The sequence below is a fragment of the Hypanus sabinus genome, chromosome 3, assembly GCF_030144855.1.
Source record: "Hypanus sabinus isolate sHypSab1 chromosome 3, sHypSab1.hap1, whole genome shotgun sequence".
Classification (NCBI taxonomy): domain Eukaryota; kingdom Metazoa; phylum Chordata; class Chondrichthyes; order Myliobatiformes; family Dasyatidae; genus Hypanus; species Hypanus sabinus.
In genome coordinates, this window is record NC_082708.1 from 168,529,379 (window position 1) to 168,651,697 (window position 122,319).

At 42.1% G+C, this 122,319-nt stretch overlaps 2 protein-coding genes across 3 annotated transcripts; one reads left to right on the top strand and one right to left on the bottom strand.

The window, feature by feature from the left end:
• Window positions 1-16,719: 16,719 nt before the first annotated feature.
• Window positions 16,720-103,063, bottom strand: st3gal5 (ST3 beta-galactoside alpha-2,3-sialyltransferase 5). Of its 2 annotated transcripts, none has more exons than XM_059965620.1 (7): window positions 102,847-103,063; window positions 85,851-85,957; window positions 73,193-73,313; window positions 57,653-57,996; window positions 38,134-38,320; window positions 24,629-24,787; window positions 16,720-16,974 (listed from the first exon to the last, which is right to left on the bottom strand). In XM_059965620.1, exons 2-7 carry the CDS (start codon window positions 85,886-85,888, stop codon window positions 16,720-16,722), a joined length of 1,104 nt encoding a protein of 367 aa, XP_059821603.1. In that variant the 5' UTR covers window positions 85,889-85,957; window positions 102,847-103,063. The 2 variants fall into 2 exon arrangements, with proteins under 2 accessions (XP_059821603.1, XP_059821604.1); XM_059965621.1 differs by lacking the exon at window positions 57,653-57,996 and adding an exon at window positions 83,207-83,345.
• LOC132391883 (uncharacterized) lies at window positions 30,322-56,929 on the top strand. Its single transcript, XM_059965623.1, has 2 exons — window positions 30,322-30,432; window positions 47,703-56,929. The coding sequence occupies exon 2, from the start codon at window positions 54,329-54,331 to the stop codon at window positions 55,361-55,363; it is 1,035 nt and encodes a 344-aa protein (XP_059821606.1). The 5' UTR covers window positions 30,322-30,432; window positions 47,703-54,328; the 3' UTR covers window positions 55,364-56,929.
• Window positions 103,064-122,319: the final 19,256 nt, after the last annotated feature.

Consider the following 122,319-nt stretch of genomic DNA (forward strand, 5'->3'; position numbering starts at 1 on the left):
ATTTTAAATTACACCTTCGATTCAAGTTCTAGATTAACTGTCATTCAACCATACATGAATACCCATGAATACAGCTAAACGAACAGCTTTACTCCAGGGCTAAGGTGCAAAACACAGTACCACCAGTCACAAACAGCACGAGGTACATAAAGCAGATATAAAGTAGCAGGCAAATATATCAGTAAAGTGGTCACACAAAAAAATATAGTCTCAGACCCAGAGTTCATAAGTGTTGCAGCAGAATAAGGAGGAACAAAATATGGCTTGTCTTCTGCCGAGCAAACACTGGGGAACAGCACCAACTCCAGCTTGGACACTGCACCATACTGTCTCTGGCACTCTGGTGTAGTGCACCAACTCCAACACCTCTCCCCTGGGCAGCTGTAATCAGGCGATGCCATGGCTTGAGGCCTTGTCTGTGCTACAGCCGAGTCTATGCAGCTTCCCTGCCATCTGCCAATAAACCAGTGAATCAGACTTGCAGCGTCGCACATTAACAATGTCCAACAGGGTCTTGTGATCACAAGAAAAGCAATGAAGATGATCATCTGTTGTTGGACTACACACCGTCTTCTCACCCCATCTCCTCTGATACAGGCAGCGGCACAATCTGCACCTAATCCTGCTCCTTCAGTTTCTCCACCAACCAGTAACTCACTGATGGGGTAGACCTGCAGCACCTTACGCTCTTAATGTACTGCAGGACATTATCTGCATCCCATGCAAGAACCCAGTAGTGTCATTAAACACCCACTAGCACTCAATTATTACTTGACACTTTTCACTGCCTTTTTTATATAATATATCCATTTTCAACATTATAACTCAATGTGCCTTGCACAGCAGTAGTGCCATCTCAATGCTGACTAGCCTCAACGTTGTGACCTACCTTTAGAGAGAGCATATTAAGTGTTTGTACAGAAACTTCAATGCAGGAAAGTCCTATAGGGGTAATACAGTAATGCAGTGGTTAGTATTACAGCACCAGCAACACAGTTTCAATACTGCCGATGCCTGTAAGGAAGATGATTAGCCCTTAACTCGGCAGTGGAGTTATTGGGGCACCGTCATAATGGTGTTTCCGTAGCAAGCTATTCTTGTTTTTACGAGGCCAAGTTGCTAGCTCGACGCTCAGCCCGACTTGGATTCGAACTTGGGAACCTTCATTCCGGAGTCCAGCACTGATAGTATTGCGCCACCCAGCAGGACTGATGTCTGTGAGGAGTTTTTACATTTTCCCCCTTGACCCCATGAGTGTCCATCCCGTGACCCTGTCTCCTCCCACATTTCGAAGACATACTGGCAATTGGTCACATGGATGTAATTGGGCAGCCCGGCCTCGTTGGAATGGATGGGCCCGATACTGTGCTGGATCTCTTAATTGTAAGCTGAAAGGTTGTTTTTTAAAAAATATTCCTTAAGTATACTTGCCTCAGAGTGGAACATTTCGTCAAATTTGAAGTCAACTTCCATGTTACCCTCATCTTCATATGACGCCTCTGATTCTTCATTTCCTTGACATTTTACTCTTCATTTATGGAGATAAGCAAATAATATCAACTAATCACTTACAGTACTCCCAGTCACTGTCAAATATTCTTGGCAGCTGCCACCTGTAATGCTAATCTAGCAGTTTAAAATTCCTACTGCACCCTTTTGATGATGCCTCTGAGCATATCAGCACAGAAAATTATGTTGTGGTTTGTCCTCAACCAAGAACAAAAATGTAAAAACTGAATGAGAAGATAAAATTGGGAACAAAAAAAAGAATAATGACACAGGTGAAAGGCTTACGTAACATGTGAAAGAATGCCAAGCAAACAGTATGCATTACAGTGACAACAAGAAGTGCTGGAAACGCTCTGCAAGTCAGGCAGCATCAGTTGCAAGGTAAATGTTTAATATTTCAGGTTTGGAACATTTCATCAGAACTGGGGGAAAAAAGAAAAGTTGATTTCCAATAGCAGAGCTGGTGGAAGGATAAACAGAACTTCTCTGATAAGCAAAATCAAATGAAGTTGCTCAATACAAAGTACTGTATCTCTCCTCTCCAGTATATATTAGGCCCTCCATTTGGTTGGGTTGACCATGGATGTTGTGTCCTAGCCATCTAAGTGATGTGCAGGCCAATACACAAACCAGGGCAGTACAATATAGAGGGCAAGCTGTTGCCCCTGCAGGAGGATCCCCCACTCCACCCAGCTGATGAATCTAAAGGAACAGTGGAGACCAATAGCTTGGCACCAGCAATGTTGCAGGAATTGTTAATCAATGGCAGGCTTGAGTTAGGGACTCCAGCTCTACATTTTACCCCAGAGTTTACTCCCAAAGCCCTGTCCAAGGCAGCAGAAGTTTGAGATCAGTGACTTCCTTCTCCTAGGTGAGCTGCTAACCCCCATCTACCCAAAGCAGGGTTGTAAGGCACCAGTAACCTAACTTTGCCCCTTCTCCTGTCAATAGAAACAGTTCCGCTAGGCTTAGTAGCTAAGCTACACATGAAGGCCAGGAGATGGACACAGTTGTCAGAGGCTATTTGAGACACATACCACTGGGAGCATTTAATAGGTAGTGGGAGCTTATCCCTCTGACTATGGCAACCTTACATGCAGTATGTATTAGAGATAAGAGATTGACTTGGGTAGGCAGACAGAAAGAGCAATTTATATCAGACACCCACAGTCACAAGGACCTCAGAAAAAGGCTTTAGGTTTGATTCCTGGAATGCCATACAAAGGGATCAAGAGCAAAAGGTAAAAGAGCCCTTGGGGGCATGTGATCATAATATGATTGAACTCACCCTGAAATCTGAGGAGAATCTAAGTCAGATGTATCAGTATTACAGTGGAGTAAAGGGAATTAAAGAGGCATGAAAGAGGAGTTGGCCAGAATTGATTGGAAAAGAATATTGACAGGGATGACAGCAGAGCAGCAATGGCTGGAATTTCTGCAAGCAATTTGGAAGGCACAGGATATATACATCTGTAAGAAGAAGTATTCTAAAGGAAAGATGTCAACTGTGGCTAACAAGTTAAGTCAAAGCCAACATAATAGCCAAAGAATGGGTGTATAAATTCAGTAAAAGTTAGTGAGAAGTTAAGAGGATTGGGAAGCTTTTTAAAACCAACAGAAGGCAAATTAGTAAGTCGTTAAAAGGTAAAGAGGAAATGCAGAAGTAAGCTAATAGTAAAAAGGATACAAAAAAGTTTCTTCAGATACACAAAGTGTAAAAGATACAAGAGTGGATATTGGATCACTGGAAAATGATCCTGAGAGGTAGTAATGGGGGACAATGAAATAGCAGATGAACTGAATAAGTATTTTGCATCTGTCTTCACTGTGGAAGACACTAGCAGTATGGTGGAAGTTCTTGGTGTCGGGGGCATGAAGTGTGTGAAGTTAGAGAAGGTTCTTGGGAAACTGAATTTTCTGAAGGTGGATAAGTCTGGATCAGATGGTATATTCCCCAGGTTTCTGAAAGAGGAGGCTGAGGAGTTTGTGGAGGCATTAGTAATGAGCTTTCAAAAATTGCTAGATTCGGGAATGGTTCTAGAAGACTGAAAAATTGTAAATGTCACGCCACTCTTCAAGAAGGGAGAGAGGCAGAAGAAACAATAGGCCAATTAGTCTGACCTCAGCAGTTGGAAAGATGTTGGAGTCGATTATTGAGGTCTCAGGGTATTTGGGGGCACTTGATAAAATAGGCTGTAGTTAGCTTGGTTTCCTCAAGGGAAAATCTTGACCAACAAATCTGTTGGAATTATTTGAAGAAATAACAAGCAGGATAACCAAAGGAGAATCCGTTGATGTTGAGTACTTGGATTTTGACAGTTTTAACAAGGTGCTACACATGAGGGTGCTTAACAAGCTACAAGCCCATGGTATTACAGGTAAAGTTCTAGCAAGGATAAAGCAGTGGCTGATTGACAGGTGTCAAAGATTGGGAATAAAGGGAACCTTTTCTGGTTGGCTGCCGATGACTAGTCGTGTTCCACAGGGGTCTATGTTGGGACCAATTATTTTTATGTCAATGATTTGGATAATGGAATTGATGGCTTTGTTTCAAAGTTTGCAGATGATATGAAGATAGGTGGAGGGGTAGGTAGTTTTGAGGAGGTAGAGAAGCTACAAAAGGACTTGGGCAGATTAAGAAAATGGGCAAAGGAGTGGCAGATGGAATACAGTGTTGGGAAGTGTATGGTCATGCACTTTGATAGAAGGAATGAAAGGGTTGACTATTTTCTAAATGAAGACAAAATACAAAAAAACTGAGGTACAAAGGGAACTTGGGAGTCCTTGTGCAGAATTCACTGAAAATTAATTTGCAGGTTGAGTCTGCAGCAATGAAGGCAAATGCAATGTTAGCATTCATTTCAAGAGGTCTAGAATATAAAAGCAAGGATGTAATATTGATAGTTTATGAAGCATTAGAGAGGCCTTGTGAGCAGTTTTGGGCCCCTTATCTTAGAAAGGATGTGCTGAAACTTAAGGTTCAAAAGAGGTTCACCAAAATTATTCCAGGATTGAATGGTTTGTTATATGAAGAATTGATAGCTCTGGGCCAGTGTTCAACATAATTCAGAAAAATGAAGGGTAACCTCATTGAAACCTATCAAATATCCAGAAATGCAACTTGAAACTGTATTACATGAGGAAGCCATACATCAACTCTATGCAGAAATGCCGGCGAGTTCTCTGGGCCCGAGCTCATCTCAGGTGGACTGAAAGACTGTGGAACCGTGTGCTGTGGTCAGATGAGTCCACATTTCAGCGAGTTTTCTGAAAAAACAGGTGTCGAGTTCTCCATGCCAAAGATGAAAACGACCATCCTGATTGTTATCAGCGAAAGATGAAAAAGCCAGCATCTGTGATGGTATGGGGGTGCATCAGTGGCCACGGCATGGGTGAGTTGCATGTATGTGAAGGTACCATTGACTCGGAGGTGTATATTAGGATTTTAGAGAGACAGTTGTTGCCATCAAGGCGACGTCTCTTCCTGGGACGTCCATGCTTATTTCAGCAGGACAATGCCAGACCACATTCTGCATGGGCTACAACAGTGTGGCTTTGTAGACACAGAGTGTGCTTGACTGGCCTGCTGCCAGTCCAGATCTATCTCCTATTGAAAATGTATGGCGCATCATGAAGAGGAGAATCAGACAACGGAGACCACGGACTGTTGAGCAGCTGAAGTCTTATATCAAGCAAGAATAGTCAAAATTTCCAATTGCAAATCTACTACAATTAGTATCCTCAGTTCCAAAACAATTAAAAAGTGTTATTAAAAGGTATTAACATGCCTCTGTCCCAACTTTTGATGAGTGTGTTGCAGCCATCAAATTCTAAATCTGTGTATATTTACAAAATACAATTAAGTTGGTCAGTAAAACTATTGAAAATCTTTTCTTTCTACTTTTGTCAGTTAAATAAAGGTTCCCGTGAATTAACACATCAGATTTTTGTTTTGGAAAATAACCCAACTTTTCTGAAAATGGGGTTTGTAGTTGCAAGAGGGCAATTATTTAAACATGAGGCATTTCTCCTTTGAAAGAGTGACTCTTTAGAATTCTCTACCCAGAGGATTATGGAGGTCAAAGCATTGGAGATTGTATAAAGAGCAGGTAGATAATTTTCTGAACTGGGAAACTGAAGGATATATGGTACTGGCAAGGGTGTTGACACTTGGGGCAAATTGAATGATCAAACTGAATGAGGAAATAGCTCCAAAGGGGTCGAATCTCTCTGGCTACCCCAGCTTCTATCTGCTTGGTCTTTTGTATAGTTTTTAAAAAGTTATCCATAAAAGAAAACTTCGGTCATGTTTGTGTGCAAATCTAAATAAATGCAATTAAAATATATGGAATTCTGTACCTTATAGAGAGGTCTAGACCAAAGGCTAGAAAGTTAATTTAAATCAATATAAAGCACTAAATTTTGTTTCATAAATCAGCATAAAGCATCAATTTTGTTTCAATTTACATTTTAAGCATCAGATTTCAGAAAAGGTAAGTTAGACCATAAGATATAGGAGCAAAATTAGGCCATTTAATCATGGCTGATTTACTCTCCCTCTCAACCCCACTCTCCTGTCTTCTTGCCATAACCTTTGACAACTTTCGTAATAAAAACCTATCAAACTCCACTTTGGATATACCCAAATGACTTGGCCTCAATAGACATCCGTAGCAATGAATTTAAAGGTTCACCACCCTCTGGCTAAAGTAGTTCCCTCTCATCTCTAAGATGTCTGGAGAAAGTACATAAAAAGTTTACTTCATTGATTTCAAGGATACTGGGTCTTAGCAGCATGTGTAATCAGTACAGTTTGGGTGATTCACAGAATTAAGAAACCCAGCAGGAAATTTAATGAAGGTCACAAAGTGTTTAGATAAAATATTGTTTAAAATCTTCCCTAACAGAAAAGGATGTTTTTCATGCTTTACCATCAGGCTACATATAACCCTTTAAACCAATTTGTATCTTTCAATGGTTTCTCCTTGTCTGGACCACCGGTTTGCTATTGTGTGGAAATTTCTTTTTAATCATTTGGCAACTTACATTTTAGGCCCTTTTTTCATCTATGATTGTTCTCTGGATGAGCTTTCAAATGGATATATCCAGTGAAACTTTTTCCCTACGTGCCTCCAGGTTTTGTAAAGATCTTTTCAGCTTCTAGTTTACTTTCAAATTTTTGTACTAATATAGTGGAAGTCAAAGTGTGTTTCATCTCTGCTTGCCTATGCAAGTTCAGCATTTTGTCCCAAGAAAGTTCCTAGATGGAAAAGATCCAGGCTTTTGTTGAAGAATTTAGTGTTAAAATGTATTCGGAGATGAAATTGTTCTCAGAAATACTTACAAAGGCCATGTCATCATACTTGAGTAAAAATGCAGAGAGGAATTTTATTATTAATTTAATGAACAAAAGATCACAGATTATCGCAAGTACAGGCTAAGCATTCCTTATCCAAAATCCCTAAACCCCTGAAATTTTTTGAGCACTAACGTGACGTGACAAATGGAAAATTCTGCGAGGGGCTGGGAAGGTTCCAAGGTGATGCATAGGTCTCTGTGACCCAGACAGTTCTGAGAAATGAACAAAAGTAATGAAAAATAGAAGAACACTGCACAAAGTGAAACATGAAGCTCTCAGTCACGTATTGAAAGAATAGATTTGTCAGCAGAGTGTCACTTGACAGCATATTGATCCTGAAACAGGCAAAGGCCTATCAAGATAAACTGAAAATTGAGGGTAATCGTGAGTATTCAGTAGGCTGGTTTCAGAAATTTAACAAAAGACACAGCCTGAAATGAATGCTGGTCACGAAGCAGCAGAGAAATTCAACGATGAGTTTGCCGCTGATGAAAATCAAACATGCTGAACAGCTGCATCAGTACACGTGTGAAATGAACAAGTGTAAGACAAAGACTGCTTACGTGCAGCACATAAATGCATAGTCAGTTACGAGGGAAATGCCAAACAGCTACTGTCTGCCCACCTGGGTGGCCAAGGTAGTGATAGCTATTTTTAAAAAAAATGTAATATGAAACGTCCAGTGTATATACAGTTATTCATATGTAATGTAAATGGACTTCATGTTTAGACTTGGATCTCATCAAGGTATCTCATTATATAGAATCAAATATTCCAAAATACAAACATCTTAAACACTTTTGGCCCCAAGCATTTCAGATAAGGGGTGCTGAGCTTGCATTATGCGGGTTTAAAAATATGGCTACAAGAAATTTCAACAGCCCGCTTTTTATTCTGTCTATGAAGTACCTAGTTGCAGATTTCAATGCCAAGAAAGGAATCTGAAACTGTCCACAAATTAGCTATGCTTTCTTTGAATGAAAGCAGTTTACTGCTATAATCAAAATCCCTTTCTCTCAACACTGCTCCCATCATTACCAAAGCTCAAAAACACATCATAAAGCAGAGGAAAATGTAAGTATACTTGTATTCCTGCTTTGGAAATTATAAAGTATGGATGAGATACAAACCCAAAACAAATAATTCTACAAATCACCTGAGGAGTTCAGCTATAGGCACTGACTTTATCAGTTACATTCTCACAATCGATGCACTGGCTTCTTCTGACAGCATGCCAAAGAAATGAAATGAAATGCACTCTGTGGTTATCCACTTCTGGTTAAATTATAAATGTGTGTTATGGAACAACATTAAATAATTGTTTCATCAGTTAGTTCAAGTGAATTTGGCAGGAAACAACTATTTCTCAACAAAGTGGTTCAAACCACCAACGAGAAATTGGAGGGAGGCTCGTGACCTGCAGTTTCTCCGCCACATATATATATCTATATTGCTATAGGAGACGGATTATATAGATAGAAGCTGTACAACACCTGCAAACACAAATCGGGGCTCATTTCCCATTGCTGCCACAAAGGAGTTTGCCCATTCTCCCTGTGACTGTTTGTGTTTCCTCTGGGTGCTCTGGTTTTCTCCCACATTCCAAAGATGTGTGATTAGGGCTAGGGAGTTGTGAGCACGCTGTTTTGCACATTCTTCTGGTGACTGTGTGGGTTTCCTCCTACATTCCAAAGATGTATGGTTAGAGCCAGGGAGTTGTGGGCATGCTACGTTGGCGCAGGATGCGAGGCAACACTTGTGGGCTGCCCAGCACAATCTTGGCTGATTTGATTTTGATGTACATGATGCATTTCTTTGTACATGTGACAAATAAAGTGAATCTCTAATCTCTTCGTTATGCACAAACAGGCTGACATATTTCTTTCAATTCGATAGTGCATAAGTTACTAGATGCAAGTTTCTTCATAGTGTATGGGGTTATTAGAAACAGATTTTGTTACTGTCTATTTTGTATATTACATAAATATTTATGTACAGGTCAGCATTATTAATACAAACAAGTCTAAAATACACTTTACACAGTTAAATTAAAGGATAGAGCTTTTTGATTCCATTACTTAAAATTCAGGGCTTGAAAATAATCCGTGTTCAATCTACAAAAAGGAAAATAAATGAAAAGTTACAAACAAAACTGGAAGAATTTGGTAGTATAACCTTATGTCAAAAAATCCTCAAAAAATTTAACTTTACTTCTGTTTGGACATATGCATCCAAGAGATTTCCTCCAGAGTTCAGAACTTACCGTTATAATTTAAAAGTATTAAATAAATGCCTCAAACTCTATTGTGGGTTATAGTCCACGGGTAGTTGCTAAGCAGCATATTATTAAAACGCACAATGTCAGTCTGTACAGTTATTCATAAGGCATCTGTGAACGTAGACAACATTTGTACACATTTTTATCTGTTTTCTTGTTTTTTTTAAAGTATTTATTTTAGGAACATGCAATGTAAAAACCACAAAGTAATGGACATTCTTATTAAATTATACAAGAGATTTGAACAATCTTAAATTTAATGAGAAATAGTTTGTTCTCCATCCAGCTGCAACTTAAACACAGTGCACTTTGGAATTCTGTGCATCAACAAGTAACAAACAAATCCCTCAGAAATAAGCAGATAAATAAATACAAATCAGGGCTCAAAACTAATAGATTAAGAATGTAAAGTTCTGATCTAGTTTTGCCTCTTAATTCCCTAGTCTTTCCATTTAATGTCAATAGCAAGTATCCTGTTACTTTTAAGAATACATTGAAGCTCCATTTTCTAATCCTTTCAATTATAACCCATTAAGGAAATCAAATTATTGATCCACTAAGAATTGAAGTATGAACTCTGCTGCTTAATTGCAAAAATAATTCACCACATAACAATTCAATAAAGAGGCAAATACATTACAGTTTTTATATTGTTCAGTAAATATAAAAACACAAATTTCCAGTTGATGTTTTAACATTTGAACATACACACTCACTATTCCAGTTTATTTGCTAAAACAAATTACTATTATGGCCCATAACTTAGTGAAAAGCAAGTTAAGAGGCAAAGTCATTGTTATACACAATCCTGCTGAGAACAATTGGCACCGTTCTTCAAGTTTTATCAGTTCCCAATTTTTCAAAATTATCTTAGCATTTACCAGAAACCCTTTACTCTGATAGAACCTGCCATTGCAATTAGCCGGGTTCCTGAAGTAATAAATTTAGAAAGCAACAAGTTAGTTGCTTAAGAGTCTCATGAACAACAGTCCAAGCTTCCGCAGAGAGTTTACTGAAACAGTCCTTACAGAGGTTCCAGGGTTGCCAAGCCAAGGAGTGGTTGTGGGGATAAGCTCCCACTGTTTAAAAAGTACTCCTTACGGCATGCGTCTCAAATAGCCTCTGGCAACCAAGTCCAACTCCTGGCCTTCTCGTGTGGTTTAGCCTGCAAGCCCGGCGGAACTGTTTCTACTGACAAGAGAAGGGGCGAAGGCGGGTCCTGGCACCTTAAAACCAATGCTTCGGGTAGATGGAGCTCATCAGCCTGGGAGGGCAGTCCACCTAACAGAAGGAAAACTCTGATTTTAAACCTCCGCTGCCTTGCGGCCATACCCAATCATGGGAAGGGCTTCAGGAGTAAACCCTGAGGATAAATCCAGAGCCAGAGTCCCTAGGGCAGTCCGATGTTACGTTCAACCTCGTTCTGGCAACTCCTGCGATGACGCCGGTGTCAAGCTGTATCGGCCCCTGCCTATCCCTTGGACAGCATCGGTGGCGTGGAGAGGGGAGAGGGGCTGCATGGGCAACTGCCGATCTCTCATAAAACCTTGCCCAGGCCTGCACCCTGCAGAGGACAATCCAGCATCGCCTCACCGCGGCGGCAAAACACGGAAAGCAGCAGTCTACCGGTTATAAGCCTGCACTCGATTGGCGTAGAGCAAGACGCCAGGGGTTGCTTTCGACGGAGGGAGAGCCCATCGTGCCTCACTGGACAGCTACCGCCCGCCTCAAGCTGGGCAGCCCCCAGCCAATAAGGTGCTGTCCCGCCACAGTCCGCCCGCTTCACTGGGTGAGTGGGGCTTAGGGATGCAAGTATCCTGAATCTCGGTTTGTAAACACTGCACCAAGCAAAGCAACAAGGAAACAAGGCAAGAAGCCAGCATTCAGACTCGGACGTTGGAACGTACGACTATGGCAACCGGTTTATCAGACAACCTTCGCGAGATCACTGACACCCGCAAAACAGCAGTGATTAACAACGAACTGCTTTGTCTTCAAGTGGACACCACAGCGCTCCAAGAGACACGGCTTCCAGACTCGGGGACCCTTAGTGAGAGAGAGTACACCTTCTTCTGGCAGGGGAAAGGCAAGGACGAGACCAGAGAGCATGGTGTCCGCTTTGCTGTGAAAAACTCGCTGCTGAAGATGGTGGAACCCAGCAAGGATGGATCGGAGCGGATCTACTTACTGCAGCTGCACACCTCCGATGGGCCTGTCACCCTTATTAGCGCTTATGCCCCAACCCTATATTCCACACAAGACGCAAAAAATGAGTTCTATTATCAACTTTTAAGGCAAATACAGGCGATCCCGAAACAGGAACAGTTGCTGCTACTTGACGACTTCAACGCAAGAGTGGGTGCTGACCACGATTCCTGGCCAAGCTGTCTGGGATGGTATGGGATCGGTAACTTGAATGACAATGGACAACGACTGCTCGGGCTTTGCGTGCTCCACGGACTACCAATATCTACTTCCAGGCCAAAGCTCAACACAAAGTTTCCTGGCGACATCCCCACTCCAAACACTGGCATCAGCTAGACCTGATCCTCACAAGACGCAACCACCTGAAAAACGTGCTCATGACTCGGTCCTTTCAAAGTGCTGACTGTGACACAGATCACTTCCTGGTTTGCTGCAAACACAGACTCCACTGCGCCAAGCCTCTAGGCAAACAGCGTATCAATGCTACTACGATCCAAAACTTAACCAAAGCGGAGGTATTCGTCAAGTCACTGGAGGACGCCCTCCTTGCAGACCCACCAGGAGGAGCTGTTCAGCAGAGATGGGATTCTCTCAGGGACACCATCCACAGCACTGCATTGAAGACCTTCGGGAGGAAGCGGAGCAAGACACAGGACTGGTTCGAGGCAAGTGCGAATGAGCTCAATGCGACCATTGAGGAGAAGCATGTTGCACTGTTGAAGCACAAACACCAACCCACTCAGGCAACGCTGCAAGCATTGAGGACAGCTAGGAACAACGCACAGACAGCCAGACGCTGTGCAAATGGCTACTGGCTACAACTATGCAAAAGCATCCAGTTATCAGTCGACACAGGCAACATTCGCGGAATATATGAGGGGATCAAGAAAGCCATCGGTCCAACCCAGAGCAAGACAGCTCCACTGAAATCCAGGACAGGCGAGGTCATCAAAAATGAAAGAAAGCAGATGGAGAGATGGGTGGAGCACTGCTCCGAACTCTACTCCAGGGAAAATGATATCTCGGACAACGTGTTAGCCACCGTGGAATACCTACCGGTCATGGAGGAGCTAGACGTACTGCCAACTGCTGAAGAGTTGAGCAGAGCCATCGACAGATTACCCGCTGGAAAGGCACCAGGGTTGGATGGCATCCCACCAGAGGCCATCAAGTGTGCAAAGGGAGTTCTGCTCAACCACCAGCCGGAACTACTCTGTCAGTGCTGGGAGGGGGGAACGGTGCCGCAAGACATGAGAGACTGCAACATTGTCACCCTCTATAAGAACAACGGGGACAGAAGCGATTGTAACAACTACAGAGGAATCTCGCTGCTGAACATCGTTGGGAAGGTCTTCGCCCGCGTGGTCCTGGGCAGACTACAGAAAATCGCCGAAAGGGTATACCCCGAATCTCAGTGCGGTTTCAGGTCGGAATGTTCCACAATCGACATGATCCTCTCTCTTCGACAGCTGCAAGAGAAATGCCGAGAGCAAAGACAACACTCTACGTCGCTTTCATCGACCTCACAAAGGCATTCAACCTTGTTAGTAGAGACGGCTTGTTTAAAATCCTCGCCAGGATTGGTTGTCCTCCGAGGCTCCTCAAGATAGTCCAATCGTTTCATGCGGATATGAAAGGTGTCGTTCAATTTCACGGCTCTTCTTCAGAAGCTTTCAACATCTGCAGCGGTGTGAAGCAGGGTGTGTGCTTGCTCCCACCCTATTCGGCATCTTCTTCGCAGTCATGCTGAAACATGCGTTTGGAACTTCAACCGATGGAGTTTACCTTCATACCAGATCGGACGGAAGGCTGTTCAGTCTGTCCCGGCTGAGGGCAAAATCCAAGGTCGAGGTCCGTGAAGTACTCATCAGAGACACGCTGTTTGCAGACAACGCAGCGTTGGCTACACACTCTGAAGAGCAACTGCAGCGACTTATGGACAACCTCTCAAGAGCCTGGCAGGAATTCAGCCTAACCATTAGTCTGAAGAAGACCAACGTGATGGGCCAAGGCATTGAACAACCCCTCGTCATCAACATCAACAATTACGAGCTGAAAGTAATCCACGAATTCACATACCTCGGCTCCACCATCACGGACAGCCTCTCCCTGGACTCCGAGATCAAGAGGCAGATTGGACGAGCAGCCGCCACATTCGCCAGGCTGACCAAGAGAGTCTAGGAGAACAGAAAGCTAATTACGAACACCAAAATTGCAGTCTACAGGGCATGCGTCCTCAGCACACTGCTCTACGGCAGCGAGACCTGGAGCCTCTACTCCAGGCAGGAGCGACGTCTCAACGCCTTCCACCTTCACAGCCTGAGACGCGTTCTGGGCATCAAATGGATCAACCGAGTCACCAACACCGAAGTCCTTACCCGCGCCCAGTTATCCAGCCTCTTCACCCTCCTCCAACAACGCTGCCTCCGCTGGCTGGGACACGTACATCGCATGCAGGACGGGAGGATTCCGGAAGACCTACTGTACAGGGAACTAACCACCGGCAAAAGAGCACGAGGACATCCTCATTTGCGTTTCAAAGACGTCTGCAAAAGGGACATGAAGTCAATGGACCTGGATGTCAAAAGATGGGAAGATGTCGCGAACGATCGCTCACGCTGGAGACGAGAACTACACAGAGGGCTGGAGCGAAGAGAAGAGAAACTGAGGCTTGCCGCCAAGGAAAAGCGCGCTCGCTGAAAAGACAACAACACGGCAACATTGGAGGAAAGCATCTTCAAATGCAATCACTGCAGCCGAGACTGTCACTCCCGTGTGGGCCTGTACAGCCACAACAGATGCGGCACCACCATCAGCAGCTGAATCAAAACTCTCCAGGTGCAGATCCATGGTCTCTCGAGACCGATGGATGCCACACACCTTACAAATCAAAAGTAGTCAGCAATCACTGCATTCAGAGGGAATAGTCAACATCTTCAATATTCAAATAAGCTTAAAAATCTGGGAACTTGCAATGATTTTCATGGTTTATTCAAAACGGTAATTTTGTATCTTGATTGCTAGATATTTGTAAAATCCATCTGAAGCCACATTTCATCCTCAGCAACTGAAAGGCATATTCCAGACTAAATTACATAGCCAAATTGTCAGAACATTAAGAATACTGGTCGTCTAAAGTTAAGGAAGTGTTTGCTATTATGGGGACCAGACAAAAGAAAAACGGTTGCACTTTCAAGTGTTGGCTGGTAGCATATGTTTTCCAATGTGGAAATATAATAATCTTCCTTATAATAGATTATCTATTTATTTGTTGATCTATGCCATGTTAAACAGTATCGTAATGTGCTGATGAGAAAATTCAAGCAAAATATTTTAGATTTTATTCATTAACGCAAGATTTAAACTGAGTAATCAAGAACTGAAGTGTATTGATTTTTCTATTTCAACCTAACTGTCGCAGAGATATGCAAACCAACATGATTCAGTTTACATTATATATTAGTTACTGGCAGACAATTTTCTCAAGACAGGAAGATGCATGGTATCGGGAGATATAAAGATGGATAATTGACATAAAGCTTTTGAATCTAAAGTAGCGAAATTTACCAGATTTAAATTGTAAACAGTAGAATATCAGGTGAAACTGTGAATATCGCACTGCTTTTGATTGTATTGGTATCTAGTTGAGGAGATGTGACCTATAAAGCCTTTGCTTATATGACCAAAGCTTTTCTTGAAATATTCATGTTCCTCCAGTGGACAAACCCTACTTGTTTCTGCCCAAATTATGATGATCATTTACTGCATGACAAAATATCTTGGTGCAAAATTTATGGCCATCAGCAACTTGTCCACATGCGCTGACTACAGTTCCAGCAAGAACATTTCCACTAGGCAGAAATTTGAAGTTGCGATTAACACTGAATCATTATATACCAATTGAAGATTATTTCCTTCATTTGTGTGCAGAAGCAAAAAAGTGAACAATGTTCACCTTATTTGCAGGTTTCAGGATAGACAGGAATACTTAGTGAAAAAGTATTCAAAACTCAAGTATTAGGCACAATCTCAAAAACTGAGAAGAATTTCATTAATTTAACTGTAAACTATAATTGGAAAAAAAATGAAAGGAAGATCTTGTAAAAAAAAATCAGTGCCAAGTCAGTATTGTACAAAATATCCTCTACAAGATGGGATATCACAAAAAATGCCCCTAGTCAAAATTGATTCATTATGCATTTAGCATTAATAACTGTGTATATGCATGTCTACACATGTAACATATACAACACTGATTAGTTTATTTTACTATGGTAGCTACACAAAAATGTTTTAAAATTTATTTAATTAAAATTTAATTGCCCCAGTTTATTTCCTCATGATGCAGAATGTATCAAAATGTAAACCCTGTATTTTCTAATCATGGAACACCCACCGACTCTCAAATCTTTGGCAGCTCTTAAACTTTTCATATTATGAAATTGACAGTAATAGTGGTATCAAACACGAAGTTTTACTCTCACTGTTCTTCACACAAACTAAAAACAAGATATAAAATAGACTGCTGATTGCCTATCAGCTTTTCTTCTACTACCACTGAAGACCAGACTCACCCCATAGGATTTATGTAATAAGTTATTTCAAGGGGCAAAATTAGTATTGCCACACATCAACTCAACATAAAAGGGGTATGAAATAAATTTAACTTTAGTTTGTCTAGATCACCACTGCTGCCATCTAAAACAGAAATTCCCATTGGACAACCACAGTTAAAAGATTAAAATAGCTAAGTGGAAATTTTGGATTTGAAAGGAATCTGTTTACTTACTGAACAGCTGCGTGTTTCTTTACAAACTGATAAAATCTGATATAACTGCCAGATTACACCATCAAAATAAAATGGGAATATGCTATTAAGTTTCACACCTACAGCATGCAGTAAAACAGAATTTAAATTGTCCTGTACTCACCAAAGCACCAAGCTGCCTTTCTCAAGATCAGATATTAAGTTTAAGACTTAACGATCTTGCTTTGAGAGATATCAAACATCATTACTGCTATTTAAATAACAGGGAAATTACAACCATAATTTATATTAAATTGGACTTAAAGCCTATAAATAACCAGGGACACAATAATGCAATGAATATTATGGACACTCATTACCGACTCCAACTGAGTTCAATATGCAAGTTAGCATCTCAAAAATATTTTTCTCAAAGTTGCTCTTCCAGAATTTGATTAATGATGAAACTAAGTATATTTCGAAACAACTTGCCAGGAGCGTCAAAATAGCAAACTCTCTTATTGGTAGCTAAAAGGCCCATGTTAACCAGCCTCAAATAATGTCTTCTCCTGGACGGTTGTTTCTTCTTGTTAAGACGTAAACTTTAAGGTTGTGGTTTTTTCAAATGCAAAATTTGCAGTAAATCCCTCCACTGAGATCTGTCACAACACCTTCTTTAATCAAGTTTTCTAGGAACTGCCTCTCTTTATCCACATTGTGCATAGTTTGAGCTTTCATAGCAGTCATCGGGACATTTTCATAATAGTGCAAAGGCATCTCTGGCTGGCTTATGTTGTATCCAAATCCTGCCAAGCTGACTTCGTCACATAAATGAGTCGCCAGAACAACAGCACTGACTCCCAAGGTAGGAATATTCTGAAAGTGCAAACACAGACAATATTATGTTAATAATGAAACACTTGTGTAGCTCCATGGAAGATTGTATGACCTGACATAGACTGGCATTTGTTAGAAGTAAAAAGGAAAGGAAAAATTAAAACTGATTTGGTAAGTGCATTTAACTATCATGTGATGGAAAAGTATAGTGGTTGTACTCAGATTTATACGGATGGTGCTAAGGAACCTGAAACAGGAGTGACCGGGTTTGGGGTGGCTATACCAGCAAAAGAAATTGGAATCAGCAGAAGAACATCTGATAAGTTAGCGGTGTATACAGTGGGGATGATGGCAGTGTTGGTTGCGTTGCGTTGGGTGGAGAAAACAAACTAGTCAAAGCGTTGATATGCTCAGATTCATCCTCAGTTCTAGCAAGTTTAAGGTCTTTTCACTCAAACAGCCGGCAAGATGTACTTCATGAAGTCCTTCAGTCAGTCACAAGAGTTGCAGATCAGGGAGGTCAGGTTAAATTTCTATGGGTTCCAGCTCATGTAGGGGTGAAGGGGAATGAGAGGGTGGATGAGTTGGCAAAGAGGGCATTAAAGAAAGAAAGTATAGAAATACACTTTGGTATCAGCAAAGCAGAGGTTAAGTGTGTAATCTGGGAAAGAATCATCCAAATGTAACAAGAAAGATGGGACAGAGAGGGGAAAGGGAAGCATACATATCAAATACAAAAGAGTGTTACAGGTACTAGGGGTAGGCAATGGATAGAAAAGAGAGGAAACTATGTGGACTAGGTTAAGGCTGGGGCACTGTGCACTAAACAAAACACTGAAAATGATAGGGAAACACCAGAAAAGATTTGAGGAATGTCAGGAAGAGGAGTCAGTTGAACATGTAATTCTGAGTTGTAGCAAGTATGGGATTTAGGAAGAGGTGATGAGAATTAATCTAAGGGAATTGGGGGTGCAGGAATTCACATTAAAGGGGTTACTGGGCATGAGTGAGACAGCACATGTCAGGGTACTTTTAGCTTTCTTAAGGGATACAGGGTTTTTTTAAAAATATAGGATATGATAGATAAGCAGGAATAGGGTACTAGGATGGCCAAAGTAAGTAAGTAAAAACAGGAAGAAGAAACTTTTTATTCAAACACAAGTTAAGTGTGGCGTAACATTCAGACATGATAGAAATCTGAAATCACTGATCTCCGGAATACAGGTGGAAGGAACAAAAGAAGTATAGGGAAAGATCAGCTGGTACACTGATAGCCAACTTGACTGGCAATTTTTCCAGATGAGCAAGTTTCTTCAAGAGGCAGAAAAAAATCATGAAAAGGACTCATGGCCAATTTTTTAAAATCCTTTAAAAGGTACCAAACAGAAATATAGCACATTTAATCCTTTCACCTTCTGCTTATTGAGTTCATGTTGCTTGCCAGGAATCACACTACAGTGATTAAATAGATACTTCATTGATCCCAAAGGAAGTTGCAGTGTCACAGTAGCATTACAAGTGTACAGATATACAAATATTAGATGAGAAGAAAGAAAGAAAAAAAATGTTACCACAAACAGTCTAACAGGAGGGGGTCATCACTTCCCTGGCTATAGGTTGACTCATTACAGATTCTAATGGCCAAGGGCAAGAATGACCTCATAGCACTCTTTGGAGCAGTGCTGTTGTCTTAGTCCGTCTCTAGTGCTTCCTCTGTTCCACCAAGGGGACTTGCAGAGGGTAAGAAACATTGTCCAGAATTGCCAGGATTTTGCATAGGGTCCTTTGTTCTACCACAGCCTCCAGTGTGTCCAGTTTGACTGCTACAACAGTGCCAGCCTTTCTAATCAGTTTATTAACCCTGTTGGCATCACTCAGATTAATGCCATTGCCCCAGCACACCACCGCATAAAGACTACTGGTGACAGCAGACTGCTCAAACACTTGAAGGAGAGGACTGCATACTCCAAAGGACCTCAATCTCCTCATGAAGTAGAGGTGACCCTGGCACTCTTTCTACACAGCCTCTGTGTTCGTGCTCCACTCAGGTTTGTCATCCAGGTGCACCCCCAGGTACTTGTAGGTCCTCACCACATCCACGTCCTCACCATCAATGGTAACATGGAGCAGTGCTTCCTAAAGTCCATCACCATCTCCTTTGTCTTACTGATGTTGAGCTGCAGATGATTCAGCTTGCACCATTTGACAAACTCTTTCAGCAGGGCCCTGTATTTATCCTCCCAACTATTGCTGAGTCATCAGAATTTCTGCAGATGACGTGACTCAGTGTTACATCTAAAGTCTGAGGTATACAGGGTGAACAGGAAGGGAGCCAATGCAGTCCCTTGTGGGGCCCCAGTGATAGTTATAGCCATGTCTGACACTCAGCTCTGAAGACACACAAACTGTGGTCTGCCAGTCAGGTAGTCCATTATTCAGGATATAATGGAATTGCTAATCTGTGTTAAATGGAGCTTTCTCCCCCAGCAATGAGGGCTGTACAGTATTGAAGACACTTGAGAAATCAAAAAGCATGACCCTCACAGTACTGCCCTGCTTATCCAAATGGGAACAGGCTCTGTTCAGCAGGTAGATCACAGCACCATCGACTCCAATGTGCTCCTGGTAGACAAACTGCAGGGGATTGAGGGCTGATCTGACCTGGGGTCAGAAGTGAGCTAGGGCCAGCCTCTCTAGGGTCTTCATGTGTGAAGTCAAGGCCACTAGACAGTAGTCATTCAAGACTTTCGGTAGGCCCTTCCTGGGTACTGGGACCACACATGACGTTTTCTACAAAGTCAGGACCCTTTCCAGGCTAAGTCTCAGATTGAAAATGCACTGGAGACTCCACACAACTGCTCAGCACACTCCTTCAGGGCCTTGGGGTTCACACCATTCTTTGCTTTGCAATGCTTTGCTGTGTCTATATTTCTCCAGTGCCTTTCACACCAGTGAAGGCGAGTCCATGATGACTGGGGAGTTGGTAGAAGGTGGGAGCTGGGGAGGTGAAGATTGGAATGGTAGCAATTGGAGGTGTGGATGATGGGTGCAGGGCGAGGAGGGGATCTAGACAGTGGTAGCCCGTGCTGTTCATCCATGTGTTGAACTGGGGGGGGGGGGGGGGGAGGAGGAAGGAGGGGAGGCGTAGCTGCTGAGGGAGCATCAAGTGCCTCGTCACCTGGACTGTGTGCTGAAGAGTGTGTGAATAGGAGAGCAATTCTCAAACCTATTGAAAAATTGGTTTAATTCATTTGCCTATTCACGTTTGCATTCCGCGGCTCTACAGCTAGGCTGATTGAAGCCAGCGATGCTCCTCATGCTTCTCCACACCTCCTGTGCGCTACTCTGACCCAAGCTTGTTCTTCAGCTTTCTCCTGTATTCCTCTTTAGCCACCTTGATCTTCTCCTTTAGCTCCCTCTGAACATGTTTCAATTCCTCCCTATCTCCCTCTCTTTTTGTGGTTGAGAAGAGCCATTAGATCAGTGGTTTGTTGTTAGAGAAGCCGCGAACAGCCCTTGATACTACTACAGTATCCACACAGAAGCTGATGTAGCTAGTGATTAAATCAGTGGACCAGTAATCTGGAGATATGGCCTATCAATTCTAAGCATCGTCAAACAAAGGAATTAAAATTCAGTTAATTAAATAATCTGGAATTGAAGGGGCGATTCTAATAACGGTGGCTGGGAGACTCCCAGACTGACATAAAACTGTGCTCGACTTTGCATTAGGAAAATAAATTTCCCTTTATCTGGCTTGGCAAAGAAAAAGTGCTTAAGAGCAATTGGGTTTGAGGAATAAATGCCTATTTGTTAATTATTTTTTTAAAAAAAAGGATCAAGACTCACTGGTCTCTAAAAGAATAGTTTGTTAGAACCTTGATGAGGGTGGTGGAGAACTGGTTTAGAATAGGATTGGGGGGAGGCTGGGAAAAGCTTATTCTCTACATGGACTCAATAGGCCAAAGGACCTGATTCCATATTGTACAACTGTATCACTACAGGTCATGGTTTGCACTCTCCACATTGAAATTTCCTTGACAAGCACAGAAACCTGAGCACAGAATGATGTCACTAAATGTGCAATATGACACTGGGAATCATGGATCAGAAGAGCCCATTCTAATCGCTAAATGACCCGGAGACTATCTTGGTGCAATCTAATGTGCACAATTTGGGCACAAATACAATGGGGTCCAATTTCTAAGTCTTAACTCCTGTGGAAAAGAACATGTCTAACAAACCACAGAGTTATTTAAAAAGATAAACATACGAAGGACAGATTTGTACAACATCCTTCATACACAACTTACTTTATGACTGATATAGCACTAAGTGCAATCCATTTTGCATTTCAGACATTTGTTTATGATAGTATTAGTAGATAATAAAAGAGAATATTATCCAGTTCACAGAATAAGAAGCAATCGATCAAGTCTTAACACCATTTCCCCTCCCTTAAATTCTGTTCTTCCGGCTTCCTTTGAAACAATTGAACTTTCTTCCAAAAGGAGGCACATACCAAATGCCATCATAAAAATGATTTTCCTCATGCACCTTTTTGCTAAGTACCTTTATTCCATGTCCCTCAGTTTAACTATTCAATAAGAAACTAATTCTCCCCATTTACCCTGTCTATGCCATAACCAGATTACCTCATGACTCTCATTCTCAGGAAAGCTACACCAGCTTATCCATGCATAACCAAAGTCCATCATTCATCAAAACATTTTAGCAAGTCTCTTAAAAATCTCTCCAGCTTTCAAAAAAAAAACATGAAAATACTAAATTAAGATCAATAAGGAAAATGGAAATATTCAGGAAATTGGGCAAGATGTGAAGAGAAAATTAGAATAAGGAAGTTTCAGGTCAACAGCCTCACATTAAAACTGGGAAAAATTAGAAAGCTGGCATGCTTTAAGCTATAGAGAAAGTGAAGAAGCAAAGGGTATGTCTGTGGCAAGGTGAAAACCCCCCAAAAATAGATGATACAGACTGGTCTATCTTCCAGGGCTAAACAACTTACAACGTGTTGGTCTTCCAAATGGCAGCTAAAATGTCTACAGGTGTTAAGTATAGAGGAACCAAAAAAAAATGCTGAAACTGCAAATTACAGAACACCAGTAGATGCTGGAAATAAAAAAACAAATCAAAACCCTGGAATCATTCACCCAGCCAGAACTCACAGAAGAGGAAACAGCTGGTGTTCCTGATCAGCCGCTCATTGAGTAGAGATGCCAACCTTGTCCCCTCTCTGTAGATAGTGCCCAATAATTCAAGCATCCCCAGCATTGTGTTCTGCAGCATCACAACTCCAGTTCTGGAGCAAGTTGGGAACGCCAGTTAAATGAATTGTTGAATTTAATGTTGAGCTCTAGTGGACGCAAAGTCTCCAATGAAAGGTGAGATTTTTTTTGAGTTTAGACTGGACACCCAAGAAAGAGGTCAGACTGGAAGTTAGACAAGGAATTAAAATGACAGGCACCAATAAACTTGGGTCAACTTGTGAATGGATGCTAGTGATCTGCAAAACAACTATCCAATGTAAAGAAATCCAGCAGCAAATGCCTATTAGACTAGTATAAATACAAATTAAATAAATTCTTCATCTGAAAGGAATGTGTAAAAGCATCAATAGTGGTAAGGATAAAGATATAATTTTAAGTTATAGTTCCTGAAATTGCTGTAAGAATAGAAGTGGTTGTTGGTGGAAATGGAACAAATCACAAAAGAGTCAGGTCTCTTTGGAGTCCCAAAAAGGCAGGAGCAAATAAGTCCGATGATGGCTTCTGATTAATTCTGATGAAAATTCTGGAATATAATTCATCGAATATAGAGCAGGGGTTCCCAATCTTTTTGATTCCATGGATGCCTACTATTACCAAGGGGTCCAGGGTTGGGAATCCCTGATATAAAGGCTGGTGAGGTCCAAGGCGAAGGCAGTGATAAATTCTATCCTTGCTCTGAGAGGCAGGAGGAGATGCAAGAGAAGTGGTGGTGGAAATGGAATAGAGAGTCAAGACACCTGTTAGTCATGGTTAGGGTGTCAAGAAAACGGGAAGATACCCTAGAGGCGTTGACCTCAAAGCACATAGTACAAAACAGGAGAAACTAGCATAATGGGAGAATCCTTACTGATGAGAAGAGGTTTAGTCAAAATAGGTGAGAGTCTGAAGCTTTTAATAGATATTAGTCACTAACCTATATCCTAGAAACTAAACCATAATCTGATTACTAAAATCAATTAAAAAGGTGATGTTAGGATTGACCCCAGAGAACTTCATTGTGCATTTCCTTCTACTCCAAAGTCAGACAATTTATTACAATGCGGTTCCACTCATATTTCATGGACTTTAACCTGGAAAATAAGACTGTTCTTTTTCAAACACCTTCTTGGGTAGCAGGCAATTCCATCTTTATCGTGGAGGGGTGGGAGGGCTCATACAACATGATCTGTTTCACAATTTTCCATGATACAAAGCTGTATAATTTATGCATGAATTAAGAAATACATGGAAAACTGTAATCCAAACACTACCAGGAATGCACACTGCTTCTACAGAAAACTAGTAAATGAAATACCAGACAGCATTTGCAGTAAAATCTTAACCAGGGCATTACATAATCCATGCATTTATTTCCTTTCCTAAATAAATCCTGTAATAGTGAATTCTATACCTCAAACTTTAGGATAGTGATTGAGTTCTGTAGGGGTATATTTGCATTAAATTAACAGCTGTGATGTGGGGGAGGCATATCACCTGTATACATTAAAAACATTTCCCTTGGTGACAATGTTTTATTATACAGCATTGTTGGTTAGACAGTTTGCCTTTAACAAATCTACACAAGGCTTTCTAGTGGTTTTCCACTAAACCAATTTACTTCCACGGTTCTTTCTTGATTGTTTTACCATCAAATTTAATCTAGCTGGTCTGTGTTACCAGGTTTAATTGCTATAATTTTCTTGAACAAGTGAGTAATATTTCCTGTCCTCAGGCACTATCACTGAATCTATAGATATTTAGAAATGCCTCTTCAATAACCTCTCCTATGTCCTATAGCACTTGCCATGAATTTCAACTCTACATTTGAGCTACATTAGTCTAGTTCAGGTTGGCCCCTCCCCCTCATACAAACTAAATAGGTACCATTTTCTAGGCCAAGTCACCAAAATGATTTGGATGCCAGTGGGTATTTGATTGTAGATTTCAGAATTAAGGAAAAGTAAATACTGAAGAAAATATGTTCCAAAACATTCTATAGCCTAAAAAGTATTCATAAAGTAAACTGAAAGGACAAATAAAAACAGAATTTAAAAATGGCCACACTGGAAATTATGCAGTGAGAACATGGCACAACAGAGCAAAATAAAATCTATATTGTCAATTGTTAATTCTATTCATTTTGAATATTTATTGAAGAGCCCAGCTGAAACAAGATTCCCCAAAGAATTGTGTGCTTTATTTAACACTCTGTCTGTCATTAAGGAAAATAAAGAAAACTAGCGCATCCCACAGTAGGTGCATACAAATGTTTTCAGTGTATTTTACATGAACGGCTGTTTGCATAAATCATATAAAGACTCATTGTTAGGATGATCCTTTGCTAAACAACCCACAACCAAAAACCCAGCTCAAGAATCACATTTCCCCCAAGTTTAACCATACCTACATTTCTAAGCAACTCATACCTGATCCCATCCAAACAGTTTTGGTCGAGGTTCAGGTAGCTGCAGCAGATCAATTGCTGTCTCCTTTATGATCTCTGGGTTTAGTATTCGAAATTGTGTTGGTTTAATTGGTATTTCCTTTGCAACTTCTTTCCAGAACCAGAAATTTTCCCAAAATGACTAGAATAAGTAAAAGAAAACATTATGTTGGAAATTACATATGACTTACTGCACAATATTTCAGGATTATTACGCTGAAATAGTTAGTTCACCACTTGGAACAAATTCCATAAAAGCCATTTTTACTTTGTTTATTACTGTGTTATTGGTACTATGTTTGCTCTGGTGGCAATTAACATTCTTCATTAAAATATTCATTGTGAAAATGCCTCCATTTGCGACCACATCCAAAAACAGAATCTGTAGGATGAATACTAGCTTTGAGATAATGCAGGAGTAACATATTATCCTGTCTGAAATTCTGCAGGATTAAAAACTTGAATATGAATTCAAATTCACCCATTGACACTGATATTTCACGAAGTGTACAATATTTCAATATCTCATTGTTGACAGGGAATAATTCAATATTTAGAAATGTGAAAAAATGCAATACTTGTTTTGCTGCTTTATGAAAGTAGAAATACACTGTGGCCACTTTATTAGGTACAGTGGTCTACCTGCTTGTTAGTGCAAATATTTAATCAGCCAATCAGGTAGCAGCAATTCAATACATAAAAGCATGCAGACATAGTCAAGAGATTCAGTTGTTGTTCAGATCAAACATCAGAATGCGATCGAAGTGACTTTGACTGTGGAATTGGTGCCAGACAGAATAGTTTGAGTATCTCAGAAATAGCTGATCTCCTGGAATTTATGCACAACAGTCTCAGGAGCCGGGGTTCTGAATCTGGGGTTCATGGATCTCTCAGGTATGGGTCCATGGCATATAAAACAAAAAATTGGGAACTCCTGCTAGAGCTTACAGAGAATGGTGCAAGAAAGAAAACACTTCTTGTAAGAAGCAGTTCTTTGGGCAAAAACATCTTGTAAATAAGAGAGATCAGAGAATGGCCAGATTGTTCAAGCTGAAAAGGTGACAATCACTCAAATTATCATGCATTACAACAGTGGTGTGCAGAAGAGCACCTCTGAACGTACAACATATCAAAACTTGAAATGGAATAGCTGCAGCAACAGAAGACCACAAACTTGCACTGAGCGTACATTTATAGTAATTATGTGGCGACCCACCTTCTGTGCAGACGAACCGGCTCACAAATAGCCAGCACGCGGGGAGAGACTTTGGTAATACACCTCTGACATCATTTCCACCCGGAGAGGGCGGGTGCTGAGGATTAAATGCCAGCACCGTGAAGTTTGAATAAACTAGTCTCAAAACAACTTACCGACTGCATGTCATCTCTAGCTCTGTATGTAGTACATCGCTACATTGGTGACCCCGACGGTCCAAACGGGATTTGGACCAAAGACCGACTCTTCATCTGTTCACTCAGTTTCGCTAAAACTGCCAATTTTCTGGACGCTGCAACCATGCGTGTGGTTTAGCCAAGCAGAAGCCCAGTTCCAGATTCGGCACATATCCTCTGATTCCACGCGTTACTACCACGTGGTGAGCCCCCTTGACCAGGAGACAGCCACCCAGGTTGCGGATTTCATACAGTTAACCCCAGAAGAAGGCAAATATGAAGCATTCAAAGCGCTGCTCATTGGGACCTTTGGCCCCTCGCTGCGTGAGTAGGGTGCTCACCTGCTTCACCTGGACGGTTTGGGAGACAGGCTGCCTTCAGCATTGATGAACGAGATGCTGGCCCTGGCTAATGGACACAAGCCCTGCCTCATGTTTGAGCAGGCATTCCTAGAGCAGCTGCCCGAGGACATACATCTGCTGCTGGCCGACGCAGATTTCAGCGACCCCTGGAAGGTGGCGGCCCGGGCAGACGTGCTGTGGAAAGCCAAGAGGGAGAGTGTGGCGTCTGTCAGTCAGATTACCAGGCCACATGCCCAACAGCAGACCAGACCAGGCCCGGCAGGGGGGCGCACACAACACAGAGGCAGGAGTGAGGAGGACAGTGTTTCTACCACCAGCGGTGGGGCACAGAAGTCCACTGTTGTTACCCGCCCTGCCAGGGCCAGCAGCCGCTAATGACTATGGCGGCTGGCCACCAGGACTGCCTCTTGTACATCTGGGACAAACAGTCAGGACACCACTTCTTGGTCGATACCGGAGTGGAAATCAGCGTCTTGCCCCTGACTGGGTACGACACCCACAACAGGAAGCCAGGACCCACCCTGAGGGGCGCAAACGGCAGCACAATACGGACCTACGGCACCTGCACAGTGCAGCTGCAGTTCGGCACCAGCCGGTTCACGTGGGATTTCACACTGGCCGCTGTGGCCCAACCGCTCCTGGGGGCGGACTTCTCGCGAGCTCACAGCCTGCTGGTCGACTTGCAAGGGAAAAGACTGGTCCATGCTGAGACTTTCCAGACGTTCTCCCTGGGTGAAGCCAAGTTCCTGACCTCGCACATGGACTCCATCACGCTGTCGGACAACGAATTCACCAGAATCCTGGAGGACTTACCATCGATTCTGGCACCGAAGTTCACTGCAGCTATGCCCAGACATGGGGTACAGCACCACATCCCGACCCAGGGACCAGTCCTCCATGCCCGTGCACGAAGGCTTCCCCCGAACAAGCTCCACCTGGTGAAGGAGTAGTTCAAGAGGATGGAGGAATTAGGGATCATATGGAGGTCCGTCAGTCCATGGGCCTCCCCCCTGCACATGGTGCCCAAAGCAGCTGGGGGTTGGAGACCATGCGGCAACTACCGCAGACTGAACGAGGCTACGACTCCAGACCGCTACCCTGTGCCGCACATACAGGACTTTAGAGCAAACCTGCACGGGGCAAGAATATTTTCCAAAGTAGACCTCGTCCGGGGATACCATCAAATCCTGGTGCACCCTGAAGACATCCCCAAAACAGCACTTATCACCCCGTTCGGCCTGTTCGAGTTCCTCAGAATGCCGCACAGACGTTCCAGCGACTAATGAATGCGGTGGGACGCAACCTGGACTTTGCGTTCATCTATTTGGACGACATCCTTATAGCCAGCAGTAGTCGCCAGGAGCATCTGTCCCACCTCCGCCAGCTCTACTCCTGCCTGAGTGATTTCGGCCTCACGATCAACCCAGCCAAATGCCAGTTCAGTCTCGACACTATCGACTTCCTGGGCCACAGGATTACCAAAGACAGGGCAACACCTTTGGCCGCCAAGGTAGACACAATCCACCACTTTGCCCGGTCCAACACGGTCAAAGGCCTGCAGGAGTTTGTTGGTATGGTGAACTTCTACCACCGCTTCCTCCTCTCAGCAGCCCGTATCATGCACCCTTTGTACACCCTGATGTTGGGTAAAGGCAAGGACATTACTTGGGACGAGGAGGCTGCGGCCGCTTCCGTTAAAGCCAAGGAAGCCTTGGCAGATGCCGCGATGCTGGTGCACCCCAGAACGGATGTTCCGACCGCCCTCACGGTGGATGCATCCGACACGGCAGTCGGTGGGGTGCTGGAACAACTCACCGAGGGGCGCTGGCAACCCCTGGCATTCTTCAGCAAGCACCTACGACCACCCGAACTCAAGTACAGTGCTTTCGACTGGGAGCTGTTGGCACTGTATCTGGCAATCCAGCATTTCAGGGACTTCTTAGAAGACAGGCCATTCACCGTGTTCACAGTCCACAAACCATTGACCTTCACATTTACAAAGATGTCCGATCCCTGGTCGGCTCGCCAGCAGCGACATCTGTTCTACATATCTGAGTACAGGACGGACATCCAGCGTGTCTCGGGAAAGGACAACGTCGTGGCGGACGCACTCTCCAGACCAGCTGTCCAGGATCTGCCCCTGGGGGTGGACTATGCAGCACTGGCGGAGGCACAGCAGGCAGACGACGAGATGCCCAGATACAGGACCGCAGTCTCGGGTTTGCAGCTGCAGGACTTTCTCGTAGGCCCAGGCGAGAGGACCCTCCTGTGCGACGTGGCTACCGGCCAACCTCACCCCATCATTCTGGCAGCCTGGAGGCGGCGAGTTTTTGACTCCATACACTGTTTGGCACACCCATCTATCAGGACAACCGTCTGGCTGGTCTCCAGCAAGTTCGTGTGGCATGGACTTCGCAAGCAGGTCAGTGAATGGGCCAGAATGTGCGCGCAGTGCCAAACAGCCACGGTGCAGCGGCACACTAAAGCCCCGCCGCAGCAGTTCAAACCCACCCACCGGAGGTTCAACCACATTCATGTGGATATCGTGGGCCCCCTACCAGTGTCCCAAGGAGCACGGTACCCCCTAACTATGGTAGACCGGTTCACGAGGTGGTCAGAGGTGGTCCCTCCCACTCACCAACACATCTGCAGATTCCTGCACCCGAGCACTGATTGCAACCTGGGTAGCACACTTCGGGGTACCGGCCCACATTACCTCCGACAGAGGCGCTCAGTTCACCTCCAGCCTGTGGTCGGCTGTGGCCAGCCTGTTGGGAACGTAGCTACACCACACTACTGCCTACCACCCACAGTCGAACGGACTAGTGGAACTCTTCCACCGTCACTTGAAGTCGGCTCTCATGGCCCGCCTGAGAGGACCTAACTGGGTGGACGAGCTTCCTTGGGTCCTGCTTGGAATTCGCACAGCGCCCAAAGAGGATCCACATGCCTCGTCGGCCAGGTTGGTGTATGGCGCACCACTGGCCGTCCCAGGAGAGTTCATACCAGCCCCAAGGGGGCAAGAGGAAGAACCCACAGCAGTCCTGGACAGACTACGCGAAAGGCTCGGCAACCTGGCCCCTGTGCTGACTTCACAGCACGGACGGACCCCGACCCATGTACCCAAAGACCTGCAGAACTGTAAGTTTGTGTTTGTACGAAGGGCTGGACACCGGGTACCGCTACAGCAACCGTACGAGGGGCTGTTCAAGGTGATCAACAACAACGGGTCCACGTACGTTCTGGACATTGGGGGGAAAGAGGAGGTTTTCACGGTGGACCGACTCAAAGAGGCCCATGTGGACTTGGCGCAGCTGGTCGAGGTTCAGGGACTGCGGCGCAGAGGCTGATCCAGACTGTGGACATTTGGGGGGTGTATCGCCGGTTCTGGGGTGGGGGGGGGGGGGGTTATGTGGCGACCCACTTTCAGCGCAGGCGAACCGGCTCACAAATAGCCAGCGCGCGGGGGGGGGGGGGGGGGGGGACGACTTTAGTAATGCACCTCTGACATCATTTCTGCCCGGAGAGGGCGGGTGCTAGGGATTAAATGCCAGCGCCGCAAAGTTTGAATAAACTAGTCTCAAAACGGCTTACCGACTGTGTGTCGTCTCTAGCTCTGTATGTAGTACATCACTACAATTATTCAAACTACATTTACACCAGCCTTGGAATAGTTAGCGACAATCAGTTACTGAAATAACCACCTTCAGAATGGCCGTAACAGCTGCAGGCATTAACACAGCAGAGAACTGCATACAAAGTCGATACAGAGCAGAAAGGTTTACTCCTCCTAGTGGCCAATTTAGAAATGCAGCATTTTTAACGAGGGAAAAACTGAAGACATGAGAAGTAAACTTTACAGAGAGAAGGGCTGCCGAAGTCAAAAATAGTAATGGATTGAAAGAATTGACCTCTGGAAAGTCATCTCATAGGTGATGTGGAAATTCTGACCAAACTTGAATCACAAAAGATTGTTCAACAGTTGCGGCAGGGCTTGAAAGCTATCACCTCTCAAGTGAAACCAAAGCTCAAGGTAAATTTATTGTCAAAGTACATACATGTCACTATATACAACTGAGGTTCATTTTCTTGCAGGGAATCACAGTAAATATAAAACAATAGAATGAGTAAAAGATGAGACCCAACAGACCGGCAAGAACGAGTGTGTAAAGAAAAACTGGGCAAATAAGCAATAAGTATTAAGAACATGAGATGAAGAGTCCTATAGGTCGTGGGAACAGTTCAGTGATGGGGAGAGTGAAGTTAACCCCTGTTTCAAGAGCTTGATAGCTGAGGAGCAATAACTTTTCCTGAACCTGGTGGCATGCGTACTGAGGTTCCCGTACCATCTTCCTGATGGCAGCAGTGAGAAGAGACCAAGGCCTGGATGGCAGCGGCTCTTGATGATGATGGTGGATACTGCTTTCTTACAACAGCGCTCCATTTAGATGAGCTCAGTGGTGGCATAGTGACATAGGTGACTCCCAGATAACCTCAATGCATTTTATGTTTATTTTGACTCTTAAAACACAGAGGCACCTTCTTGAATCCCCACAGCCCCCTGATAATAACCTTGTTATTTCACTCATGCTAACATGGGAGCATCCATTGGCAAGGTGAACTCACCAAAAGCATCTGGCTCAGATGGGATACCTGGCCGGGTACTGAAGACCGGTGATATTCAACTGGCTGGGGTGTTCCCTGATGGTTTTTACCTCTCACTTCAACAGTCTGAGGTACCCACAGGCTACAAAACCTGCCCCAATGACCATCATCCAGTAGCACTTACTGCCACTGTGATGAAGTGCTATGAGAGGTTCCTACCCAAGGTGCGACTTGGATCACTCCAATCTGCCTCCTGTCACAAAAGGTTAACAGCAGATATGATTTAATTGACTTTTTAATTCAACTCTTGAACACCTAGACAGTAAAGATGCATACATCAGGATGCTCTTTGAGTACAGCTCGACATTCAATACTATCATCCTCTCAAAAATAATCAATAAGCTCCAAGACCTAGGCCTCAGTATCTCCTTGTGCAACTGGATCTTCACTTGCAGACCCCAGTCAATTCAGCATGGCAACGACATCTCCTTCACAGTCACCATCAGTACAAGACTGTGCTTAGCCCCCAGTTCTACTTGCTTTATTCTCATGTCTATGAGGCTTAAGAACAGCTTCAGTGTTGTTGGCTGAATCAAAGGTGGTGATGAATCAGCATTTCGGAGGGAGACTGAAAATCCAGCCACAACAACCAGTCGCTCAATGTCAGGAAAATCAAGGAGCAGATTACTGACTACCAGAGCAGGAAAGCAGATGTCCATGTGTCAGTCTTCATTGGGGATCAAGGTGGAGAGAGTCAGTAACTTTAAATCCCTCGCCATTACCTATGATACATTTACTTAGAGAAAGAAAACAAAACTTTACCATAAACTAACAAGGTAGCACTAGGTTACATATACATAAAAGGAAGAGAGTGGCAAAAGAAAATGCTGACTCTTTAAAAGCTCATACTGAGAGTATTAATACAAAATAAGGAAATAGAAGAGACCTTAATATGGTTCAGTCTTCACAAAGGGCTACAGAAAAATGAGAAAGTTCAACTCTTACTCTCAGTAGAGAACAGCTAGCAGGCAAACTAGCGAGACCAAAGATGTCTGCTTGTGATGGTCTACATTCCATAAAGTGGCTGCAGAAACATTGCTGCAAGGTTCTGTGTTGTATTACAGCCAAAGTATAGGTCCTTTGACTTGTGCTGTATTGACCTTTTAATCTACTCCAAGATCAATCTAACCCTTTCTTCCCGCATAGCTCTCCATTTTTCTTCCATCCATGTGCATTAAGAGTCTCTTAAGTCTCCACAATGTATCTGCCTCTATTACTACCACTAGCCGAGTACATCATGCACTTACCACTAAAATAAAACCTTCCTCTGCCATCCCTCCAATCACCATAAATTATCCCCACTCACATTACCAATTAATCAGAAAATGAACCTCAGGGTAGCATACAGTGCCTATGAAAAGTATTCACTCCCCCACCCCACCCAGAAGTTTTCATGTTTTATTGCTTTACAATGTTGAATCACAATGGATTTAATTCGGCTTTTTTTGACACTGGTCAACACATTCTTTTCTGTCAAAGTGAAAACAGATCTCTACAAAGTAATCCAGATTAATTATAAATATAAATCAAAATAATTAGTGTAAATATTAACCTCCTTTAACATGACACACCAAATCATCACCGGTGCAGCCAAATGGTTTTAGAAGTCACATAATTTGATAAGTGGAGATCTGGTTTTGGAGACTGTGCAGTCAAGTTGTTTCAATTGATTGAAGCAAAATTACATCAGTATCTGGAAGGTCCAACTGTTGGTGAGTCAGTATCCTGGCAAAAATACATCATAAAGACAGAAGAACACTCCAAGCAACTCCAAAAAGGTTATTGAAAAGCACAAGTCAGGAGATGAATACAAGAAAACAAGTCACTGAATATCCCTTGCAGTATAGTTAAGTCAATCATCAAGAAATGGAAAGAATATGGTACAGCTGTGAATCTGCCTAGAGAAGCCTGTCCTCAAAAACTGAGTGACCGTGCAAGAAGAGGACTAAGTGAGGGAGGCTGTAAAGAGACCGATGACAACTCTGGAGGAGTTACAAGCTTCAGTGCCTGAGAAGGGAGAGACTGCACATACAACAAGTGTTGCCCGGGTGCTTCACCAGTCACAGCTTTATAGGAGAGTGGCAAAGAGACGGCCACTGTTGAAAAAAAATCACATGAAATCTCAGTTAGAGTTTGCCAGAAAGCATGTGGGAGGACTCTGAAGTCAGCTGGAAGGTGGTTCTATAGTCTGATGAAATCAAAATTGAGCTTTTTGGCCATCTGACTAAACGCTATGCTTGGCATAAGCCAAACTCTGCACATCAAAAACACATTATCCCTACAGTGGAGCATGGTGGTGACTGCATCATGTTGTGAGAATGCTTCACTGCAGCAAGCCCTGGAAGGCTTGTGAAGGGGTAAAACAGATGCAGCAAAATATGGAGAAATCTTGAAGGAAAACCTGATGTACTCTGCAAGAGAACAGTGCCCAGAGAAGACTTGTTTTCCAACAAGACAATGACTCCAAGCATAAAGCCAAAAATACACAGGGATGGCTTAAAAACAACAGTTAATGGCCTGGAGTGGACAAGTCAAAGTCCAGTCCTCAACCCAATTGAGAATTTGTGGCTGGACTTGGAAGGAACTGCTCACTCACGATCCCCATGCATTCTGATGGAACTTGAGCAGTTTTGTAAAGAATAGGGAAACATTGCAGTGTCCAAATGTGCAAACCTGATAGAGACCTATCCACACAGACACAATTGCTGCTAAAGGTGCACCTACTAAATACTAGCTTGAAGGTGGTGAGTAATTATGCATTCAATTATTTTGTGTTTAATAATTGTAATAAACTTAGACCATTTGTAGAAACATTCTCACTTTGACAAGAAAGAGTGTTTTCTGTTGATCGGAATCAAAAAAGTCAAATTAAATCCACTGTGATTCAATCTTGTAAAACAATAAAACATGAAAGCTTCCAAGGGGGTGAATATTTTTTTCATAGGTACTTTAATCATAAATTTATTTTGAATATTTCCACTCTGAGAAACGGTCACTGCCTGTCCACTCATCAATGCTTCTTAGCATATTATACACTTCTATCAAGTCACCTCTTCATCCTCCTCCACTCCAAAGAGATGCCGTTGCTCGCTCTTCCTGTCCTTGTACAACACACTCATGAACTTCAAAATCTAAGGAATGTTCAGAAAGGTTTCAGCAGATTGGAAACCAGCAAATTCATCATTTTGCAAACTAGCAAGGAGAAAGATGGGAATTCTACACCTATTAGGTGAGCATTGGCTGTCAGGAATTTAAATGCTCAATTATTAAAGGTGAAACAACCAAGCATTTAGAAAACCATAGGTCAATTAGGGACAGCCCAACTAGGTTTCATGATAGTGAAAGAGCATTGTTATTTTATGATCTAATTATCAGACTGGATGAAATAATGCCAATGGACATAACACATTTATATTTCTAAACAGCATTCAATAAAGTGTCATAACAAGGTAAAATCATGGACTTAAATGCAAGACTTAATAAGTCAATTGGTTAACAAGTAGTAAGGATAAACCAAGCATTTACAACTTAGCAAGCCAAATAGATGATTTAATCTTCAAAATAAATTATTTCACATTTGTCCATCTATCATTTCTCTGCTCATGTTTCCAAGTGATTTATATCCTGCTGTATCTATTAACAAACTTCTTCTGTATCCACAGCTCCATCAATTTTTCAGTCTTACAGCTTATCTACTTTTTGTTCAAGTCCCCCTCATGTCACAAACAGAAGTCTCAGTACTGCTCCCTGAGGAATACCTCTAGTCACAGACTTCCAATAAGGATAACTGCCCTCCACCACTACCATCTGTCAAGCCAGTTTTGAATTCAATCTACAAACAAGGAAATCTGCAAATGCTGGAAATTCAAACAACACACACAAAATGATGGCGGAACTCAGCAGGCCAGGCAGCATCTATAGGGAGAAGCACTGTCGACGTTTCGGGCCGAGACCCTTCGTTGAGACAGTGCTTCTCCCTACAGATGCTGCTTGGCCTGCTGTGTTCCACCAGCATTTTGTGTGTATTGTTTGAATTCAATCTCCCTGTATCACTTCTTTCTGAACAATAAATTTTTAATGGTATGTTAATGATATCTTGGCAGTAGCCATGTTCATATACCAAAATAGTCTTACCAACCAGTCAAGGTAATGTCAGGGCTCCAGCACAAACTTCTCAATCAACAGGAACGAATGAAATGAATTAAATCATTCTTGCAAATCATAAAACAGACACAGCAACCAGTCATGATGTGCCTTCTGAAAACAAAATACCACCTAGGAAAGGAAATCCCCTTAGTAATTTTTCCACAGTGCTGAAGTCCCTTACTCATGGTAAAATATCCTGTTAACAGAATCGGGTAAATTTTTGCACCCTAAATCACTGTTCCTGACCGAATATTTTGTTGCATATGCTTTCAGCTGGAACAAAGGCTTCATTAGCTGTTACTTCTTCATACAGAAGTTAACCCATTCTTGACTTTTTTGTGCAAGGGACAGGGGTTTGTGGGGGGCGGGGTGGTTGATGGTCTTGTTAAGATTTTGTTCACATTTTTGTGCAGTGGGCATTTGGGCGTTGATTACCGTGTTACCTTTCTTTTTTGTGTGGTGGGTGGGTTTGATGTTTCTCTCAGAATGACTTCCATGGCTTTCTTTGTTTCGAGGCTACCTAGAGAAGCAATTCTCAGAGTTGTATTCAGCATAAGGCTCCAAGGGTAGTCGTAGCCAAAGTGTGGTAGTGGGGACAAGCTCCCACTGCTAAACAAATGCTCTTCATGGCGTGCGTCTCAAATACTCTCTGACAACCAAGTCCAACTCCTGGCCTTCACATGTGGTATAGTTCTTAAGCCCGGCGGAGCTGTTCTCACTGACAGAAAGGGCAAAGTCAGACCACTGGCACCTTAAAACCAGTTGCTCCGGGCAGATGGGGTTCATTAACCACCGATGGTAGCTCATCTAGGAGAGGGAAAACTCCGATTTCAAACCTCCACTGCCTTGCGGCTATACCCACTCACAGGAAAGGCTTTGGCAGTAAACCCCGAGGAAAAAAAAATAAATCCGGAGTCGGAGTCGCGAAGGTGGCTGACTGCTGTACCCAGTGCGGCACGGCAACTCCTGCGATGCTGCTGGCACCAAACGGTATCGACTCCCGTCATCGGCATGGAGGGGGTGGGGGGTCCCACTGCATGGGCAACAGACAGATCTCCATCTGATCTCTGCCTGGGCTTGCGCCCTGGAGAGGCCACTCCCAGTGACGCAATACCCATGGTCGACCACACACATTCTGCATACATACTTTGATAATAAATGAACTTTTGAATTCTCTACTCTTATTACCCTTCAAAGATTTATGGAAGAATGAAAAGTTTGCCTGAGATATTTCAATGACTTGCATCACATTGAAGCTGCACACCACTCCATATTGGTGGAACAATTGCTCTTTCTATTCAAATACACGTTAGGATTCTGTTATCTAGTGCCTTTGGAAAGTCTCAAAATTGTAAATATTTTTTCATTCAGGTAAATGTTGCACCTACGCCAAACAAGATCTCTGCCATCTCCACATACAGCTGTCAACAGTACAACTGATTTTCTGAGATGACTGAGTGATATACAGACCCTCTAGTAGTCAGCTTCAGTGCTGCTGTAAACATCTACACGTGCTGATTTTCTTGCCATAGAAGAGTATAGCACAGTGTTATACCGAGCTAATTACATTAGTAACTAAATGTCCATCTAAACTAATCCCTTCAGCCTAGCCAATGTTCACATCTTTCCATTTCCTGCACATTCTTGTGCCTAACAGCACTTCAATGTTTCTATATTTTGTCTCCACCACCACAGGCACAGAATTCCAGGCACCACCACTCTCCACACAAAAATAAACTTGCCCTATACATCTCCTTTGAACCTACACCCCTCACCTTAAATGCATGACCTCTGGTGTTAGACATTTTAACAATGGGAAAAGGATACTGGCTGTCTAACTATCCTTCTCAATCTTATTAACCTTATCTCTCTTCAGCCTCCACCACCCCAGTGGAAAGAACTCTAGTTTGGCATTGGTTGCAACTTGGGGTCCACAGACCCCTTGCTTAATGGGATAAAAAAGCTTGGGAATCCGTGGTCTAACCTCTCAAAGTTCTAAGTTCATTTATTATTGACCTTGAGATTCATCTTTTTGTAGGCAACAACAAAACAAAGAAACACGATAGAACCCAAACGAAGATGGTCAAACAGTCAATTTGTGAAAAAAGTACAAATTGTGCAAACAGTAAATAAGTAAACAACACAGGAAACATTAAGCACCCAGCACCTGAAAGTGAGTTCACAGCCAGAGCCGGCTCAGCTAAGACTAGCACTGACGGCTACAGAGACAGCTCAATGCTGAAGTGCCTTGATCAAATCATGCAAGTAGCAAAACAAAAACACATGGAACATGAACTGCAGAGTGCCCAAAAGTGAGTCCACAACTGCAGAGATAAGTGAAGCCTGTCTGGGAGCCCAGTGGCTGCAGAGCAACTGCTGCTCCCAAACCTGGCAGTGTGGGACCCAATACTCCTGCACCTCCCACCCGACTGCAGTAGTAAGAGAAGGAGGGCCTTGTAGCACATGACCTCAAACCCAAACAAGCATCATCTACGCCCCCTCCTAAGCCCTTGACATCATTCTATAATGGAGTGACTAAAACTGAATACAATACTACAGGTGCGGGTTAACGAGACTTTTATAAAACTGCAATACAACTTCCTGACTTGTGAACCCAGTTCCTTTGAGGCACAGGTTGATAGTGATAAAGAAGGCAGAAGAAAATCTTGCCCTTTTTTTTAGATAAGGCATTTAGGACTAATAAAGGCAGCAGAACATAGGTCTTCCTTATCACCTTGTCAACCTGTGCAGCCACTTTCAGGGAGCATTGAACTTAGAACTCCAAAGGTCTTGCCAGTACAGTTCCTTACAAAACACCGCCATGTCAGCCTTCAGCCAAAAATAAGTCTCAGCCACCACTACCCACGACATAAAAGAAAAAGCACGCAAGTTTGAAATGTTGACATTTTATTGATTCACTTACCACTTGTTCTTTTTTGATCATAGCTTTCAGCCAGCTGAAATCTACTCCCTTATACATTACAGCAACAAACAGCATATACAGATCATACTCCAAAGGAGATTTTGGTGCTCCCTCTGGGTAGCTCATTCGGATAGTTGTCTTATTACCAACATCATGGGCAAATCCTTGGATTGGTGCATTGTTCAGCCTATAGGAAAGAATATTAACTTATTATTAAGTAAATAAGCCTATAAAAATAACTTGTATATCAAGTTAAATTCATCTTTGAGGTTCTAACTCGAGCTTCATGGTGAAAATCACATGAGGATAGCATTTTTTTCCCAAACATTTCAGTTTTAATACCTTTTTGGAGACAGATCTAATCTAAGAATTACACATGATCAAGAACTAATCAATTCCATCAGTTGTCAAAGTGCCCCAAATATAACTTGACATTTAAACATCCTTATTTGTATCATATACATTCAAGTCAAAAACACTTCAAACACATGAACATCACTGAGATAAACATCTTGCCCAATAATGGAAGGAAATCCTAAAATCCCCATTAATGCTCGGATAACGACAGCTATCTTTGCTACTTTTTGAGTCCACCACCATCAGTATACCAAAAGGGCAGAGATGACTATTAATAAAAAAAAATCTCAACTGTGGCTGCAAGAACAGGTCAGAGATAAAGTTTCCCCACAGAGGAAGACTCACTTCCTGACACCCTAAGACTTTCCACCATCTAGGAAACAAGCCAGGAATGTGATGAAATATTCTCCATGTGCCTCAATGTAGAGCTCTCAAGAACGTCAACACCATGCAAAATAATGCAGCCCATTGGCTTGGCACCTCATCATCCTCCTACAACCTTCATTTCTGCCACCACCTATACACAGCTGCAGTAAACATGGTCTACAAAATGTGCCACAGTTGCTCACCTTGTCTACCTACGACATCTTGCAAACTCAATCTCTATCATCAAGGACAAGGACAGCAGGCATGAAAGCATTTTCACCTGCATGTGGTTTCCTCATACCACCTTTTCTTGAAAATATATAGCCAGTCCTTGACAAATCTAAATGCAAGAACTCCCTGCCCCACATCAGTTTAGGACTATCTTTAAAAAGACTGCAATGCAAGGCAACTCACTGTTTCAACTTCAACATTCTCCACTGAAAGGCACACTAATGTCAAGGGTAGTTAGAGTCTCTCCACTGTTAATAGCCATTTTGTATTAATTCACACTTCTCAGCCTACCTTTGTAGATTATCCAGCTCTTGCTGCTGGTTAACTTGGCCTGTCTTATTTCCTTTCAAGTTAGAAACACAGAAGATAGGTGCAGGAATAGGCCATTCAGCCCTTCAAGCCTGCACCACCATTCAGTACGATCATGGCTGATCATCCAACTCAGAACCCTGTACCTACTTTCTCTCCATATCCCCTGATCCCTTTAGCTGCAAGGGCCATATCTAACTTCCTCTTAAATATAGCCAATGAACCGGCCTCAACTGTTTCCTGTGGCAGAGAATTCCACAGATTCACCACTCTCTGTGTGAAGAAGTTTTTCCTCATCTCAGTCCAAAAAGGCTTCCCCTTTATCCTTAAAATGTGACCCCCCCCCCCCCCCCCCCGGTTCTGGACTTCCCCAAAATCGGAAACAATCTTCCTGCATCTAGCCTGTCCAATCCCTTTAGAATTTTATACGTTTCAATAAGATCCCCCCTCAATCTTCTAAATTCCAGTGAGTATAAGCCTAGTCGATCCAGTCTTTCTTCATATGAAAGTCCTGCCATCCAGGAATCAATCTGGTGAACCTTCTCTGTACTCCCTCTGTGGCAAGAATGTCTTTCCTCAGATTAGGGGACCAAAACTGCACACAATACTCTAGGTGCGGTCTCACCAAGGCCTTGTACAACTGCAGTAGAACCTCCCTGCTCCTGTACTCAAATCCTTTTGCTATGAATGCCAACATACCATTTGCCTTTTTCACCGCCTGCTGTACCTGCATGCCCACCTTCAATGACTGGTGTACAATGACACCCAGGTCTCTTTGCACCTCCCCTTTTCCTAATCGGTCACCGTTCAGATAATAATCTGTTTTCCTGTTCTTGCAACCAAAGTGGATAACCTCACATTTATCCACATTAAATTGCATCTGCCATGAATTTGCCCACTCACCTAACCTATCCAAGTCACCCTGCATCCTCTTAGCATCCTCCTCACAGCTAACACCGCCGCCTAGCTGTGCCGCCTAGCTGCGTGTCATCTGCAAACTTTGAGTTGCTGCATTTAATTCCCTCGTCTAAATCATTAATATATATATATTGTAAACAACTGGGGTCCCAGCACTGAGCCTTGCGGTACCCCACTAGTCACTGCCTACCATTCTGAAAAGGTCCCATTTACTCCCACTCTTTGCTTCCTGTCTGCCAACCAATTCTCTATCCACTTCAATACCATATCCCCAATACCATGTACTTTAAGTCTGCACACTAATCTCCTGTGTGGGACCTTGTCAAAAGCCTTTTGAAAATCTAAATATACCACATCCACTGGCTCTCCCCTTAAGATTCGTGAGACATGATTTTCTTTTCACAAATCCATGCTGACTTTGTCCGATGATTCCACCTCTTTCCAAATGTGCTGTTATCACATCTTTGATAACCGACTCTAGCATTTTCCCCACCACCTGTGTCAGACTAACCGATCTATAATTCCCCGGTTTTTCTCTCCCTCCTTTTTTAAAAAGTGGGGTTACATTAGCCACCCTCCAATCCTCAGGAACTAATCCAGAATCCAAGGAGTTTTGAAAAATTATCACTAATGCATCCACTATTTCTTGGGCTACTTTCTTAAGCACTCTGGGATGCAGACCATCTGGCCCTGGGGATTTATCTGCCTTTCATCCCTTCAATTTACCTAACACCACTTCCCTACTAACATGTATTTCCCTTAGTTCCTCCATCTCACTAGACCCTCGATCCCATACTATTTCCAGAAGATTATTTATGTCCTCCTTAGTGAAGACAGAACCAAAGTAGTTATTCAATTGGTCTGCCATGTCCTTGTTCCCTATGATCAATTCACCTGTCTCTGACTGGTGATCTACATTTGTCTTGACCAATCTTTTTCTTTTCACATATCTATAAAAGCTTTTACAGTCAGTTTTTATGTTCCCTATCAGCTTTCTCTCATAATCTTTTTTCCCTTTCCTAATTAAGCCTCCTCTGCTGGTCTCTGAATTTCTCCCAGTCCTCCTGCTTTTTTTTTTGCTAATTTATATGTTTCTTCTTTGGACTTGATTCTATCCCTAATTTCCCTTGTCAGCCACGGGTGCACTAGCTTCCCTGGTTTATTCTTTTGGCAAACTGGGATGAACAATTGTTGTAGTTCATCCATGCGATCTTTAAATGCTTGCCATTGCATATCCACTGTCAACCCTTTAAGTATCATTTGCCAGTCTATCTTAGCTAATTCACGTCTCATACCTTCAAAGTTACCCTTCTTTAAGTTCAGAACCTTTGTTTCTGAATTAACTATGTCACTCTCCATCTTAATGAAGAATTCCACCATATTATGGTCACTCTTACCCAAGGGGCCTCACACAACAAGATTGCTAACTAACCCTTCCTCATTGCTCAATACCAAATCTAGAATGGCCTGCTCTCTCGTTGGTTCCTCGACATGTTGGTTCAGAAAACCATCCCACATACATTCCAAGAAATCCTCTTCCTCAGCACCCTTACCAATTTAGTTCACCCGATCTATCTGTAGATTGAAGTCACCCATTATAACTACTGTTCCTTTATTGCACGCATTTCTAATTTCTTGTTTATTGCCATCCCCAACCTCACTACTACTGTTAAGTGGCCTGTACACAACTCCCACCAGCGTTTTCTGCCCCATAGTGTTATGCAGCTCTACCCATATCGATTCCACATCTTCCAGGCTAATGTCCTTCCTTTCTATTGTGTTAATCTCCTCTCTAACCAGCAATGCTACCCCACCTCCTTTTCTTTCCTGTCTATCCCTCCTGAATATTGAATATCCCTGGATGCTGAGCTCCCATCCTTGATCACCCTGGAGCCATGTCTCGGTGATCCCAACTATATCATATTCATTAATAACTATCTGCACATTCAATTCATCCACCTTGTTACGAATGCTCCTCGCATTAACATACAAAGCCTTCAGTCTTGTTTTTACTACACTCTTAGCCCTTATACAATTATGTTGAAAAGTGGCCCTTTTTGCTTTTTGCCCTGGATTTGCCTGCCTCTTTTACTTTTCACCTTACTACTTTTTGCTTCTACCCTCATTTTACACCCCTGTGTCTCTGCACTTGTTCTCATCCCCCTGCCACATTAGTTTAAATCCTCCTGAACAGCAGTAGCAAATGCTCCCCCTAGGACATTGGTTCCAGTCCAGCCCAGGTGAAGACTGTCCTGTTTATACCGGTCCCACCCACCCCCCCCCCCCCCCAGAACTGGTTCCAATGCCCCAGAAATTTGAATCCAAACCCCTTGCACCAAGCCATGTATTCATCTGAAATATCCTCCTATTTCTACTCTGACTAGCACGTGGCACTGGTAGTAATCCAGAGATTATTACCTTTGTGGTCCTACTTTTTAGTTTATCTCCTAACTCCCTAAATTCACCTTGTAGGACCTCATCCCGTTTTTTACCTATATCGTTGGTACCTATGTGCACCACGACCACCGGCTGTTCACCCTCCCATTCCAGAATGTCCTGCAGCTGCTCAGAGACATCCTTGACCCTTGCACCGAGGAGGCAACATACCATCTTGAAGTCTCGTTTGCGACCGCAGAAACGCCTATCTATTCCCCTTACAATCAAATCCCCTATCACTATAGCTCTCCCATTCCTTTTCCTTCCCTCTTGTGCCACAGAGCCACCCATGGTGTCATGAACTTGGCTTTCTCCTGATGAGATGTCTCCCCCAGCAGCATCCAAAACAGTATATCTGTTTAGGAGGGAGATGACCTCGGGGAACTCCTGCACTACCTGCCTTCTGCTACACTGTCTAGTGGCCACCCCTTCCCCTTTCTGCCTGTGTAGCCTTTACCTGCGGTGTGGCCAACTCACTGAACGTGCTATTCACGACTTTCTCAGCATCGCGGATGCTCCAGTATGAATCCAATCGCAGCTCCAGATATGATAGGTGTGGAATTAAACTTCAATAGCAAGATCCCTGTTCTAACCTTACAATGGAAGGAAAGCTAAAAGTAACTGATGATTCGTCAACCTTGGCTTCTGTCCTCATAAGTTTACAACTGCATTTGGTGTACTTAATCTCTAATAATCATATTGTGCCGTTGTGTAAGGTGTAATTCCAAACATTGGGTTGTTTTCCCTTGATGCCCTAGGGTCTTAAATGCTTCTACTCTGCCATATTTAGTCAAGTTGTGCTTTGACAGTATCTCCCTTTAGGAATTCAGAATCAGGTTTAATATCACCAGCATATGTTGCAAAATTTGTTAACTTAGCAGCAGCAGTAAAATGCAATACATGATAAATAAATAAAAGTACATACGCATATGTAAAGCTCTGGTTAAGATTTTTATGCTATGCTCTAGGTATTTCATTTTAGCTGTTTGGTAAAAGCATGGTGTTCTGCTTTTAGGATGTTTTGATTCTGGCTGAAAGATAAGGGGCTATGATGTTCAATTTTAGCTGACACAACATTCCTATCAGGATGGCAGGGTTGGGAGGAGGTTTGAGAGGGCAGGGCGGAAAGAGACGTGACAGACTGTGTGGTTCACAGGATTTTTTTGGGAAGGGAAGATGGGTCAGAATGCCATGGGAAGAAGCGTCCCTATCACATAAGTGCTTTGTGTAGATAAATGGCTCTAAAGAGGAAGAGCCTGATAATTGCAGATGGATTTTGATCCAAGTTTGAAATGTGTGCTTCCACACAGTTCATGGATCCAGCATTTGAGTAAAAAGGACAACTTCAAAATGAGCTCCAACTTTTTGTGCACATTTGGACCAGGTCCTTTGATTTTTTTTTTATTTTCTTTTCCTACTAACTAGTCCATAAAGCTGAAATTTGTAAATATACTTTCTTTAAAATTTTATGCGGCGTATGATCTGTTATTTCATGCTGACCAACGGTTGTGTAAGAGCAGCATGAGCTCAAATAGAGGTTCCTTAGATTGGAACATCACGATGTTCCTGTTTGGCTGAAGCCTAATCATATTAATCCTTGACATATATTGTTTATAAAAGGTAGCCTTCTCACTGTGGAGTCCCATAGCTGTTAGCAGAACCAGCTAATGGACTAGGTTTATATAATGGAACAGTGAGGGGGCTGAACGTATTTAATTGTTAAATTAAAAATAGTGCAAAAAAATACAGGGAGACAGTGAGGTAATGTTCATGGGTTCAATGTCCACTTAGAAATCAGATGGCAAAGGGGAAAAAAAGACATCCTGAATCACTGACTGTGAGCCTTTTGGCTTCTGTACCTCCTTCCTGATGGCAACAATGAGAACAGGGCATTCCTGGGTGAAGAGAGAACTCATTCATTGACGTTTGGACTGTGCTTTGCTTTAAGTTGATGTTCTTGGTAAAACCAACAGCACCAGTGAGCAAGAGCCTCTTGCTAGCAACATTGACAACATCTGCCAACATTTTGCTGAAGTATTTTATTTAAAAATAGCAAATGCTGGAAATCTGAAAATACCAGAAGCACCCAGCAGTTTAAGCATTAATTATGGAAACAGGGTTATCATTTCAGATCAGTGTTCCCAGCACTGTTTTCAGAGCACTATTGATGTCTGGGCCCTTGTCAGTTGAATAGTAATTATCCTGTTAGATTTGTTCTGGTCTTTGTAGACAGGGCATGTCTAGGCAATCCACTACATTGCTGGTATTTGCCTGTGTGTGTGTGTACTACATTGGAGCATCTTCCCCCGAGTCGCGACCAGCTTGGAAGGCAAAAAGTTCATTCTACAATCAGGATATTGTCAAGTCCTAGAGACTGCCATATCCAGTACTCTCACTCATTTCTTGACAGCACAAAAAATCAAATCAAAATTATTTTTCCATAATTTTCTCTACACTATCATTGATTCTTTAAAGCCTTGATTCTCAGATCATCAAACCATTGTTTAATTTCATCTTCTACAATGAAGTCAGATGCATGATTTTTAATGTAATGCGCAAAACACTAGAGGAACTCGAGGCCAGACAGCACCTACGGAAATGAACAAACAGTTAATGTTTCAGGCCAAGACTATTCCCCAGGACTGATTTCTTAAATGCCTCAGAGTTTTTCAATTCCCCTCTCAACTACAGAACCCTGCTTTTATTTTCTTTTTTATAGAGTGACATCACATATTGCAATTTTTCTATTTTTTTGCTAGCTTGTTCTCAGATTTATAATTAGGAAGTATAAAATGAATTTGGCATCTTTGCTCTTTAAATTCTGAATGTTCAGAATTCCTATGTCTTCTCAAGTATAGATGACTTCTTTTTATGTTAGTTTATCATTAACCTAATGTCATACTATTTGCTTGACAATCTTATCTTAATAGACTTTTATGCACTGGAAAAAATGCTTCAACTAATAACAACATTCAACTTTAAATATGCATCCATTGTTTTTCTACTGTCAAATGTTTAATTATTATTTTCTACCTTCCTTAACATCATCTCTTGTATTACCTGGTTTCTAAATGAGCTGTATTATGCCTGAACTCGACAAAAAAATTCAGCTTCTCCAGAGGATTCCTTTCCCTGACATTACCAATTCAACTGCCTCATTTTACAGGCAGTTTAAACAGCCCATTCTCCAGTTTCCTAGAAGCTTGTCCCAATTCATTCTCTTCAGCTTCCTTCAAACCGATGGTGGCAATTTTCTTAGTTATGTTATTCAACTATTATTACATTAAACTCAGTTTCTTCCTTCCATTCTCAGCTTGTATCTCAAACTGCTACTTTGTTCGAGAGCAGGGCTCCCAATCTTTTGGCCTTGGATTCTTGCCATTATCCAAGGGGTCCTTGGGCCCCAGTTTGGGAACCCCTGACACTATAGCAATAACCTTTTCCTATGTGGATAAGAACTATCAACACTTTTTTTTAAATGAAAAAAAAAGGAACTATCTACAATCCTAGCTATCCACTTTGTTAGGGCATTGAGCTTTTGTGGAGTTTTTATTCTAGTGGAATAATTCCCATTTTCCACAGTTCTTCATGAACTTTCAATCCTTCTCCATATATTCAGATACCATAAGATGTAGATGTAGAATCAGGCCATTTTGGCCCATCAACATCTGCTCCACCATTCCATCACGGCTGATTTACTATCCTTCCCAACCCCATTATTCTGCCTTTTCTCCGTAAACTTTAATGCCCTGACTAATCAAGAACCTAACAAACTCCACTTTAAATATCCTAAATGAATCTGTCTCCACAGCCATCCATGGCAAAGCATTCATCGCCCTCACTAAAGAAATTCCTTTTCTGTCTAAATGTTCCTCTGTTCTGAGGATGTGCCCTGTAGTACATGACTGACCCACTCGAGGAAGCATACTCTCCACATCCACTCTATCAAAGCCTTTCAATATTTGACAGGTTTCAATGGGATTCCACCCCCCCCTCCCCCAAGTTCTTCTAAACTCCAGTGAGTACACACCCAAAGCCATCAAATGCTCCTTGTATGTTAACCCTTCCATTCCCAGAACCATTCTCGTGAACCTCCACTGGACCCTCTGCAATGCCAGTATGTCTTAGATAAGGAGCCCAGATCTGCTCACAATACTTCACATGTGGTCTGACCAATGCCTTATACAGTCTCAGCATTACCTCCCTTACTCTTATATTCTAGTCTTCTCAAAAGAAATGCCAACATTGCATTTGCCTTCCTTCCCACTGCAACCTGCAAGCTGACCTGGAGGGAATCCTGCACAAGGACTACCAAGACCCTTTCCACTTCTGGATTTTTTTTGAATTGTCTCCTCATTTAGAAAATAGTCTATGACTTTATTTCTTCTACCAATGAGCATGACCATGCACTTCCTTGAACTATATTACATCTGCCACTTCCTTGCCCATTCTCCCAATGACTCCTTGCTTTCTCAACCCATCTGAAAACTTGGCCGCAATCACATCAATTCCATCGTCCAAATCATTGACGATGTAAAAAAGAAGCAATCCCAATAACTACTCTAGGAACGCCACTAGTTACTGACAGCCAAACAAAAAAGGCCCCCTTTATTCCCACTCATTGCCTCCTGCCAGTCAACTAGTCTTCCAGCCATGCCAGTATCATCCTGTAACACCAAGACCTCTTATCATAAGCAGCCTCATGTGTAGCATCTTATCAAAAGCCTTCTGAAAATCCAGGTACACAACATGCACCAATTCTCCTTTGTCGATCCAACCTGTTATTTTCTCAAAGAATTCCAACAGATTTGTCAGCTCTGCATCTCAGCCTAAAAGAGATTCAAATATTCAATCGCGATCCTTTGCAGTATCATTCATTTAGGAGCGTTTTCAAGAATAGCATCGAAGACAAGAGGAATAATTATGGTGACTGTCTCTATTTTCTTGAACAGTTTGCTGGATGTTACCCTCAAGAGCTTGTCAGAAGTTACCAGCGGGCCAGCCCAGAGCAAAGATATCAAAGCCCAAGCTTTACTATAGGAATACTTTGGTGGTGATGAGCACAAAATTGCCATGACCTATATGGAAAAGGCTCTTTCTTGGCTACATATCAAATCAAAAGACAGGAAAACTCTTTACTCTTTTCCTTAGAGGCTGGTGCGATGCCATGGAAGACATGCAGGATGTGTGCAAGTTGGACATGTCTGCTAATATGACGGTTGTCATGAGTAAATTGCCTGACAAATTTTGGGAAAAATGGAGATCAGTGTTCTATAAACTGCAAGAAAAAAAAGGGGCACAGCTGTAAGGTTACCTACACTGACATTGTTGATCTTATTGAAAGGCAAGTAAAGATCGCCACACATTGTGTTTGAGGAAAAAAAATCAATGCCCCATCAATGACAGTAAGTAAATATGTGAACAAAATTGAATCACAAATTCATCCTCAAGCTGAAGGAAGCAGCATTGCCATTGCTGTGGAAAGTGAAGCTAAAACTGAGCCCGGAACTAATAAAAAGGCAGCAGATTTGAAACAAGCCATGACCAAAACAAACACAGATGCAAATACTGCCCTGGTATCTAATGGTCTTATGGGACTCGTGATCATGATTGTAAGCTTCCTGTAATTCCAGTTCAGGTCAAGCTTAAGAAGAGCAACAAGACAGTAGTTAGTTACGCTTTACAGCAGTTCTGCATTGTGAACCACATGAACAAGCTCAACATGACAGGATAAGGAACATGCATTCCCTCATGCACGATGGGTCATGAGGAAGTTTCTTTTCCCAGATTGGAAGTGGCTGGCTTAGATAGCATGAACTACTGTGAACTGCCTAGCATCTATACACAGGAACATATGCCTGTCCACAAAGGGAACATTCCTTGTCAGAGAGATCTTCGGAAATGGTCTCATCTGAAGCATATTCATTTGCCAGAAATTGAGCTGTTGATAGGGGTGAATATACCCAAGGCCTTGGAGCCATTGCAAGTGATTCACAGTGTTAATGATGGACAGTATGCAATGAGAACAGTGCTGGGTTGGACTGTCAATGGTCCATTGAATGGAGACAGTGGTGGTGGAGAAGACTAGGCTCAGCCAGAGCGAACAATTAATGGGACTTCAGTTTTGCACTTGAATGAGCTTTTGGCAACAATTCAAAAACATTTTCATGAATGCAGTCAAAAAGGCATTTGTGTAAATATAGAAACATAGACAGCCTGCAGCACAATACAGGCCCTTTGGCCCAAAATTGTACCAAAAATGTCCCTACCTTAGAAATTACTAGGCTTACCCATAGCTTTCTATTTTTCTAAGCTCCATGTACACCATCCAAGTCTCAATAATGGCCACCAAATCACAGCTCCAAGTACTGATCCACGCTCTAAACCAGGCATGGGCAAACTATGGCCCGCGGGCCATATGCGGCCCGTTAAGCTTTTTAATCCGGCCCGCAGAACTTGATGAAATTATATTAATAAACCTTGTTAACGTTTTTTCCCCGCAATTCTGGCGTTTTCCCAATGGATGACGCACTCTATATACATTGACCTTTGTTGAGGTGCAGCGTATTACTCCACATTTGCGCTTTACTCTTGTTCGGCTCGACCTATTTGTGTGAACAGGCGTTCAGCGTCATGAACATCAACAAAGCCAGCCACAGATCCAAGTTAACTGACCAACACCTCAGATCCATCCTGAGAATCGCCACAACAAAACTAAATCCAGACTTTGATGCGCTGGCTAAAAAGGGAGACCAACAACACTGTACCCACTGAAATTAAAAATAAGTTTCTTCGTTGTGTTATGTAAAAAATGCATTTGAAAATATTTTTTTCAATAAGCCTTACATGTTACATGTCATTTCTGTTAAGTGATGGACATGAGTAGTGCGCAGGTGCACGTACGTTCTCAAAATAAAAAATGCGCTCCAGATCAAATAACGCGCTCCGCATACTGGCGCGCTCTCACTGTTCTGTCTTTGTGCTGGTCGTTGTTGAGTTTTGGCACAGGGGACAATTGAATAAGAAGGAGCAGGACAAGTAGACCTGCATCTCCTACCATTTTTGAAATAAAGACAGTCAGGAGGAGAGTGATGATGATAATATCTTGAAGGATAACAGAATTTTCAGTGCTTTAAAATAATAACTGTAACTATTAAAAAAAAGCTGTATTTTATTCATTTAATTTTCAGTGTTTTAAAAGTCATTTCAATAAGTAGCTAAATACCATGGGACTTCAAAGACAGATATTTTGTTGTAATGCATTTGTTCATTTTCAATTGAAATTAAAGCACATGTTTTCTACATATCCCATGATATTTTATTTTCTCTTATGAGGTGTATTACCAAAACACTCCGTCCATCTGCTCCTGGTCTGGCCCCCCCTGTCAAATTTTAGAACCCTTTGTGGCCCACAAGTCAAAAAGTTTGCCCACCCCTGCTCTAAACTCATCCGCTTTGTTCACAATACTCCTTGCATTAAAACAGACGCATCTCAATTTGTCCATCTGAGAGCATCCCTTCTCTATCACCTACCTATCCTCCTTCACACACTGTCTCCAAGCTTTCTCTATTTGTGAGCCAACCGCCCCTTCCTCAGTCTCTTCAGTTTGGTTCCCACCCCCCAACAATTCTTGTTTAAACTCTCCCCAGTAGCCTTAGCAAATCTCCCCACCAGGATATTGATCCCCCTGGGATTCAAGTGCAACCCGTCCTTTTTGTACAGGTCACACCTGCCCCAAAAGAGGTCCCAATGATCCAGCAATCTGAATCCCTACCGCCTGCTCCAATCCCTCAGCCACGCATTTATCCTCCACCTCATCTTATTCTCACTGTCGCCTGGCACAGGCAGTAATCCCGAGATTACTACTTTTACAGTCCTGCTTCTCAACTTCCTTCCAAACTCCCTGGAGTCTTTTTTCAGGACCTCTTTCATTTTCCTACCTATGTCATTGGTACCAATATGTACCACGACCTCTGGCTGTTCTCCCTCCCACTGTAGGATATCTTGGACACGACCTGAAACATCCCGGACCCTGGCACCGGGGAGGCAAACTACCATCTGAGTTTCTTTCCTGCGTCCACAGAGTCCCCTATCACTACTGCCTTCCTCTTCCTTTCCCTACCCTTCTGAGCCACAGGGCCGGACTCTGTGCCAGAGGCATGGCCACTGTTGCTTCCCCCAGGTAGGCTGTCTCCCCCAACAGTACTCAAGCAGGAGTACTTATTGTCAAGGGGTACAGCCACAGGGGTACTCTCTAGTACCTGACTCTTCCCTTCCCTCTCCAGAATGTTACCCACTTGTCTGTCTCCCGTGGCCCTGGTGTGACCACCTGCCTGTACCTCCTCTCTATCACCTCCTTGCTCTCCCTAAACAGACGAAGGTCATCGAGCTGCATCTCCAATTCCCAAACGCAGTCCCTTAGAAGCTGCAGCTTGACACACCAGGTGCAGATATGGTCGTCCAGGATGCTGGGAGACTCCAGGACCTCCCACATCTGACACCGAGCACAGAACACCGGCCTCACACGCATACTACCTCCTTTCCGCAATTAACACAGGTAGACCTACCTCGCCTCATTACCACTTAAGCCCATTGAACCAAAGCCCTCTCACTCTGCGACCTGCTGGATATGGTGGTCTTCTTTTAAACTTTTCCCGCTCTACTGGCTGACGTCACGCGCCTGCACAGTCTTGCCTCTCTTTTACCCCGAGTAGTAAAACTGCCTTCACTTCGGAAATCCTTAGCCATTCACCTGCAGCCTTCTTGCTCTGAATGTTGAGATTTCATGTCTCCTGTGTCATGGTAGCATGCAATTGTAATTATTCTAGTATAACAATTTGGGGCTGGAATGCAGGAGCCATGCATCTGTTCTCCATCTGCATTGTATTCTGTCTCACGTGTTTATTATGGTAGCTGGTCACGAATGGAGACATGGTAAAAGCAAAGAGAATAAGTTACATCTTCGTGCTTTGTTTAATGTAGTTTATAATTGCCAAGGACAAACAAATTTCAAATCCTTTGCTGATCACTCGATAACGCTTAGCTTACACTTGAGTGCACTCGAGTTTCATCACTTCAAGATTGCATGTCTGCTAATTAAAGATTGAATACATATCCTCAGCTTTTGGAGCAACCACTATTGTACTGAGGGTGTGTCATGCAAGTACAACAAATCCATGGGTCACTGGCAACACACAGGAGCAAGATATATCACCTAGTTGTGTGGTGTCACAGCAACAATCTTGCGCTCTGTGCAAAATATAAAAACATAGAAAACCTACAACACAATACAGGCCCTCTCGCCCAAAGTTGTGCCAAACATGTCCTTACCTTAGAAATTACTAGCCTTACCCATAGCCCTCTATTTTTCTAAGCTCCATGTACCTATCCAAAAGTCTCTTAAAAGACCTTATCATATCCCCCTCCACCACCATTGCCGGCAGCCCATTCCACGCAATCACCACTCTCTGCGTAAAATACTTACCCCTGACATCTCCTCTGTACTTACTCCCCAGCACCTTAAACCTGTATCCTCTTGTGGTGACCATTACAGCCCTGGGAAAAGCCTCTGACTATCCACAAGATCAATGCCTCTCATCATCTTATACACCTCTATCAGGTCACCTCTCATCCTCCATCGCACCAAGGAGAAAAGGCCAAGTTCACTCAACCTATTCTCTGAGGCATGCTCCCCAATGCAGGCAACATCCTTGTAAATCTCCTCTGCACCTTTTCTATGGGTTCCACATCCTTCCTGTAGTGAGGCGACCAGAACTGAACACAGTACTCCAAGTGGGGTCTGACCAGAGTCCTATATAGCCCCAACAAAATCAAAGTGATTGTGATTTCAAGTTCCCTGGCACCCATCGCCTTATTTTCACCATGGATGTCCAATCCTAATACCTCCATCCCCCACCAGGAAGGTCTCAAACTCTCCGTTTCTTTTTGGATTCCAGACCCAACCAGTTCCCCTCTACCACCACTCTCCTCCATCGAGCAGAATTGGTCCTTACTCTTAATAATTTCTCCTTCAGCTCCTCCCACTTCCTTCAAACTAAAGGTGTAGGCATGGGCACCCATATGGGTCCCAGCTACACCTGCCTTTTTGTTGGCTATACGGAACAGTCCATGTTCCAAGCTTATACTGCTTACCGTGCCCCACTTTTCCTTCGCCACATGGACGACTACATTGGCGCTGCTTCCTGCATGCATGCTGAGCTCATTGACTTCATTAACTTTGCCTCCAACTTCCACCCAGCCCTCAAATTTACCTGGTCCATTTCCGACACCTCCCTCCCCTTTCTTGATCTCTCTGTCTTTATCTCTGGAGACGGCTTATCTACTGATATCTATTATAAGCCCATGGATTCTCACAGATTCCAGGACTATCCCTCTTCCTACCCTGTTACTTGTAAAAAATGCCATCCCCCTCTCTCAACTCCTCTGTCTCCGCCACATCTGCTCTCAGAATGAAGCTTTTCACGCCAGGACAAAGGAGATTACTTCCTTTTTTAAAGAAAGGGGCTTCCCTTCCTCCACCATCAACGCTGCCCTCAAACGCATCTCTCCCATTCACGCACAGCTGCCCTCACCCCATCCTCCTGCCACCCCACTAGGGTTAGGCTTCCTCCTGTCCTCACCTACCACCCCACCAGTCTCCAGGTCCAACGTATAATTCTCCGTAACTTCCACTACCTCCAACGGGATCCCACTACCAAGCACATCTTTCCCTCCCCACTTCTTTCTGCTTTCCACAGGGATCGCTCCCTACTCGACTCCCTTGTCCAGTCGTCGTCCCCCATCCCTTCCCACTGATCTCCCTCCTGGCACTCATCATTGTAAGCAGAACAAGTGCTACACCTGCCCTTACACTTCCTCCCTCACCACCATTCAGGGCCCCAGACAGTCCTTCCAGATGAGGCGACACTTCACCTGTGAGTCGGCTGGCGTGGTATACTGCATCCGGTGCTCCCAGTGTGGCCTTTTATATATTGGTGAGACCTGACACAGACTGGGAGACCATTTCGCTGAACACCTACGCTCAGTCCGCCAGAGAAAGCAGGATCTCCCAGTGGCCACAAATTTTAATTCCACGTCCCATTCCCATACGTCTATCCACGGCCTCCTCTACTGTCAAAATGAAGCCACACTCAGGTTGGAGGAACAACACCTTATATTCCGTCTGGGTAGCCTTCAACCTGATGGCATGAACATTGACCTCTCTAACTTCCGTTAATTTTATTTATTATATATATTTTTTAAATTTTATTATTTTTTATTATTATTTTTTTCGTATAATTTACTTTTTCTCTTTCCCTCACAATCACTCCTTGCCTGTTCTCCATCTTCCTCTGGTGCTCCCCTCTCCCTTTCTTTCTTCCAAGGCCTTCTGTCCAATGATACTCCCCCTTCTCCAGCCTTGTATCCCTTTTGCCAATCAACTACAGCAGAATGTAGGGCTTTGGCTCAACGGGCTTAGGCAGTAATGGGAAGAGGCAAGAGCGAGACACCAACTCTTTTCTCCCCCTTGGCGAATCGGCCCAGACAGACGGAGGAACAGCAGGGCTCACACAGCTAATGGTACGAGCTAACGGTTTAAAAAGTTCGTATGCTTGGCGAGGTAAGTGGGTGAGTAGACCTATTTTTCCTTGTTACATTCCTGTAGAATTAGGTAGCATGTCTGCAGGGTTAGTGCTTTGTTTAGGGTGTCAAATGTGGGAATTCTGGGAGACGTCCAGCCTCGCTGATGGCCACATCTGCGCCAGGTGCACCGAGATGCAGCTCCTCAGAGACCGTGTTAGGGATCTGGAGCTGCAGCCTGATGACCTGCTGCTTATCAAGGAAAGTGAAGAGGTGATAGACAGGAGCTACAGGGAGGTAGTCATCCCTAGGCTACAGGGGTCAGAAAACTGGGTGACTGTCAGGAGAGGGAAGGGAAATGCCCGGATAGTGGAGAGCACTCCTGTGGCTGCCCCCCTCAGCAACAAGTACATGGTTTTGGATGCTACTGAGGGGGATGACCTGACAGAGGACGACCACGGTGACCGGGTCTCTGTCACTGAACCTGGCACTGTTGTGCAGGAGGGAAGGAGGGAGAAGAGGAATGCGGTAGTCATACGGGATTCCATAGTCAGGGGAACAGACAGGAGATTCTGTGAGCCTGATAGAGATACCTGCATGGTGTGTTGCCTCCCAGGTGCCAGGGTACAGGATGTCTCAGGTCAGGTCCGGAATATTCTGAAGGGAAAGGGCGAGCACCCAGCTGTCTTGGTACATGATGGCACCAATGACATAGATAGGAAAAGGAAGGAGGTCCTGAAGAGAGATTTCCGGGAGTTAGGAAGGAAGCTGAGAAGCAGGACCTCCAGAGTAGTAATCTCAGGATTGCTACCTGTGCCACGTGCTAGTGAGGGCAAGAATAGTAGGATCAGGCAGATGAATGCATGGCTGAGAGACTGGTGCAGGGGGCAGGGCTTCAGATTCTTGGATCATTGGGATCTCTTCTGGGGGAAGTATGACCTGCTCAAAAAGGATGGGTTACACCTGAACACGAAGGGGACCAATATCCTGGCAGGAAGGTTTAATAGAGCTGTTAGGGAGTGTTTAAACTAATTTGGCAGGGGGATGGGAACCAGAATGATAGGAGGGGGAAAACAGAAATAAATCTAAGATAGTGAGCAGTAAAGGAAGGACAGGCAGGTGATGGGACAAATTTGCAGCTATTGAGATGAGATGCAGTGCAATCAAAGCAAAAAGTACCAAATACTGGACTTAAGGTGTTATACTTAAATGCACGCAGCATAAGGAATAAGGTGGATGATCTTGTCGTACAACTACAGACTGGCAGGTATGATGTTGTGGCCATCAATGAGATGTGGCTAAAGGATGCATGTCTCTGGGAGCTGAACATCCAAGGATACACAGTGTATTAGAAGGATAGGCAGGTAGGCAGGTAGGCAGAGGGGGGTGGCGTGGCTTTATTGGTAAGAAATTATATTAAATCATTAAAAAGAGGTGACATAGGATCAGAAGGTCAGTCAAAGTCAAAATCCTGTCTCAAGCCTTTGTGGCTCATCAGACCGGTGCTTATGCCTGTTTCTGAGGCATGAAGTGACTGAGAATACGAGACTCCCCCTGGATAGGATGCCAGTCTATCGCAAGGTTGACCCCCAGCGTTTTTTTGCCGGGACCCATTTTTCAGCTGGGTGGACTGGAGCATTGTGTGGTTAAGTGCCTTGCTCAAGGACACACACGTTGCTTTGGCCGGGCTCAAACTCTAGAGGAATAGAATATAGGAGCAGGAATGTGATGTTGAGGCTCTATAAGACCCCAATTGGATTACTGTGTGCAGTTTTGGGCTCCTTATGTAAGAAAGGATGTGCTGACATTGGACAGGGTTCAGAGAAGATTCACTAGAAGGATTCCGGGAATGAGAGGGTTAACATACGTTTGACCGCTCTTGGACTGTACTCCTTGGAGTTTAGAAGAATGAGGGGGGACCTCATAGAAACATTTCAAATGTTGAAAGGCATGGACAGAGTGGATGTGGCAAAGTTGTTTCCCATAGTGGGGGAGTCTAGTACGAGAGGGCATGACTTTAGGACTGAAGGGCACCTATTCAGAACAGAAACGTGAAAAAAAATTTTTTTAGCCGGAGGGTGGTGAATCTGGAACTTGTTGCCACGGGCGGCAGTGGAGGCCAAGTCATTGGGTGTACTTAAGACAGAGATTGAGAGGTATCTGAGTAGCCAGGGCATCAAAGGTTATGGTGAGAAGGCGGGGGAATGGGACTAAATGGGAGAATGGATCAGCTCATGATAAAGTGGCGGAGCAGACTCGATGGGTCGATGGCCGACTTCTGCTCCTTTGTCTTATGGCCTAAAACCCTCTTTTTCTTTTATCCTGACTTTGTCTTCCCTTGTCAGCTATGGTTGCTCTATCCTCCCTTTAGAATACTACTTCATTTTGGGGATGTAGATCTCCCCACCTTTCAACCTTTTGCCAATTTGCACACGGCAAACTTAACAGCACAGATACTATTAAATGTTAACACTATTAGCTGTGTCTAAACTGCAAACAAAACTTGCATCAAACTTTTCCATGAAAAATCAATAAAATTTAAAAAACAGAAAATGCTGGACACAGATCTGGTTAAATTTGTGGTGAGAGAAACAAAGCATCACAAAAGTGATGAGGTGCAAGTCTGGCAGACGAGTAAAAAAGTCAACCAGTTTGTTGCCTTGGGTGAAATCCAATGGAGCAGCTGACAAAATTAAAACTCAACAGTTCAGTCTGATTAGATAAGATTGGAGGATTTCATGAGTAGAAACAGTGAAAGCCCTGAAGACCAAACAAGCATCAGAGAAGTGAGAGACCCCACACTGGAACCAAGGGGATTACATCAGGTTCAAGAGGAATGCCTGACCATTGTTCCCTTTCAGGGAGCTTCAGACAAACCTAATAGGTAGACACAGATACTTAATTTTGTATAAGTTGCGTGATTGCTTGTAACAGAACTAATAAAAGAAATTGTCAGAATAAAAGTAATTCACAAATTATCTTTGTGCCTAACCAATTATTGAGAATAAATATCTGCATCATTGTCTCAGATGGAAAACTCAGTGCTTAATTTCACCCAAAAAGAATTCCCCAACATTATCCATTTCCTGAAATGAAAATGTTTCTAGTTAGAATGAGCAGGCTGTGCAGGAATAGAGCAGAGCAGATTCCGTTATCTATCAAATTTCTCTGAATTACACTTCATTACACTGAGAGCTAGTACTTTTACATCTACAGAAGCACATTGAACGGAAAGCAAAGACATTTTTAAACTTTTAAGTAAATGACTATTGCAGAGAGAAAGTTGAAGTGAGATGGGTACATGCAGGGTCCATTCCATACCTGATAACAACATCAAATCTATCCAAGTAGGGTCCAAGACCTAATCCTCGTAGTATTCCACCGCTTCCTAAAACAATACATCTCTTGCATGGATTTCGTTCCAGTTCTTCCGGTAGCGATACCATGGGCATTAGATCAATGAGGTGATTAAAGGTATTTTGGTGCTTCTTAAATCCAAAGGGAGTGTTGTACTTGAACACAGCATCACGGAGAATGGAACTTCTTTCCAGAAAGGGAAGCAAGTCACGGTCATATTTTTGTGGAAACAGTAGAGCCATCTGCTCCTGAACGAAAGACTGGCGACATTTTTGTTCCAATACCTTTTCAGCATATTTTCGGGCACTCTATTTAAATAAAAACAATTAATATCTATACAGTAGCTTTTAATTGACAATAAGCCAGGTTCTCTTATCTGACATTTACTGCTTCAATTACCATTTTAAATATTTTTAACTATGGTTTTAATTCCTTTCTCCATATTAACACTTCCAAATGAAGAATCTATTCTAACAGTCTTCCTTTTGATGCACTGAACCGGTTATTATCAAAGACATCAGGCATCATAATCAACATCAATGACATTTAATTTTCTCCTCCCCCTTTACACAAAAAAGGGGGAGTTGAAGGAAGAGTAGGGAGAACATACAAAATTGACTGCTTTAACTGACTGCTTTGATGTCAGTGCAAACTCAGTGGGACAAAGGGACCATTTCCATTCTGTATAAATTTGCCTCAATGCACTGAGACTGCCCAGCTGACATTATAATTGTCACAATTTTATTCTTCTGGAAGCAACAGTTTGAGAATTTTTAGCAGTTTTTTCAAAAAAAAATGAGTCACAGCATGGAATAGCTGCACCACCCAACAATCCCCGACATCCCACTCCTTAACCTTATCACAGAACAATTTATAATGACCAATTATCCTAACCAGCAATTGTTTATTTACTGTTAATGGCCTTTTCATCGTTATTCCCATCATTGTAGAGTTATGTTGCTGTTTGTATTCACAGTAACAGCTAACGCATTATGAGCCTGTGGTCAGAGGGTTAACTTTCGATGCTGCAGATAAATACATGGAGGATATACCAAAGTAAAAACAAATACGCACTTTATTGCAATAGGATCAATTAGGAAAGGAGATTGCTGGGGGAGGGTGGTGGAGAGCAAAGCATGATAGTAAATAGCCTTGAACCAGGCATTTCCTATATTATCCAAAATAGGCACACTGTTGACAGTGGGAGGAAACCTGTGAACCCAGAGAAAACCTACACATTCCACAGGAAGGACACAGACTGCTTATGGAGGTCACTGGGATTGCACTCTGGACTCCGACGCCCTGAGCTGTAATAGCGTCATGCTAACTGCAACACTACCATGGGGCCAATCACAGAATATCTTTGACTGGAAACTAACACTGTCAACAGTGTGCCTATTTTGGATAATATAGGAAATGCCTGGTTCAAGGCTATTTACTATCATGCTTTGCTTTCCACCACCTTCCCCCAGCAATCTTTCCTAATTGATCCTATTATAATGAAGTGCCTAAATAAAAACACAAAATGCTGGCAGAACTCAGCAGGCCAGACAGCATCTATGGGAGGAGGTAGTGACGACATTTCAGGCCGAAACCCTTCATCAGGAGTGAAGTAACATGGGATGGTCGAGGGGGGATAAGAAGTGGGGGGAGGGATGAAGTAGAGAGCTGGGAAGTGATAGGCTGGAGGGAAATGGGCTAGGGGGAAGGTGGAGAATTAGACAATAGACAATAGGTGCAGAAGTAAACCATTCGGCCCTTCGAATCTGCACCACCATGCTGAAATCATGGCTGATAGTCTACTATCAATACCCGGTTTCTGCCTTGTCCCCATATCCCTTGATTCCCCTATCCATAAGATAACTATCCAGCTCCTTCTTGAAAGCATCCAGAGAATTGGCCTCCACTGCCTTCTGAGGCAGTGCATTCCACACCCCCACAACTCTCTGGGAGAAGAAGTTTTTCCTTAACTCTGTCCTAAATGACCTACCTCTTATTCTTCAACCATGCCCTCTGGTACTGAACTCTCCCAGCATCTGGAACATATTTCCTGTCTCTATCTTGTCCAATCCCTTAATAATCATATGTTGCAATCAGATCCCCTCTCAATCTCCTTAATTCCAGCGTGTACAAGCCCAGTCTCTCTAACCTCTCTGCGGAAGACAGTCCGGACATCCCAGGAATGAACCTTGTGAATCTACGCTGCACTTCCTCTACAGCCAGGATGTCCTTCCTTAACCCTGGAGACCAAAACTGTACACAATACTCCAGGTGTGGTCTTACCAGGGCCCTGTACAAATGCAAAAGGATTTCCTTGCTCTTGTACTCAATTCCCTTTGTAATAAAGGCCAACATTCCATTAGCCTTCTTCACAGCCAGCTGCATTTGCTCATTCACCTTCAGTGACTGATGAACAAGGACTCCTAGATCTCTTTGTATTTCTCCCTTACCTAACTCTACACCGTTCAGATAATAATCTGCCATCCTGTTCTTACTCCCAAAGTGGATAACCTCACACTTATTCACATTAAACGTCATCTGCCAAGTATCTGCCCACACACCCAGCCTATCCAAGTCACCCTGAATTCTCCTAACATCCTCATCACATGTCACACTGCCACCCAGCTTCGTATCATCAGCAAACTTGCCGATGTTATTCTCAATGCCTTCATCTAAATCGTTGATGTAAATCGTAAACAGCTGTGGTCCCAATACCGAGCCCTGTGGCACCCCACTAGTCACCACCTGCCATTCCAAGAAACACCCATTCACCGCTACCCTTTGCTTTCTATCTGCCAACCAGTTTTCTATCCATGTCAATATCTTCCCCCCAATGCCATGAGCTCTGATTTTACCCACCAATCTCCTATGTGGGACCTTATCAAATGCCTTCTGAAAATCGAGGTACACTACCATCCACTGGATCTCCCTTGTCTAACTTCCTGGTTACATCCTCAAAAAACTCCAATAGATTAGTCAAGCATGATTTGCCCTTGGTAAATCCATGCTGGCTCAGCCCAACCCTATCACTGCTATCTAGATATGCCACTATTTCATCTTTAATAATGGACTCTAGCATCTTCCCCACTACTGATGTTAGGCTGACAGGACAATAGTTCTCTGTTTTCTCCCTCCCTCCTTTCTTTAAAAGTGGAATAACATTAGCCATTTTCCAATCCTCAGGAACTGATCCTGAATCTAAGGAACATTGGAAAATGATTACCAATGCATCCGCAATTTCCAGAGCCACCTCCTTTAGTACCCTAGGATGCAGACCATCTGGACCTGGGTATTTATTAGCCTTCAGTCCCATCAGTCTACTCATCACCGTTTCCTTCCTAATGTCAATCTGTTTCATTTCCTCTGTTACCCTATGTCCTTGGCCCATCCATACATCTGGGAGATTGCTTGTGTCTTCCCTAGTGAAGATAGATCTAAAGCACTTATTAAATTCTTCTGCCATTTCTCTGTTTCCCTTAACAATTTCACCCAATTCATTCTTCAAGGGCCCAACATTGTTCTTAACTATCTTCTTTCTCTTTTTCTCTTCACATACCTAAAAAAGCTTTTCCTATCTTCCTTTATGTTCCTGGCTAGTTTGCGTTCATACCTCATTTTTTCTCCCCGTATTGCCTTTTTAGTTAAGTTCTGTTGTTCCTTAAAAATTTCCCGATCATCTGTCCTCCCACTCACCTTAGCTCTGTCATACTTCCTTTTTTTTTAATGCTATTCAATCTCTGACTTCCTTTGTCAACCACTGTGGCCCCTTTCCCCCCTTTGAATCCTTCCTTCTCCTTCTCCGGGGGATGAACTGACTTCGCACCTTGTGCATTATTCCCAAGAATCCTTGCCATTACTGTTCCACTGTCTTTTCTGCTAGGATATCCGTCCATTTAACTTTGGCCAGCTCCTCCCTCATGGCTCCATAGTCTCCTTTGTTCAACTGCAACACTGACAACTCCAATCTGCCCTTATCCTCAAATTGCAGATAAAAACTTATATTATGGTCACTACCTCCTAATGGCTCCTTTACTTCAAGATCGCTTATCAAATCCTGTTCATTACACAACACTAAATCCAGAATAGACCTGTCCCTGGTCGGCTCTCGTACAAGCTGTTCCAAGAATGCATCCTGTAGGCACTCTACAAACTCCCTATCCTGGGGTCCAGCACCAACCTGATTCTCCCAGTTCACCTGTATGTTGAAATCCCCCATAACTACTGCGACATTACCTTTGCCACATGCCAATGTTAACTCCCTATTCAACTTGCACCCAATATCCATGCTACTGCTTTTATTGGAAATTATGGGATTATGGGAAATAAAAGAGAAAGAAAGGTAGGGCTGGGGGGAGATTATAGTGAGGGGGGAAAAGAGAGAGAAAGAGAACCAGACTAAAATTATAGATAGTTCAAAATGTTTTGTGAATACAATTTCAATCTGTTTATACTGGTACAAGCTAAATTATTGCTTCCTGGCAAAAATTAAATTTGCATGAGTGTCTGTCAGTATTCATTCATCTGCAGATTCACTCGTGTTGCCTGATAATAAAGTGCCTATTTGTTTTTAAATTTGGTACACCCTCAATGTATTTATCTGCAGCATGCAAATTTAACACTCTCACCACAGGCTCATAATACGTTAGCTATTACTGTGAATACAAACAGCAACAAAACTCTACAATGATGGGAATAGCGATGAAAAGGCCAAAAATAAACAATTCTAGGATGGATACGATGGGGGTAAACTCAAAAAAAAGTTTGAATTTTCTTCCAAGGAAAAATATGACAATTACTTGTATGAATACTGACAGACACTCATGCAAATTTAATTTTTGCCAGTACCAGTATAAACAGATTGAAATTGTATTCACAAAACATTTTGAACTATTATAAACAAAGTAAAGGGACCATCACATAAAATGCCCAACTATATTACCATATTAATAAAATAAAACAAAACGTTGTCTGAAACCAGGCTTACAAAGCTTTTCACTGTATCTCAGTACGCGTGACAATAACAAACCTGTCACCAACTTTGGTGCCAGTACAATAGTATAGCTAGAAGAGCAGCTGTCCCACAGCTCCAATAACCGAGGTTCAATCCTGCTCTCCAGTGCTGCCTGTGTGGAATTTCTACATTCTTACTGCATCCACTACTCCAGTTCCCACTCAAATACCAAAGACAGGTAGGTTAATTGAGCACTGCAAGTTTATCCTGATGTGTAGGTAGATTCTAGGGGGAGTGAAAGGGAGGGCAGGGAGAAAAAGAAAGGGACTGATTTGAATGTCTATTTGATGGTCAGTGTAAACTCTGTGGGATAAAGGACCTGTTTCCATTCCATATGATTCAAACTCAGTTTACAGAGGACACCAACTGAATAAAACTTCCCCACAATATAACTTGATGCAATGTGGCACTAATCACCAAATCTCATCTTGATTTCTCTTGAACCTCTCATATACCTCCTCAACGTGCATACTCATCTTATTCTACCTTTAACATGTTACTATAACTTCCACCATCCTTCAAACCAATCTCATCACCAAGATATACCAAACATTTTCTTTTTGCTATCCCTGCAAATGCTTTTAATTAAAACCATCTGTCCTGGTGGTATGGTGCAGTTACAGCCAGCAGCATAAATAAAAAACAGTTATTTAAATAGAAAAGTGGGTCTTGTAGTGTGAAAGGGGGAAACAAGTGGAAAATCGCAACAAAACCCGAAGACAAGCGATAAAATACCGACTGACGGTGAGGACACTGACGTCGGCGCTAGCAACCAAGCTGAACACGAGGATATGGAGGCTGTTCGCGTCAGCATCATGGTCGAAATACAGGCACTTCATTTGGACATGAGAAAAGAACTGGGTGATACCTTGGGCTTACTAAAGGAGGAACTGGTGGATTTCAGAGAAGAAATTAACCAGAAGTTGAATGCTATTGTTGGTGACTTAAAAGAAATAAAAGGCAGAGTTAAGGATATGGAGCGAAGGGTGACAGAAGTGGAGGAAGGGAAGGCCGAGGCCGGGGAGGTTCTTTCCTACGCACTGGAACTTCAGGAGATCATTCAAGCTCGACTAACAAACCTGGAGGCTCGTTCACACAGGAATAACATGCGTATCCATGGAATTTCCGAGGGGGTGGAAGGAGACAACATACAGGAATTTCTGGAAAGATTTATTAAAACAGTTGTCCCTTCCCAATGTCACCCTCAGCATACAACGCTGCCATCGATTTTTTGGATCCAAACCACCACAAGGTTCCAACCCAAGGTCTGTGGTCATCTACTTTCAGGAGTATAGAATCAAAGAATTGGTGCTTCGCTCTGCTTGGGGAAAAAAAAAACGAGAGATCTACTACGACAGGAAAAGAGCATTTTTTGATCAAGACTACCCAACCAAAATAGTTATGAAAAGAAAGGCTTACTCCACCATCAGAAAAAAGCTTAAAGAAAAGGGGCTCTGATTCCAGACTCTTTACCCAGCTAAACTTTGAGTGCTTTTTGGCACTGGACAAGTCATCTACAGTAACACATCAGAGAACAGTTGAAGAACAGGGGATTTTTCCCAAACTGTCCTGGAATCATGGCCCCCGTGGAAGGCACGGCCACAGCGAAACTGAGGCGGCTTTCCTGGGATACAGCTGGTATAAAATCCCATCAGGAACAAGAAACTCGTCTGAAACGCATCTAGGACAAGCTAAAGGAATTTTGCCACATCAAATATGCTGCATAAGAGCTCTCAAAAGTATAGTGAGAAAATATCCTTCAGCTAGGTCAACAAGGTCACATATACCCTAACACCAAACTATAATTGACTTTGTATTAAGAACAAAAATAAAACATAAACGATTTTTCCTCTGTAAGCTCTTATTACTATAACTGACCGCAAACCTGGGAGCTGATGTTTGATTTTGGGTTTTTTTTGTGCACTGTACTGATTTCAATTATTCAGAGGCATCAATCTGCACTAGGAGGGGCCCCTTGGGGTTTAAGGGCTTCCCCCGACTTAGAAGTTTAGTTTAAACTTCAAAGATGGAAGTCAAAGATGTTATGTGTTGTTTATAATGTTAACTGTTAGCTTGTTGTACAGACAGAAGTTTATTTGTTTAGGTCATTTAGGGATAGCTAACTATTTATATAAACCCATTTTTACTGGTGTGGAACGCCGTATCAAGAATACAGAGTAATCACCTTTAATGCAAATGGGTTACAGAACCCAATCAAAAGGAGTAAGGCTATAGCTAAAATGAAGAGAGAAAAGCAAGGTATAATTTTTTGGCAAGAAACTCACCTTCCAAAGATTGAACATGAGAAGTTATGCAAATTAGGATTTAAAAATAGTCATTACTCTTCTTTTGAGAGGGGAAATACAAGGGGAGTTGAAATATTAATCTCAAATAAAGTAAATGTCTGGTTTTCCTCACACAAAGAAGGGCATTGTTTACTGGTGAAGGGCTTTATTGATCATAAAGTTACTCTACTGAATGTTTACAGACCACCAGGAAATGATAAACAGCTGATTAAGGCAGTTTTTAATATGATAGCTATGGAAACATCTGGTGTGGTAAAATGTGGAGGGGACTGAAATATTTAATTACATCCTTCCCTGGACTCCTCCAAAAGATAAACCCGGAAACATTACATGTCAAGAAACTGCTCAAAGAAATAGGCACGGTAGATATAGAGAGTGTTACATCCAATTGATAGACAGTTCACCTTTTTTTCTCACCCCCACTCTGTGTACTCGAGAATACATTTTTTTAATGTTTAATTCAGAGAGACACAGGATTAGAAAATGCAATATAGGGGTAAGAGGCATCTGACTATGCAGGGGTTTACTTAGCATTACATTTAGACAACAAACCCAGATACCTTGTGGAGACTCAATACCAGTCTTTTGAATGATTCCCTAAGTTTAAAATAACTAAAGAAAGAGTTTGAAGATTATATGATATTTAATGATAATGGAATGGTGTCCCCAGCGCTCTGTGGGATGCTGCAAAAGCTGTTGTTTGGGGTAAACTCAAAGTGGTCAGCTCAGAAGGAAAAGGAAAAAGAGAAACAAATCAAGGATCTGATTGAAAAATTACAATTTTTGGAGAATAAGCATATGGAGTTATATAATGACAGTGATGTCTTGAATCAAATTTTGGATACAAAACAAATTCTAAATAATATCTATGAAAGTGAAGTTGAGAAGAGAGTCAAGTTTGTTAAGCAAAATTTTTTTTTAAATGAGAATGGACCTCTTTACCAAACTTAAGATTTTACTATTGGGCAGTCAATATATGGTATTTAATATTCTGGACACAAGAATGGACTATAGCTGCTTGCCCACAATGAGTAAATTTGGAATGTAAATCTGTGCAAGATTTTTCACTGATTTCAATCTTAGGATCTTCACTTCCTTTTTCTTTATTCAAATTGAATAAACAGATAACTAATCCTATAGTCAGATATACATTACGAATTTGGTTTCAATTTCATAAATTTTTTGGTTTGAATAAATTTATTTTATCATGTCCTATAATATCTAATTATTTTTTTCAGCCTTCATCTATGGATCAAGCTTTTCTGTTATGGAAAACAAAAAGATATAACATGTTTTCGTGATCTGTTTCTGGATGATAACATTATGTCCTTTGAACAGCTATCTAATAAATATAATTTACCTAAAACCCATTTTTTTTTAGATATTTGCAAGTTGGAAATTTTTTGTATAATGAGTTACAGTCTTTTTCAAAAGAATGTCCATTGGACATTACAGATAGAATTTTAGCCCTTAATCCTTATCAAAAGGGTTTAGTAGCCATCATTTATAAGATGATCATGAATTTACAGTTAGATGTATCAGAAAAAATTAAGAAGGAATGGCAAGAAGAGCTGCATTGTCCTATATCGGGGGTCGGCAACCTGCGGCTCCCGAGCCATTTGTGGCTCTTTCACCTCTGTGCTGCGGCTCCCTGTGGCTTTGGGAAATAATTGGTCAGTATTTAATTAAAATGTATTTTATGTTAGTTTGTTAGCTTTTGAAATGTAATTCTAAATTTGAAGATTATGGTGATCTTGTACAATCTAAGTGTGGCGACACATTTCCTCACAATTAGCCAGCATTCCGGCTAAGGGAGATAGCCTACGGGGGTTTGTGAGTACGCGTCTTTTGCAGCATCTGCGTCCATGGGGGCTGGGTTGAGGGAGGCTTAAAAGCAAGGCTGTTTAGTTCGAATAAAGTTATTCGACTGCAGTTTACTGACTGCGTGAGCACACCGCTACAACGTGTTTTTATCGCTATTAATATACGTCACCACTGCCAATACCTGACACCCGCCAGTGCGCGATTTCTTTAATTTTTCGATCCAAGGTAAGCCAACTATGGAGAATTCTAAAAAAAGAAAAGTGACTGAAGAAAACAGAACGTTTAATGATACGTGGACAGATTCATTTGCTTTCACTGTTGACGAGACTGGTTTACCGGTATGCTTAATATGCAACTAGCAAACAACAAAAAGTCAAATGTCGCAAGGCATTTCCAGAATAAACACGCAGCCTTTGCTCAAAAATATCCGGATGGAGATGAGAGAAAAAAAGCCGTTTCGGAACTGATGCGGAAGGTTGATCTGAGCAAAAATCATTTCCAGAAATGGATGAAGTCTGGAAAATCAACGACATACGCCAGTTATATTGCCGCTCAGGAAATAGTCAGGCACGGGAAGCAGTTTACAGATGGTGAATATATAAAAGAATCTTTCATTAAGATTTCAGAACATCTATTCACGGACTTTAAAAACAAGAGTGAAATTGTGCAGAAAATCAGGGATATGCCCCTCTCTGCAAAGACTGTCAAAGACAGAACCATAAAAATGGCAGAAGACATCACAAGACAGCAAATTAAAGACATCAATTCAGCTGTGGCCTACTCGATTGCCTGTGACGAGTCTAAAGACAAAGGTGATATTGAACAAATAGCGTTGTTCTGCCGGTATGTAAACTCTGCCGGGCCACAGGAAGAACTGATTGAGTTGATACCTCTAAAAGACCAAACACGGGGGGAGGACATCTGTGAGGCTGTCTTGAATTGTTTAAGAGCCAAAGGAATAAAGACCACCCATCTGGTGTCAGTAGCTACTGATGGGGGCACCGAATATGACGGGAACGCACAAGGGAATTGTGGCTTTACTGCAGAAGTCGCTGGACAGAAAGCTGCTGACTTTTCACTGCATCTTGCACCAAGAGGCACTGTGCGCTCAAACATTTCCTCCGGAATGCACAGAAGTAATGGATGTTGTCATTCAGATTGTCAATAAAATAATGGCAAAAAGTTTAAATCACCGTCAATTCCGTTTGTTACTGGACGAGCTGGAAATTGCATATTCTGATCTCCTGCTGCACAACAAAGTCTGATGGTTGTCCAGGGGGGAGGTGCTGAAACGCTTTGTCGCGTGTCTGGAAGAAGTGAAAACTTTCCTGGGCAGCAAAGGGCTCAACTTTCCTGAGCTGGAACAGCCAGAGTGGCTGGAAAAGCTACACTTCATGGTAGACATGACAGCGCACCTGAACACGCTGAACACAGCTCTTCAACGGGGTAAGGACGTACAGCCCTGCACATGTTGGAGGATGTTTTGGCATTCGAGCGCAAGTTGACGTTGCTTGCCAGAGATTTACAGAAAGGCACATTGTCTCACTTCCCCAATTTGAGAGAGTTCAAACAAGGTCACGACATGATAAATTCGGAGTATTTACATTCTGCAATCATCGCAATGCAAACATCGTTTGGGAAACGCTTCTGTGAGTTCAGAGAGGAAAAAAACACATTATCCTTCCCGGTCACTCCCCTAAGCATCGATCCATCCCTACTAAATACGACTGCATTGTCAGGTGTGAGTCAACCTGAACAAGTATGATAAATATTTTAATTGCCTATTATTTTACGTATATTCATATGTTTTCATTGTTCAGTGAAATAGTCCTTTTATTTTTCAGGTTGACAGCTGGCTGACGTTATTTTTGGTTTGCTGCTGGCGGCAAATTTAAGTTTGGCGTTTTTCATAAATACAAGAAGGACTCAAATAGACGTTGAGTATTTTACTTAAAAGTAACCTTCAACCCAACATCTTTTTTTCGGAGTTCAAAATGTTTTTGTTGCATGCAGAAATGTAATTTCATTTTCTCTGCAGGAGTTCATCAATTTCATAAATGCAACACATTATAGTTTGTTTATACATAGCATAAAGGCAAAACAAAACGTTGTATGCAGTGTTATTTCATTTTAAATGTCAAGCGGGTTTTGCGGCTCCCAGTGTTTTCTTTTCTGTGGGAAACGGGTCCAAGTGGCTCTTTCAGTGGTAAAGGTTGCTGACCCCTGTCCTATATCTACTGAGCAATGGGAAAAAATTTTATTATTGGTAAATTCGTCCTCTATTTGTGCTAAACATGCCCTAATACAATTTAAGGTTGTACATAGAGCTCATATGTCTAAGGATAAACTGGCTCAATTTTATTCTCATCTTAACTGAACCTGCGATAGATGTCATTCTGATATTGCTTCATTGACTCATATGTTTTGGTCTTGTCCTTGTTTACAAAATTATTGGAAAGATATTTTCAGTATTATCTCAAGAGTTTTAAATATTAATTTTCAATCGCATCCTCTTACTGCAATTTTCGGTTTACCAATAATGTATAATAATCGTTTATCCGCTTCATCTCAACGAATGATTGCATTTGTTACATTAATGGCTAGAAGATCTATTTTATTGAATTGGAAAGAAATTAATCCTCCAACTGTATTTCAGTGGTTTTCTCAAACTATTTCTTGTTTGAGTTTAGAAAAAATTAGAAGTGTGGTTTTTGATCCTTCAGTTAAATTTAAAGAAACTTGGAGACCTTTTATTCAACATTTTCACATGATTTGAATTGTCTTTTCCTAAACCTTACTTATATTATCCTTAATTAATTGGATGGAGGTTCGGAGTTATTGGCACTACTGTATATGTACTTAACATTATTCAATGGCCCATGTTGGTTCGTGTTTTTTTTTGTTGTTTTTTTTCTCTCTTTTTTTGGGGTTTTTTTCTTTTTTTTTCTCTTTTTACTTCTTTGTTCATTAATGTTCTGAGTTTGAGAGGGTTATATATTTTTATTATTATATATCTGAATGTCTATTTAAACTATTAATTATGTACTCTCAAACATTTTGTACTCATGTTTCATTTATGTTTGTTTAAAACTAATAAGAAGATTTAAAAAGAAAAAAGAAAGAGAATGGACCCAAATGTATTAAATTACTTGCATGGAGAATACGTAAACAACAGGCTGAGAGTTCTATACATAGGGTGAAAGATGCCCAGACTAATAAGATGCTTCATGGATTGGAAGACATTCAAAAATCTTTCAAAACGTACTACACAAAGTTATACGCTCAGCCCAAAGCTGCAGAGTTAGCAGATATATCTATTTTCTTAACGTCCTTACTTTTACCATTGGTAGGAACTGAGCAAAATAAACTAATGACTCAGGAGAACAACACAAGAAGAAATAGGGATCTCTCCACAATGTATGTTAAATCAAAATGCAAGAAAGAAGCCAACATAAAATTGACAGTTGGTTAAACATATGCAGAACACATTCGACTACTTCAAACTCAGGTCTGTGGAGGGAATTCACCTGAAAGAATACCTTAAGATTTTTCATAATGCCAAAAATAAAGTAGTTACAAAGTAACAGACCTGAACAAGGTCAATGCTGGAGAATATGAGATAATGTGTTGGCTGATCATTTTCATATTTTCTGGGGGTGTCCAATGATTTTGCCTTATTGGTTTGATGTGGTAACAGATGAGGTCAATAATCAGCCCAGAAATTAATTTTGACTTTTAACATTATTTATTTGGGTAATGTACCAAATGGGCTCAAAAACATGAAAGATATGTGTTACAATACTACTAGCAGCCAGTAAGAAAGTGATTACCAGGAAATAGCTAAGTAAAGAGTCTCCTACAGTCCTGGAATGGATAGAAATAGTTCAAAAAATTTATGTTATGGAAGGATTGACTTTCTCTCTGAGACATGCTACTAAAAATTTGAAAGATACTGTGAAAATTGGACACTTTGAGCTTGAAGTGACTTCACTGTACATTCATTTGGTTTGAAGAACTTTGATTTATTTCTTCTTGAGGGAACCTGCAGAATGGTCTTAAAGTTATGGATCTTAAGGTCCCCTGAAGGACAATTATGGACACAAGAGTTTGGTTAACCTTGATACAGCAATGTAACCCATTTTGCTATTCACTTTTTCCTATTATAAGATACGGATTTTACTTCACCTATGATGACCCAGTCTGTCTGCTTTTTTATCCTATTTGTTCTGTCATTGGCAAAACAATAAAAGTTAAAAAACATCTATCCTGATTTCACTCCCTTCCTTACCTCTCAAATTCACTTCCATTTATATCATATTCACCGAAAAGTGAGGCATGACGGGTTTAAAAAAAACAGGCTGAGAAATTTAAAATGAAAACACTTCTTGAGCAGAAGCAAACTCAGCAAGTTTGAGGGGCAAATGGGACAAAGGGCATGTACCCATTCTGTAAACAGGAAAGTGGAATTTTAGATTACCTTAACTTTAGAGGTAGCATAACAGAAGATGGTTGCAAGCGCAATTGAAGAGTCCAGACCAAAGGTAGCAAGTGCTACCGTGGACAGTAAATGCTTTACAACACCAGAAATTGGGGTTCAATTCCCACTGTCGTCTGTATGTTCTCCCTGTGACCATGTGGGTTTCCTCCGGGTGCTCTTGTTTCCTCCCCCATTCCAAGGTAGTATGCATCAGTAAGTTGTGGGCACACTGTGTTGGTGCCAAAAGTATGGGGACACTCGCTGCCTGCCTCAAGCACATCCTTGGACTATGTTGGCTGTTGACCTAAACAACACATTTCACTGTATGTTCTAATATTTGTGTGACAAATAAAGCTAATCTTTAATCGCTGGATGAGGATTGATAGCACATAGCCGAAGACACAGAATTTGGTAATGTTACAAAAGGCATTGATTATACTGTCTGAAACTCAGCCCAGGATCATATATAACAAAGGGGTGCAAACAATCTTATTTAATTTCACACAACTTCTATAGAAGGGAATAAAACGTTATTTTTAAAATTTGCAGAAAAACTTACAACAGAACCAAGAGAATGCCATCCCACATTTTAGCTGCTTCAGTAACTTGCTGTCTACCATAATGTCAGAAGTGGGGACTTAATACTAACTGCACTATTCCATTTACAACTCCACAGGAATGGATATAGCCCTTAACTGCTTACAGAATGACCAACAATATTTCAGACAATGATTGCTAATTAGCAAATACTATAAAATGCCTGGCTATAACCATCTCCAACAAGACGGATTCTGATCTCCACTTTGGCATTCAATGTTTTTCCCCATCACTATATCATCAGTATTCGCACAGTCAGCACTGACCAGAAGTTTAAAATGATCTGCCCACAAAACTGCAGCAACAAAAACAGGTCAAGCACTGAGTATCCTTTCTTGTGTCTCGATTTCTACCACCCCAAAAGAATTCCCCACCACCAACAAGGTTCAAAGCAAGACAGTGATGGAATACTCTTTTAAAGTAAATAAAGCATGTGCAATGCTCAGAAATTCAACAACAAAGTAGTCCACTTGACAGATAGCCTGTCAAGCAGAACACTCCTTGTACAAAATGAACTGCAGTTACTCACCCAAGCTACTTGAAACCACATCCCAAACTCTGAACCATCAACTAAAAAAGCGATCTGCTATATGGAAACTGCACCACTAGCACTTTCTTTCAAGTCACACAGCTTTCTAAATCATACTTCCTTACATCAAAAGTGACCATTCAACCCACTGAGTCTGTTTCAGCTCATGTTCCTTTCCCTTGTAACATTTTCTCCTCACAGATTTATTGTTGGCTATGAATCTCGGAGCTCTTTACCCAATAATATTGTGGGAACATCTACACCAGAAAGACTGTAGTGGTTCAAAATGGAGCTCACCACCATGTTCTCAAAGTTCATTAAGGCTGGGCAATAAATGCTGGCTTTGCGCACTACATCCAAATCGTTAAGTTTGTAATATTTAAGATCTTATTTTCCACTTTAGTAAGGGATAAGCAAAAATTTAAATGTAGAAAGACGGCAGCAGTGATGGAACTGAAGGACTCGAAGGGCCGGGTGGCCTACTCCTGCATCTATTGTCTATTGTCCAATGGCAGTTTTGCATATAACCATCACAGGGCTTAGATTCTTGCATTGTTCATCTCTATTGCAATAACATGTTTTAACAGCACACAGCCACCGGGCAAGATTTATTTAAAATGGCCCAAGGGTTCAACTGTTTTCTGGCAGTTTGCTTTTTTTTTTGGGATAATTTTAAATTGAATACTTTGAAAGATACACATGATCACAGAATGTTCAAACATTTGTCAGTAAGTTCCTAAAAACATGAACAAAAGCTCACCTTATTTTTTTCACCTTTCACCATGTGCAGGTCCCATATGTCATTTTTCTCATAATCTTGGTCGAGAAATTTAATCAGAGTCCGAAGGCCAATCAAACAAAACACAATTAACGCTGTCAACCTAAGATAAATCACAACCTATTAAATGTATATCCATGTTAGAAAATACATGCTATAGAAGGATTATTTAAAGAATTAAGTCACAATACATGGCAAAGGTAAGGAGCAGCACAGTTGTTTAGTGGTTGTTTCAATCACTTTACAGTGTCAGCGATCACTGATCGGTGTCCAATTCCTGTCACTGTCTGTCTGCAAGTACATTCTTCTTGTGACCAGCCAGTTGTGAGCTGTCCCAGCACAAAATGCATTGGTCATTGATGCAAAATGACATATTTCACTATATGTTTCAATTTAAGCTAATCTTTATCTAATGTTTCATCTATTTTATTAACTTCAATGCACTCCTATGAAAAAAGCCATTCAAATAATATATAACTATATTGCTGACAAGAACTTCTCGTACATCGGCTATGAAGGTAAACCAATGAAAACATCCTCTCATACAAACAAATCTGGCCCATCAAAGTAGAAGCAGCCTTAGCTCAGTGACAACACCAGAGTCTAAAGGGTTAAAGGTTATTTGAATCAATGGTCTGCTGTATCAAGGGATTGCTGCATAGCAGAGAAACACAAAGCAAAGGTTGAGAATGGGTGCTGCCAGATTTATCCTCCAGCATTGAGTATCCTACACAACAGGATAAGAGCATTGATCTCTGATCCGGAAATTGAGTTCCATGTATCTTTTCCCCCTATCCAGCATCCATTATTGCCCCAGCGTCCACTATTAAGGACCTCCAGCACCCAGAACATACCCTTTTCTCACTGTAAACTTCAGGTAGGAGATACAGAAGCCTGAAGGCACACACTCAGCGATTCAGGAACAGCTTCTTCCCCTCTACCACCTGATTCCTAAATGGACATTGAATCTTTGGGCACTACCTCACCTTTTTAATTTAAAATATTCAATATTTCAGTTTTTTCACATTTTTTAAATCTATTCAAACTACGTAATTGATTTGTTTACTTATTATTATTTTTTTCTCTTCTAGATGACGTATTGCATTGAACTGCTTCTGCTAAGTTAGCAAATTTCATGTCACATGCCGGTGATAATAAACCTGATTCTGATTCTTTTGGATGAGATATTAAACTAAGATCCCACCTGAAAAAAAAGATATTACAATAATATTTAAATTATTGGTTATATTCAATCAACAAACAGATCTGATCAGATATTGATCTGACCAGCAGTGAAAGAAGAATCCGTTGGAGTCTGGTGGTACCAAACTAAAGGTGTTTATTAGTAAACTACACAATATCAAAAATGCAAATATACATATAAAACAAGTTAGTAATAAACCTAAAAGTGTAGGAATAATAATAATCAATAATAAACAAGCTCTATCAATGTCTAGGGGTAAATGAATTGTCATAGGAAAGTATAGAGTTCAGTTCATAAATGCTGATGTGGTTATGGTTGTTGTATTGAAATCATTGGGAGAGAGCGCAAGAGAGAGAGCGAGCAAGAGGTAACAGCTACAGCAGCCAAACCTTCCATTGCTTTCATAATCCGTCATATCGTTGTGGTCATTCAGTTCTGACCCCTCTGTTCTTCAGCTAGACCGGGGGTCGGCAACCTGCGGCTCCCGAGCCATTTGTGGCTCTTTCACCTCTGTGCTGCGGCTCCCTGTGGCTTTGGGAAATAATTGGTCAGTATTTAATTAAAATGTATTTTATGTTAGTTTGTTAGCTTTTGAAATGTAATTCTAAATTTGAAGATTATGGTGATCTTGTACAATCTAAGTGTGGCGACACATTTCCTCACAATTAGCCAGCATTCCGGCTAAGGGAGATAGCCTACGGGGGTTTGTGAGTACGCGTCTTTTGCAGCATCTGCGTCCATGGGGGCTGGGTTGAGGGAGGCTTAAAAGCAAGGCTGTTTAGTTCGAATAAAGTTATTCGACTGCAGTTTACTGACTGCGTGAGCACACCGCTACAACGTGTTTTTATCGCTATTAATATACGTCACCACTGCCAATACCTGACACCCGCCAGTGCGCGATTTCTTTAATTTTTCGATCCAAGGTAAGCCAACTATGGAGAATTCTAAAAAAAGAAAAGTGACTGAAGAAAACAGAACGTTTAATGATACGTGGACAGATTCATTTGCTTTCACTGTTGACGAGACTGGTTTACCGGTATGCTTAATATGCAACTAGCAAACAACAAAAAGTCAAATGTCGCAAGGCATTTCCAGAATAAACACGCAGCCTTTGCTCAAAAATATCCGGATGGAGATGAGAGAAAAAAAGCCGTTTCGGAACTGATGCGGAAGGTTGATCTGAGCAAAAATCATTTCCAGAAATGGATGAAGTCTGGAAAATCAACGACATACGCCAGTTATATTGCCGCTCAGGAAATAGTCAGGCACGGGAAGCAGTTTACAGATGGTGAATATATAAAAGAATCTTTCATTAAGATTTCAGAACATCTATTCACGGACTTTAAAAACAAGAGTGAAATTGTGCAGAAAATCAGGGATATGCCCCTCTCTGCAAAGACTGTCAAAGACAGAACCATAAAAATGGCAGAAGACATCACAAGACAGCAAATTAAAGACATCAATTCAGCTGTGGCCTACTCGATTGCCTGTGACGAGTCTAAAGACAAAGGTGATATTGAACAAATAGCGTTGTTCTGCCGGTATGTAAACTCTGCCGGGCCACAGGAAGAACTGATTGAGTTGATACCTCTAAAAGACCAAACACGGGGGGAGGACATCTGTGAGGCTGTCTTGAATTGTTTAAGAGCCAAAGGAATAAAGACCACCCATCTGGTGTCAGTAGCTACTGATGGGGGCACCGAATATGACGGGAACGCACAAGGGAATTGTGGCTTTACTGCAGAAGTCGCTGGACAGAAAGCTGCTGACTTTTCACTGCATCTTGCACCAAGAGGCACTGTGCGCTCAAACATTTCCTCCGGAATGCACAGAAGTAATGGATGTTGTCATTCAGATTGTCAATAAAATAATGGCAAAAAGTTTAAATCACCGTCAATTCCGTTTGTTACTGGACGAGCTGGAAATTGCATATTCTGATCTCCTGCTGCACAACAAAGTCTGATGGTTGTCCAGGGGGGAGGTGCTGAAACGCTTTGTCGCGTGTCTGGAAGAAGTGAAAACTTTCCTGGGCAGCAAAGGGCTCAACTTTCCTGAGCTGGAACAGCCAGAGTGGCTGGAAAAGCTACACTTCATGGTAGACATGACAGCGCACCTGAACACGCTGAACACAGCTCTTCAACGGGGTAAGGACGTACAGCCCTGCACATGTTGGAGGATGTTTTGGCATTCGAGCGCAAGTTGACGTTGCTTGCCAGAGATTTACAGAAAGGCACATTGTCTCACTTCCCCAATTTGAGAGAGTTCAAACAAGGTCACGACATGATAAATTCGGAGTATTTACATTCTGCAATCATCGCAATGCAAACATCGTTTGGGAAACGCTTCTGTGAGTTCAGCGAGGAAAAAAACACATTATCCTTCCCGGTCACTCCCCTAAGCATCGATCCATCCCTACTAAATACGACTGCATTGTCAGGTGTGAGTCAACCTGAACAAGTATGATAAATATTTTAATTGCCTATTATTTTACGTATATTCATATGTTTTCATTGTTCAGTGAAATAGTCCTTTTATTTTTCAGGTTGACAGCTGGCTGACGTTATTTTTGGTTTGCTGCTGGCGGCAAATTTAAGTTTGGCGTTTTTCATAAATACAAGAAGGACTCAAATAGACGTTGAGTATTTTACTTAAAAGTAACCTTCAACCCAACGTCTTTTTTTCGGAGTTCAAAATGTTTTTGTTGCATGCAGAAATGTAATTTCATTTTCTCTGCAGGAGTTCATCAATTTCATAAATGCAACACATTATAGTTTGTTTATACATAGCATAAAGGCAAAACAAAACGTTGTATGCAGTGTTATTTCATTTTAAATGTCAAGCGGGTTTTGCGGCTCCCAGTGTTTTCTTTTCTGTGGGAAACGGGTCCAAGTGGCTCTTTCAGTGGTAAAGGTTGCTGACCCCTGAGCTAGACCATTCTTCTGTGGTGGACTCGTCACTCTGGCATGAGTGGACAGACACACACAAGTCCCCACTGGCCCTGCTGTAACACTGAGCTTTAATGACCGATCTCCTGGTTCGGTCTCCGAAGCCCCCACCTTTCTGTGGGTTACCAACACTCAGTCAGTGTCCACTGGTGTGTCTGAAGGGTGTCTCTCCAGACCTGTCTTTTATCCCCACTCACGGGGTCTCAGCTATCCATCATTCCTGAATGACCGTGTCCATCAAATCAGGCCACTCCTGCTATCTCCTGAGGAATGTTAACGAGCAAAGTAAAGTCCTTGTAGTGGAAGGTAAATAATCCAGGAAGAGTCATAATGCAGTAAATCAACAGTCTCTCTCCCCCTCTTACCTGTAGCAAATGTTCTTGCCTGGGCAGCATAACAGCAGCAATAGTTTATAGTTCTCGGGGGGGGGGGGGGGTGTTGGGAATGGTTAACTCTGCACCCCATTGACCATCAGGTCTGCTCATCACTCATAACAATATACATTTGCAGACTGAGGAAGGCTTGTCTAGACAAGTAAATACATACATCAACATTACCTAATCAACTACAAAGTTCTAACATTTAGCTGGAAAGACTTCAAAAACATGAGATAGAGCCTCGTTAAGTTTTCTCTACCAGCACTGCACATCTTCTGTAGCTGTTGCACTTTATTCCGCATTGTTATTGTTTTACATTGTACAATCTCAATGTACTATATAATATTTTAATGCCTACGAACTTTTCACTGTACCTCAGTTCATGTGAGTATAGTAAACCAAATCCAATTTGGAGATCTAGGCTCAAGTTAAAGAAAGTAAATAATGATTAGGCAAATGAAGCATTTAACATGAAAGATGAAATTGTCCATTTTGGTAGGAAAATCTGATTTTCAAATGAGTTCATCAAAATGGGGAGGCACTGCAGAACCAAGTTGAAGTTTAATTGTCATTCAACCATGCATGAATACAAATGAAACAGCATTACTTCACGGCCAAAGTGTAAAACACAGTATCAACATTCACACACATGACATATGATATCAGTAAAATACAGCACACAGAAGTCCAGGACCGAGTCAATGAATGTTGCAGCACTGCTGTTAAACACAATACAGGTGTATACTGCTAAATGAACTCTGGGGGGCAGCACTGCCTAGAGTGCAGAGCACCCACTCCGATGCCTCTCTTCTGGGCAGCTGTAAACAGGCAACACCATGGCTTGAGGCCATGGGGTCTTCACTATGACCGAGGCCACGCAGCTCCCCGCAGTCCGCCAATAAAATCAGTGAATTGGACTCGTAACATTCCACATTAATGTCCAACAGAGTCCTGCGATGAAAAGGAAAGTGACTGTGATGATCACTGGCTGTTAGACTGCATGCCACCTTTGCATAGCGACTCCTCAGATACCTCTCGGACGCGGGCAGCAGCATGATCTGCACCAAGTGCAGCTCCATCAGTTTCTCTGCCAACACTGATGAGGTAGACCTGCAGTACTTTTAAGTTTTAATGTCCAGCATGGTCTTGTGATCATAAAAATGTTTTAAAAGGAGAATAACATCTCTGGTTGGTCCCTTAGAAAGTGCTACGATCGAACTGGGTGTAACTGGGTGTAACTGGGTGTCTTACCAGCAAAGATAGGAGTATCTGTTGAAGTCTGATGATACTATTTTTAACAGTATTTATTAGTAAAAATACACAAAAATAATATCAATGCAAATATACAGATATTATACGACATCAATACTAAACCTAAAAGAGCGGGTATAATAATAATCAATAAGAAATAAGCTCTATCGTTATCTAGGGGATAATGAATTGTTAATGAAATATAAAGTTCAGTTCATACAGGCTGCAGTCATTGTTGATCACTGTTCTGCAATTGTTGTGTGGGGAGAGGGGGAGAGGGGGAGCGGGAGAGAGAAACTTGCCGACTTTCCTTTTACGATCTTGATCCGTATCCATCCTTTAGCTAGACCGTTCCATGGAGGATTCGTCACCCAGGCAAGGGTGGACACACACACAAGCCCCCACCAGTCTCGTAGCATCTCTCCTGGTGCGTCTGAGGGGTGTTCGCCAGACCCGACTTTTTATCCCCACTCACGGGGTCTCAGATGTCAATCAGGTTGGGATGATCCAATCCCTCAACCAGACCACTCTGGTTGTCCCCTGAGGGGTTTCAATGAATAGTACAGTACTCAATACACAATTCCTCCTTCAAGAGACAATAGCAGTAATCTCTCTCTTTGTCAATAGGAGACATTCCATCTTGTATATTCTGGCATTGTCTCTTTCTCATTACTGACATGCTGTGACTCTCTCTCATTTCCTGGGTATCAGACCCGAAATAATAGCGATCTTGCAATTCTCAAAAAGGGGGGGGGGGGGGGGGAGGCACTGGCGATTCTGTACCCTTCTGCCCATCAGAGTTGCTCCTCATTCGTAACAGAACACACCATTATCTTATTAGAAGAGGGCAAGTAACCAGAACAGGGTTCACGGAAGACAGTTGTACAGAAATGAGGAATTAAGAAACCTAAGCAATGATTATTTATTGATTGGTGTGAAGAACAGCAAAGTAGAGCGGTTTTGTTTCAGTAATACAAGGCATTGCAGTGGCCACAACTCGAATATGATGCATATTATTGGTGTCCTTATTGAATGAAGCTTGTTAATGCAATGAAAGCTGCAGCTTATTTATTAAAACATGATAAGACCATTTGGCCACTCAGGCCTTTGCTGTCTCCCTATGGAGCAATTCCACCAGTCCCTCTCTTGATCTGCGACTCTTGTACACATACCCCTGGAACTCTAATAATTATCTGATGCATCTACACAGAGGGTAATCTGCAATAATCAATTAACTTGCAAACCGATGTGAAAGGAGTCAAAGGAAGATTCTGTAAACTCCACAAATGCAGCATACAAAGCCAAGATTGCACCTGTGTGCTTGTAACTATGTGGCAGCAGTACTAACCTCTGACCCAACATGCCGAAAAATTGTAAAGAATACAAGATCACATTAAAAGTTCCTAAAACCTGATGGGGCATGATGTGCAATGTTGTGGAAGAATAGTTGAGGGGCTCAGTCTCCAAATAAGACGAAGTCACTTGGGAATGGTACTGAGACACACCTTCACCCAGGTCACGGAGCCGTGTTCTCTACTCTAGTGGGCTGCAGAAGCAGTCAAGAGTTCAAAATACAGATCAATAGATTGCTGCAGATTAAGGGAATCAAGGCATACAGGAAGAGTGCAGGAAAATGGCCATGAAAGTGTTCAGCCATAATACTGATAAATGGTGGAACTGCCTTGAAGGATCAAAACTAATCAATAAGCTTCAAGACTTTGGTCTCAATACCTCTGTGCAACTGATCCTTGATTTCCTCACTTGCAGACCCCAGTCAGATCTGATTGGCAGCAATATCTCCTTCACAATCTTCAATATCACCACCACAGGCTGTGTGCTTAGCCGTCCGCTCTACTCGTTTTCTGCAGCTTAACGTGAAAAAGACTAAGAAGTTGGTGGTGGACCCGAGGAGGTGACGCCTGTTTCCATCAATGGGGTCAGTGTGGACATGGTGGAGGATTACAAATACCTGGGGATACGAATGGACAATAAACTGGACTGGTCAAAGAACACTGAGGCTGTCTACAAGAAGGGTCAGAGCCGTCTCTATTTCCTGAGGCGACTGAAGTCTTTTAACATCTGCTGGATGATGCTGAGGATGGTCTACGAGTCTGCGGTGACCAGTGCTATCATGTTTGCTGTTGTGTGCTGGGGCAGCAGGCTGAGTGTAGCAGACAACAACAGAATCAACAAGCTCATTCGTAAGGCCAGTGATGTTGTGGGGGTGGAACTGGACTCTCTGACGGTGGTGTCTGAAAAGAGGATGCTGTCCAAGTTGCATGCCACCTTGGACAGCGACTCCTATCCACTCCATAATGTACTGGTTAGGCACAAGAGTACATTCAGCCAGAGACTCAGTCCACCGAGATGCAACACTGAGCGTCATAGGAAGTCATTCCTACCTGTGGCCATCAAACTTTACAACTCCTCCCTCGGAGTGTCAGACACCCTGAGCCAGTAGGCTGGTCCTGGACTTATTTTTCCACTTAGCATGATTAACTGATTATTATTTAATTATATTTTATTTTTATTTTATATTTATTTTATATTGCTATATTTCTTCACTATTCTTGGTGCTGCGGCTGTAACAAAACCCAATTTCCCTCGGGATCAATAAAGTATGTCTGTCTGTCTTTACCCTTATGACTGTGTGGCTAAGCACAGCTCCAATGCCATATTTAAGTTTCCTGAAGACCACACTGTCACTGGCCGAATCAAAGGTGGTGACGAAGCATTACAAAGGAGGGAGATTAAAGAATCTGGCTGAGTGGTGCCACAACAACAACAACTGCTCACCCAATGACAGCAAAACTAAGGAGCTGATTACTGACAAGAGGAGAAGGAAACTGGAGGGCCAAGAGCCAATCATCATTGTGGGATCAAGAGGTGTACAGGCTCAGCAACTTAAATTCCTCAGTGCTATCATTTCAGAGGACCTGTCCTGGGCCCTGCACACAACTGCAATTACGAAGAATACACTACAGCACCTCTACTTCCTTGGGAGTTTGCGAAGATTCAGCATGTAATCTAAAACTGGCAAACTTCAATAGATGTGTGGTGGACAGCATCTTGACTGGTTGCATCACAGCCTGGCACGGAAACACCAATACCTTTGAATGTAAAATCCTACAAAAAAAGAGTGGACACTGCCAAGTCCATCATGAGTAAAGCCCTCCCCACCATTGAACAGAGCGTTGTCACAGGACAGCAGCATCCATCATCAGGGACCCCCACCACTATTGTCACGCTCTCCTCAATGCTGCCATCAGGAAGGTGCAGGAGCATCACACCACCTGGCTCAGGAACAGTTATCGCCCCTCAACCATCAGGATCTTGAACCAGTGGGAATAATTTCATTCAACTTCATTTCTACAACCTACGGCCTCACTTTCACGAACTCTTTATCTTATGTTCTTATATTCATTGCTTATTTATTGTTATTTCTTTTTTCTTTTGTATTTGCATAGTTCGTCATCTTTAGCTCGTTGATCATTTGTCCACCCTGTTGGGTGTGGTCTTTCATTGATTCTATTATGGTTTTTGCATTTACTAAGTATGCCCACAAGAACCCAAAACTCAGGGTTGTATCGGGTGACAAAGTTGTACTTTGATAATAAATTTACTTTGAACTTTTAAAGGGTCAAATAGTTTACTCCTGCTCTTTCTTCTTAAATATCTTCTCATGTTCAGAAAGTACCAGGGTAAATTGAGTCGCAAGATGCTAGGATTCTATCCCCAAGAGTTTAGAAAATCAAAAGTGGGCTTGAAGAGTCATGATATGATGCTTTGTGGAGAATCCAGAACTAGGAACTACTGTTCTAAGATGAGGAGTCACACATTTACAACAGATGGGCATGTGCATTGCAGATGAACTACGAAAACTGAAGTTATCCATTCTGGTTGACACAAAACTGCAGTGTGTTAAATACTGAGATACTGGCAAGTGTTGATGCCCAAAAAGATTTAAATGTGTTTGTACACAAGTCACTGAAAGACACACCCAAGTTCAGCAAACAATAGAGGACAAATGGTATGTTAGAGACACAAGACACTGCAGATGCTGGAGGAACTCAATGGGTCAGGCAGCTTTAATTTTATAGTATGTTCACCTTTAATATGAGAGGATCTGTATATAGGACAGAGGAACTCTTATTGTAATATTATAGGTCATTGGTGATACCACACTTGGGAGTATGGTAAAGAGTTTTGGTTTCCTTACCCAAGAAAAAACGTTCTTGCCATTGAAGTATGTCAGATAAGATTCAGAAGACTGGCTCCACAGATGGCAGCTTTGCAGTGTGAGGAGACATCGAGTAGTCTGGGGCAGGATTCTTCAGCTTAGAACAGGGCCTACCAACCTAGAGTCAACAGACCCCTCAGTTAATGGTGGGAGTCAATGGCATAAAAGTAAAAGATTAGGATCCCATGGTTTAGAAGAATGGAGATCAAATTGAAACATACAAAATTCTTAAGGGGCTTATCAGGCAAGATGCATAGAAGACGATTCCCCCCAGCAAAAATCTAGGACTAGAGGACCATTTCAGAATTAAAAGTTAGGTCTGAGATAAGGAGAAATTTATGTTAAAGGGATCAGGGAATTTGGGGGTAATAATAAATAGCACTTTGTTGCCCTTAAGGCATTCATTTAGTTTATTATATTTTCGCTTTAGTAATTTGTTTGGAATCATTTTCTAGTTAAAGTTAAGGTTGTTGAAAGTAAATTTGTTGTTTGTGATATATCGTGGCATGCGATGACTTCACACCTAGTTTCATTGCGTCCTGTGGGAAAATACCGGTTTGGAGAAACGGGAAGGAGGGGGCTTGTGTGTACAGGATCAGCTCGAGAAAAGTTTTCTTTCTACACATTAGAAACAACGCCGTAAGTTAATAAAATAATCGATATCTTGAAGCAAAAATGTTAACGCTGATTCTGTTAAAAATAATGACGGTTGATAAAGTTTATGTTCTTTGTTATTTAAAGAGTTGCGGATAGTTTGTGTTGAAGTGTATTTAAAGCAGTTGATGGCGTAGGTAGATTCTGACTATGTTGTACTTTAATGTAATATAGTTTGTTGTAGTTTTATTTTTGCAAGTATTTATGATGTACATGTGATGCCAAGGAGGAAACAAATACTGTATATATTTTGTATTGTTTTATCAACAGTTTTCACCATACATTAATGTGGAAGAGTGAACAGTAAACGGTTAATCTTACCAGGATCGTGCCTCATTGACCAGTTTATACTCGGTGTTTAGTTCAGAGTTTTATACCTGTGCGAGAACACTACGGTACCAGACCAGTAATAATCTCAGTGAATGGTAGAGCAGACCCAATAGACCAGATGACCTATTCCAGCTCCCATTGCTCATGTTCTTTTTATTCAGAAGCTTAAGATCTTATCAGATAACAGGTTCTATACACAAACTAGATGTTGATTTTCATATATGCATCACCATACTGAGTTATATGTTTTACCAATAACTCATTGCTCTAAGTACACAGCATATCCTGGAAATAATTTATCTGACTGTCCTAACTCATTTGAAAATTCCAACTCAGAACAATACAGCACAGTGTTTTGGTGCACGATGTTGTGACAGCATTGTACGCTGAAGGGCCTGTTCTCTGCCCTATGTCTCTTATACCAGCACAATGTTCACCTGTCCTGTACAATCACTGATGTACCAGGAGACAGAGGGATGGGTCCAGATTCCATCCCATAACTGCTGACATTCTCTCTAGTTATTTTCACTTGTTTTTGAAGCAGGTGTATTATTGAAAGGAAAACCACTCAGTAGAATCCTGGAATTTGGTCTGGTTATGATGACATTGGTTATTTGCCCACAGTAGATTTAGAATAAAGATTGTTCCAACATTCAAAGTTAAAAGTAAATGTATCATCAAATTACATATGTACAAAATGTAGGGCATATGTACAAAATTAAGGGAGGGAAGTTTAGGGGAGACATCAGGGGTAAGTTGTTTTTTTTCCCTCTCTGCACAGAGGGCTGTGAGTGCCTGGAATGACTTGCCAGGGATGGAGGTGGACGCTAAAACATTAGGGGTATTTAAGAGCCTCTTGGACAGGTACATGGATAAAAGAAAAATGGAGTGTTATGGGGTAGTGTGGGTTTAGTACTTTTTTTTAAGGATTATATGGGTCGGCACAACATGGAGGGCTGAAGGGCCTGTACTGTGCTGTAATGTTCTACGGTTCTAACCTTTTAACCAACTTCCTTCCCTGCATAGCCCTCCATTTTTCTTTCATATATTTATATATACATATCTCAGACTCTCTGAAATATAACCACATAACAATTACAGCATGGAAATGTCTCTAATGCATCTGCCTCTCCCACCAAACCACATATCTACCACATTGTGTGTAAAAAAAACTGACCCAACTCCCTATACTTCCCTCCAATCACCTGACAACTATGCTCTCTCATTGTACAGAGTCTTGTCCATCCTGGGGAAAAAGGAATCAATTGTCCATTCTAATACACCTCTATCCAGTCACCCTTTCCTCCTCCTTCACTCCAAAGAAAAAAAGCCCCAACTCACTTAACCTTTCCTCACAAGGAGATGTTGCTCCTCTCCAGTCCAGGCAGCAACCACCTGGATCTCCTCTTCACTCCCTCTAAAGTGTCCACATCCTTCCTTTAATGAGATGACTAGAACTGAATGATATCTCCAAGTAAAATGATGCCATTCAAATTATTTCACAATCATGCACTGTGAAAACAAATTCATGAGCACCAATCTGTACTTAAACATAGGCAGTAATTCATAAATATTCTTTTTTTTATATAAAACGCTGAACTCAAAGTGACACATAGGATGCTAAATATACACATCTTACTTTAAAGGTCCTCTGAAGATGAATCTAGCTTTTCTCATTTTTCACGTCAGCACCAGTTATGTGCGCTGCGGTTACCAATACTCTGGCGAGATCTCAAGTGAGCACAGCTGCAAAGCAAACAAAAAAACCTTATGAGACATAGAAAAGTGTGTTGTTTTCTCCTTACTGTACCAAAGCTCAAAATCTGGAATGTTGGGAAAGGCACATGGGGGTATGAAATTCACAATGAATAATAGTGCCCTGAGGATTGTCGTAGAACAGAGGGAGCTAGGAGTGCAAACTACAAGTAACACATACAAAATGCTGGAAAATTTAACAGGTCGGGCAGCATCTATGGAAGGGAATAAATAGTCGACACTTCAGGGTGAGACCCTTCATCAGGACAAGGAGTGCAAACACAAATGTTCCCTGAAAACAGCATGGCAGAAAAAGAGGATCGTGAACCTAGATGCAATGGTACTGCAAAGGCTGGTAGTCTAGAGCAGGCATGGGCAAACTACGGCCCGCTGGCCATATGCGGCCTGTTAAGCTTTTTAATCCGGCCCGCAGAACTTGATGAAATTATATTAATAAACCTTGTTAACGTTTTTCCCCTACAATTCTGGCGTTTTCCCAATAGATGACGCACTCTATATACATTTGTGGCGACCCATTTCCTGGCACATCTGAACCGGCTCACAATTAGCCAGCATTCCGGCTAAGGGAGATAGCCTGCGGGATTTGCGAGCACAGAGCTTTGGATCCTCTGCGCAGGGGGGCTGGTTGAGGGAGGCTTAACAGTGAGGCTGGGGATTTCGAATAAAGTTTTTTTTTCTTCGACTGCAGTTACCGACTCCATGTCGTAATTTTAGCGCTGCATGTAGCACACCGCTACACATTGACCTTTGTTGAGGTGCAGCGTATTACTCCACATTTGCGCTTTACTCGTTGTTCGGCTCAACCTATTTGTGTGTACAGGCGTTCAGCGTCATGAACATCAACAAAGCCAGCCACAGATCCAAGTTAACTGACCAACACCTCAGATCCATCCTGAGAATCGCCACAACAAAACTAAATCCAGACTTTGATGCGCTGGCTAAAAAGGGAGACCAACAACACTGTTCCCACTGAAATTAAAAATAAGTTTCTTCGTTGTGTTATGTAAAAAATGCATTTGAAAATATTTTTTTCAATAAGCCTTACATGTTACATGTCATTTCTGTTAAGTGATGGACATGAGTAGTGCGCAGGTGCACGTACGTTCTCAAAATAAAAAATGCGCTCCAGATCAAATAACGCGCTCTGCATACTGGCGCGCTCTCACTGTTCTGTCATTGTGCGGGTCGTTGTTGAGTTTTGGCACAAGGGACAATTGAATAAGAAGCAGCAGGACAAGTAGACCTGCATCTCCTACCGTTTTTGAAATAAAGTCAGTCAGGAGGAGAGTGATGATGATAATATCTTGAAGGATAACAGAATTTTCAGTGCTTTAAAATAATAACTGTTACTATTTAAAAAAAGCTGTATCTTATTCATTTAATTTTCAGTGTTTTAAAAGTCATTTCAATAAATAGCTAAATACCATGGGACTTCAAAGACAGATATTTTGTTGTAATGCATTTGTTCATTTTCAATTGAAATTAAAGCACGTTTTCTACATATCCCATGATATCTTATTTTCTCTTATGAGGTGTATTACCAAAACACTCCGTCCATCTGCTCCTGGTCCGGCCCTCCTGTCAAATTTTATAACCCTATGTGGCCCTCAAGTCAAAAAGTTTGCCCACCCCTGGTCTAGAGCAATACACACAATCTGACGGAGGAGCTCAACAGGTCAGGCAGCATCTGTGGATGAGAATAAACAGTCAACGTTTTAAGCCGAGACCCTTCATCAAGAGGATGGTGAAGGCAGTTTTCTTTTTCAGTCAGGGCATTCAGTATAGATGTTGAGATATTGTGTTGCAGTTGTACAAGTCATTGGTGAGGCAGCATATGGAATACTGCGTTCAATTTTAGTTCCCATGATCTAGGAAGGATGCCATTGAACAGTAAAGAATCCAGAGGAGATGTACAAGGATGTTGTCAGTTATAGAGAGAGGGCAAGCAGGTTAGGACTTTCTTTCATTGGAGCACAGCAAATTAAGAAGTGATCTCTCCCCCCACTTCTCATCCGCCCTCAACCATCCCATGTTTCTTCACTCCTGATAAAGGGTTTCAGCCCGAAACGTCGTCACTACCTCCTCCCATAGATGCTGTCTGGCCTGCTGAGTTCTGCCAGCATTTTGTGTTTTTATTTATTTCCAGCATCTGCAGATTCACTCGTGAAACCTAAAATAACACTAACATATAGTAAAAGCAGGAATGATATGATAAATACGCACCCTATAGAAAGTAGAAATATTGTAGGTACAGTGTAGTTTCACTCAAAATCAGGAAAACAGTGAGCCGAAAATCGGCACATACACGCAGGTGCACATACATGCCTACGCATGTACACGCATATGCACGCACACACACGCGCATATACACGCATGCGCAAACAACTGCCTGCACAAGGCTTCACAGTCATTGTAGTCTTTCTTGGGGTAGACACATGTATAAAGTAGGAGTCTTTTTTTTTCGTAAAAGCAAAAATCCTCTTTGGCTAGCGAAAACAGGTACTAATGTAGGTCTTTCGTAAAAGCGAGTTGTCGTAAAACGAACTTTCAAAAAGCGGGGACACCTGTACAATACTCCAAGTGTGGCTCGACTAGTGTCTTATAAAGGCTCAGCGTTATCTCCTTGCTTTTATATTCTATTCCCCTTGAAATAAATGCCAACACTACATTTGCCTTCTTTACCACAGACTCAACTTGTGAATTAACCTTTTGGGTTGGGATTCTTGCACAAGGACTCCCAAGTCCCTCTGCACCTCTGATTTTTGAATTTTCTCCACATTTCGTAATAGGCTGCATTATTGTTCCTTTTAACAAAATGTATTATCATACATTTCCCAACACTGTATTCCATATGCCACTATCTTGCCCATCCTTCCAATCTAAGTCCTGTTGCAATCACATCGCTTCCTCAGCACTACCTCCCCCTCAACCTATCTTCATATCATCTGTAAACTTTGCCACAAAGCCATTAATTCCATTATCCAAATCATTGACAAACAATGGGAAAAGTAGCTGTCCCAATACTGACCCCTGAGGAACACAACTAGTCTCTGGCAGCCAACCAGAAAAGGCTCCCTTTATTCCCACTTATTACCTCCTACATGTCAGCCATTCCTCTATCTGTGCCAGTACCTTTCCTGTAACATCATAGGAACTATCTTGTTAAGCAGCTTCATGTGAGGTACCTTAACAAATACCTTCTGACAATCTAAGCACATGACAACCTTTGTCCACCCTGCTTGTTACTTCTTCGAAGAATTCTAACAGATTTTCAGGCAAGAAAATCTTTACAGAAACCATGCTTACTTCGTCTTGTTTTATCAATAGTCTTCAAGTACTCCAAAACTTCATCCTTAATAAATACACTCCAACACTTTCTCAACCTGCAGTTTCCTCTTTTGTCTTCCTCCATTGTTAAAGAGTGGAGTGACATTTGCAGTTTGTCAGTCCTCCGGGATCATACCAGAATCAAATGATTCTTGAAAGATCATGACCAATGCATCCATTATCTCTTCAGCAACCTCTTTCAGAATATGGAATGTAGTCCATCTGGTCCAAGTGACTTATCACCTTAAGACCTTTCAATGTCACTAGCACTTTCTCCTTTGTAATAGCAATAGCACTCACTCCTGTTCCCTGACACTCATGGACCTCTGGCACACTGTCCACAGTGAAGACATATACAAAGTACCCATTAAGTTCATCTGCCATTTCGTTGTCTCCCAATACTACCTAACCAGCATCATTTTCCAGTTGTCCAATATCAACTCTCACCTTCCTTTCATTCTTCAAATAACTGAAAAAGCTTTTAGTATCCTACCTTATATTATCAGCTAGTTTGCCCTCATATTTCACCATTTCCCTTCTTATAGTTGTTTTTAGTTGCCTTTTGGTGGATTTTAAAAGGTTCCCAATCATCCAACTTCCCATTCATTTTTGCCCTTTCCTTGGATTTTATGGAGTCCTTAACTTCCCTTGCCAGCCACAGTAGCCTAGTCCTGCCATTTGAGAGCTTCTTCTGTAGGACATATCTATCCTGTGCCTTGTGAAATACTCCCAGAAACTTCATCCACCTCTGTTCCACCTTCAACCCAGCCAGTATCCCCTCCAATCCACCTGGGCAAGCCCATACAAACTGAGTTATTACACAACACCAATCTAAGATAACCTTTCCCCTTGTGAGCTCAATCACAAGCGGCTCTAAAAAGCCATCTCATATGCATTCAACAAATTCTCTCCTGCGATCCAACACCAACCCGATTTCCCTAATCCCCTTGCACATTGGAAGTCCCTCATTCCAATTGTCATATTATCTTATTCGATGCTCTTTCCATCTTCCTTTGCAACCTTAACCCTACTATTTGGCTACTATTAAAGGCTACTATTTGGAGGCCTATATATGATTCCCATTAATGATTTTTTTTAAAAACACCCTTGCAATTTCTTAACTCCACCCATAAAGATTTGACATTCTCTGTCACCTTTTTCTGAAGATGAAATTCTCTTACCTATAAAGCCACACTACTGCCTATGTCTTGCGGCATTTCTTCAGTTACATCAGCACTCAACATTGAGATAGAACAAAGGAATCTGAAAAGACAGATCCTTAATTCTTTAAAGTGGCATCCAGGTAGATAAGGTTGTAAAGAGAGCTTCTAGCACAGTGACCTTCATAAATTAAAGTACCGAGTATGAAGCTGGAATATCATATTGAAGTTGTAGAAGGCATTTATTAAGACCATATTTGGAGTATTACGTGCAGTTCTGGCCACCTACCTATAGGAAAGACATCAATAAGATTGAAATAGGACAGAAAATTTACAAGCATTTTGCCAGGACTACAGTTTCTAAATTATAGGGAATGATTCGATAGGTTTGGACTTTATTCCCTGGAGTGCAAGAGAAGGAGAGGGCATTTGAGATGTAACAGGAAGAAAATTTTTTGTTAGCTGTGGTGATTATACGTTCAAAGTCCATGATAGTGTGTTTGGTGTGTTGTAAGGATCAATTCTTGGCTATTGTTCATACTCAACATGTTCCCATTAGGTCAGTTTATTTCAAAACAGAAGGTGAATTACTGTAGCTATGCAGACAACACAAATGTATTTGTCTAACCATAATCTGCAGATCCTGGAAATCCAAGCAACACACACAAAAAATGCTGGAGGAACTCAGCAGGCCGAGCAGTATCTATGGAAGAGTGCAGTTGAAGTTTTGGGCCGAGACCCTTCATCAGGACTGGAGGAAAAAAGATGAGTCAGATTAAGAAAGTATGAAGGGAGGGGTAAAGTAAAGAGCTGGAACGTTGAGTTGAAGGGCTGGAGAAAAGGGAATCTGATGGGAGAGGACAGAAGGCCATGGAACAAAAAAAAGGGGAGGAGCACCAGGAGGTGGTGATGGGCAGATAAGGAGATACGGTGAGAGGGAATGGTGGCGGGGGGGTACTTTACTGGAAGTTTGAGAAATCAGTTTTCATGCTATCAGGTTGGAGGCTACGCAGATGGAACATAACATGTTGCTCCTCCAGCATGAGTGTCGTCTCATCCTGACAGTAGAGGAGACCATGGATTGACATGTTGGAATGGGAGGTGGAATTAAAATGGATGGCTACTAGGAAACTATTAAGCCAGGTGACCCTGAGGCTCTAAACCCTCCAGTCTGGAATTACAGAAGGGATGGATTTGAATTTTTTTTTAAATCAATAAGGAAAAAAATTTTGGTTATTGGTGGTAATAAAAGTATGTATCTTAAGAGATAACTTGATCATCTGGCTTTACAAATCAAGCCACAAGTAAAGAATTTGGGCATTATTATTGACTTACCTAAATTTCAAATCACTTACTAATCATATTACGATTGCATTCTTTCATTTAAGGAACATCTCAAGCAGCAGAAAAATTGAAACATGCTTTTATTTTTAGCCAATTAGACTACTATAATGCAACACGAGTGAATCTGCAGATGCTGGAAATAAATAAAAAACACAAAATGCTGGCAGAACTCAGCAGGCCAGATAGCATCTATGAGAGGAGGTAATAACGACATTTTGGGCCGAAACCCTTCATCAACAGTGAAGTAACATGGGATGGTCGAGGGGGGAATAAAAAGTGGGGGGGGGGGGGAGGGATAAAGCAGAGAGCTAGGAAGTGATAGGCTGGAGGGAAATGGGCTAAGGGGAAGGTGGAGAATTATGGGAAATAAAAGAGAAAGAAAGGTAGGGCTGGGGGGAGAGATTATAGTGGGGGGGAGAGAAGAGAGAGAAAGAGAACCAGACTAAAATAATAGATAGAGATGGGGGTAAGGGTGGGGGGCAGGGGTATCAACAGAGGTCAGTGAGTTGGATGTGTTCATGCCGGTAGGAAGGAGGCTACCTAGGCGGGAGATAAGGTATTGCTCTATCGACCTGCGTGTGGCCTCATCTTGACGGTAGAGGAGGCCATGGACAGACATGTCGGAGTGGGAGTGGTCTGTGGAATTGGAGTGTGTGGCCACAGGGAGATCCCGCCACTACTGGAGGATCGAGCGCCGGTGTTCGGCGAAACGGTCTCCCAGTCTGCGGTGGGTCTCCCCCAATGTATAAATGGCCACATCGGGAGCACAATCTTAGATCCACAAAAACTGGTTTGTTTAGTGTTTCTAGAGACAAGGACACAAAAAGTACTGCAGATGCTGGAAATCTAGAGCAAGACACAACGTGCCGGACAGTGGTTCACAGGCCACCTGGCCATCTTGCACAGGTCAACTCTACCCCAGAAGAAATCCCAATGATCCCAGAATTGAATCCTTGCCCCCACACCAGCTCTTCAGCCATATGCTCATCTGGTCTCTCTTTCTACTCCAGGATTCAGTTTTATTATTGCCTAACTTCGTATACTCATTCTGCAGGGTTTAATACCTTGTTCACTTGAAATAATGTGTACAATGATGTCTGGCGGTTTGCCAATCCCCTTGAATTTTCTGCAGCTGCTCAGAGATGTCATTGATCCTGGTACCAAAGACGGATCCACCCGATGCAAAGGCGCAAGTACCAACAAGGATGCAATAAAACCATAAAACAAGCGATAAAACTTTAACTCTTTATTCATAGCATGCTATGGGGGAGGTTACAGACTGATCTCCCAAAGAGCCAGTCCGGACACTGCACTCCCCCCAAAGCACAATTCCACACAATTTATAACATTGATCATTACAGGAAATATTATAATTACATAAGTTAATATCATTTTAGAATAGTTTCAATCACATGCTAAGATACAACGAAATGTAAAATCATCATTGGTTAGTTATAATTATTTTCTGCCAAAGCCAGCCTGGATACGTTAGTCCCTCATGCTGATACTTTCCCCTATTCTCGAACATTCTACCCCCCTATGCTATCTTACCCATATTTAGCTATGTTACACCTCGAGATGCTTTGTGTGATCAGACAATTCCTTATTTGAACCTACATCTAACCTATTAGGGAACAATCTCTGGTATGTCACTTGTTGCTGGGTAAGGTTCCCTTTTGGCCGCCCAGCAACTAATGTAAGGTACCTAGAAGGTAATTGATCATTAGCTAATCATTGCCTTTTAATCTATACCCCTATTTACCTATCCCTTTACTCCATCACTGGGACTCCTGTCACTATTGCACCCCCCCCCCACCCTGTCTTCAGCCTTTCCTGCTGAGCATTGCAGCTGGCCACATTGCAGAGCAGTTGTCTGCTTGCAGCTGTCCTACACTGATAGTAAGTTGTGCACCCCTATGCCCTGAATATACTTGAGCATACTTGTTGCTGAGAGGAATGGCCACAGCAGAACCAAAAGCCTACTTGCCTGACCTCTCCTAGTAATTACCCGTTATCTGAAGCTTACAGCCAGGGTGTGACCACCTCGGAAAAAATCTCAACTATGAAGCCCTCAGCTTTCTTAATGATCTTGAGTACAGTTCTTTGTCCCAGTTTGTCAGGAGCTGACTTCCAACATCTTGCAGGAGGAGCATTCCACTGTTCTAGCTGCCATCCTACCTACACAGAACCAAGGACAAAGGATAATCAAAACACCGTCCTTGCCTGTGCCTTCTCACTGCAGAATTCAGAGGAAATTCAAGATGAGGAGAGAGGGGAGAGTGGGCTTGTCTTCTCAGGAAGAAAAGGAGGCTCGATCCGACTAAGTAAAACAAAACTGAGGGGGGCAGATAGGTTAGATATTAGGAAGCTGTTTCCCAGTAGATCAGGGGATAGATTTAAGGTATGGGTCTGTTTCTGCACTCGTGTTCATTTCAGACATTGATAGCATTTAATGTCCATTTACAGTTAACTTCAATAAAGTTGCTGTTTTGAATCACTTTTAGTGAAGGAGCTCCATTTGAGTTATTAGGTATGGAGTTCTAGCATTTAAAACTGGCGAGGATTTCTGAATTTGGGGAATACTCTCTGCAATGTCATCACATATTGAATACGGCTTATTGGGGAGTAAAAAAAAACACCCACCCACCTCTATGTGAAATACAGTCAATGGCCACTCTATTAGATACACCTGCTTGTTAATGCAGATGTCTAATAAGCCAATCATATGGCAGCAACTCAACACCTAGAAGCTTGCAGACAAGGTAGTGAGTGAGTGTATAAAAATACAAGAAAATTAAAAATCATAAGCATTATTGTATTTCAAAATGTATTTTGAAATGTAAAATATATTTCACGCCAGATGATACAAGTGTAATCAACACCAGTCATTTAAGTAATCTGAACTAAAAATTATCCTAATCCAAATATTAAAAATAAGGTTTTAAGTAGTGTTTAAGAATTCCCCAAAATTAGCCTGGTTCAACTCAGTATTCCAGATTCTTGGTGCAGTAAAGCAAAAGGCCTAACACTAGTTCTTGTATGCAGTGTGCGGGTTCTTCATGAAAGAGGGTGTCAGCCCGAAACATCGACTGTTTATTCCCATCTGTATATGCTGCATGACCTGCTGAGCTCCTCCAGCACATTGTGTATTGCTCTAGGTTTCCAGCATCTGCAGTACTGTGTCCTTGTCTCTAGGAACACTAAGCAAACCAGTTTTTGTGGATCTAAGATTATGATTAGGGATGTAAGGGGATAGATACTCCAAAATATACAGAAGAGCTAGATTATTCAGAGCCTTATATACAAACAAGTATTATAAAATTGATCCTAAAGGACTCAGGCAGCCAGTGCAATGATAACAAAACCAGTGAAACGTGCTCAGATGGTTTTTTTTGCTTAACCCTCTTGCTGCTGCATTTTGAACAGGCTACAGCAGCTATGTATATATCTTGGGCAGACCTGAAAAAGAATACATTACAGTAGTCTAATCGGCTAAAAATAAAAGCATGTTATCAATTTCCCCCCCCCCCCCCCCACCCTGCACCATTCCCTCTCATCTTATCTCCTTACCTGCCCATCACCACCTCCTGGTGCTCTTCCCCTTTTCCATGGCCTTCTGTCCTCTCCCATCAGATTCTCTTTTCTCCAGCCTTTTATCGCAACGTTCCAGCTCTACTTCACCACTCCCCCCCTCCCCCACACTTCTTAATCTGACTCATCTTTTTTTCCTCAAGTCCTGATGAAGGGTCTCAGCCCAAAACGTCAACTGCACTCTTTTCCATTGATGTTGCCCGGCCTGCTGAGTTCCTCCTGCATTTTGTGCATGTTGCTTGGATTTCCAGCATCTGCAGATTCTCTCTTGTTTGTGATTAGACAAATATATGTGTTATCTTAATAGCTATAGTAATTCACCTTGTGGTTTGAAATAATCCAACCTAATGGGAACATGTAGAGTATGAACAATAGCCGAGAATTGATGCTTACAACACACCAAGCACACTATCATGGACTTTGCACGTACAATCACCGCAGCTAACAAGGAATTTTCTTCCTGTTACATCTCAAATGCCACCTCCTTCTCTTGCACTCCAGGGAATAAAGTCCAAACCTATCGAATCATTCCCTATAACTTAGAAACTGAAGTCTTGGTAACATGCTTGTAAATTTTCTCTGTCCCATTTCAATCTTATTGATGTTTTTCCTGTAAGTGGTGACTACAAATGCACCTAATACTCCAAATTTTGTCTTAATAAATGTCTTCTACAACTGCAACATGATATTCCAACTCCGTACTCAGTACTTTGATGTATGAAGGCCAATGTACCAGACGCTCTCTTTACAATCTTATCTACCTGGATTCCCAAAATGTCAACTGTACTCTTTTCCCAGATACTGCCTGCCCTGCTGAGTTCCTCCAAAATTTTGTGCATGTTGCTTGGATTTCCAGTATCTGCAGATTTTCTCGTTTGTGAAAATCCCTTGAGGTACAGTTAAGTCAATCATCAAGAAATGGAAAGAATACGGCACAGCTGTAAATCTGCCTAGAGCAGGCTGTCCGCAAAAAGTGAGTGACCGTGCAAGAAGGGGTCTAGTGAGAGAGGCCACCAAGAGACCCATGACAACTCTGGAGGGGTTACAAGCTACAGTGGCCGAGATGAGAGAGACTGCACATACAACTGCTGCCCGGGTGCTTCACCTGTCACAGCTTCAATGGGAGAGAAAGCCACTGTTGGAAAAAAAACCTCCCATGAAATCTCAGCTGGTTTACCAGAAAGCACGATGGCCAAAAAGCTCAATTCAGTTTCATCAGACCATAGAACCTTCCAGCCTACTTCAGAATCTCCCAGTTTCCCTGTATTTTGCTGCATTCATTTTACCCTCTACTTTCACGAGCCTTCCAGGGCCTGCTGGAGTGAAGCATTCCCACAACATGATGCAGTCACCATGCTTCACAGTAAGATGATTATGTTTTTGACAGCAAAATGAATGTAGCAAAATACAGGAAAATCCTGGAGAAAACCTGATGCAGTCTGCAACAGAACTGTGACTTGGGACAAGATTTGTTTTCCAGCAAGACAATGACCAGGCATAAAGCTAAGGCTGTACAGGAATGGTTTAAACACAATGTTCTGGAGTGGCCGTGTCAGAGTCCAGACAGCAATCCAATTGAGAATTTGTGGCTGGACACGAAAAGGGCTGTTCACTCACAACAATCAGACAGAGTTTGAGTAGTTTTGTAAAGAAGAATGGGGATAAATTGTAGTGTCCTAATGTGTAAAGCTAATAGAGACCTATCCACACAGACTCAAGACTGTAATTGCTGCCAAAGGTGCATCTAATAAATTCTGACTTGAAAGGGTGCAATCAAGTTTTTTTTCTGTATTATATTTGTAATTAATTGAGATCACTTTGTAGAGATCTGTTTTCACTTTAACACAGAGTCTTGTTCTGTTGATCAGTGTCAAAAAGAATCAAATTAAATCCACTGTGATTCAACGTGGTAATATAATAAAACATGAAAACTTCTTGGGGGGTGGGTGGGAACACATTTTATAGGCTCTATGTAATAGATACTATATTGATCCCAAAAGAAATTACTGTGTCATGGTAGCATTACAAGTGCACAGATGTACAAATATTAGAAAGGTAAGGATGACTAAAAAAAAGTTACCTCAAATAGTAACTCAAAACAGGAGGGGGTCATCAATTCCCCTGGCTATAGGTCAACTCATTATAGAGCCTAATGACCTCATAGCACTCCTTGGAGCAGCACAGTTGTCTATTACTAAAAGTGCTCTTCTGTTCAGCCAAGGTGGCATGCAGAGGGTGAGAAAGATTGTCCAGAACTGTCAGGGTTTTCTATAGGGTCCTCTGCTCTCCCACAACCTCCAGTGTGTCCAGTTTGACTCCTATAACAGAGCCAGCCTTTCTAATCAGTTTATTGAGCCTGTTGGCATCACCTGTGTTGATGCCATTGCCCCAGCATTCCACCACATAGATTGTACTGGCGACAACAGACCGATAGAACATGTGAAGGAGAGGCCTGCATACTCCAAAAGACCTCAGTCTCCTCAGAAAGTAGAGGTGACCCTGGCCATTCTTGTACACAGCCTCTGTGTTGGTGCTCCACTCAAGTCTGTCATTCATCCAGGTGCATCCCCAGGTACTTGTAGTTCCTCACCATCAAATTAGGGGGTTTCCTTGACACTGCAATTAAAACCCCGCGGGTTTCCATGGCTGCGCAAGGCTAGGGAATACACACTCCAGTCCTGTCAAACCCATAAGATAGAGGCGGCTCTGAACCCCGGTTTGGGTGGATGCTGTGTAATTTGCTACCCTGTTGTAGCTCAGAAATAACAGACAGCACACTGCATACGATTAAAGGAGTTGTATTTATGAATTTTAACTAAAGGGTCAGTAAAGAAAAGAAAAACCAAAAAGGGCCCATTATAATTAAACAGTCACAAGTGGGCAAGCTGGAGCTCAACTGTTCCAAAAGTAATAATTCACCAAACCTCAACTGACTGTGGCACCTCTCCATTGAATCACGGTCCCCCACCAGGTAGAATCCTACAACCGGTTATCTCCTGCATCTTTCCCTCTTCATCTCCCACCGATCAAAAGATCCAGCTCACATTCCAAATCACCCATCATCTCTCACCACAACCCAAACACTGCTCCTGCTGAAAGACCATTATGTTAGCAGAGAAACCTCTCCCAGGGTGTTACGCAATGAATTACAAAGCTATCTTGATCAGTTATGGAGACAAATTATGGATTTCAACATATTATGAAGCGAGTCTTTTTTTATGAGTCAGACCAGGGCAGGACTTATATAGGTGAATGGCAGAGCACCAACATGTGCACAGAACAGAGGGATCTGGAAATACAACTGCTGTTTGCTGAAAGCTGCCAAGCAAGTGGACAGAGTGGTAAAGAAGGGATTTAGCAGCACACCCGACATCAGTCAGGGAATCCAGTTCAGGAGAATGGACATTATTTTGCAGTTACAAGTCACTGGTGAGACCACACTTGGAGTAGCGTGACAAGTTTTGGTCACTGTTATAGAAAAGATGCTTCTAGCCAGAGCATGTGCAGGATTGATTTGAGGATGCTGCCTGGACTAGAGAGCCAGACTTAAACGGAGAGGTTGAATTGAATTGACTTCATTCCTTACATTCTTCACATACACGAGTACAAATCTTTACGTTACATCTCCATCTAAATGTGCAATTTATAGTAGTTTGTAATAAACAGTATGTATAACAGGACAGTGAATATAACATAGAAATACAATTGGATCAGTATGAATTAATCAGTCTGATGGCCTGGTGTATGAAGCTGTCCCGGAGCCTGTTGGTCCTGGCTTTTATGCTGCGGTACTGATCCCCACATGGCAGCAGCTGGAACAGTTTGTGGTTGGGTTGACTCAGGTCTCCAATGATCCTTCAGGCCCTTTTTTCACACCTGTCTTTGGAAATGTCCTGAACAGTGGGAAGTTCACATCTACAGATGTGCTGGGTTGTCCGCACCACTCTGCAGAGTCCTGCAATTGAGGGAAGTACAGTTCCCATACCAGGCAGTGATACAGCCAGTCAGGATGCTCTCAACTGTGCCCCTGTAGAAAGTCCTTAGGATTTGGGGACTCATGCCAAACTTCTTCAACCATCTGAGGTGAAAGAGGCACTGTTGTACTTTTTTCACCACACAGCCAGTTTGCACAGACCACGTGAGATCCTCACTGATGTGGATACCGAGAAACTTAAAGCTGCTCACCCTCTCAACCCCAGATCCATTGATGTCAATAAGGGTGAGCCTGTCTCCATTCCTCCTGTAGTCCACAACCAGCTCCTTTGTTTTTGGAACATTGAGGGAGAGGTTGTTTTCTAGACACCACTCTGGATCTTTATTCTCTGGAGCACAGAAGAATGAGGGGTTATATCACTGAAATTTTTATAAATCACGAGGTGGATGATCACAGTCTCTTCTCCAGGTTGGGGAGTCCAAAACTAGAGGGATTAGATACAAGATAAGAGAGTGGGAATCTAAGAGACCCAAGAGGCAACTTCTTTACGTAGAAATAGTGAGCACCTGAAATGAGCTGTCAGAGTTAAATAGTCAAGGTAGGTACAAGTGCAACACTCAAGAGGTATTCTTGGGTAGATACAAGGGAAGGGCTTCGAGGGTGATAGGCTGAATATGGGCAACTGGGACGAGCAGGGAGGATGCTGTGGTTGGCATTGTACGTGTGTTGTCATTATTAGAGATCCTTCAGCCTGTACACCTGATCCATCTGTTCCTCAATGCTACACTGAGCCTACCATTCATTGTATATACATAATGCAAATCCTCAAGCTTATTGAGAATAAATTTTGCATGTCATTGCATTGCTCAAGTCACTTTCACCACTATTTTACATCTGCAAAATGTAAAAATTTTGCAGTCCCAGCACTGATCCCTGTATTACACCACTGATCAAAAGATGCTAATCACAAATCAATTCTTCACAAACATCTTGTTCCTCCTTTTATGAAGGGAATTTTGTTTCCTATTTGTCAACATCTCTAGGGCCCAACAGATTTTACCTTCCAAACGAGTCTCCCGCGTGAGATTTTGTCAAACATAAGTGAGTCCATATGAACGACACCACTCCCAAAAGACTTGATTACATCTTCAAAAATTCAATCAAATTACACGGACACAATTGCCTCTTAAGAAAGCCATCCTCGCCACCTTTAATTAATTCCTGTCTTTCTGGATAGAATTAATCCTGTCTTTTGGTTTTGTTCCAATGACTTTTCCATGAATGAACCAAAATGTTGTTTTTAATAGAAGAATCAAAGAAAATAGATTGACCTGGCCAACACCATCAATTAGATTGTGCATTTCAATTCTCCACAAATGTCACACAACAAAAATTCAGTTTATCTGCCACTTTAAAAATGTCCATTTGAAATGGATGTGAAAATACAGAACAAATTTGATAGCACCACATGCATTTAATTCTATGCTTCCTTGTTAACATCTACAATATGACAATACCGAGGAGCTTGAGCACTTTTGATAAAATTTACTTTGATTCTGAACAAAACATTCAATCTGCCATGTCCACAGCGTCCATAGGAAGAAGTACAGTCAGAAGAAGATGGAGAGCCGGCAAGGAGTGATTGTGAGAGGGACAGAGAAAAAATAACAACTAAAATAGGGGGAAAATAATTAATAAATAAATCAGGGATGGGGTAAGAAGGGGAGGAGAGGCAAAAACAGAAATTAGAGAAATCAATGTTCATGCCACCAGGTTGGAGGCTACCCAAACAGAATATAAGGTGCTGTTCCTCCAACCCGAGTGTGGCTTCATCTTGACAGTAGAGGAGGCTATGGATAGACATATCAGAATGGGAATGAGAGTGAATTAAAATGTGTGGCCACTGGGAGATCTTGCGTTTTCTGGCTGACCGAGCGTAGGTGTTCAGCAAAATGGTCTCCCAGTCTGCGTCAGTCTCACCAATATACAAAAGGCCACACCGGAAGCACCGGATGCAGTATACCACACCAGCCGACTCACAGGTGAAATGTCGCCTCACTTCTGGAAGGACTGTCTGGGGTCCTGAATGGTGGTGAGGGAGGAAGTGTAAGGGCAGGTGTAACACTTGTTCCGCTTACAAGGATAAGAGCTGGGTGGGAGATCGGTGGGAAGGGATGGGGGGGACGAGTGGACAAGGGAGTCGCATAGGGAGCGAATCCCTGTGGAAAGCAGAAAGGGGGGAGGAGATGTGCTTGGTGGTGGATCCCGTGGAAGTACCCCTTTCTGCTTGAATTTCCAGCATCTGCAGATGTCCTCGTGTTTGCCCACTGGTGGATCTGGACACGGCAGATTTAATGTTTTGTTCAGAGTCAATGTAAATTTTATTATCAAAGTATGGGTATCTCCATATATTACCTTGAGATTCATTTCTTACAGGCATTTACAGGAGAATAAAGAAATACAATTAGCCGGAGGTGTAGTGACATCTGAACCAGACTTCGAGGTGAGTTGTCACGGGTTCGAATCAGGCCAGCTCCTTGCATGATTTTCATCCGCACCGGCTTGAGCGTCGAGCTAGCAACTCGGCCTCAAAAAACAGACAAAACTGCTAAAGAAACGGCAAGGTTGCCACTCAATGCGCTTCACGGCGCAGAAAACAAAGAGAATAGAATGGAATTTATAAGCAACTGGCATGCGAAGATAAAACGGCAATTTCTTTTAAAAGAGTAGCTAGTCCGAAGGTTAGCTTTATCGATTGAGGTCTCAGCTACTGAAATAGATGGAGCATTTAGATTATGTGCCTTGCCCCACCCTACAAATTGACTCGATGAGTCTCCTCCTCCTCCCCCCCCCCCCCGGTTAAATGCAAAATAGCTCTGGGGCTCCTTTGGAGGTGCCAGATATCTGAATAACATTCCCGCAAAGCTTGGCCAGCGTGCAAATCGAGGACGCAGACTGCGGCAATGAAACCCCACCCCCTAATTATTTCCCGCAGCAATAATTCCAACACCAAAAACCGGCGACAATTAAAAAATAATAATATGCCCACCGATCAATCGCTGAACCGGTTCTCTGACGGTCATTTGTTCCCCAAATCCCTCCCATCCAAAATAAAAGCACAATTGAGTCTGGTTATGTTTTCGACACGCATAAAGACGTGCAAACTGGCATCGGTGCCGAATTGTCAGAAGTCAAACTGTTTTAAATCGTACGTCAACTAAAAATAGTTATTTGACGAGACGCTGAATTTCATACCGGCGTTTTCTCTAACGTGAAATACATCCAAAGCCCAAAAATATTAAGAACAAGGTGTAGTTTTTCGTATTTTCCTTCCCCAACACTGAAACCCTCCGACCCACATTCATTTTCTTCTGCTTTACAAAGGGACGGTTTAAGAACTGTGCGGCGAGAAACGACCCAGTGTGAGAACAAAAGGGATAGAAATTAAAGAATTATCGGGGGAGGGGTGGTGGAGAACCGCCGGCGATTCTACCGTCACCTACCTTCGCGAATGATTCCGTATGTTCCTCATAATAAGATTCAAAACGTCGTTTTGTGTTAATAACGGCGCAAGGATGCCGTTCTTTTTCTTTCCCGGGATTATGTAAGTGAAAACAGGCTTAAGCCTCTTACAACCAAATGAATCAGTTGATGAAAGCGAATGAATTAGAGGTGGGTTCGCTGCCGAGGTGGATAGCCGGCTGGGAGGAAGCGGGGAAGCAGTGCGAGGCGAGATAAGTAACCGCAAGGTTCTCGTTAGATGGGCGGGGCGAGGAATAAAGGAGACCGGTCTTTCGCTAAAATTGCGACTCCGCGGTTGATGGACGTTCCAAGTCTCCAATGGACGCCGCCGCCGGTGACAGGGTCAGCATTGTATTTTGATGACGTGCGGGTTGGGTGGTCGGTTCAGATTGTGATGGTGCGCGACCGTTCGGCCGAAAGCGATGGCGCTTTGCTTATCGAGGAAGTCCCACCTGAGGTACTTTAAATTTCCTTTAACCTTTCCTTCCCCACTATCACGCTAAATTTCTGTAGGGTTTTCTTGACCAGCAACGTGGGCTTCCCCCCCCCCCACCCAACAGATGCTGGGCCACACGGTGAGTTTCTCCAGAAAGTTTGTTTTGCTTTCCGTTCCGATTTAAAATCCAACTACTGATAAAAAGGAAGCGCATAGTGCGTTGGCCTATTTTTTTAATTAATCAGAATCGGGTTCAAGAGCCACGAGGTCCAGCTCTACAGAACTGGTTGCACTGGACGGTTCAGTTCTGGTCGTTTCAAGAGAACGATGTACGAAGCTTTAGAGATATGCAGGTCTTTACAAGGATGCTGCCTGAACTAGTGAGCGTGTCTTTATGGGGACAAGTTGCGACAGCTAGTGTTTTTCTCTTTGAAGCAGAAGGATGAGAAATGAGGTGTACACGATGTAAAGAGAGATGGAGTGGATAGCCAGAAACTTGGTAGGCTAATAAGAAGGGTATAATTTTAATATATTTGGAGGAAAATGCGGGAGCGTGGCAGAAGTAAACCTTTACCTGGGAGCAGTGAGTGTATGAAACTCCCTGCCATACTCCCTCCCTGGTGGTAGAGGCAAATACATTAGGCACATGAGTGATTGGAAAATGGGGGCTCATGTAGGAGGGAACGGTTATATTGATCTTGAAGTAGGTTAAAAGTTCAGCACAGCATTGTGCTGTAGTGGTCTATGTAATATTCCAAATGTAGTCTACCAAAGTTTTAATAACTGCTTAAGTTTCCCGATTTGTACTCAGTACCACAATCAGTTGATGAAGTATGCTGTATGGCTGCTTTACCATTCCAGGTTGCCACTTTTGGAAAGCTGTAGATGTACACCCCAAGATTCCTCTCCAGATCAATGGTCCTAGGGAACCAACATTTATTTTGCATGACATTTAAAAATTTGACAAACTTCTATAAAACTGTAAACACAAAATACACTGCAAATGCTGGGTTCTATAAATGTGTATTGCAGAGTATATTGACTGGTTGAATCATGGTCTGTTATTGAAACACCAATGCCCTTGAGTGGAAAAAAGTAGTAGATATGGCCCAGTCCATCACGGGTAATACCCTCCACACCACTGAGCACAGCTACACAGAGTACTGTCACAGGAAAGCAGCATCCATCATCAGGGACCCCACCCTTCTCTTACTGCTGCCATCAGTAAGAAGGTACAGGAGTTTCAGGACTTGTGCCACCAGGTTCAGGAACAATTCCAGGTATTACCCCTCAACCATCAGTCTCTTGAACCAGTGGAGCAACTTCACGTGCCCCTTCACTGGACTGCACCCTCAGCCTATGGATTCACTTTCAAGGAGACTTCATCTCATGATCTTGATATTCATTGCATATTTATTGTTGTTTCCATTTTTTTTGTATTTGTGCTATTATTGTTTTTTGAATGCTAGACGTTTGCCCATCCTGTTGGGTGCGTCGTTCATTGATTCTGTATTGTTTCTTGGATTTACTGAGTGTACCCGCAAGAAGGATCAGCTGGTGATGTAATGGCATCAGCACTGGACTTCAAAGCAGATGGTCCCGAGTTCAAACCCATTGGGTCCCAACCAGGGCAGCAGCAGTAGCTGTGCAGAAGAAGGGCCTGGCAATCTACTTCTGTATCGTCCATGAGGTCACGAAGAATCGGACTCGACTTAACAACTGAACAACACCCACAAGAAAATGAATTTCAGGATTGTATATGGTGACATATGTGTACTTCGATAATACATTTACTTTGAATTTTGAACTTTGTATACTTTCCCCTTAAATTTGGTGGCGGTTTGATTCTGCATGTTCAGTTGGCTGTTTTATTTAGAGAAATCTTTCACCTCTTCCTACTGCAATCTGAAGTTCCTCCCTGAAGACTATCATCATCCCAGTGCCAAGAAAAGCAAGGTAATGTGCCTTAATGGAGACACAAGAAATTGCAGAAGTTGGAACCTGTTGCAGCCAGTCATCTGCTGGAAGAACCCAGCAGGTCAGGCAGCAACAGTGGGAGGAAACTAATTATTGACATGAGATTCAGCAGATGCTGGAAATTCAGAGCAACACAAACAAAATACTGGAGGGGCTCAGCATCTGTGGAGGGAAATAATCAATCTTTTAGGCTGAGACCCTTCATCAGAATTAGGAATGTCTTGGCCTGAAACATTGACTGTTTATCCCCCTCCTTAGATGCTATCAACCCAAGGAATTTTCAACGTCTCGAGTCACAGTTCTTCATCAGGATTGAGAGTAGAGAAGCAATATGGCCAGTATAAAGAGAAAAGAGCATTCTACTTGCATCACAGCCTGGTTTGAAGGCTGCAATGCACAGGAATGCAAAAAGGCTGCAGAGATTGTAGACTCAGCCAGCTACATCACCTTATTTTTTTTCCTTTGGACTACAGTGCTACTGCAAAACAACAAATTTCATGTTGTACAAGTTGGTGATAACAAACTTCATTCTGATTCTGTCAAGAAAGGATTTTGAGGTGATTGGCAGTCTGAGGAAGAGGGAAGTTGACCAGGGGATGGAGTTGACAGAAACTGACTCGTGAATGATAAATACTGTCAGACCGGGGGGGTGGGGAAGGAGCGTGAAGATAAATGATGACAGCTGCTGGAGGGAGATGAGCAGGAACACAAAAGCAAAGCCAATGCGAAACCGTTAGAGAAGTGAACAGCGATGGGAACCACATGGTGAGAAGTGGTTGCTGAGGTTTGTTTAGCTGCTTTGCACGTTCTTTGGAGCTGCAATGGTATATTCTGTTTTTTTAACTTCAGTGTATTTGTGGATCGCTTGATCTGCCTGAACGGCATGCAAACACCGTTTTTCACTGTATCTCAGTACACATGGCAACGATAAGACAGTAGTAAAATGCAACACCTTACATGTTGTCTGGAGTGAGTATCACAGTTATGAATAGGCAAGACAGCAGATATTCTTCATTAGGAGTCTGCCTTGTTTGGTATTATTGCAAATGAAGATATAACTTTAAATACTCCTAACCTACAGGTTTTAGTTTTTACCTCTGACCAAGAAGAGCAATCTTGCTTAAATGGAAGGAGTCTACCCCACCTACACATCTTCAATGGCCACGTGATATTATGTCGTATTTAAATTTAGAAAAGATCAGCTGCTCAGTCTTAAATTCGAAACAATCTTTTTATGATATTTGAGGACCTTTGCTAAATTACTTTTCCAACTTATGAAGTTCAGCAGTGCATAGACTTTGATGTATATTTTTATCTTCTCTTCTTAAGTGAATGTTTTTTTTTCTAATTATCCATTGTGATCCATCAGCTTTTTTCTTTGGTAGTTGGTAGGGGGTTGACTTTTTATATATATATATATATATATATATATATATATAAAAAATTTCTTTTATGATGTATGACCTATCTTTAAATTTTTGATTATAGAGTGGTATACTTTTATGTGTTATGCTATAACATTTTGATCAATTTTATTACAATATATGAATGTACACAAGTTATGTTGAGATGTATCTATGTGTTGCAGTCTAAATCTTTTTTTGTCTTCTGAATAAAAATATTGTAAAAAGAAAGGAGTTTGAAGAGATTTAGTATGTCAACAAAAACACTCAAACTTCTATAGATGTACAGTGGAGAGCATTCTGACAGGCTGCATTACTGTCTGGTATGGGGGTGGGGGACTACTGCACAGGACCGAAAGAAGCTGCAGAGGGTTGTAAATTTAGCCAGCTCCATCTTGCGTACCAGCCTACGAAGTACCCAGGACATCTTCAGAGAGTGGTGTCTCAGAAAGGCAGAGTCCATTATTAAGGACCCCCAGCCCCCAGGTCATGACCTTTTCTCACTGTTACCATCAGGTAGGAGACATACACTCAGCGATTCAGGAACAGCTTTTTCCCGTCTGCCATCCGATTCCTTAATGGACGTTGAACCCGTGAACATTTCCTCACCTTTTAAATATATTTCTGTTTTTGTACAATTTTTAATCTCTTCAATATGCTTATACTGTAACTGATTTACTTATTTTTCATTCTATATTATATATTGCATTAACTGCTGCTTCTAAGTTAACAAATTTCACGGCACATGCCGGTGATAATAAATCTGATTCTGATTTGTTTTCCTAGGAGGCTGATGAATGACTTTATTGAAATCTGTGTTCCGAAGCTATACATTGGGTACACATCAAAATAATTTCCCCAGAGCAGAGATGTCAAAAGCCAACAGTTATGGTACAAACTATTTTAAATGGGATCTGGGGAAGAAGATTTTTCACCTAAAAGATGGTTTAGATTCTGCAATCCACTGAAAAATTGGTGGAATCGGAGTTTCTCACAAATCTGTAGAAGCACTTGAATTCTTAGAAGGTCAAAGATCCAGTACTGAGACTAGTTAAGACCAGGACACGAGCAGAATTTGGCCATTTGCCCTATCAAGGTTGATTAATGATTTGATGATGGTTGATGTATTGTCCATCTCAAACCAATTCTATTACCTTCTCCCTGTAACCTTTGATGCCATTACCACTCAATACCCTATCACCCTCTGCTTTAAATATATACAGTGCATTGGCTTCCACAACTGTCTGTGACAATAAATTCCACAGATTCAGCACCATCTGGCTAAAGAAATTCCTCCTAATCTTTGTTCTAAATTGTTGCCCCTCTATTCTGAGGCTGTGCCCTCTAGTCTTAAACTCCCACCCCCCCGCCCCCCACCATTATAGGAGACATCTTCTCTATGTCCACTCCATCTAGATCAGGGGTTCCAAACCCTTTATTATGCCAAGGAGCATAATACCATTAATCAAGGGGTCCATGGACCCCAGTTTGGAACCCCTGATCTAGACCTTTCAATTTTCATAACAAGAACAGTAATTGACAGACATGGTGAGGAAAAAAACTGTTTCTGTAGTCTACAACTTTAAAATATTGTCTCCTCTCCTATGGCTACTTGATTCCTTTTACACAATGTTCTTTTGTCTCTGAAAAAAGAGAGGGTGAAGCCATCAGCACAGTAATACTATGATTACCATTATGAAATAGCTGGGTTTTTCTGCAGGAACTAATTACCAGCAATAGCTCTATAATATTTTCAGAACATCAGGTTTCTAATACAGTGCAGAAAATGCATTCCATCAATTTCTGATCCTCTACAATTAATAACTGAGACTTGGTGAACTAACAGTTTTGTACGATCCAAATAATTATCTAAATAATAGTACCCCAGTATTTCTGTTATTGTTTTACTTAGGATATTTGATGGGATTGTTGTGTTGATGGAACATATTTTTGGTGATTGAGATTTTATTCCTTTTCCAGGACATTTTTTGTAGTCCTCTGTACGAAGTCCAGCAAAAAACTATCACTACATCATGCCTCTGGCAGTGTTTAGATAAGGAAGAACAAAGGAACACCTCTAACTACATAGAAAGTGGCAACATTAGGGTAATGAATGTGGCAAAGCCTAAAGAATAAAAGTTATATTGTCAAAAATAAAATCAAAATTCAGATTTATTATAAAACCTAAAGATATAGAAGTAGAATTTGGCCACTCAGCCCATCTGCTCTGTCATTCTATAATGGATGATTTATTATCTCTCACAACCCTATTCTCCTGACTTCTTCCCATAACCTTTGCCCTGACTAATGAAGAACCTATCAACCTCCACTTTAAAGATATCCAATGACTTGGCCTCCCCAGCTGTCTGTGGCAATGAATTCCACAGATTCATCACCCTCTGGCTAAAGAAATTCTTCCTCATTTCTGTTCTGAATGCTTGACCTTCTATTCTGAGGCTCTGCCCTCTGGTCCTAGACCAGCCTTTCTCAACCTTTTTGCCCTGAAGCCAAAATAGGATTTAATTTTTCTAATGATAGGCACAGTAGATTTAATTTAAATAAAGATTGTAAATTGATTGTAATTTATGCTATTTTCAACATGAAAATTTATTGTCAATGTTGATTAGTAAAGTTACTAAAACCATAATAGCAGTATGAATAAAAATATAGCCTAAGACTCAATTTTTTACAAGACTTTGAAAAAAACATTTTTTCACCAAGTGACATGATCAGGCTCAAATATAAGCCTAGCATTTGAAACCTGTGCTTGTTTTTTTTTGCCACACAAATAATTTTACCTTCAACTGAAATTAGACAATTTCTATCCTTGCTCTTGATGCTTGTTAAACAAGAAAAGCTTGGTTACACATGTAAGAAGTTGAAAACTGCAGCAAACTGTTCATTGCTTTCCTATGAGTGGTAGGTTACTCTCAGAGAAATCTTGAACTTGTCCAGCAGCAGGTCAGTAAATCTCAACCTGAGTGCATGATCAGACCGCAGCTTACAAAGTTCTTTCTCTTCTCTTATAGTCAAGTTCTCAGGCTGAGCAGCAGATTCAGTGAAAGGATCCCTCACCCAGTCATACACGTGTTGAAAGGGAGGAAAAATACTGTTCAATTTTGTTCTGCAGTTCTTCCAGGTGGTTTTCAATCAGACTCAAGACTCTCTGATATCTTCTCTCACTCTCCAGCCCAACCAACAGTGGAAATGTGTATCAAGATTTGCTTTTGCAACATGATTTTTCCAAAGATTTCAGTTTCATTTTAAATCCAAGAATCTTGTCACTTGAGGTCAAAATATTTTCTCCAGGGCCTTGCAGAACTCATTCAACTGGTTCATATGATGAAAAAATGTCTGCTAAGCAGGCTAGTTTCTGCAGCCATTCCTCATCTTCAAAGCACTCTGCAATTCACCTTTCAAACACCCTGTTGAGAGCTCTTCCTCTGCAAAACCACTGGATTTCTGTATGTAGCAGGAGATTGGTGTGCTGTTTGTCCAGGTTTTCACACAGTTTCTTAAATATTTTTGAGTGAACTGGTCTTTGTTTAATGAAGTTAACCCTTTTTTCATAGCATCTTCTGGAACTTTTTCATTTCAACTCCAGGAGTTTTTGACGTCAGTACCTGAAGAAAGCAGTGGGTGTGACGATGTCAGGATTTTCTTTTTTTTTTAACAGGAGAAATGACACCTCTCATGGAGTCAACCATTGATGGGGCACCATCAGTACAGATGCCGCACAGTTCCTCCAAGACAGAGCTTTTGTTTCAACATATGAAATATATCTTGACCTTTGTTTGTTTTGGGCAGCTCTTTGAAACAAAATAAAAAGCTTTCTTGAATTTCACCATCATATACAAATCTTACAAATTCTACAACATGACATTTGTCGGGGAAATCTGTTGACTCATCAACCTGGATAGAGAAGTTGTAGTTTTTCAGTTTATCACACAAAACCTCTTCAGCATCATGTGACATGTCATCAATACGTTGACTTGTACTGTTTGAGAGTGAAACCTTTTCAATTTCTCATACTGCATTTGGTCCTTGCATTTTACCAACTATGATTTTAGATGCTGGTATTATTGGGTTCTCGCTAATTGTGTGACCTTTCCTTTTCTGGGTAATAAGTTCTGCTACTAAGTAACTTGCTTCCTGTTTTACTTGGCTCACCAATCCATACAAAACTCATTGATGTGTAGCTTTCATTATAAAGACAGGCTTTTTTGTTTCCATTGTTGCACTAGTGCAGTGAAATGTCTCAGAGAATTGTAATCATTAACCTTATTGGAATTCTCCGCAGGCCTAGGCCTAGAACTCTCCTCTTACATCTCACACCTCCTCTTCGAAAATTGCCACAATGGACCGTCTTTAGAATGAAAATTTCTGTCCAATTTTCTGCTACACTGGTAGTTTTTTCACCCCCATAAGTCAGTCAGTAGCTCGCAAAGGAAGTTGGGGGAGGTAATTCGGGACGGAGAGGCTGGTGTCACAGCCCAAATTGGGCAAGTCCATTCAGTGCTTGGAAAACGCACTTCACGCTCCTTATCAGCCTACCGTCCTTCCCTCGGTGCATACTGCACTCACCAATTATCAACGGCCTCCCCTATTTCACGTCAAAAACCAAAACCAAATAAACACAGTCCCACTGCACACTGCTATTCTGGGCTGAGAGCCCTCTAATGAAATTGCTAACAGGGCTGCTTGGTCACTGTCCACTACTGCAAGCGCTGGCATTTCGTAATCTCTTGCAGAATCCCTAGTGATCTCTCAAGGAAATCTGGTTGAGAAACACTGTCTGAGACTAACTCGCTATAGGAAATATCCTCATCACATCCATTCTATCTAGGCTTTTCATTATTTGATAATGTTTAAATGCAATATAGTTCTCCCACATTCTTCTAAACACCAGTGAGTGCATGCCCAAATTGTCAACTGAGTCCCTTGTAGTTTTTAGCTATTGAATTACACAGTTTAGGAGCATAGCTCAGAAAAGCTGACCTGCCAATTATCTTTTGAGAGAGATTGTTTAAATTTTTAGCAAATGAAGATCTGAGAGTTCGAGCAGGATTAGAGTGAAAGCGGTTCTGTGCTATACTCCAGTCCCAAACCATTAAGAGCTTTAAGGTAAGAAAGAGAACTTTAAAACCATACAGGAAGCCAATGTAGAATAGCTAGGACAGGAGTGATATGCTCTCTCACCCTGGTTTTAGTTAAAAGTTCTAGCAGTGGCATTTGTCAATACATTACTTTGGAAGGCTAGAAAAGGGTGCATTGCAATAATCTGATCTATTAGATGTAACAGCATGAATTAGTTTTTAGCATCATTACATGACAGAAACAGATGTACCTCTGCAATATTTCTTGAGTGTAGAAATGCTGCTCTGGTTACGCTCTTTGTGTGGGATTTTAAAATTCAAATCAGAATCAAGGATAACTCCCAGATCTGTTACTTCTGATTTTACAAGGGGAACCAAGTTCCCAAGTTTATCGAGAAGTTTATCTATTTTGGGTTTGGGGTGAACAAGAAGTATTTCAGTTTTATCTTCACTTAGTTTTCGGAAATTTTTGGTCATCTGTTTGTTTGTAACCTTGCCAGAAATCAGCAAGAATAGGGTGTTATCGTTATCAGACTCAACAGCGATAGACAATTATGTGTCATCTGCATAATGTGGAAATGAAGTTTATGCTCTTTAGCTCTATCTAACTTTAGATTTTACTATTGGGCGAATAATATTCGTAACTTAATTTATTGGAAATCAGATTTGGATTCACCATTGTGCCCACAGTGGGTAAATTTAGAATGCAATGAGGCACAGGGATATTCTCTATTCTCCGTTCTGGGTTCTTCTCTCTCTGCCGATTTAGTTAAATTTAATAAACAGATATCCAACTCTGTTGTCAAACATACATTACGAATTTGGTTTCAATTTCGTAAATTTTTTACTCTGAAAAACTTTGCTCTTGATAGCCCTATTTTACTTAATTTTTTTTCCAAACCTTCTTTGACAGATCAAGCTTTTAGCATATGGAAAAGGAAAGGTATAAAATGCTTTCGTGATCTCTTTTTTGAAGGTAGTTTGATGTCTTTCGACCAACTTTCCAACAAATTTGAGTTACCTAAATCTAACTTTTTTAGATATCTACAAATCAGAAATTTTTTACATAAAATTCTACCATCCTTCCCCAATTCAACTTCAATGGACTTTTTAGGTATGATTTTTACCTTAAATCTCTATCAGAAGGGATTAGTGGCTTTTATTTACAATATGATTATGAAGATACAATCAGAAATATCAGGTAGAATTAAACAAGAATGGGAAAAAGAACAATATAATATATCAATAGAAAAATGGGAAAAAAATTTACAAATGGTTAATTCTTCTATATGTGCTAAACATGCTTTAATACAATTTAAAATTGTACATAGAGCTCATACGTCTAAAGATAAACTTGCTCGATTCTACTCTCATATTAACCCTCAATGTGACAGATGTCATTCAGATGTGGCTTCATTGACCCATATGTTTTGGTCATGTCCCACCTTATATAATTATTGGAGGGACATATTTGCTACCATTTCCTCAATTTGGAATATCGATTTACAACCTCATTTTATTACTGCAATTTTTGGTATACCAAATGAGGATGGTAATTAGTTTTCCCCTTCAATTAGACAAATGATTGCTTTTGTAACATTAATGGCCAGAAGGTCTATATTGCAAAATTGGAAAGAAGTAAATCCTCCTACCACATTTCAGTGGTTCTCTCAAACTATTTCTTATATGAGCTTGGAAAAAATTAGAAGCACTATTTTTGACTCATCAGTTAAATTTGAAGAAACTTGGGGACCGTTCATTCGACATTTTCATATGAATTAATTTGACCTCTCCCAGACCTCTGCTTATTCTTGTTCTGGTATGGATTTCCGGAGTTTTTGGCACTATCATATATAAATAAACTGTTATTATTGCCCATGTTAGTTTAGTTTAGTATTTTTTTTCTCAATATATATTTTTTGCTTGTATTTTCATAATTTTTTCTTTTGATTGATTATTTTTATTTTTTTCATATAATTATTATAGGCTTGATTGATAATGTACTATGTTTTCCTATTGATATTTTAATAGGATATTGTTATCCTATTATTAATTTAATTTCAAGTCTAATGCATTTATAACCTATTCATTATTATGTTATGTTTTCTTATATATATATGAAATTCAATAAAAAAAATTGAAAAAGAAAGAAAGAAGTTTATGCTCACTAATGATGTCTCCTAAGGGGAGCATGTATAAGAAGACAGTTTCCCTGAGTAACACCAAAAGGTACATCGTATCTCATAGAAAATTGGTCTCCATGACAGGCTAAAAAGTTTCTCTGTAAGATATATGTGTGAAACCAATTTAGAACACCATCACAGAGTCTAATCCAGTTTTCCAGGCGACCTCAGAGCATGTTGTTGTCAATTATGTCGAACACAGCTTCCTAGATTTAGAGGAAGTAGAACTGAAACTCTGTTGACATCAGCGTTGAGCCTAAGGTCACTGTCAATTTTAGTAAGGGCCATCTCCATGTTGTGGTTTGATCTAAAATTTGAAACTTTTCAAGTATATTGTTATCATTCAGAAAGTTGTTGAGTTGGTTGAAAGTATACTTTCTCAAGAATCGTGCCCAGGTTGGAAAGATTTAATAGAGTAGGTAGCTGGTACCTCACTATCAAAGTTTGAAGAAGGTGTTTGACTTTTGCAATTTTGAAGACACCTAGAAAAACTCCAGTTTCAAGTGACGTGTAAATTTTGCAAATAGAATTGAAAACACTATTAAAAGAGTCCTTCAAAAAATGTGGCAGGGGTAGGGTGGAGACAGCAAATAAATGTTTTACTCTTTGTAGCAATGTTTTTAGAGTTCTGAATCAGAAATACTTGAAAAATTTGACATGGTTGCCATCTTTTTGCCGGGTTGGCTATAGACGTTACCAGTATCTAGATAAATTCTTCCTAATGGAAGTAATTTTGATTTTTAAAAAATTGCGAACTCCTCATTTTCTGTCAGATTCCTGAAGGAGGATATTATAGATTGGGGTAGGGTTTTACAGTCAGTTTATAGTTGAGAATAATATTCTTGAATCGCCACTATTCTCTGCAATAGTCTTTGAAAAATGGAGTCTTGCGTATAGCCTCCTTTAGCACTGGTATATCTCTTGAGTTTATGGACAAAGTTGTTTAACAATAGCAACAGTTGTTTTTTACATAGTTTTTTTAAACTTAAGTAGAGCCACTGTGTGTAAATGCATTCATGGTTATTGAAAAAAATCAACCATATTATTTACTGATAAGTTTAGGTCACATCACGAACCATTACTAAGCCAAACATAGCCAAAATGGCAACTGTATTCCCAAATTGAAGAGTCGGCTCAGTGACATGCTGGGTAAAATGTAGGCTGTTCAGTAAGTTCAGAGTTCAGCTGCCATAGTTCACATTGCAAAGGTTTCAAAGGTGCATTTAATGTCAGAGGAATGTACATCCTAAAATGTTTTTTCTTCGCAACCATGCACAAAAACAGAAGCATGCCCCCAAAGAATGAATGACTGTTTAATGTTAGAACCCCAAAGTCCCCTCCGATAAGTGGGAGCAAGCAACAATCCCCCCCCCCCCCATGGCAAAAAAAAGCATCGGCACCCACCACCAAGCACTTAAGCATGAACAAGGCAACAGTAAAGACACAGACTCCCTCTCTCCCTGTGTTGTCTTTACGACAGTTATTTAGTTTATAATATTTTCGGTTAGCAATTCATTTGTTAGTATTTTCTAGTTAGAATTAGAAGTGTTTAAAGTATATTCATTGCATGTAAAATATATCGGCATGCGATGACGTAACGTCCGGTTTCACCGCGTCTTGTGGGAAAATACCGGTTTGAGATCAACGCGAGGGTGGGGGGAGCTCACCACGAGGCAGACCTGAGCAGAAGTTGTTTTGCAAGCATTAGAAATTACAGTGAAAAAGCGGCATTATCAGGTGTTTCAAGTGCTGCAATGTCAGCTCGATCCAGCATCAAGTCGACGCCGCCCAGCGACAAGGGCAGTAGACCGACATCAAGTAAGCCCACCCTGGCGTTATCAGGTGTTTCAAGTGCTGCAATGTCAGCTCGATCCAGCATCAAGTCGACGCCGCCCAGCGACAAGGGCAGTAGAGCGACATCAAGTAAGTCCACCCAGGCAAGAGCCAAGGCAGAAGCCGCCATGGTGCGACTGCGCTACGCCAGACAAGAAGCAGATTTGAAAGTGGAACAGGCCACCAGAGAAGCCGAAATCCACAAGGAAAGGGCTGCCAGAGAAATGGAAGCGGCCGCCAGAGAAGCCGAAATCCAGTTGGAAATGGCAAAGATATCGACAAGGTTGCAAGTGCTGCAGCTAGAAAGAGAAGAAGAAGCTGCCAAGGCGGAAGCAGGGTACATAGAAGAAGCTGAAGGGACGCATGATCTGACCGAAGTAAGATCTACTTCAGAATGGGCCAGATTGGAACGCACAAGCGACTATGTCCGATCTCAACTAGACAGGCAGGCTCTTCCTTCCTCTCCATACGTATTCGATAACTTCCCAAGATACAAGGAAGACAACTTACCCTCGCGACTCCGCGATGAAGTCAAGAATGAAAGAGCTGACAACCAATACTTCTCGACACCAAACTTACAAGATTTGGTGCGAAGAGATGCAGAGGTCGAATCCAGGACAGCAAATTCCATAAGAAACGTACGCTCTCAGTCATATAGGCGCCAATGTACTTCTCCAGCCCGCATGCCGCTTACAGCTGATCCCACGATGCAGTATTTAGCACGACGGGATCTTGTCACTTCGGGACTGTACCAGTTTGACGATAAACCTGAAAATTACCGTGCATGGTATTCCACATTCACCAACGTGATCGACGGAGTCCAGCTCAGTGCAACCCAAAAGTTGGACCTTATGGCGAAATGGCTGGGAAAAGAATCACGCGACCAGGTGAGATGCATACGTTTAGTGTACATCAACAAACCCGAGCTAGCCTTAAGCGAAGCGTGGGAGAGACTTCGGGAGAGATATGGGGCCCCCGAAATTATTGAAGCGGCGCTATATCGACGTCTGGAAAACTTTCCTAAGGTGTCAGCCAAAGATCTCTTTAAGTTAAGAGAATTCGGAGATTTACTCATGGAGATCCAAGGCGCCAAAGAAGATGGCTACTCAGCTGGTCTAGTATACCTAGATACTCCATCTGGGATTAGACAAATCGTGGACAAACTTCCATTTGGGCTGCAGGACAGGTGGCTGACTGTTGCCTCAGAGTACAAGGAAGGCCACGGTGGTCGATTTCCTCCCTTTAAGCACCTCACTGAGTTTGTGCGCAAGGAGGCGAAGAGACGAAACGACCCTAGCCTCGCGGGTCCAGGAAGCAGTACGATTTACACCAAGCCAAGTAGATCCTCTTCGAATGTTTTCAACATTGATAAACCCGTCTCAGTGCTCAAGACCGAAGCCCTTACAACTAACAACGACCCTGGCAAGTATTGTCCATTGCATAACAAACCTCACCCCCTCAAAGGATGCAGAATGTTTAGGGAAAAACCCCTTGCAGAGAGGACGGCCTTTCTCAAGGAGAAAAGAATATGTTTTAGATGCTGTTCCTCAACCTCTCACCTCGCCAGAGAGTGTACGATCGCCGTGAAGTGTCCGGAATGTGATAGCACGGATCACGTCGGGGCCATGCATCCCGGCCTGTCACCGCAAACCGACAGCGCTCCTTCACCCCCACAACAGGACGGCGGGGAGGGAGAGGCTCACTCTAGGTCAACGGTTGTCAGCACGAACTGTATAGAAGTTTGCGGTCAAGCACGGTCAAGCCGTTCTTGTTCCAAGATCTGCCTCACTAAGGTGTACCCTAAAGGAGCCAAAGACAAGGCCATCAAAGCCTATGTGATTCTGGACGATCAGAGCAATCGCTCACTAGTCAGTCCAGAGTTCTTTAAATTGTTCAATATTGAGAGTGAGCAGTTCCCATACTACCTCAGAACTTGCTCAGGCAACATGGAAACCCAAGGAAGGAAGGCAGAAGGCATCCAGATCGAGTCCCTGGATGGTAAAGTCGTCATCTGTCTCCCTCCGCTCTTAGAGTGCAATGAAATCATGAATAACCGCACTGAGATCTCGACACCAAGTGCGGTGCTACACCAGCCACATCTCCACCACATCACCAAACACATCCCAGAACTGGATCCAAAAGCGGAAATACTCCTGCTATTAGGAAGAGATGTTATCCGGGTACACAAGGTTAGGCAGCAGGTCAATGGACCACTCGACGCCCCCTTCGCGCAACGTCTGGATCTGGGCTGGGTGGTGATAGGAGAGGTGTGTCTCAGTGACGTACACAAACCGACAGTTAACACACTCAAGACCAATGTGCTAGAGAGTGGCCGCCATTCGATTTTTCAACCCTGCACAAGTTCCATGTGTATCAAGGAAGCACAACAAGGCGTTAACAAGCGCGAGGCAAACGACGAGTCGCTGGGCCAGTCAGTCTTCGCTCAAACGAAGCATGACAATAAACTTGTTCCATCAGCTCAAGACGTCTTCTTCTTAAAAATGATGGACACCAAAGTCTTCAGGGATGAAGCAAATAATTGGGTCGCCCCATTGCCTTTCAGAGAACCACGCCAGCACTCACCAGATAACAAAGAGCAGGCGGTCAAGCGGTTCACGTCCTTACGGAAAACCCGGAAAAGGAAACCTGAGATGCAGCAACGCACCCGATTGACCCACGAGGTACTGTGCACTCTAATGGCAGAGGTCACAGCCATTATAAACGCACGACCACTCCCACCTGTGTCTTCTGACCCAGAAAACCCCTTCATACTTTCGCCATCAATGCTCCTTACACAGAAGGCAGGAGCACCCCCTCCACCAGGAGACTTCTCAGACAAGGAATTGTACACAAAGCAATGGAGACAAGTCCAGGCTCTGGCAAATCAGTTCTGGTCTCGCTGGAGACAGGAATATCTACTTTTGTTGCAACAGAGACAAAAGTGGACAGAACCCCGCAGGAATCTTCAAGTTGGAGACTTAGTCCTGCTCAGGGACAAGCAAATCGCCCGCAACAGCTAGCCAATGGCTAGAATCACTGCTACGTTCCCTAGTGGGGATGGACATGTCAGGAAGATCGAATTGAAGACCACCGACCAAGGCGATGTGAAAATTTACCAAAGGCCAGTTACAGAAGTTATTCTACTTCTACCCAATGACTGATTAAGAGACTAAGTTTGTACTCTGCTCATTGTGACCTTACGAAGGTCAGGCAGGGAGAGTGTTGTCTTTACGACAGTTATTTAGTTTATAATATTTTCGGTTAGTAATTCATTTGTTAGTATTTTCTAGTTAGAATTAGAAGTGTTTAAAGTATATTCATTGCATGTAAAATATATCGGCATGCGATGACATAACGTCCGGTTTCGCCGCGTCTTGTGGGAAAATACCGGTTTGAGATCAACGCGAGGGTGGGGGGAGCTCACCACGAGGCAGACCTGAGCAGAAGTTGTTTTGCAAGCATTAGAAATTACAGTGAAAAAGCGGCATTATCAGGTGTTTCAAGTGCTGCAATGTCAGCTCGATCCAGCATCAAGTCGACGCCGCCCAGCGACAAGGGCAGTAGACCGACATCAAGTAAGCCCACCCTGGCGTTATCAGGTGTTTCAAGTGCTGCAATGTCAGCTCGATCCAGCATCAAGTCGATGGCGCCCAGCGACAAGGGCAGTAGAGCGACATCAAGTAAGTCCACCCAGGCAAGAGCCAAGGCAGAAGCCGCCAAGGTGCGACTGCGCTATGCCAGACAAGGAGCAGATTTGAAAGTGGAACAGGCCACCAGAGAAGCCGAAATCCATAAGGAAAGGGCTGCCAGAGACAAGGAAAGGGCTGCCAGAGAAATGGAAGCGGCCGCCAGAGAAGCCGAAATCCAGTTGGAAATGGCAAAGATATCGACAAGGTTGCAAGTGCTGCAGCTAGAAAGAGAAGAAGAAGCTGCCAAGGCGGAAGCAGGGTACATAGAAGAAGCTGAAGGGACGCATGATCTGACCGAAGTAAGATCTACTTCAGAATGGGCCAGATTGGAACGCACAAGCGACTATGTCCGATCTCAACTAGACAGGCAGGCTCTTCCTTCCTCTCCATACGTATTCGATAACTTCCCAAGATACAAGGAAGACAACTTACCCTCGCGACTCCGCGATGAAGTCAAGAATGAAAGAGCTGACAACCAATACTTCTCGACACCAAACTTACAAGATTTGGTGTGAAGAGATGCAGAGGTCGAATCCAGGACGGCAAATTCCATAAGAAACGTACGCTCTCAGTCATATAGGCATATAGTCATATAGCTTGCAAAACAACTTCTGCTCAGGTCTGCCTCGTGGTGAGCTCCCCCCACCCTCGCGTTGATCTCAAACCGGTATTTTCCCACAAGACGCGGCGAAACCGGATGTTACATCATCGCATGCCGATATATTTTACATGCAATGAATATACTTTAAACACTTCTAATTCTAACTAGAAAATACTAACAAATGAATTACTAAGCGAAAATATTATAAACTAAATAACTGTCGTAAAGACAACACACTCCCTAATAAGGGAGAATGAGGTGTGTCCATTTTCACAGCGAGAGGGGTGACTCACTGGTTTACGATGTTAAAAGTGCATTGCATCGCTCTGTGCGGAAAGATCTCGGGTCTCTGGGCACACAGCCTTAGGTCTTCCATCTCCCACGACACACCGGTCTTCTGTTTGGACACCGACCTTCGATTTCACCCCCCACTCCAGGTCTCCAGAACCACGAAAACTCATTCCTTCAAAGGCGAGCAAACCTCTTAGGCCAAGCCCTTGGCATGCCCACCGAAAGCCATTCGTGAAACCCTTACAGCGGATCCCATTCCAGTAAAGAACCATAGTCAATGTGTAACTCCAGGTCAGGGTTTTCAAAAGAACCTTGAAAGGGAAAAATAGAGTTATTAAAGGTGAAAATATAGCTGTTTCTGAAGAAGCAAGCAAAGGAGTTGTCTTTAGGCGCAATTAACCTTCCTAAACTCCACCTTCTTTTTGACCAATCATTAATATGAATATTGAAATTGCTAGTGGTGACAATCCTGTCAGAGTTCAATATGTGTTCTGAGAATTCCGAAAGAGAGCAGGTATTGGATTTAGCAGTAGCGACTACACTCACTTCTGCCCCTTGACACACTTTAATTTTCTCTCTTTCTCTAAGTGTCTTCTACAAAGTTCAAAGTTAAATGTCACCATATGCAACCCTGAGATTTGTCTTCTTGCAAGCACACTCGATAAATCCATTGTAGAATAATAGCCATAATAGGATCAATGAAAGACCTCATAAACTTGGGCATTCAACCATGAGCAAAAAAACAACAAACTGTGCAAATATAAAGAGAAAGAAATAATAAATAAGCAATAAATATCAAGAACATGAGATGAAGAGTCCTTGAAAGTGAGTCCCTAGGTTATGGGAACATTTCAGTGATGGGGCGAGTGAAGTTATCCCCTTTGGGTCAAGAGCCTAATGGCTGAGGGTTAATAACTGATCCTGGACTTGGTGATGTGAGTCCTGAGGCTGTGAGAAAGCAGGCATTGGACTTGGTAATAGCAACTACACTCACTTCTGCCCCTTGTCTCTCTCTAACCTGGCATGCTGCTGATGTCTTCTGAAGTGAAGACTGACGCAAAATGCTTGTTAAGTTCACCCCCTATTCCTTTGTCCCTCATTCTGACCTCTCCGGTGTCATTTTCCAGTGGTCTAATATCCACTCTCACCTCTCATTTACTCTTTAGATATCTAAAACAACCATTGGTATCCGCTTTTATATTATTGGCTAGCTTAACTTCATATGTTCTCTTCCTCGGGCTTTTTGGTTTCATTGTTGGTTTAAAAGCTTGCCAATCCTTTAACTTACCACTGATATTTGCTATGTAATACGCCCTCTCTCAAATCTGGTTCTTTATGCAGCACCCCATCCAGGATTGCTTTCCTCCAATGGGCTCAACAACAAGCTGCTCTAGAAAACCAACCTGGAGGCATTCCTCAAATTCCTGCTCTTGAGATCCAGCAGCAACACCATCTATCTATCTACCTGCATATTGAAATCTCTCGTGGCTGCCGTAGCATTGCCCTTTCTACATGCTTTTACTATCTACGTTGTAATTTGTATCCCACGTGGGAGAAGGAGGAAGGAGCGCACCAACTCAGAAACTATACCCACCTGCCCCATATGCTGATAAGAAGTCTGCAGTTCCCACTTTGATGAACTCAACTACCCTGCAGCTTGCAAAGCTGGTTGTTTGAGAATGAACTTCTTTATTCTTTAGCAAATACAATTTTAACTCAGGGCAAATTAATGTAATCTTTAAAAAAAAACTGATTTCAGATTTATTTATCACATATACATCGAAACATACAGTGAAATGCGTATTTTGTGTTAACAACCAACATTCCAAAACTGTTCTGGGAGCAGTGTGCATGTGTCGTAACACATTCTGGTGCTAGCATAGCATGCCCACAATGTTCAGCACAACAGGAGTAATAATAGCAACAGCCCCTTTCCCACCCTACC

What these genes read in the sequence shown, in the direction of transcription:
- LOC132391883 (XM_059965623.1), top strand. Translation starts at nt 54,329, where the DNA reads ATGGTACGAGCTAACGGTTTAAAAAGTTCGTATGCTTGGCGAGGTAAG.
- st3gal5 (XM_059965620.1), bottom strand. Translation starts at nt 85,888, where the DNA reads ATGAGAAAAGCTAGATTCATCTTCAGAGGACCTTTAAA. An exon ending in AGATTTGATGTTGTTATCAG is followed by an intron (nt 38,321 to 57,652) that starts GTATGGAATGGA and finishes TCTTTCCTATAG; the next exon opens with GCTGAACAATGCACCAATCC. An exon ending in TGATCAAAAAAGAACAAGTG is followed by an intron (nt 24,788 to 38,133) that starts GTAAGTGAATCA and finishes TACTTATTCTAG; the next exon opens with TCATTTTGGGAAAATTTCTG.